Source organism: Aulonocara sp. 'chitande type north' Nkhata Bay, linkage group LG7 (assembly GCF_057382095.1).
Source record: "Aulonocara sp. 'chitande type north' Nkhata Bay isolate Kocher_YH1m ecotype deep benthic linkage group LG7, A_spYH_male_GT1.1, whole genome shotgun sequence".
NCBI classification, from domain to species: Eukaryota; Metazoa; Chordata; class Actinopteri; order Cichliformes; family Cichlidae; genus Aulonocara; species Aulonocara sp. 'chitande type north' Nkhata Bay.
The window spans coordinates 15337932-15447690 of record NC_141350.1 but is presented as its reverse complement, the minus strand read 5'-3'; the positions used below and the strand labels follow the sequence as shown (position 1 = coordinate 15447690).

The following is a 109759-nucleotide window of genomic DNA, read 5'->3' as shown; positions in this document are numbered from 1 at the left end:
TAGGATTGTTTTTTGTTTTTCCTGCAGTATATAAAAATTGCTGTATCTCCAAAATAAAACTATGAAGACACTCAAAATAAATTTCCTGTGGTGGGAAACTATTTTTTTGCAACTTTATTGTATTTAAAGTTTTGAGGGATAAACCTCTTAAATTTCTCCAAGTAGAAATATATGTAAACAAAACAAAAGCGATTTTCAATTTTTTTGTAGTTTATTGCACTTTTTTGCAATTTATGTAATTACTATGGACTTAATGCATACATATTATTAAAATATGGGCTATAACAGTTGTATTGATGTATAGCAACTTGAAATGCTCCCACAAATGGCACTACAGCATGTAAAAAAAATAATATAAGCTCTGGTGGACTTGGTTCTATGGTAGGTCTTAAAGGGTTAAATAAATATCGTCAAATAATCGTGATCTCAGTTTCAGTGAAAATAATCGTGATTATCATTTTTGCCATAATCGAGCAGCCCTACTCAAATGTGTTTTGACTAACAACATTTCCTATATTTTAACGTAATTTAATAATGTGATGTTCTCTTCATATCTAAGAAGCAGACTGATATGAAGTAAGTGAAAGGTCACATTATGCACAGCACATCTTACTCGGGCACAGAAAAAAACCGTCTAAATACATTTTCCACTGCCCTGCAAAAACAGTTCGTTAATACAAGAAGATGTGATCTTCTGCGCAGTGCCCCGTGATGCTCCCTGTGGACAAGTAATGATTTCGAAACAGTAATATTTTCCACTATAATTAGTAGTTCCGCGGTTACAGTGTGGCGTTGTCCTCGCGGGCTGAGGCTGGCCGCTGGGAGGCACGCAAGACGCACGAGAGCAAACCGTGCCTGAGCACGCGCATGTGTTGAATCCCACTCTCCGCTAGGCGCTCGGAGTCCCAGAGAGCGGAGGAGGAGAGGAGAAAAGTTAATGGCATTCTACTCTGGGAGTCAGTAAAAATGCTCGGCGCCTCTCTTCGCGGTAGGAAAACGTTTGAGCAGGCTCACTGAGGACGTTAAAGAGATGGCAGCCGCTGAACTTTACTCCAAGGTAGGTTTGAATTTGACTATCAGGTATCCAGCTTCACCCAGCTGAGTTAGTTAACTTTTAGGTAACTGTCAAGTATGGCGTTTTTCTCATAGGAGTGTCTGCTTAAATGAAGAGTTTACTAAATGAAGAGTTTAAGAACTCTTCATTTAGTAAAGGTCTTTAAATCAGACCTTTAGACTGTGTCAGCGCTGATGATATGAGTGAATGCTTCATAATTGCTATTCTTCAATTTTCCTGTCACTGATGTTTATGCTGTAGTTTTTTGTACGGTTTCTGTAAGTGAATGGTTGGTTGAATGGCTCTGACCCGTTTCCCCTCAGTATGCCCGTGTATGGCTCCCAGATGCAGCAGAAGTGTGGAAATCAGCAGAGCTTACCAAAGACTACACTCCTGGCGACCAGACGCTCTCTCTGCACCTGGAGGATGGCACGGTGAGACAATTAAATACCAACTACTGTACATACGGGACACACAAGAGTTTCACATAGAGGCACTGAAATGGACATTGATCTTCTGTCTGAGAGCCATGCGCACATTTCTCTGCAGGAATGCTGGCAACAGAGCCTCATAAATTTCTATGTGCCCTGAAGGATTATTTGAGACAGCTGAGTTGTTTGATGAGCGCACAAAAATCCTTAAAAACACTTAAAGAAGTCAACAAATTCATTTGCTGCCTTCAAAATAGGTGGAAAATAGGAAAAATTATGTGGTGAAAGAGTTATCCTCAGCTATGCTGCTGCCTGCAGCTATGATGTCGAGTTTGGGCATGCACAGCAGGTATGAAAATGAGGCCAAAGCTTTATCGTGAGTGAACATGAACAGGGGGAGCACAGTGGCTGCTTTTTAGCTTCATCATTAGGCACACCTGGTGATGCCATTCCCTAAAAGTGGAAGCAACTTACTCTCTTCTCTTCTTCGTGTTTTGCTACCTTTTTGTGTCTTTCTAGAAAGTGGAGCACAAAATAGACCCACGTACCAACAACCTGCCACCACTAAGAAACCCAGATATCCTGGTGGGGGAGAATGACCTCACAGCTCTCAGCTATCTCCATGAGCCAGCAGTGCTACACAACCTCAAAGTGCGCTTTATCGACTCCAGGTTGATTTACACATACTGTGGTAATGAGCGACATTTCCTTTGACTCGCACTATCACTGTCACTGTAGACTTTGGAGCTCTGCTCACTGTACACTCTGACATAATCTGCACTACGTTATGCTGATGTATGTGCTGCAGGTCGCTTTTAAAGGAACACAGCACCATATAATACAGGATACTTCAAATAAGTGAATTAAGTGAAAGCTAATGGATACTTGATTTTACCACCTTGTAGCTGGCGGTTGGTTCCCAGTGGACATTCCTGTGCTCCTGTTGCCTACAATAATGTGAAAAACAACGTTTATTTTGACTGTAGGCAGCCTGGGCCACACATTGGCTCTAGAATATTTTGGTATACTGAGAAGTTCATCGTGAACTCTGACTCCAAGATGACCAGATCCTGTGTGTGCAAACAAGCCCAAATCATCACCCCTCCACCACCATGGTTCAAAGTTGATTACAGGTGTTTGTGCTGCTCTGTTTGTTTTTTATATGGTGCTATGGTGGTCATACTTGTGGATGATCAGTTAACTACAGGTAATTTGATTAGCTGAACCTGCTTTTTACCCTGTTAATGCCTATACCATCAGTAAGAGCATATTTAGATTTTTACAGGACTGCATTGAGTTCTGTGAATATTTTGTTTTCTGCATGAGTTTAGGTAAGCCTCTAATATATTTACCACCCTGTCATATAGTTCCAGATCCATAGTTAGTTGGATAAAACCACATTTCTTTTGAAGTATTGCCTCTCAACACCAACAACACCTGTGGATTTTCATATAACAAATTTTCAAACAATCAAGATGGGATCGAAGTGCAATTTTTCAGCTTTAATCAAAGGGGCGTTTTTCAGAGCTAATTGTTAATTGTAAAACTAACAGTCATTTTAACAATAGAGATTGTTTTTGATTTCTGGTTGAAAATCCTGGTGCTTGTTTGTGGATCTTTCTAGATTTGGTTTTGTCTTCAGTAAATAAAAGCATCCTCTTTTTGGGTTGAGATCAGGTGTCTGACTGGAGACACTGAATTGAAGACATTGACAAGAATATGCCTTACAAAACTCTTGAGGTACTTTTGCCATATGCTTTGGGTCATTATCCATTTACAATATTAAACTCTGTCTGATCAGTTTTGGTGCATTTGGCTGAATCTGAGCAGAGAGTACAGCCCTGCACACTTCACCCTGTTACTGCTATCAGCAGTCACATCATCAGTAAACACTAGTGGCCCAGTTCCACTGGCAGCCATGCATGGCCACACCATAACATTATTTTTAGTTTTTTCCCCCAGCCTAAAGAGTTCCTCTCTTACTTGCACTGACATCTCTCTGAGCCTCATATTTAAAATTACAGTGAAAAGCTATAATATGCAAATTCAACGTTGAATTCACTTCAGATAATATGTCGTCTCAATTTGTCTTGAAACACTGATGGTACAGGCCTCACCTAGCCCTGCTTGAAAATAAAAGTTGATAAAATTTCTAAAACAGTTATTGCCATTTTATTTTTTAACTCCTTGAAATAAAGCTGGAAGCTTATGCTTCAGTCAGATCTTGATTGTTTTAAGTCCCTGGTGGTGGTATACAGAGACAAAATTACAAATATAGCTATTGTGCAACAAATTATGGATGACGAATGTCGTCCCTTTCTAGGGTCTCTGGTTGCCAGAGTCACTGTCTGTGTGTGGATGTGATGAGCAAGGTGTGGCTCTAACTGTGAAACAACATACTCATTGAAAAAAGACGTGCCAGTCAGAAGTCATTGTGAGCATATCCTGGATTATTTTCTCCCAGACTCTTTCACAAGTCTTTTTTCGTCCATAATGGTATGACGAGGCTGAAAACAAAAGGCAACAGAGCTTTTGTAACTGTGGCCCCCAGACTGTGGAACTCTCTCCCTTTGAGCTTGAGATCTGTGGACTCAGTGGTCTCTTCTAAAATCTCATCTTTTTAAACTTGCTTTTGGTTGATTTTTTTTGTTTTGTTTTTATGTTTTAGCCTCTCTGTGAAGCACTTTGTGATTTTTATCTTGAAAGGTGCTATATAAATAAAATTTTACTTACTTTACTTACCCTCTGGTGGCTGTCAGAAACAATGCAAGTTTAAGTAATACATACACATATGTGTATATACACATACTATATATATGTACAGACTTCTTTCTAGTGGAGGGCTTATCATCATTTGTCGTACCCAAGCTGTCCCCCCCCCCCCCCCCCCCCCAAAAAAAAAACAACAACTATTTTATCAGCTTTATCGGATTAAGAGACGGATGTTCATTCATGTTTGTTAATTTCTGTCATATTTATGTATTTCTGGATACAAAGAAAGTGAAATTGTTTTGGTTCCACTGTAAATGCTTTTGATATATTTTCATTTACCAAATTTGAGTAATATGTTTAACAATCTGATAACCAGTCTGCTTTTGCAGCTTGTTTGCCGTGGTAGAGTTTAAATACATGGGAAGAAGTAGTTTTAGACAATTCATGATGTTGTAATTTAGAGTGAACATTTTTCTTGTGGTTGATTATTAGGAATTGTCCTGGTTGCCATCAATCCGTATGAGAGACTGCCCATCTATGACGCTGCCATCATTAATGCCTACAGCGGACAAAACATGGGGGATATGGATCCCCACATCTTTGCAGTTGCAGAGGAGGCATACAAACAGATGGCCAGGTGTTGACATTTCAAAGTACATATCATGTTAAACTTTAAAGCAAGTAAATTCTTTTGTATTTCCTCTTACTAATGTTCAGTCTGTATGACACTTTCATCCAGGGATGAAAGAAATCAGTCCATTATAGTAAGTGGTGAGTCTGGGGCTGGCAAAACCGTCTCTGCCAAGTATGCAATGCGTTACTTTGCAACAGTCAGCTCCTCTGGAGAGGCCAATGTGGAGGAGCGAGTTCTTGCATCCAGTCCCATCATGGAGGTAAAGGACTTAGGACAAAAATAGAAGATATTAAAAGTTACTGAACATCTGTACGTATATTGATGTTATTTATGTTATACACTAAATTTGTACATGTGTCATTGTTTTCAGTTTTGTGTCCAATTTTGTTGTTGTTTTTAAAAACTTATTTACCCTTTCATTTCATTTAATTGCAACTGTAGTGTAAATCATGATGCAACTTTCTCTGCCTGTGGTCTATATGTCTCTGCAACAATTAATTTAGAAATACCCTTTCACTGTTGGGATCAACACTCCTGTCACAGTAGAAATAACACAGCGTTGCGTGGGTTGAATCTGATCTACCCTGATGCCTACGTGGCTTTTGATTATGCCACTAAGCACTAACAGATTGTTTGAGCATGACAACTGCAGCAAGACAAATAAATTAAAAATAGATTAGGATCCAGAACAGCAGACTGGGACCTTTACAGAAAACCCTGCAACTATCACGTCTGAGTGCCAAACACATGCCTGATCATCTACATCAGAATTCCCTGTCCATGGTCAGAGCTTCATCTTATTTTAACTTGTTGAACTGAAACTTTTTATATTTTATGTAGGCCCTTGGAAATGCCAAGACAACAAGGAACGACAACAGCAGCCGCTTTGGAAAATACATTGAGATTGGGTTTGACACAAAGTATTGCATAACTGGGGCTAACATGAGAACCTACTTACTGGAAAAGTCTCGAGTTGTGTTTCAGGTAAATTTCATTTCTTTGGATTTTACTTGAATATTTAATATTTTTATATGAAGCATTTCTCCTCCAAAGTGAGCTATTTTAAAGCACTGTAATGTTTGTGTAACAGTGTTTAATGCGCAGTGTAGTAACAATGAACCATAAACAACCCACTGTTTGATTTGTCTGGGAGAACACCAGCTATTTTTAAGGCAACATTTAGTTTGAATTTCTGCCTAATTTTACTAAGTTTTCTTTGTGGTACATTTTTGTGGTAACTATGTTACATCTGTATTCACAACTTTAGGCCCACAGTGAAAGGAACTACCATATATTCTACCAGCTATGTGCCTCTTCACATTTACCAGAGTTCAAAGCCTTCAGGTTAGGTGTGCAATTCTCTAAAATATAAATTTCCTTTAGGCATTTAAAAAAAAAAAAAAAAAACATTTTGCAATTACAGTTGTCTGTATTAATACAGTATTTTCTTTCACTAATGAGGTAAGGTTGCGCAGATGACTTCCACTGCACTAACCAGGGTCAGAGCCCAGTCATAGATGGAGTGGATGATGCCAAAGAGATGTGCAATACCCGTAGGTCTTTCTCACTGTTAGGTGAGTGTTTGCTGTGTTTTAGTAAGGTTTACATGTGCATGTAGAGCAGATCGTTTGATGATTGTGTTATAGAGTTTTGTTTGACACATAAGCCCAAAGTGGGAAGGATGCAACATTTAATTCACATTATTTTCATTTTCAAAACTTTCAGTGACTCGTGAGATCCAACGAGTCTGGCCATTTTCTTGCTGAAAGAACAATTCCCTTTGGGGGAAAAATGTTTCTTTGTAAAGATGATAATTTAGAATAACTTCGTATTGAGTTGGAGTTACTTTTGCTTTAAGGCAGTGGCATCAAACATGTTGCCCAGGGCCTAGAACTGGCAGGCCAGTAGGTCTAATTCAGCCTCTGGATAACATGATATCTTCAATTTTGATGGAGTGATCTGAACACTGTGAAAGAATGATATTAAATTGTGCAGAAAGTATTTTTGGATGGCCACAAGTTGTTTGCTTCATACACAGTAAAATAGTTACACAAACTGTACTCTCTGTGCTTTGCAGGTCCAGTGTGAATAATGTGAAACATTACAGAAATGAACTTCATGTGGTTCCTTAAATGCAAACATTGTAGAACATGCATGCACTTCTTCACATTAAGTAAACATGTTTTCTGTCCAGCCCAGTTGAGATTAAATTGGGCTATATGCTGGCAATTAACTAAAGCCCCCCTCTTATAGAAACATGGGATCCCCTCACTATAGGGGTCAAGGGTTCATTTGTCATTCATCTGTACAGTCTTGGTTTTGGACTCAGTGACATTAAAAATCCTCATTTATTGTCTTGATTGTAGGAATTGGGGAAAGTGATCAAATGGAAATTTACCAAATTCTGTCAGCTATTCTTCATCTTAGCAATGTGGAGGTAAAAGACCAGTCAGCAGACAGATGCAGCATAAAGGTAAACATTATTTTTCACAGGACACAACATACAATTTTTAAAAAATATATAATTGTATGAATGTTGCTTTGAGGATGTGTAGGTCTTTATCAGATCAATGTTATTCATGTATTTCCAGCAGGATGATGTCCACCTGATGGTTTTCTGTGACCTGATGGGAGTGCCTTGCGAAGAAATGGCCCACTGGTTATGCCACAGGAAGCTCAAGACAACCACGGAAACCTTTGTTAAGCCTGTTCCCAAAATTAATGCGATCTATGGCCGAGATGCCCTAGCCAAACACATTTATGCCAGACTCTTCAGCTGGATTGTGGACAGTATCAACAGTGCCTTAAAATCCACAGTGAAGCAGCACTCATTCATTGGTGTGCTCGACATTTACGGGTCTGTTTTTGAACACTAGCTTTCTCTGTTTATACTCTGCAGTTCACCAGATATGTTTGTTTTTAATTTAACTTTGTATTTTTCCTCAGGTTTGAAACTTTTGACATCAACAGCTTCGAACAGTTCTGCATCAACTATGCCAATGAAAAGCTTCAACAACAGTTCAACCTGGTATGTGTCTTTTTCTCTTCAAATTGTTTTTACATATTTATTTATTTTGAACAATAATGACAGATCTTATTATCTTATAATGTTTTGTTTTTTTTGTCAAAACATACAGTACCTGTAAATCATTTTTAGCTCCCATTCTTTCCAGCATGTCTTCAAACTGGAACAAGAGGAGTACATGAAAGAGGAAATCCCTTGGACACTGATTGACTTCTATGACAATCAGCCTTGTATTAATCTCATCGAAGCCAAACTGGGCGTCCTGGACCTTCTGGATGAGGAGTGTAAGGTAAAATGCTGTTTTTGTTTATTTTCTTCCCACCAGAAGTGTGTCCAGCTGCTTTTCAGACTCTCCGCCACACTGTGCTTGGAGGTTATGAGTAATGCCGTGACTAACTGATGTGTCAGCTCTTCCTCTTTCCACAGATGCCCAAAGGATCTGACGAAACATGGGCACAGAAGCTGTACAACACCCTCCTGAAGCAGAATGCTCACTTTGAAAAACCAAGGTTGTCAAATAGAGCTTTCATCATCCACCACTTTGCTGACAAGGTGAAAAGGAATTGTATGGCTTACGCTAATGTGCCCTTGCTTCAGCTTGAAGGGTTCAGGATCTCTTTCTGTTGTGTGTTCGTGGGTTTTCTCCAGGTGTCTCAAATGAACTTTAACTGAATTGCTTGTGTGTGCAAATGTGTGTACTTGTGACTTCATTGGTTACTGACTACTCTGTGGTATAAACCCATGCTTTTTCCCAGTGTGTGCTGGGATTAGCTCCAGCTCTCCATATCCTGAACAGAACAAGCAGTGTGGAAACAGACGGATGTGTGACTCATTTACTAAGCAAAACTAAAAACAGTGAAGTTGTACCTGTCTGCAAAGTCAAAATCCATACCTTTCCCACAAATGTTTGATTCATATGATTCTGTTTATTGAAGCCATACCACTCAGTCTGCTTCAGGCTTTGGGTGAATATGATCTTTGCTCTTTTAGTGAGAGAACACAGTCTGACCTGGTCCTTTGTGCCTAGGTGGAGTATCAGTGTGTGGGCTTCCTGGAGAAAAATAAGGACACAGTCAATGAAGAACAGATTAATGTGCTGAAAAAGAGCAAGGTGAATTTATAAACTTTCTGTTGTTTATTATATTCTCACTTCTGCTAATATTCAGGGGGTGTTTTTGTTTTTTTGTGTAAAAGTATTCAGAAGGTTTAAATTTCAGCATCACTTAGCCAAGATCAAATGTCGTATGTTTGTGGGCACACACCCTTGAATTGTTCAGGCATAACTATTGAAGGAAGTACACACTTGTCCGCATTGAAAATGCTGCCATCTGCTGTTCACTGATTACTTCTGTTGTTTCAGTTTGATCTGCTGCTGAAGCTATTTGAGGATGATGAGAAGGCAGCAAATTCTTCTAACAAACTTACAAGCAGCATTGGAAGGGCTGGATCAGCTAAGAAGGATACTAAGAAGACTGTTGGACTGCAGGTGAGAAAATGACTCACAGGTAACTCTTTGACTGCCCCCCCCCCCCCCCTTTTTTTTTCAGTCTATATTTTGGTAGAACATTAACGAGCAAACAGGAAATTAGGGTTAAAGTGAGGGAGGCATGAAGAATATGGTCTGGGGTGGAACCCAGGCTTCTCTGGCCTTCTCAGCATAAAGGTTGGATGTACAGCCAGTTGAGTGGCAACTACCCCAAGGAACTTTGACATTTCCACTCATACAACTCTCATACTATAGACGGCCATGACATTGGACAGAATTGCAGGGTTTTAGCTGGTCTTTCTTGTAACTGTGTGCTAATGAATTCTGTAAAGTTATACAGTGTCTCATTATGTAAGCATAACCATTGTAAAGATGAATTTATCACAGTGTTAGTTAAACCTGTAATAACCAGCTTGTGCAGAACAGACAGAGAAGCCGATATGCTTTGATTTAACTGTTGATTTGTACTCCATGTTCACTAAAGTCCTCATATTTAAGGTTTATTTTGCCCTTCTTTATAACTGTTAAATTATAAAGAAGCGTTGTGAATGTGATGTTTGATAGTTCTGAAGTCCCTGTTCTCAAAGCCTGGAGAGCATGCATGATTGTGGACATTGTATCAGCTGTTCAGGTTCAAGTCGGTTTAGGATCCTTGTAGAGAAACTGCATGATGGGGGAGAATTAAAACTAATGTGGAAATTTATAGTAACTGACCATGTTAATTATTGTATTTTTCTATTCTCTTAGGAAGAATTCATTCTTGTCTTTTTATTCAGTTTCGACAGTCCCTGCATTTGCTGATGGAAACACTGAATGCTACAACTCCTCACTACGTGCGCTGCATCAAACCAAATGACCATAAAGCTCCGTTCACGTGAGGCAGATTTTGTTTTTTGTTGTTGTTTTTTTTTGTTTCCCACTTTTTCTTCATACAGCTATGTTCGACAAGAACAGATTAAAGGTTGTGCGCTTATGTTATTTTAAATAAAGATTGGACCCTGTGAGGGCTGTACAACAGCTTCGAGCATGTGGCATCCTCGAAACTATCCGGATCTCAGCAGCAGGCTTCCCATCAAGGTAGCATATCAGAAAGCACTTCTGATACAGAGCAAACAGCCACGAGAAGCTGTTAAAAAAATGTTTGCAATAGATAATCCTATATAAATTATAGATATAATTTATGATCTGATTATTGCAGGTGGACCTATCAGGAATTTTTTAGCCGCTATCGGGTTCTCATGAAGCAAAAGGACTTGCTTCCTGATAGAAAACAGGCCTGCAAAAATCTCCTGGAAAAACTTATAAAGGTATGGGTGTGTTTTATAAAATCAGCTTTCACAGGCTCACTTTAATGTGATGTAATACATATTAGACTGTGTGTTTGTTTTTTTTGTTTTTTTTTTTAATTTTGTTTTAGGACCAGGGGAAATACCAGTTTGGCAAAAACAAGATCTTCTTCAGAGCTGGCCAGGTGGCTTTCTTGGAGAAGCTGCGCTCGGACAAATTGCGTATGGCTTGTGTCTCCATCCAGAAGACTATTCGCTGCTGGCTGGCACGCAAAAAGTACCTGAGGATGAGGGAGTCTGCCATTACTATTCAGAAACATGTACGGGGTCACCAGGCACGCTGGTAAGTGAGGATGCCAAACAAGAGCAGAAGTTTGATTTTAGAAACTTTATGGATATTTTAGATGTATTTCTGAAATGCTTTTTTCTGTCAGTTATGCCAAGTTTCTGCTGCAAACCAGAGCAGCTATTATCATTCAGCGCAATGTGCGAATGTGGTCGAAAAGGAAACTCTACCAGCAGCAGCGTTCTGCAGCTATCACTGTTCAGTGCTTCTGGAGGGCTCACATGGCTAGAAAGCAGTACCATAAGGTAACATCATGTTGATCTTTAGACGTTTACTATATCCTACCTATTTTTTTCTTCTGTATTCATTGAGAGATTTGAATGCTAATCAATAAACAAAAAAATAAACAATATAAGTTGACCATATACCGACAAACTAAATATGGGAAAAAGAGCATCTTTGCCTAATAATGTGGGATATGTTACAAATGAGACGTATTTAGCATCTGAATACATTATATTTAAAGGCAGTCTTCCCAACCCCTTCACTAAGTCAATGCAGTGAGCATAAAAATAAGCTAAAGTTTAATTCTTATGCATTATGTCTTTTTATTCTTATGTATTCTTCTGTTTTTTTCCTGGGTAAGATTTAAAATGATTATTTTAATAGCTGTTTTTGCTGGTAATCATCACTGTAGCCATCAAGTGGTATATGTTTTGAGCTTTAAGTTTCTTGTGAGAACACAGACAGTTATTAGAAGTTTCCTGATTTTAGTTGTAGCTGAACTTCCTTTTAATTGTGGTATTTTTCATAGAATTCAGTGCGGCTTGTGACCTTGTGATGATGAGCTGTTTTCCGCCTTGGGTTTTAGCCCCCGGAAACCCAAGCCTGCCCTCACTTCCATTCAGTGAAAGCCAGATTATTTTTTTTAATGCTTCTGCCTTACAGCAGTGACTTTTGAAAACCTCTCATTACGAGAAAGAAAAACACAGTGCAGACCCACATAAAGAAGGATGTCTGCTCGCTCTATTTCTATATGATTCTCAAGTTAAAATCTGTAATTAATGATGTTTGAAACTGAAATGGTCTGGGATTATTCGTGTAAGACAGAGATGCACTTCTAACAGACTTAATTTTTTTAAATATATGATAAGCACTATGTACAAGTAACTGTATTTTTTTTTTAAGTGAAAGTCTTTTACTTCACTTTTAAATATGACGTTATGAACTTGCTTTTGCCCTTCTTTGTTTTCACAGTTGATGTATGAGAAAAAGGCAATAGTCATTCAGAAGTGGGTGAAAGGCTGGCTGGCCAGACAGCATTACAAGCGCATCCTGGCAGCCATTATCCTGCTGCAGAGTTGTGTGCGTCGCATGAGGGCAAAGAGGGAACTAAAGAAGCTGAAAGTAGAAGCACGCTCTGTGGAGCACTTCAAGAAGCTCAATATTGGCATGGAGAACAAGATTTTGCAGTTGCAGCACAAGATAAATGAGCAGGTGGGTATTGTGTGAGTATGGAGGTCTAGATTTGTACGAGGTACGTATTTGATTACTCTGTCACAAGAAAAAAAGTTCATTGGGAGTTGTCATATCACATGAACAGCATGTGTTTGTACCCCCCCTCCCGCAGCAAAAGGAAAACAGAGAACTCAGTGAGAAGCTGAGTGTTACGGAGAAAGCTCAGACTATGGAGATAGAGAGACAGAGCAGTGAGATAGAAAACCTGCGTAGATCAGAGCAAGAGACCAGAGCTAAAGCAGAGAGGCTACCCTCACTGCTGGAGCAGCTCTCCTTCCTCCAGCACGAACTGGAAAACACCCGCAGAGAGAAGGAAGACCTGGAAGAGCAGACAAAGGTCTACAAGGAGCAGACAGAGCAGGTAAGCCGTTATTCCAGTCTTCGAGATTTGCCTCAAACCTTGACCTGACTTCCTTTCATACCTGTTAATTATAAGAAAAGGTGACATCGTAGATTAATGACACAATGTCACATGCAATTTAGATAATATTGTATTCCATAACACCTCAGAATATAGAGAATAACAAGTTGCCTTACTGTAAATGTTGAATAAAGAGTGTTATATGACATATATTTGGTGGCAAGAGGACCTTAAAAATGTGTCATTTTCCAAAGAATGAACAGAAATAATATCTGATGATTATGTCCACTCTCACAATCAGGTGGTAGATGAACTTAACACGAAGAACAACTTGTTGAAAAATGACGTAGATGAACTGAACAAGCAAATCGTTGAACAAGCGCAACAGCTGACAGGTACTAAACGGTTACCGTCAGGCCTTTACTAGTCATCAATAATTCCTGACATTTAGAAAAAAAATATGCATAAAGAAAACTGTTTTGACCCAGAGATTCAAACCAACACTGAGAACACCAAACAGCTGGAGCAGGACTTGACTGAGGAACGTTCTCGATACCAAAGTCTGCTGAGCGAACACCTGCATCTGGAGGAGCGGCACAGAGACCTGAAGGAACAGATGGATCTCAACACTGTGAGGAACTATACTTAGTATTCAAACACACATTAGGAATTTCAAGCATAACTTACAAACCATGACCAGTTTTTACATGGTCACAATGACTTACAGAGCATACCAAAACCAGCTATAAGTACTAGACAAAGACTAAGTGCTGCAAACATAGGAATGCTTGTCATGTTTATTCCCTGTATGACATGTTGTCTTTTTCATTTTCACCTAGACTTCAAGCAAATCTAGTCTGAAGAGGACAGACTCCAACTACAGCAGTAACTCATCTGAGTTTAGTCAGAGCTTAGGCTCTACTGAGGGTGAAGACAGCTCTGTACAAACAGAGGTATGAAATACTCGCCTGTCTGTCAGCTTTGAGGTGGCTGTGAAGCATTTTGTGGGATGTACTACGAGGAATTTTACAGGTAACACGTTTTTATGAGGCACTTCAGAAGACGGTTCTGGGTAGAGTTCGCATGTTATCTATGTGGGTTTCCTCTAGGCACTGGATGCTCCTTCCTCAGATCATCTGTGGGAAGATTTCTTTCTGGCATTGTCTGTGTTATAATCCTATTAGTGCAGCATTCTTAGTTAGATTCTAAAGAGATCAACCAGGGCTTGCTGTGTTTTGTTAGGATGAGACCCAGACTGCAGTGGACCTGCCAGTCCTCTTGAAGCTTCAGAGGAGAGTGAAAGAGCTGGAGCAGGAGAAACAGTCACTATGGCAGCAGCTGGATAAACGAGAGGAAGACCAGCAAGAAAAAGCAAAAGTATGAATGCAATTTTTCTCTCTCCAAAAATGTAAAATTGCAAAATATACATAGCTGCTTTTTTTTTCTTAAAGGGTTTTGGTGATTTTATTTATTATTATTATTTATTGATATTTTTCTAAATAAAAGGTGGTCGAGGAACAGAGAACAAGTGGAAGAGCAGAACTGGACTTGGAAACATTGAAGGTGTGATGCTCTGTGGTTCAGTTTCAGCATACCAGAAATAAAGTGCCCACAAATAGTTTTAACATATTACCACAGTCTATAATAACCTTTCTTTGTACTGAAATACTGAAAGATGATTATAAACAAAATATATTTATTGATTCTTTTTGTTTTTTTTGTCTTTCTTGTTTCTAAATGTCTCGATGCAGCGACAAGAACTGGAGTCTGAGAACAAGAAATTGAAGCAGGATCTAAATGAGCTGCGAAAGTCTCTGACTAATGAGAACAGTGATTTAGTGCCCCCTGCCCCTGGTTCTCTGCCCTACAAAGTCCTGCTGGAGCAACTCAATTCTTCCACAGAGGAGCTGGAGATGAGGAAAGAGGAGGTGCTGCTCCTGCGGTCGCATTTGGTGCGCCAAGAGGCTCTTAAACACAAGGTGAAAAATTGAATGATACTGTTGTTATTCCCATTAAAAGAAATGGAAATACATTCATTTAAAAACACTGTATTTTCATTAAAATGTATAATGTGGGGATAGGTTAATTGGATAATCCAAATTGTCACTAGGTGTGAATGTGAGTGCGAATGGTTGTCTGTCCCTGTGTGTTGGCCCTGCGACAGACTGGCGAACTGTCCAGGGTGTACCCTGCCTCTCGCCCTATGACAGCTGGGATAGGCTCCAGCGCCCCCCGCGACCCTGAAAAGGATAAGCGGAAGCGAATGGATGGATGGATGGATGTATAATGAACAGTAATTAGAGGGATATAATATTGATCTGACCTGCAGGACTCTGCACTGGGAGAAGGTGTGAAATTGGATCTCAGTGAAATCCCCTCATATCAAGATGTTCACAAGTAAGACCTCCTGGTTTCTGCTGAAATATTAATGTTCCTGAAAAATTTGAATGCAATGAATTCATGTTGTGATGCTCCAATTGCTCAGATCCACTGACATCCACACACTGAATGAAGATGGAGAGCTGTGGCTGGCTTATGAAGGCTTGAAAGAGACAAATAGGTAATGAAGTAATAATAGTCAGGACTTATTAAAGCAAGTTCATGTTCAAGGCCATTGAAAGCTGTCCCTCCATCCTGCAGGCTTCTGGAGTACCAGATGCACGAGCAGGAACGGGTTCACAATGAGAGGTACATGAAGCTGGTAGAGGAGATGAACAAGCTGAAGGATGAAAAGGAGCAGCAGCAGCAGATGTTGGCTCAGAGCCTCCTTTTGCCTGAAGATGCCCGAATTGAAGCAAGCTTGAAGCTTGAGATTACACGGCTGACCAGAGAGAACCTGGTGGGTTTATCCAACATCTATCACTCTGCCTTAAAGTAAAGTGGTAGTAATAATAATATTAGTAATACTTTTAGTTTCACAGTTTCAGTAACAAACACCTCTCTGCCATGTATTAGCCTTAAAATAATAATGTAATCATTTAATTTTTATGTAATTTTAGGAACTTCTGGAACAGCAAGAGAAACAAGACAAAACCATTAGAAAGCTGAAAAAACAACTTAAGCTTTACATGAAAAAGGTTGAAGATTTTGAAGGTAACCACAAAGAACTGAGTTTGTACATAGTTACACTTATTTTTAAGAGCATGTTAGCAATAATCCTGTCATTGCTCATGTTATTGCTGTGTTTAGTGAGCACTGAGCAAGAGACCAGACGCTCAGTGGTGAGTCCTCCTGGCAGAGCAGTGAACATCACCCGCAAGGAGAAGGAGTACCAGGGCATGTTGGAGTACAAGCAGGGTGACGAGAGCCGGTTGCTTAAGAATCTGGTCATAGGTGGGACAAACATATGTTCAAGGAAATAATAAAATGTGGTTGATGTTTTTTGTAATGAAATGGTTCAATCTGCTAAGATCTGAAGCCTCGCGGCGTTGCTGTCAGCTTCACTCCAGGCCTTCCTGCCTACATCATCTTCATGTGCGTACGATATGCAGACATTGTGAATGACGATCAGAGAGTTAGCACTCTGCTAAATTCAACCATCAGCAGCATCAAAGGGGTCATCAAGGTGCAGCATATAACTTAAATCTGCATTATTAAAGTAAGTGACGCTTTTAGTTTGATTTAATTTTTATAATCTTTCTGCAGAGGAGAGGAAATGACTTTGAAGTGGTGTCTTTCTGGCTGGCTAACACCTGCCGGTTAATGCACTGTCTGAAGCAGTACAGTGGTGATGAGGTAAGCTTGAAAGTTTGCCAGTATACCAGTGTTATTTATGTAGCTGTACATAGAACTTAATTAATCCTACATATCTGTACGACTTTTGTGGACTTCAGGTGTTTATGGTGCACAACACGGCTAAGCAGAATGAGCACTGCTTGACCAATTTTGAACTATCAGAGTACCAGCAGGTCTTTGGCGATCTGGCCATTCAGATTTACCGTCAACTCATCAAATGTATGGAGGACATCCTGCAGCACCTCATAGGTGAGGAGACGTAATCTAATGATACTTAACAAGTAACAACATATGTTATTAAGTCTGTCATCTACAATTTGTGTCTTATGTGTAGTTTCGAGCATGCTGGAGAACGAGACAATCCAGGGTGTTTTAGGGTCCAAACCAACAGGCCTGAGGAAGAGGAGCACCAGTTTCTCAGAAGAGGGGGCTGTTACAATGGAGGTCCTCCTGCAGCGTCTTGGCCTCTTCCACACCACCATGAGTCAGCATGGGATGGACTCAGACCTCATTAAACAGGTGGTCAAGCAGCAGTTTTACATCATCTGTGCGGTCACACTCAACCACCTGCTGCTGCGGAAGGACATGTGCTCCTGGGGTAAAGGCCTGCAGATCAGGTACAGCCAAACACACACTGGGCATGAAAAACAAAAAGAGATGGTAAAGAGAGCGAAGATAAAAAATAAAAAATAAAAATGATAGTCTATTATTTATATCAGGCAAGATTTCTGCTTTATCATCAATCAGCATTCAAAAGTCAAGACATAAAATAAACGGCTGCTTGTCGTATTTGAATTACAGGTATGAATTTCAAACACAAGACCTCAGTCCCATCTTACTGAGTTATGTTACATTAGCCTTATATGTTTAGACCTTGATTTTAATCTGAAGTTTCCCCCTTTTGACACAGACTGATCACGTACTGCATATAATTTACCTGGCTGTCCAGGTAAAGAAGATGCTATTATTTTATAGCTGCATCATTACATGAAATATAAATATTCCAGATATAATACAAAGGAGGTTTTTAAACACATTTCACCACTTCTTAAGCAAACACATTTGGAAAAAAGTTCCATATGGTTTAACAAGTTCAAATGCACAATGGTAACTCAGGAGAGATGGTTAAGATGGGGTCTGAGGGGAGCCAGGTTCACCCAAACTAATGTCAAGGTCACTGATGGCACACTGAATGAGATCTAGCTGGGAGAACGACGGGAGAGAAATCTAGGGGCTTTATTTCAAAGAGCAAAGTGTAAGGTAATACCATTTGAGACAACTTTTTGATTTGAGTTGGGCATTCACCAGAGAGAAAACATGAAGAGGGCATCAACTGATCCTAACATAAGACTATATTAATTGACCTTTACCCTTGAATATGAGGTTAACAAATAGCACTGCCAAAACCATAAAGGTGGCAGAGTTTTCAGGTAATATAATACATATCTGTTTTTTTATATTTGTTTTAATTTCTGTGGTTGGATAGAAGAATGATGGAAGAACTTACCTGGGCAGTATGGAGCTTAATCTGTATTGTTTCTCTGGGTTCAGGTACAATGTATGGCAGCTGGAGGAGTGGCTGGCTGAGAGAGAGCTGACAGACTGTGGTGCAAAAGAAACTCTGGAGCCTCTCATACAGGCTGCACAGCTTCTACAGATCAAGAAAAAGACTGAAGCAGATGCCCAAGCCATCTGCAACATGTGCACTGGCCTCACCACAGCGCAGGTTGATCATCAGTTAAGACTCAGCTTTGTTAATCTGTAGACAGTTTATCCTGCTTGTGCTCTGATTGCCTTTTGTTTTTTGTTGTTTATTGTTGACAGATTGTCAAAGTATTGACCTTGTACACACCGGTGATTGAGTTTGAAGAGAGAGTGTCACCTTCATTCATCACAACGATTAAAGTGAGTAAAGCCTCTTTTACTATTATGTTAATGTTTAATATGTTTGTAACTTTTCTTTATCTGGCTTTGTTTGTTTGCTTTGCATTTTAGAACCTTTTGAAAGACAGAGCTGAGTCATCCACTTTGATGATGGATGCCAAGAAAATCTTCACCGTCACCCTCCCGTTCACACCTTCCTCTGTTGCTCTGGACACCGTCCAGATCCCGAGTAGCCTCAATCTGGGCTTCCTTACTCGCATCTAGACCTGTAACTTCTGATACTTGCATATAAAAATATCTTCACAGTTGGCTTTTATTGGACTCCAGAAACCAAGGAGAGGCCGTGTACATGTTATCTGTTTGCTTTTAGTATGAAGCATAAATGCTCTTGGAACAGTGAATATAAAATATAGGTCTCTTAATGGTTGCAAATCTTGTGTTGCTGACTGTATTGTAAACACACTGGTTCATTCTTGCGTTCATGGGTCGGAAGTTTCACAAATTCACTTGCTTATATGGTATTTATGATTACATGAATTCATAAAAGTGGAGTTCATATTTTTTAATTTAGTAAGAAATTTGGGAGCACTCCAGTATTTCTTTATATTTTTATAACTGCTGATGTAATGTTATTCTATTTATGCACATCATGGCAAGGGGAAGGAAGAGAGACTTCAAGTACATATATGTATATGTATTTAACTGATGTTGTCGGTCACATTAAAGGCTGGCTGATCAGTAACATGATGATGTTAAAATGCTGCACAGTGTTTAACTACCTTGTGAGGTATGTCAAGCTTGGTGTTCTGTTGAATTTTCAGAACAATCAAGAGTATTTTAGTTATGGTCAATATTTCTCTTGACACTGTAATGCATCCACTTCTCTTTGTAATAAGGTATACAGCTGTGTCTAACTGTAGACATCCTCCATTAAAGAAACTGGGAGTAAAATTTAATTAAATGTGCTGGCCCAACATTGCCTTTGTAGCTGCACATTGCTGTGCAGCTAAATAGCATGCTATCTCCTGTTCACAAGTGCTGTGAATTTGCAAAAGTTTAACAGATGAAATGACCTAAAAATTTATGAATGATTAACCTGCTGCCCACTGGGGATGTGTTAATGTGCTTCCTTGCCTTTCTGGTTCAGTCTTTTGTGAGTCTTGGGTCGGATTGACTTAAATGTGATGAGTTGGTTTTTAAAGAAGTTAAGTGTTTGTGTGCTTACATCTGCTCATATATGGTGAGGTGGCCGACGTCAGCATCCTGTTTCTTTAGGAGTGAGAATCCTTGTTCAAAAACGAGCACACCCACTCTGGCAAGCCGCTGTCACAAGACGGGAGGGCGGAGTCATCCAAAGTCCGGAGCAGGTGAGCGACAAGGCACCGAGAAAATGAGGAGACAAACCCGGAAGATGACTGATCGGTTTTTCAGAATGAATGCAAAAGCTTTTTCAACGGCTGCAGTCCCCGGCCTTCACGTGTGATCAGTTAAAGCTATGACTACATGAGACTTTTCAGATGGTTTATTGATAATTTACTTCTAAGTAGTGACAAAAACTGTGTTGACAATAACTGAGATCTCTTAGAATTAAATGTCAATATAATTCAAACAATCTATGAAAATATTGTCAATGTTTAATTGTTGTATTTCAATGCTTTTATATATTTGTTACAGACTGAATGCAGTGGTATTGAGACAACAGACAGTAAACAAAATTATACATGGATTTGAATCTATTTTGGATCAACTTAACCAGAGAGGATTTAGAGAAGTTTTAATAGTTTACAGCATCTAGGTGTCCAGGGAAAGAGCTTCAAGTAAAATGTAAAAATTGATTTGTACAGCAGAATTGCTTTTCACCCTTTTAATCTTTTGATTCTTTCAAAATGGACAGTAACAGGCTACCAACAATAAAAAAGTAAATTTATAATAAGTACAATTTAATTGCTTTGAATGATACAAAACAGTGCAGACGAATAAATTAACACAAATAGATGACGTAACGTCTGTAATGATGCAGAGTGTATTTCAAAAAACGCCTTAGGGTGACTCTTATTTTGAAAAAGATCATCGGGAGTTTGTAATCTAACTTGACAGGTTATTCCGGAATATTTGTGAGGGGCGGGGAGGAAATGTGTTGGTAACCTGGAAAGCGGTGAAACAGCAAGTGATAAACACACGGACAAAAAAAGTTACTAAAATAATGCACAAACATGGCTGTGCTGGAACTGTACACCAAGGTAAGAGGGAAAACAAGCCTAATCTTTTAAAATACACGTAAGATCATGTTTCCATACAGTCTAGAGGTTGCAAGTTTACAGACGCATATGGAAACTTTGTCAGCGCTCTGAAAGGTTGTAAAGCAAACAGATCCACAGGAATTTAAAGGCGAAACACTTAGCTACATCTTTTTATAGTATAATATTATGAGGTAGCATATATGATGGAGTATTGGTTCCTATTGGGTGGATTTTCTCTTGCATGTATTGGTTTTAGTCACTTGTACAGTAAGCCATGGCATTAATAACTGAAATAATTATTTGTCACTTTTTTAATCATTTTAGTACAACAGAGTGTGGATATCAGATGAAGAACATGTGTGGAAATCGGCAGAGATTGTAAAAGATTTCCATTCAGGAGATAAAGTTCTTGAATTGCTTCTGGAGGATGGCTCTGTAAGTAAAATGGAAAGTGACTAATAATACCCTCAATATATGACTGTATTACATTTATAATGGTGAGAAGCACCAGCTGACCTGATTCTCCTACATCACCTATCACTGGACAGGAGTACTGCTACACTGTTGACCCGTCTAAACCACAACTCCCTCCTCTCCGAAACCCAGACATCTTGGTGGGGGAGAATGACCTGACAGCTCTGAGTTACTTGCATGAACCTGCAGTCCTGCACAATCTCAAAGTGCGATTTGTGGAGTCCAGAATCATCTATACCTACTGTGGTACAACTGCAAGAAGCCTTAAACTGACAAATGGGTGATAAATTAAAGGAAAACCTCTCACACTTGACCCTTACAATGAGGTGGTCCTGTGGCTCTGTAATGCATTTTTACTGTAAATTCATACGACGTTGCTCCAAGTGATCACAAACAGGATACTGATGCAGCTGATGCAGTCACGATGAATCACTGAATAACATGATAAGTATACAAATAATGACTCACATATTATGGCTTTAAGAGTCATCAGAGATTTTTGGCCAACATAGTGAACCAACACCTTACTAAAACACTTTATGCTGTTGTTGTGTTTTTTCGTTTTTGTTAATTTGTCACCCATTTGTGTAACTGAGTACTGAGGTGTTAGCAGGTTAAGTTTCTTGCTTAGTCTGTGTTGTTCCCTCATTTCAGGTATTATATTGGTGGCTCTAAATCCCTATAAGCAGCTTCCTATCTATGGAGATGCAATCATTCATGCCTACTCAGGACAGAACATGGGAGACATGGACCCTCATATATTTGCAGTGGCAGAGGAGGCTTACAAACAGATGGCAAGGTAAATAAAAGTTGAGATTGCCTCATTTAAGTTTTATAGTAGTTTTACATCAGCGAGAACTGATGGCTGTATGCAGATTGGAGGCAGTGAGCATGAGTCTGCAGATTTAAAAGGACTCTACTAACATATGCATGGGGCAAACTTTCTTGGTCAGCACCAAGAAAGTGTTAAAACATCTAAATAACTTGTACTTATGTACAGTTGTTTGAACTGATGCTCTTGGAATCTGCAGATCACTGAGTTCATTGGAGTCTCCCACTGTTCTGAGTATTAGTCAGTCCAATAAGTGCTGTCAGGCAAATCCTTTTTATGCTGGAAAAGGGAAACTGACAGTTGTAGGCAATCATGATCACTAATGAGAAGTTAATAGACCTTGGCCTTGTTAAGATAATAAACAATGTACAGCCTTCAGCCCCACTTATTAGATTTGAGTGAGTGTATGTATATCTATTTGACCCTGTGGGGGTTAGAGAAAAGCCAAACTCACTTCAAAATGCGCCTAATTATTGTTGTGGTTTTTTTGTTTGTTTTTTAAACTCATTAAACATAATCATTCCACCGTGGAAAAAGAAAAGTCCAAAGAAATAATTAAAGGCCCCAAATTGCCATGACATCACCTGACCACAACTGTATGGTTGTGTGCTATGCGTGCATGCGTTTATGTCCTGGTGATCATTAAAATGAAATCTAGTCAATAACTGCCCAAGTAAGTCCCAAGTAATGCTTCAAGACACAGTGGTGCGTACTTTGTTTATATCCCCCTTTTCTTTCTCAGAAACCACAAGAACCAGTCTATCATAGTCAGCGGTGAATCTGGAGCTGGTAAAACGGTGTCTGCTCGATACGCTATGAGGTACTTTGCTGTTGTGAGCAAATCTGCAAATAAGACACGAGTTGAAGACAAAGTCCTGGCATCCAATCCAATAACAGAGGTACGATCTCGAGACTACACAAAACAGCTGTTGAACTGAACAGGCAAAAATGTTCACATATTTATTCATACACAAAAAAATCTTATAAATAGTTCTTATAATTCATTTCCTCTTAAGGCAATAGGAAATGCAAAGACCACTAGGAACGACAACAGCAGCCGTTTTGGGAAATACACAGAGATCAGCTTTGACAGGAAGTACCGGATCATCGGAGCAAACATGAGGACCTACCTGTTAGAGAAATCCAGAGTGGTCTTTCAGGTATGCATGATTGTGAGATCAGGATTCTTTCAAGTTTCGTTACTGTGTTTAATCCATAATACTAATCTTAAGTTCTGTTTTTGTTTCAGGCAGAAAATGAGCGTAATTACCACATATTTTACCAGATTTGTTCCTGTGCAGACTCACCAGCGTTTAAGAACCTGAGACTACGTAAGTATTTGCACTGAGGGTTTATTGTGGATCTGTGACACTTAACTGCTGCTGTTTTATTACTATTTAAACTAACTCACCCAGAAAACACAACTAAGTCTTGCAGTAGTTTATTATAAGCAGCATCAGTAATATAATCTTTCATCTGCAGAGAGTGCAGACAAGTTCAACTACACCTGCATGGGTGGTGACATAACCATTGAAGGTGTGAATGACAAGAAGGACTTGGAAGAGACTCGACAGACCTTCTCACTTCTGGGTAAAGGTTGCCTCAACATGACTGAAACCTCCCTTTATGATTTTAAAGTTTTATCTTAGCTTTAACGTCTTTTCTCCAGGATTGAAGGAGGACTTTCAGTCAGATGTGTTTAAAGTTCTGGCAGCCATTCTGCATTTGGGTAATGTGGAGATTAAAAACATAGGCGATGACAAATCATTAGTTCCCGTGAGTAGCTGTTCATAACTTGTGTGTGCGACCGATCTTGAATCATTCACCAGGTTATGTACAAAGCTTGATTTGTATATCTTTCAGCCCAGTGATCCACACCTGGCTGTCTTCTGCGAGCTGCTGGGGGTGAGCGCAGAGGGGCTCGTACGCTGGCTGTGCCATCGGAGGATCGTTCTGGTAGCCGAAACGGTTGTGAAGCCGGTCCCCAAAGATCGGGCAGTAAATGCCAGAGACGCTCTAGCTAAGCATATCTATGCCCATCTGTTTGACTGCATTATAAACAGGATAAACACAGCACTACAGGTGCCAGGAAAGCAACATGCTTTCATTGGTGTTCTGGACATTTATGGGTAATGCAAGCGCAACTCTTTTTTTCTTTTTCTTTTTTTCAATATGTGTGCAGCTTTCTTTTGCTGACATTTTTAAATGTCCATTCTGTTTTTTTTCCTTCAGTTTTGAAACATTTGACATCAACAGCTTTGAACAGTTTTGCATCAACTATGCAAACGAAAAGCTTCAACAGCAGTTTAACCTGGTCAGCAATGCCTTCTTCCACATTCACTGCTAATTACCACACGCACCTCTTTACCAGCTTACACGTTTATTCTCTTGGGTCTTTTCAGCATGTATTCAAGCTGGAGCAAGAGGAGTACATGAAAGAGGACATCCCATGGACGCTGATAGATTTCTATGACAATCAACCTGTCATCGATCTGATTGAAGCAAAGATGGGGATCCTTGACTTGCTCGATGAAGAATGTTTAGTAAGATCTGATTAATAATAGGATCTTGGTGTTATCAGTCACAAATTGCATTTTGACTTGATTGTCAGCATCTTTTTTTTTTACGTCTTTCTGCTTCACAGTTCCCTCAAGGCACCGATCAAAGCTGGTTGCAAAAGCTTTATAACTACCTACAAGCCAGCCCTATGTTTGAGAAGCCCAGGTTATCAAATGAGGCCTTTGTGATTCAGCACTTTGCAGACAAGGTGGAGTCTAATCACCTGGCATCTGCACAATATAGCAAAAAATTCCCTGCCGTTATAAACTTTATGAACTCTTTTCTTATATACATATTTCTACAGGTGGAATATCAGTGCAGAGGTTTTCTCGAGAAGAACAGAGATGCTCTCTATGAAGAACTCGTGGACATGATGAGGTCTAGTAAGGTAATCAAAAGCTTTCACGTATGTTCACTTTATGTTTGCTTTTCCTCATTTTAACAGATTCCTCTTATTTGCAAATGTTATCAGTTACCTTTTCTGGCCAACTTTTTCCAAGAGGAGGAGAAGAACACTGCGATCGGTAAGAGTGTCAAAGTGAAGCCCGCCAGGCCTTCAGTGAAACCAGCCAATAAAAACCTGAGAACCTCAGTGGGAGATAAGGTGCTAATGTTTGCTCTGTTTCTCTGCTTTGCTCTAGGCTGAACTCACATTCTCACTGAAGTTCACATACTGTATTGTTTCCTATCCAACCGGCTGAATTTGTATTTCTGTTCTGTCTCTTGAACGATGTTGTTGAATGCAGTTTCGCAGCTCCCTCTCCTTACTCATGGAAACACTGAATGCGACCACGCCTCACTACGTGCGCTGCATTAAGCCTAACGATGAAAAGCTCCCATTTGAGTATGATTACTAATGAATTTTTAATTCAGATGTTTCACTCTTGTGTCACTGAAGTGTTTGCTCATGTTTCTGTTTTTGGTGTTTTCTCATGTTTTTAGGTATGACTCCAGGAGGGTAGTGCAGCAGCTGCGAGCCTGCGGAGTCCTTGAAACTATTCGTATCAGTGCACAGAGCTACCCATCCAGGTGACTTTATATATATATATATATATATATATATATATATATATATATGTTCATGCAGCATAATTACAACTTATAGCATGTTCAGCTCCATGTCATCATGCTGAGTATTGGCATGGTTTTTGTTTTTAGGTGGACATACATTGAGTTTTACAGCAGATACAGTATCCTAATGTCACACATGGAGGCAGACCTCAATGACAAGAAACAGACTTGCAAGAATGTGCTGCAGAGGTTGATTCACGTATGTTGTATCATATGGCACTCACTAATGTAAGTGTCATTCATGGCCGTGCATCACTTTGTCCTCATGGCTTGCTCCCCAGGACTCTAACCAGTATAAGTTTGGCCGGACAAAGATCTTCTTCAGAGCTGGTCAGGTAGCTTATCTCGAGAAGCTGCGTCTGGACCGACTTCGAGGAGCCTGTGAGACCATCCAGAAACATGCTCGTGGATGGAGCCAGAGGAGGAAGTACCTGGCCCTAAGAAAGGCCGCCATCATTCTCCAGCAGTATGTCCGTGGAAAGAGGACAGTCCGGTTAGAACCGTTCACTTGTTTGAGTTTTGTTGACCTGCATCCTGTAAAGATTCCTCTTAAGATTATAAAATGAATATACACTTATTTTGTTTGTAAACCTTCAGTAAAACAGTGACTGCTGCGACACTGAAGCAGGGCTGGGCAGCATTGGTGATACAGAGACACTGGAGAGGCTACCGCCTGAGGCAGGTCTACCAGGTAGTGCGTCTGGCAACCATCACCATCCAGGCCTTCACACGAGGTTGGATAGCTCGTAAACGATACAAGAAGGTCTGTAACAGACAGTTTACGAATCATTTTCATCACTAAAATAAATATTGTTGACAAATTGAATGTAACCTCCTGATTTATGTAAACCTCAGATGATAGAAGAACACAAAGCGCTGGTTATCCAGAAGTATGCCAGAGCGTGGCTGGCACGACGGCGATTTCAGACTATGCGTCGGCTCGTGCTTAATGTCCAGCTCTCCTACCGGGTGCAGCAGCTCAGAAAGAAGATTGAAGAGCAGGTAACGGTGCTTCGAGACAAATTTTAGCTGTGATTTTCTTTTTGTTTTTTGCAGATAATGTAATTTAATGTGTTCCCTGACAGAACAAAGAGAATCGTGGATTATTGGAAAGGTTGACAAGCTTGGCAAACTCACACTCCCAAACTATGGAAAAGCTTCAGGGTCTGGAGACACAGCTGGAAAAATCAACCAACCAGAAGGCTTCTTTAGAGAAACGAGAGAAGAAAGCTAAAGAAGATGCCAGTTTGGTTAGTATTGAAGTTGATGCCTGAAGTCTGTTTGTGTCTTTGCTGCATTTTTGTTTGCAGAGGAAGCGCTCTGTTTGAGATCCTTTAGGAAAACCTGTTTTTCTTGCCTAGACAATCGCACAACTTCAAAAGGAAGTAGAAGTTCTCAACCTTGAGAAGGAGAAGTTGGAGAAAACATTTGAAGCTTCTACCAAAGACGCCAAAGGTAATAAGAGTTGAGATTTCTGTATAAACACCACAGTGACTGCGTTTGCGTCACATTTGTGACTGGCCTCACAATCTTTCAGAGACCTTTGATCAAGTAAAGAGGAACCTTCTGGAAGAAAAAGAAAATGAAGCAAGGCTTAGAAAGTAAGTATTTAAAAAGTGAGATTTATCATCTACAGCTGGGGTTCCAACTCCTTTTAGTTTATGTGCAACACACAGCCCAGTTTGATCTCAAGCGGTGGGACCAGTATAACAATTGCAGAATTCAATTCAATTCAATTTTGTTTATATAGCTCCCCTTATGAGCAAGCACTTTGGGGACAGTGTGAGGGAAAAAGAAAAACACTGCTGGTGTACAGCATGGTTGAGCAAATATTTAAGCTAATATTTCTCCCAAAGAAGCTATATATATATCCCAGCTTCTTTGGTTTAATCAGATAGCTTTTTCTTCTCTGAAGGATCGCGGAAAACAACATTGAAATTCAGAGACAGGACCACGAGGCCGAGGTGGCAACTCTGAAAGAGGAGATAAAAAGGCTGAAAGAAGAACGAGTCATCCTGCAGAGAAAGTTAGAAGAGGGGGCGCAGGCGAACTCAGACCTGCAGGAGCAGGTCATCCAGCTCACCAAGCATGTCAAACTAATTCCCGAGCTACGCAGAGATCTGAACAACCTGCAAAATCAGAGAAATAACATGGAGAGAAAGATGAAGCAGCAGTCGGAACAAGCAAGAGGTGTGTATAGAATTTTATGTAAAAAAAAAAAAAACTCCTTTGTGTAAAGAAAAAGAAGTTGTTTGTTGATGAGCCTTGAATGTTTTCTGCAGGTAAAGTGAGTGAGATCGCAAGGCAGCTTCTTGAAGGTGTTGTTGAAGAGGAAGTTCTTCTGGGGTAATCCAGATATTTTGAGCACTGTGTTTCCTCACTTCATCTCTATTAGTCATTTAATCTGACACATTGTTTCTCCAAAGGATGACTTCTGACGAATCAGAGAAGATTTATGAAGTTGAAGATTTGCTGTCAGCCTTTGAACGCCTACAAAAAGCCATCAGGTCTTCATTTTTCAACCATAGCAAACCACTTTCTTATTAACAGAAACGTGCAGCTTTCCTTCTGGGTGTCTGTACTTGAATTTGTTAAATGTCTCACATTTGTTGGCAGGATTCTAGAAAACCACCAGAGGGAGCAGAAGGAAAGCTATGAGACTCAAGTAGAGGGCTTGAAATTGAAAGTGGACCACCTTGAGAATGAGAACAGCAAGCTGCAAAACCTGTTCCAGGAGAAAAGCAATGTCAATGAAAATATTTGCCAAGAAGTGTCCAGACTCAGCAGTGAAAACTCAGTATGTCATTGCACGTATTATTCGATACGTCACGGGTTAAAGGTGCGAGCTTCAGAATGTAACTGTGACGTCTGCTTTAATTTCATTCGCAGGTGATCCCGGAGCTGAAGCTGCGGGTTTCAGAGCTGCAGAGACAGAAACAAGAGCTTGAAGGCCTTGTTGAGGAGCAGAAAAGAGAATTAACAGGTACACTCTTTTGTTCAGGAGTCTCGCAGTGAAGCAGATTACTGTTTTAACTTGCTCTTTTATTTTTATGTCATTCAACAGAAAAAAACAAAGAGATCTCTCACAATCTTCAAAAGAAGATTACAGAAGAGAGCTCACAACGGAGGTAAATTACTCAGCGGTAGTGATGTCTTTCTTGATTAAAGTAGTGATGGTCATATCTGGTTCATCCTGATTTTGGATGTTTTTTTTAGGTACTTTGAGGAAAAAGCTGAAGAGCTGGAGGGGGAGAAGAGAGAGCTTCAAGGCAGAGTAGAGGAGCTGGAAGAGGAGAATGATCACTTGAAGAGACAGCAGCTGATGGAGAATGAGGTCAAAAGCAAACTCAGAGAGGAGACTTCACGGTTAACTGCTGAGAACATGGTGCGTTGAGCGTACGAAGGGTAGAAGGTTACAGTGAGAGTAAACCAATAACTGATTCCACTTTTAATTCAGGACTTTGACGAGCTGCTCGACCAGAAAGACAGATTAATAAAGAAACTTCAGACTCAAGTTAAGAGCCTCGAAACGTCACAGAGAGGTAGCACTGGAGCTCCTGCGCCACATGTAAACAAAGAAATCGCGTCCATACAAGCTGTCTCAACTTTTTCATCACATTTATTGTTTCTCAAACAGCGAGGCAAAAAACTGCATCCACCCTTCCCAAAGATTACCTTGGCATGTTGGAGTACAAGAGAGAGGATGAACCAAGGCTCATTGAAAACATCATTCTGGGTATTCTTCCCCTGCACTATGTCTGCAATATGCCCATGTTACCTGCCTTTTATTTAATAATCATATAAGCTATTTGATCCATGGATGTGAGCAGGAGTGAGGGTATTAAAACTCGGATGAATGGATAAACCATATTCTCGGACAAATTTGTCCCGATTTCCTCGCAGATCTGAAACTCAAAGGCGTGGCGGTCAACATGATCCCGACCCTGCCAGCTTACATCCTCTTCATGTGCATCCGCCATGCGGACTACCTGAACGATGAGGCAAAACTCAAGTCCCTTATGAATGCAATCATTGGTGGAGTCAAGAAAGTCATCGTGGTAAAGTTAACTATTTTTGTAACCCTTGTTTAACCAGGAAGTAAAACTCTTGAGCTCAAGATTCTCGTTTGGGGTTTTGCACCCCAGATAGGTGGGGTTAAGCTAGCTGAGAAACAAGTCCTAGCAGGAGGAGGTGGGGTAGACCCAGGACATGCTGCAGAGATTATATCTCTTGGCTGGCCTGGGAACACCTCTCTGTTCCCCTGGATATATATGGATAGACTGGTGAATGGATTGATGTATTTTGAGGTATTGTTTATATCTAATAATGTAAACAACATTTTCCTGTTTTAGAGTCATCAAAAAGATTTAGAGTTCCTGTCCTTCTGGCTCTCAAACACCCACCAGCTCCTCAACTGTCTGAAGCAGTACAGCGGGGAGGAAGTACAAATTTACTTTTTTTTTAAAAAAATCAGTAGTTACTGTTTCATTTCTGTCTGTTGATAATATCATATACATATTAAAATGCTCTTGTTTTCCATCCTGTTAACAAAAGGAGTTCCTGAAGCAAAGTACACCTCGCCAGAAAAAAAACTGCTTGCAGAATTTCGATTTGTCGGAACACAGACAGATTCTCAGCGATCTGGCCATCCAAATCTATCATCGGTTTATCTCAGTCATGCAAAAGACTCTTACTCCCACTATTGGTAATGTTTTTTCAAATGTAATATTTTGCCAAAAAAAATCCTTTTATGAGTAAGCTAAACCCTACTTCTACACTTTCTTAGTACCCGGCATGCTGGAGCACGAGAGTCTACAGGGGATTTCTAGCATGAAGCCGACGGGCTTCAGGAAGCGTTCCAACAGCTTCTATGAGGAATCAGAGACCTACACCATCTCCTCCATCCTCCAGCATCTAACTGTCTTCCACTCCACCATGAACCACCATAGTCTGGACCAGGGCCTCATCAAACAAGTGATCAAACAGCTGTTCTACCTCGTGGCTGCGATCACTCTTAACAACATCATGCTCCGCAAGGACATGTGCTCCTGCAGGAAGGGGATGCAGATCAGGTCTGTGCTCGCAGATCAGGTATGTGCTTTGAACACAACTCAAAGAGAGTTTAGTTTAACAGCTGCTTTCTCTTTTCAGATGCAACATCAGTTATCTAGAAGAGTGGCTGAAAGAGAAGGAACTTCAAAACGTGAATGCTATGGATACTTTGAAGCCACTGGCTCAAACTGCGTGGTTACTGCAAGTCAACAAATCCACTGATGATGATGCCAAGGAGATCATTGAAAAATGCTCTGAACTCAGCCCCGTTCAGGTACTTCCATCTGTTGTCTAAAATGTGGTTTTGGTGGGTTCTTTTTTTTTCATTTTTAAATCTCGCACTAAACTCCAACCTAACATTAAAATTTGTAGATTGTCAAAATTTTGAACTCGTACACGCCCATTGACGATTTTGAAAAAAGAGTGACATCATCGTTTGTCCGCAAAGTTCAGGTGAGCCCAGCTGTTCATTTTCAAATATAAACACCCTCCTAGCCAAAATAAATACAGTTGACTAAGCTGTCAATATATTTCTCATTCCAGTCTTTGCTCCAAGACCACGAAGGCTCCGCACAGCTGATGCTGGATGCAGATTATCGTTTCCAGGTCACGTTTCCATTCTGCACGTCCACACAGGCTCTGGAGCTGCTGCAGGTCCCGAACAGCCTTCATCTCGACTTCCTCAACAGGATCTGACACATAGATCCTTTGACATTTTTACTCCTTATGCTGAGTCTTAGTCAGTCTGTTTAAAGTTGCACTAGATTGTAGATAGAAATATTTAAGCACTTTCATTAAAACCCTCTACAGCACATGTTTAAAACAAAGAACAACTGAATAACATTGCAACATTTTGACCAAACACGACATAGCAATGATATTTTATTCTTGTGTACTGTATATAATATGTGTGTGTGTGTGTGTGTGTGTGTGTACATTTTTTATTTAAATTGCAATAACATGCTAAATAAATGAATAAAGGCATTATCTTGGATTAAAGCTATACCAATGCAAACCTATTTTATACTATCATATACTCAGGTTAAAATACAGCAAGGCTAAAATATGAGTTAATTAAATGCTCACTGTGTATTTTTTTCATATGTGTGTCCTGTAGTTGAATCAGAGGATGTAAGATGTGAAAATGAAGTAATATGAATTTATAAAATAGCATGCCAAATCACCAACTCATAACAGCTCATTAAAAAAAATGAAGAAGAATAAAATTACTTTAACAAACAATATTACTTGTTTTCTCAGTAATTCTTTTTTGGTTAAAATGAAAACATCTTTGCTCCATTTCAGCATATTAAAATGCCAGAAAGCCCTCTCTCCCTCTCCCTCTGCCACATTAATGCCTTTCAGGCAAACGAGCTTGTCCCTTCTCTTCATGTGGGCAGCGTGAAAAAAATGCATTATTAAGCTGAGTGTAGTGTTGCTTAGGGGATGCATCCTGTGTGTGTGTGTGTGTGTGTGTGTGTGTGTGTGTGTGTGTGTGTGTGTGTGTGTGTGTGTGTGTGCGGCAGCATCACCGGGATGCAGGATCCTCCTCCCCTGGAAACTGGAGGAGCATCTTCGCCCTCTGACGTCATGACAGCAGCATCAGCTGTTAGCTCTGCTCTAAGCCTTTTCGCTGCCGATCGCTTCCTGCTCAAAGGAAATATATGAGATCCCCTCCAACCCCTGAAATGGCGACACAGGAGGTACCGCTGAACGAGACTCTGGCTCACCTCAAAACGGAGTCGGAGACGCTGAAGTCGAAGCTGGAGGAGGAAAGAGCGAAGCTGCACGATGTCGAGCGTGAGTGCTAAAAAAAATGGAGAGGCCCTGATTCATTCCTGCGTTTACCCTGTGACGGGACGGATAACAGCGAGCGTCTCCTCATAGCCTCACGTTTCTCCGCCAGAAGTCAAAGATCGCCGGTGTTACCGGAGATGGGGGATTTGGCGGAGCAGATTATCGATCCGATCGGCGCCGATGTCACCGATTTGTCAAGAGACGGGGGCAGGCTGTTTTGTTTGCCTCCCCATTTCATAGCCTAATACTTTCATCCATGTTTCATCCATGGACTGTTTTCCTTTACTTTCTTTCTTTTTATTTATTGATTTATTTTTACTCATATTTTACTCATAATATCTGAACAATATGACAATTAAAGCAAGAGTGTGAAATAAAAACGTGAAAATCAAGCACAGGTCATTTCTGATGCATATTTTATGTGATTCGGGCTATCTGAGACATGGCAGATTAAAAATAGATTAATTCAATATTCCTCCATTTAGATGGGCCTGCTGTAGTTTAATCCTGGCTGCTGCCACGAGTGTTAATGTGGGGACATGTTTAATGTATAATATACATGTGTGTTTGTGCAGTACATCAGGTGGCAGAGAAGGTGGAGGGGCTTGGCCAGTTTGTCATGAAGACCCGGAGGACCCTGAAGGGGCACGGGAATAAAGTTCTGTGCATGGACTGGTGCAAGGACAAGAGGAGGATCGTCAGCTCCTCACAGGTCACAAACCCCTAGTCTCGTTTCCAGCTGACTGCAGAGCAAGTTTGTTGTTGGTGGCATGTGTTTTAAAAGTGTACAAACCTTTATTATCTTTTGATACAGGATGGAAAAGTTATTGTGTGGGACGCTTTCACCACCAACAAGGTAACTTTTACTTTTCATGGGTCACGTATTCTTAGATATTTGTATTTTTTGCTTTTGAATCGATAACAATAAAAATAATATAAATTTCCATGATGGTAATAAGTTTGCTTTAGATAGAATTTTTTTTTTTTAGATCAGATAGGAGTGACACATAGGATTTGTGCATCAATATATCTATTGTGTGCTGATGGTAAATCCAACTGTCCTGTTTTTATGAAGGAGACATCAGAGTTAGATGATAAAAACTGAAATTGTGTAAAAGTGTTTTCTAAAGTTTTCTACATGGGACAAACCAAAGCTAGTTGTTCTGCTTTGATTATGGATAATGAATTCTCCCTGTGCGGCTCGAGCACAAAAGCCTTGTCTTCTGATGTTTATAGGAACATGCTGTGACAATGCCTTGCACCTGGGTGATGGCCTGTGCCTATGCCCCCTCTGGCTGCGCTGTAGCTTGTGGGTGAGTGCGTTACTCTCTATGATGATCCAGATCTGGTTGTATTTTGCTGTATTTTTTGTTGCTTTTCTGTATTTTGTTTTTGTGGTAAAGTGTGTAGCTTCTCTGTTGCAGAGGCCTGGACAATAAATGCTCAGTTTATCCTCTGTCTTTGGACAAGAATGAGAACTTAGCTGCAAAGAAGAAGTCAGTGGCCATGCACACAAACTACCTGTCTGCTTGTAGCTTCACCAACTCGGATATGCAGGTGAGAAAACTGTCACCACACTCTAAAAACATCCACAAACCACTGAGGATCATGGGTAAAATGCCTGTGGAAACAGTAGCTGCAAGCTACCTTTTTATTTTTCTCTCAATCAGATATCACTTCCTTCTATATTCCAGTGAGAGCTCCCATACTTTGTTAATAATTTACAAGTTTGACTTCCTGGTCACATGAGGTGTCACACTGCAAAGGCAGTCCATTTACAACTACATGATAGCCTGTAACGACTTCTTTTTTTTTTTCTCTTGCCGCATGCATTCAAGATCCTGACGTCCAGCGGGGATGGAACATGTGCATTATGGGATGTTGAGAGTGGGCAGCTGTTACAGAGTTTCCATGGACACGCTGCAGACGTGTTGTGTCTGGATCTGGCCCCATCTGAAACCGGAAACACGTTTGTTTCGGGGGTGAGGACACTTTCTGCACAGCTTTCGGTACAGCTTACTTAAAGAGGCTAAACACTGAAATTTTTGACACTTTCTGCTTTGCTTTCATTGGCAGGGCTGTGATAAGAAGGCCAATGTCTGGGATATGCGTTCAGGGCAGTGTATTCAGTCCTTTGAAACTCACGAGTCAGACATAAATAGCGTACGGTAAGTCACACCCTTGTAATGGCTCCTGAATATAAGTGTAGAGAAGGTAAGTGTAAAGATGAGTGCCTTTTCTATTTATAATTACGCATTAAAAGGAAGTGTTTTAAAGGCCTCATCATGTGTGCATTATCATAACATATTTTATGTTATTGTAATGGCCTCTATATTTTTGTTTGCAAACAAAAATGTTAAAATCTGGAGTCTCATTTTCTTATGCTACCACTAGGAGTTGCTATAAGTCAGAAGTATTCAAATCTTACATGTAAGAGCTTTAAAAATTGATTTCTTATTACTGCTGTCTGTATTTTAACAGATACTATCCCAGCGGAGACGCTTTTGCATCTGGATCGGATGACGCTACAGTAAGAATTGATTTCTTCATGTTACCTTTGACTGGTGAAGCCAGTTTTCATGTGCAGCGTGCTGCAGATAATTAATCATAATTACACTGCACCATAAAAAAACAGAAAAAAATGAAAACACTCCCCTTTGTTACAGTGCCGCCTGTATGACCTAAGGGCAGACAGGGAAGTGGCTATCTATTCCAAAGACAGCATCATATTTGGCGTCTCCAGTGTTGATTTCTCGCTCAGTGGTACGATATATAGAATATTTACCTTCGCCGTTGTTTGTACTGAGCTTAAGGATAATGCCGCTAAAACATTTTGGGTGTGCCCTCTCTTTCCCCAGGCCGGCTACTGTTTGGTGGCTACAACGACTACACCATTAATGTTTGGGATGTTCTCAAAGGAACACGGGTCTCTATTCTGTTTGGACACGAGAACCGTGTCAGCACCCTGCGGGTTTCCCCTGATGGGACAGCCTTCTGCACAGGTTCCTGGGACCACACTCTTCGGGTATGATATCTGATCTGGCACATGTGATTACTCCAGGTTTCTGTCTGGTTATATCTTGTAATGTCTATTTTCTTTGCCTTCCAGATCTGGGCCTAAGCATCAAGACAAAAACGATTAAATAGTAGACAGACCTACTGAAGACACACTGATGTTTCTGTTTGCTAGAGTACAATCACAGAGATAGAGACTCAGTTTTGATTGTACATAGGGCACATCAATAGCATTGTATATACTCCAGTGTTTTGGCCAGGGTAGATTTACATATTTTAAAGAGTAATAAACCAAATGGCTAGCTCGCATTACAATGTGATGGGAAGAAAAGGTGCACAGACGTTCTTACGATTACAACTATGAAGTTTAAAACAAGTATATTACTGAAAATATTATTGGTAGTGGCTTGCATCAGTCTAGGATAGAAGTGACACAATAATGTGATGTGTTAATTAGCCCACATGGAGGAAAATACATGTTTACTTATTGTTATTATTTTTTATTAAACAAATGAGGACATTCATTCAGAGGAGACATCAAAGAGCAGGGGGGCTTTTCTGTGAATGGCAAAAGTAATGAGAAATAATAATGAGATTTATGGAGAAAGGTACAAATTAATATTTTATTTTGGAAATTATATTAAATGTACATCTAACAAACAACGTGTGCACCCAACAGCTGCTTCTCACCTGCCAATATAATACTGTATCAATATCAATGCAAAGAAAGCACATTAATAGGTAAACATGAGATGAATGATTTTTTTTCATACCTGTAATTTAAAATATGGTTTACTACATCTTTTTGCGTTTCCAGATGTGGAAGCCACTCACTACTCGATGTGCACTAGAGACACCCTGAACTTGTGCTACCCCACTGTTGAAATACTAATAAGTTAAAAAAAATTAATTAAAAAATATATATACATATAATTGAATGTACTCCTTTTCATGCAGTTGTCCAATGGTTGTAATTTCATATTTAGAGTAATTATTGTAGTTTAGTGTACAGATATGCAGGGGACTGTTAATCAAACTATTACAAACATAATAAAATCAGTTTTGAATATCGCTCCTACGTGTCTCTTTATTATTATTATTATTATTATTATTATTATTATTATTATTATTATTATTATTATTATTATTATTATCTCAGCAGAGTGAGGGCCCACTGTTATTGTTGAGGGTTTCCAATAAAATTTCAAATCAAGCGGAAGTGACATCATCAAAAAGCCTTGCCGATTCAAAACAATGGCCGACAGAAGAGCCAGTGTTGTAACTCTTGTAGTCGTTTTAAATGTTTAACTAGTAACATTTAATGTGTGTATGTAAGAGACTCTTATTGTGATGTTTAGCGATTTAATAAGTGTGTTTTATAAGAGAGAAGCCAGCTGCTTAGCCCGCTTTTAGCTGCCAAAATGAGCGATGTTGTGGAGAAGACGCTGACAGCTCTGCCGAGCCTCCTCTCTTTAGACTCTCACCCTGGGTCTGCAAAACTGTCCTCTACTTCAAAGCTAGGAAACCTCATCAGAGGAATCACTGAGCTAACGTCTAAACATGTGAGTTTGCCCTTTGAAATGAACTAAAAACAAGATAAGTTGACGATACCGTCTAAGGTTGCTAAGCTAAGCTGCCTGTGCTAACTCATTATAGGCATGTCTTTACGTTTAACCTACTTACTGGATGCCTTACATTACTGTACTAAGTTAGAGGCTGGTTTACAGGCGTTGTGTTGTTTTTGCCATGTTAATATCATGTGGCAGAACAAATTATAGCAGTGCTACTTCACGCATTTATCCTCACTGGTGCGTTCATGTTCATTTTCGTAAACTCAGACAAATTGGAGAAGTTCGTCTTCTGGGATTTCCGAGGTTTTGGTAAATGTTTTTTGGACAGGATCCTGGTATTTATCACGTCTAGTCTCTGTGGCAGAAAGCACTCAATGCATACAGGACAAGTAGTCAGCAGTATTCACTCACTTATCTCTAATTTCGTTGCAGCAGTTCCATGCATTTAGACATGCGAACCCGCTGAAGTTCAAACTTGACCATCCGTGATTTAGGTGATCATGGCATGGTTCTTAGTGTCAGACAGGCTGGTCTGAGTATTTCAGTCTGTCAGATTGCTCCTCTGCTTGGATTTTCTCTAGAGTTTATAGAGAACATTGCCCAAAAAAGAGAAAACACAGAAGAGCAAGCCTGAATGTTTAAATTCTGAATGCACAACACACTTAACTGTGAAGCAGATGTGCTATAGCTGCAGAAGACCATAGCAGGTGCCACTCCTGTCAGCTAAGAACAGGAAACTGACTGGAGGAACTGATTAATAAAAGGGGAAAAAAAGAACAGGAAACTGAGGCTACAATTTGGATGGCGTCACCAAATATTGGACAATAAAAGATTAGAAAAATATTGCCTAGTTTCACATTTTCTATTGGAACATTTGGATGGTTGGGTCTGAACTTGGCATAAACATCTTGGAGCCATCCTACTTTGTGTCAGTGGTTCAGGCTGCTGCTGCTGGTGTAATGGTGTGAGAGATATTTTCTTGGCACATGTTGGGCACCCCAGTGCAAACTGAGCATCAATTAAACTCCATAACCTGAATAACACGCCATGTCACAAAACTCAAATCATCTCAAACCGGTTTCTTGAACATGACAATGAGTCACTGTACTCAAATGACCTCCACAGTCAACAGATGTTAGTCCAAAAGAACACCTTTGGTATTTGTAGGATCGGAGTTTCACATCATGAATTAAGAGAGTGACTAGTCACTAGTATGAGCTAGGTGTAACTAATAAAGTGGCCAGTTTGTATAAACCTTGTATTGTTAAACCTGCATACCTGAAATTCTTACTGCATTTCTTTGGTGTTAAATGGTGTGTCTGTATATTCCAGTTACCTTTTGGCAAGCAAAAGCTTGCTGGTTCATTTCCGAGCACAGATACAAATCCCCTTTGAGGTTGTTTCAGGAAGAGTATCCACCGTAAAACCTCTGCCAAATTAAGCATGCAAAACTACTTGCTGTGGAGACTCCTTATGAAAAGGGAGCAGCCAAAATTAACTTTTCACACCATCTTGGAAATTCCAAGCAAACATTTCCCCATTTTTCTGAATTAAGAAGATATCTTAATATCCCAAAAGAGTTTCCGTCCTACTTGAAGGGTTGATTACATGAGTAACAATGACCACCACCCCATTATTGCATATCTTCAAAGTCCTATCAATTCATTTGACTGTGAAGAAATATTCAGAAGACTCTTAAGTCTCTAACAGTACAGTGCCATCTGTTTCGCCCACTGATGCCAGTATTTCCCCTTGTTTCAAAGTGAATTACTCATAAAATCAAGCTTTTGAGAAAATAGAGCTTCTTAGGATTTTAGTAGGAAATTAGTAGGAAAATTCTAGCAGAAGTGTTGCCACGTGTCTGGCAGGAAAGAGAGTACCAATTTGTTTATTTGCAAAAAAAAACCCCGCACTACATTTTTGGAAATATTTGTGGGTGTTTTCTATTTTTTGTGGGGGATTTTGTACTACATGAACACTGAAGTGGCCCCCAGTGAGATGACAGTGCCAACAGTGGCCCACGCTCATTTAAGTTTAGACCCCTGCTCTATAAGGTATCGCCAAGGCCGAAAACATTATGACATAATTCAAATAATTCTCATGTTCAGTAGGAATACTCTATAGGAATAAACCTTGACGTCTCACAGTCTGAAATACATTTAAACTTGTGTTTCTTTGCATCACTGGCTCGCTGTAAACTTCTCATTACCTTGAAATAAGCATGATTCGGTAAACCACCAATGTATTTCATCTTACTTCCCATTGTCTCCTGTTCTATAGGAGGAAGAAAAACTTATTCAGCATGAGCTTTTGGCGATCAAAGAACAAGTGTCCTCTCCCAACACCACCATGGTAAATCTTTCCTGGTTTTTCTCTGCTGTCTTGCACAAGAAATCATATACATTAAAATTCCACCGAGACACGAAGTTACCAATGTGTTTACTTCTTCCTTTTGTCATAATCTGATTCAGAGGCAGATGAAGGAGCTCATGGTGCGATCGATCTACTGTGAAATGTTGGGCTACGAGGCTTCCTTCAGCTATATTCATGCCATTAAACTGGCTCAGCAAGGCACTGTTCTGGAAAAGAGAGTCGGTAGGTTTAATAAATAACTCATTCCTCAGAGTCTCGTGTGTCAGGGCCCATTTGTTCTTATGATCTACACACAAGGCCAGGAGGAGCAGCTGATGATGAGGCAGGTTGCATAAACTTGTTAGGACAACGAGGAGAATATTGCATGGAACAATAAAAGCTTCGTCCTTTGTGGCAAATTCTGACATATGTCTAGTTTCATAACTCATGTTTGATTACTTGGGAAGAAGAGAAGGGTGTTGATGAGACGAGAGAGTCAGCTGAACAGAATGTACTGATAGGAGGTGGGCTCCAGCTGGTTGTTGAAAGCTGCTGATCTTCCTCTAAATCCTTGGCACACAAAACGACATGTAAAAGAATACCACGAAGGAATAAAAAACCCCACCGCACCTGGTCTCATGAATCATTTTACATTTATGTTCCAGTGCGCGTCCTTACGTGGCCTTACTCCCTCCTCTTTTCTTAATTTAAAGGATAATACTGTCATTTTTGAGGATTTAACAATAAAGATTTATACAACAAAAAGACACAAGGTGGTACTTTAAAAGCTTCAGTGTTGAGAGTGTTGCAGAATATGGATTTATTTACAACATCAGTGTTAAATATGAAAAAGCTAGACTGCTTTGGTCACAAATATGTTTATTTGTGGTTTTTCAGGTTACCTCGCTGTGTCCTTATTTCTGAATGAAAGTCACGAGCTTCTGCTCCTCCTGGTAAACACTGTGTTAAAGGTGGGCGTGGGCTTACACAACATTCATCATACGATGCCCAAAAGGGAATTTAGGATATTTGATTGTCGTGTTTTGTGTTCACAGGATCTTCAGAGTACAAATCTTATTGAAGTGTGCATGGCTCTGACTGTTGTCAGCCAGATGTTCCCCAAAGATATGATCCCTGCAATCCTTCCTCTAGTGGAGGAAAAACTAAATCACCCAAAGTAATGAACGCTGCTCATCACCTGCATGCATGGTTGAATATTTCTTTGTGCCGTTGAGCTTGAATATTTTTATTAATACGTTTTTGTCGGAACAAACTTTCAGAGAAATCATTAGAAGGAAAGCAGTCCTGGCGCTGTACAAGTTCTACCTAATAGCACCAAATCAAGTTCAGCACATCCACAACAAGTTTCGCAAAGCTCTTTGTGACAAAGATCCTGGTGTGATGACAGCCTCACTACACATCTACCTGCAGATGATCCAGGTAGTTACTGGTTTCCTCATAATTTGCAGTACTCTGTTGAAATGTACATATGTATGTATTTATTTATTTTTTGCTTTAATACAGGAGAACCCAGAAGCTTACAAGGACCTGACGCCAAGTTTTGTCACCATATTGAAGCAGGTGGTGGGAGGAAAGCTGCCCATGGATTTTAATTATCACACTGTTCCTGCTCCATGGCTTCAAATTCAGCTGCTCAGAATACTCTCCTTACTTGGAAAAAATGATCAGAGGTAGATATTATTTGTCCCATCTTCACATCTCACTAAAATCACCCGATTCTTCACTGATTTTGTGCATGTTCTCTCTCTTCATAGTACAAGTGAGGTCATGTATGAAGTCCTTGATGAGTCTTTACAAAGAGCAGAGATGAACCATAACATCACTTATGGTATGCAGCATTTCTAATCAGTATGCTTTTTGTAACCATTTAAGTTCTTCTGTCAGCCACTTATATACGTTTCTCTTTATTTCCAGCTATTTTATACGAGTGTGTAAAATGTATTTACACAATTCATCCAAAGTCCGACCTTTTGGAAAAAGCTGCAAAGTGCATTGGAAACTTTGTTTTGTCCCCCAAGTTAAATCTAAAATATCTAGGTAAGAGACAAAGAGAAACACGACTGTACATAAATAATGTCTCTTTGTTGAAAATCTAACAAAAACACTTTCTCTATGATACTGCAGGCCTGAAGGCCCTCACCTACGTTGTCCAGCAGGATCCTAAACTGGCCTTGCAGCATCAGATGACCATCATAGAGTGTCTTGATCACCCTGACCTCATTATTAAGCGTGAGGTGAGGCTCACAGTGATGTAGTCTGAACGTGTGAGGTTGTAAGGTTGCAGGTTTTTAGCATTACCAGGCTTCTTTTTTTTTTGTCTTGTAGACGCTGGAGTTGCTCTTTCGCATCACTAATGGCCAGAATGTTACAGTCATTGTTGAGAAGATGCTGGAGTTTCTGTGTATCAGTGAAGATGATCACACTACCATTGACCTGGTGGGGAAGGTGGCAGAACTGGCGGAAAAATATCCTTTAAAGTGTAATCTTCTTAAATGTTCATTCATTATCACTCCTGAGGCCCTCTGGAGCTGTAAAATGCTGCGGCTAAGAAATCACAGTCATAGAAACTCATATTCAAAGTAACTCTTTGTAAACTTATGTTGTTGTGCTGAGTCACAACAGGCTGTCATTTCAGCTTTTCTGGTTAGATTTCACATAAATCAAACTTTAAAAAGTAAAGAAGAGATGGGAGAACGACCCTTTAGCCACAAGTAGTATTTGGTCACCTTCCTTCACGGGCATATGAGCTTCAGTGACTTCCCATGTTTAATCCATAGGAAATAATGTGATGTCAGTTCACCCTTTGCAGTTGTAACAACTTGTTTATGGGAATTTTTAACCACTCTTCCAGAATTGCATTTGTGAAGTCAGACATTGACAGAGGCCTGGCTCGCAGTCTCCCCTCCAATTCGTCCTAAAGGCGTTCTGTTGGATTGTAGTCAGCACTCTGTGCAGGCCAGTCACGTTCTTCCAGTCATCCATGTCTTTATGGACCTTACTTTGTGCACTGGTATGCAGTCATGTTGGAAGGAGTTGCCATGGCCAAATTGTTCAAAGGTTGGGAGAGTCAAATTGTCTAAAATGTCCTGGTATGCTAAAGCATGAGACTGTAGTTCAGGTGGTAGAGCACTAATTGGTGGTGGTTTGATCCCCCGTCTGCTCCAGTCCGCATGCCAACTATGATAACAATGTATTATAATTAATGAATCTGTAAGTATGAGTGTGTGTGAATGTTAGAGAGAAAGAGAGCTTGTGTGAATGAGGCAAGTTGTGTAAAGCATGTTGAATGCACACTTAGAGTTGAAAAAATAAATAAATAAGAACCATTTACTTTCACTGGAACTATGGGCCCATGATCCAACCGTTAAACCCAGACTCCTCCATCAGGTCGTAGTGATTGAGCCTGCAGAAAGTCGGTGACCTCCGTGCACTATGTGCCTCAGCATCCGCTGACCCTGCTTTGTGGATTTTACGAGGTGTACAACTTTGTGGCTGAATTTCTCATGATCCCAATCACTTCCCTTTGTGATAAAACCTCTAACAATTCACTGTAGAATATTTAGTAGCTAGGACATTTCACAAATGGACATGTGGTGGGGACTCAGTGTTCTTCACCCACAGTGAATGCATGATGAAACTGCACAAAAAAGGTTTTGAAAAATCCTGATGTAAATTTATACTTCCTAGCAATAATATGATGAATTTAGAGAAAACATTAACATTCAAGTTTCTTTTTATTGGAAACCCTTGATACTTTTTTGAGTTAATATTGCGCTAAAACATAACTATCAACAATTGGAGGTTGAGATCACGTGACAGAAAGTAAACAGAAATTAACAAAATATTTTTAAATATAATGTTATTTATGATGCTGAGTTAGTACAAATTCACTGCAATTTTCTCCTTGATAGATTTTCAACCTGTCTGGGGTTTACCTCAACCTGTTGCCCAAAGTGTATCTTTTATACTTTGTTTGTTAAATTTCTTGTATTTTCCTATAAACCACTGTACATATGCACCAGATAACGAATGGTTCATAGAAACGATGAACACTGTGTTTTCTCTTGGTGGAGACATGATGCAGCCTGACATCCCTAACAGTTTTCTCAAACTGCTGTCTGAGGGTGAGAAACCCACACGTTCAAATGATTCTGCTGTGATTTTCTTGCTCACTGATATGATGCTGATTGATTGAAATTTTAATTGTGAGCGATGGATGATGAATTTCTCTCTAAATACGCAGGCTTTGACAGTGTGGAGGAAGACAGGAAGTTGAGGCTTTTTGCTGTGAATTCGTACATTCCTCTGCTGCGGGGAGAGCCTGGCAAACTGCCACAGCGCTTCCTCCAAGTCATCAGCTGGGTGAGTGATGCTCTCACGATGTGGATCATTAATAGACTTTTATATTATTATGTAATAAGAGCGAGAAGCAAAAGAACAGTACATGCAGTTACTGCTCGGTTTACGTCATACAGTTAAATATTAAAGTGCTTGAAATACAAAATTATTTTACAAAGCGGATTCCAAAAAAGTTGGGACACTAAACACATTGTGAATAAAAACTGAATGCAACGATGTGGAGATGGCAAATGTCAATATTTTATTCAGAATAGAACATAAATCACGGAACAAATGTTGAAACTGAGAAAATGTATCATTTTAAGGGAAAAAATATGGTGATTCAAAATGTCATGGTTTCAACAAATCCCAAAAAAGTTGGGACAAGGCCATTTTCACCACTGTGTGGCATCTCCCCTTCTTCTTACAACACTCAACAGACGTCTGGGGACCGAGGAGACCAGTTTCTCAAGTTTAGAAATAGGAATGCTCTCCCATTCTTGTCTAATACAGGCCTCTAACTGTTCAATCGTCTTGGGCCTTCTTTGTCGCACCTTCCTCTTTATGATGCGCCAAATATTCTCTATAGGTGAAAGATCTGGACTGCAGACGTGCCATTTCAGTACCTGGATCCTTCTCCTACGCAGCCATGATGTTGTGATTGATGCAGAATGTGGTCTGGCATAATCTTGTTGAAAAATGCAGGGTCTTCCCTGAAAGAGATGACGTCTGGATGGGAGCATATGTTGTTCTAGAATCTGAATATATTTTTCTGCATTGATGGTGCCTTTCCAGACATGCAAGCTGCCCATGCCACACGCACTCATGCAACCCCATACCATCAGAGATGCAGGCTTCTGAACTGAGCATTGATAACAACTTGGGTTGTCCTTGTCCTCTGGTCCGGATGACATGGCGTCCCACATTTCCAAAAAGAACTTCGAATCGTGACTCGTCTGACCACAGAACAGTCTTCCATTTTGCCACACTCCATTTTAAATGATTCCTGGCCCAGTGAAAACGCCTGAGCTTGTGGATCTTGCTTAGAAATGGCTTCTTCTTTGCACTGTAGCATTTCATCTGGCAACGGCGGATGGCTTGTGTTCACTGACAATGGTTTCTGGAAGCATTCCTGAGCCCATTCTGTGATTTCCTTTACAGTAGCATTCCTGTTTGTGGTGCAGTGTCGTTTAAGGGCCCGGAGATCACGGGCATCCAGTATGGGTTTATGCCCTTGACCCTTACGCACAGAGATTGTTCCGGATGATGTTATGCACAGTTGATGATGATAACTGCAAAGTCTTTGCAATTTTTCGCTGGGTAACACCTTTCTGATATTGCTCCACTATCTTTCTGCACAACATTGTGGGAATTGGTGATCCTCTACCCATCTTGGCTTCTGAGAGACACTGCCACTCTGAGAAGCTCTTTTTATACCCAATCATGCCAATTAACCTAATTAGTGTTAATTGGTCTTCCACCTCTTCGTTATGCTCAAATTTACTTTTTACTTATTGCTACTTGTCCCAACTTTTTTGGGATTTGTTGACACAGTGTAATTTTGAATCGATACATTTTCTCGGATTAAACTTTTCATCTGTCATCTACGTTCTATTCTGAATAAAATATTGCCATTTGCCATCTCCACATCATTGCATTCAGTTTTTATTCACAATTTTTTTTAGTGTCCCAACTTTTTTGCAATTCGGTTTGTAAATTAATGTTCCGAAAAATAACTGGAGGAAAAATAAAATCAGTGCTGTGAAAAAATATGAATGTACAAATTCTGCACAGGTTTCAGGATCCAGAAGCTGAACGCTTAGTCATATCCGAGTCTGGTCGAGAACATGTTAGTCAGCTCACAGGAACTGAAGCCTGTGACAAAAAACAAAAACAAAAAACAACACAGCCAGGTTAATATGTGTTAGCTTGAAATATAGAGGCAGTAACCAACAAGAACAAGTGCAGATGTGTTTGCTTTTTCCTGACCCAAGAGTCGGGAAACCCAAAGAGATCAGCTAATGAAGGAGCACAAATGTTGCCTCACATTAAAGTGGATTATGTGGTAACTTTGATCTTTTGACTACTGAATTTATAAAGAACTACATTTTTAAAAGGACTCAACAAATAACCAAACTAGTTGAACCACAACACTAAACCAGCCTCCAGTGTATTAAACAGGTGGCCTAGACACCCACTATTATTCCTCTCTCCTGATCACACCACACCTGTAAAAAGGGGTAGCAGTTTCCCTTCCTTAAGAATGGCTTAATAACCACCCTTCCACTGTGACCACTAACAAAATACTTAAAGATACAGATTGATACTGGTTCTTTGCAAAATTGTCTATTGTATGTGTAGGTAAAACACTAGTTCGTCCCTTGAATTAAGTGCTTGAATAATTCATATGTCCATATTAAGTGGCTCAGGACTGAGATTGGACTGAAATTGGGGACAAAGCAGCCAATATCCAAAGAAAAACTTTAGAAAACCTTCACAAAGCCTGAAGAAGTATTCCTCAAGACCATTTTAAAAGAGTTGCTCCTTGGAAGCAAAATATAAAAAAATGAGTGCTGGCTCAAGACTTTTGCACAGTGCTGTATGAAAACAGGATCATAACCAGGAACTGTTCTTTAGAAATAGGTGGAGAAACTACTTGCTTTGGGTATCACTACAGAAGGTGACACTAGTTTAAAAGAGAGAGACAACAACAAGTTTACAGCTTTCCTTTGTTGCAACTAAAAGCGTTCTACAGAACTTCATTAATATTTATGTGTAACACCCATCCCACGTTCTATTGAGAGGGGCCCTGGGTTCCTGTTGTTACTTTCCTATTGATACTCCCTTTTTAATCAGAATCAGAATACTTTATTGATCCCTGGGGGAAATTATTTTTTGTTACAGTGCTCCATTTTAAACCAACATTAAGACAAGACAGACAATACGCTAACTAAGAATAGTACAATATATACATACATACATACATAAGTCACTTATAAATAAATATTTGGAAAAGAAACATGTGTAGCTGTAGCAGCAAACAGTGTGTTAAGTGGATGCGTTGTACAGGGAGATGGCCACAGGCAGGAATGATTTCCTGTGTCGTGCTTATGGTATTAAATATGCAATAAAACTACACTATATGGAAATAAATCACACACAAGCAGGTCAATTATAAAGTTAACTCCACTTTAGTGAATGCTGAATTAACAACACAAAGGAAATAAGTAAAATCAATAAAGTTTGTTAAACAATGGTAAGGTATCTACCTCAACAGAAACAAAATAATCAAATAATATTGTGGGCCCTCACGCGCTCTCACCAAACACACACACACACACCTCAAGTGCTACAGTCTTTCTGCTAGCAAACCCCTCGTTGCAGGCCTGAGTCGTGGCTCGGGTGCGTTGGGACCTAAAACAATATGGTCGCTTCACTTGTTGCCAAGCAGTAAAAATAAAAGCACGTGCAAACAACAGTACTCACACCTCCAGGCAGTTCAAGGGGATAGCGGGGAAACTGGGTCACGGCTACCAGCAGGCCATGGCAGCAGCACTCACAGTCGTCCTTTCCACGTGCTCCCACGTGAACACATAACTTCAGCACACCAGCAGAAGGGGCCTCTTTGACACGCCAGCAAGACGTCCGTCTCCTCCTACTGAATCACACAACCCCGCTAAATGCCAGTTCACACGCGTTAACATTCAATCTTAGCATTAGCTTAATAAATAAAAACAGAGCAGAACAAGAGCTTAGCGAATATGCTAGGCTACGCTAGCGGCTAGTCGCGGTTAGCAGTTAGCCTGTTTTACACAATAACATTGGGTTCAAGTGTCAGACAAAATTCACATTTACCTCACAGTAGGGTACAACAGTTCTCGACTCCAGTTAACTATCCGTCAACCCGAAAATGCGTGTCGCCCTTCTATGAACTCTGCGTTCACTCGACACTGTTCAGCTGTCGTCTCTCTCGCTTCCTGCAGAGTGCACACGGCTCCCCACTTACTCCCACCCCTCTACCTGAGACTACTTCAGGGTTCACTGGAGCTGTAGTACATATCAATACCATATCAAAAATAATGACATAAACCTCAAAATACAAATAAAAAGGTTGTGCATTTAACTGACACACATCACATACTTTGCAGGCATTTGTATACATTCTTGAACACATTAAACATTTGCAATTAACTATCAATATTAATGAACAAATTTAAATAATGAGCTACTTATACAGCCAGGGCTACATATGCTAAACCTTTACTTACTCTCTGTAATTCCCAGGTGCTTGGGGAATACTCTCATTTGAGGGAGGATCTTGAACCTGCTGAAGTCCTGAGCCTGCTAGCCAAACTTTTGGACATGAAAAACAGCAGCAGTGAAACCAAGAGCTGGGTCCTCATGGCCATGACCAAACTCTGCAAAGGTGGTGCTGATGCTTCTGTAACTCAGGAGGTTTCTGAGACATACAGCAGCTCCTTGGATACAGTGCTGAGACAAAGGGCGCATGAGTTGCAGTACCTCAGCCAAGACCCTGAACTAAGAGCCAGGGTGTTGCCACGAGGTGCCAAACCAGAGACTCTGGAGGTAACGTGTTTAACTTGTTTGCAGTGAGCAGAGAACCCGGCCACATTAATAACATTTAAATATTAACTCTGTAGCTCTTTTCACAGTAAAAGCAGGTTAGTTGACGGTTGTGAAAACCTGCAAACACTTTATGGAAACACCCCTCAGGGTGCAAAATTGATTTGATTGATGACAGCCTTTACCGTAATCACATTATTCATTTTATGAGTAATCAAACCTGTAACATGTCTGGAGAAGTCTGAAGGGCGGAGCTCTCCAGAGAACTTCATTCAGTATCGGACTCACTTTCATTCATTTAGAGAGCAAGAAAACCAATCTCTCTTCTTTTGGCCAAGAATTTTATTTTAAACACATAAATTAGTAATTATATGTTTTTGTGTAGCTGAGCAAAGCACACAGAGCACTCAGGCGCAACGTCTTCAGTCCTGCGGCAATTTTGCGTGACTGTTTGATTGTTTTTAGGTGGATTCCTCGCTGTCATTTCTTGACAGATTTGTGTCAGAGGCGTTGGCTGCTGGCGCTGCTCCATACAAACCTCCCCACCAACGGCAGGAGGAATTAGATCAGTCAAAAGGTAAAATGTAGATAAATATCTTGGCAGCACATTCGGCATCTTGTTTGGATTTGTTCTGACTTTGTTGTCTATCTCAGCCTTGAGCCTGGAGCCCTATGGCCTTTCTCTGCCTATCAGCATGTCCTCCTGCAGCATCACTGACAGACAGTCTCCTACACTGTTGTCCATGAGCTCGGGTCTGTCAGGGGATAGCGCTGACCTCTCACACAAAGGAGGGTATGTGGACACCACATGCATGCATTTGTTGGTGTAATCAAGTTCCTAGTTTTAGTGTTGAATTCACACTGAAGACTTGCTGTTTGTGTTTCAGCTCTTCAGCTTTGAAGCTGGATGGCATAAAGAGGGTGTGGGGAAGGGAGGGCTATCTGGCCCAGAGAGAACCTGTAGAGGAAGGTGCACAGGTTGAGGTTCCCAGTCCCATTCAGTCTCCCGGCCGGCAGGGCGAAGGCGACAGTTTGCACAGCCAAACTCCAACTCAGACACCGACCCCAGAGCCTGAACAAGAGAAACAGCAGCTGGCTTCTTCGCTGTTTGTTGGCCTGGCTTCCCAAAGCTCTGTGTCTCTGGTGAGGTTATCAGTCCATATACCATATGTGCAAAGAGCAAGCATCAGCTTATGGTTCAGACTGTTCTGATTTTTATGTGGAGGATCACCGAAAACACTTTAGCCACAGGAGTTTTAGGGCATCAGGTCAGAGTTTAAACTGTCACCGGAGTCAGTTATGCTGTAAACAAGCTCATCACTTGTACATGTCATAATGTGCCTACTGACAGCACATTTAACATACAATTAAAATGAATTTTTTTTTTTTGGCCTCGACAACTCAGTCTGTGCTTATCACCCAACTCACCAGATTTGCCTGCCTTTAATTCATTCATTCTTTTGAAGGGTCATCATTTTGAAATGAGGAGGAGATAAAGCATGCATCACCCACAAGGGCAGTGGGGTAGAACAGGAGTTCCTCTGATTCAAAAATAGCAGCCACACTGAAAACATTGGAGTGTTGCCAAAGGAGATGATCTTTAAGGAGCATTTAAATCAGTGACGGTTTTTGATATTTATGGCCAGAGTTGTGGAACTTTATGATCGCACTTCATCCCTGAAGGTAGCCCTGAATAAAATATGTGTTAATCTATTTTTACATTTTTGGCAATTTCAACATAGAGGGCAACAAAGAGGACCGGATGAACACTCGTCTGTTTTTATTATCAAAATTAATGATGATGAACCAAACATTTCTTCCATTTTTGTGAGGCCCATTTAGCTACTCGGTGAGTCTAAGATGAGACAAAAGGTGTTGCTTTTTAGAACATATTCAATGATTGGCTGAACATTTTCTCGGGTGGTAGGATCTACTAATGCTATTAATTTAAGGATGTCAAACTCATTTTACATCATAGACCACATGCAGCGCACTTTGATCTTAAGTGGGCCAGATCTTTGAAATTACATGATAAATGCATAAAAAGTTCTAGTAGTTCTTTCATTTAAACTTTCATTTAAACTTGCATAGGTATGTCTTGAACACGTTTCAAAGTCCATTGGAGACCTTGCAGGGCCAATTCTCATTTAAAACCCCTGCTATAAGTGAAAGTGCTTAACGTGGAGCTATTTGTGCAGCTATTTGCATTGCTGATTCTGAACATTTTTCCTACATATATGTGTTTTTGCTTCTAACAGATGGGAAAATCTGAGCCGATGCCACAGCGATTCCGAAGAAAAGCCAAAGGTCAAGGTCTGGGCTCGTCCTTTATCGCAAACGAGCAAATATCCAGCTCCCTCATCTCTCCTCCCAGTGCTGTAGATAACCTGCTGTGTAACAACCTACTAGACTCCAACAACGCCTCAGAGCTGGCCGAACAGACATCTCAGCTCTCTCAGAGCCTCACTACTGCTAATGGCACCTGTCACGCAGAGGCAGAGTTAACTGAATCTGACACAAAGGGATGTAACCCTGCTCTCCGCAGGGATAACTGTGTGGTAGCTGCTGGTCCTGGTCCACATAACGACCCAGGCAGACTAACAGAAGTGTGTCTGGATTCTTATCTTCCTGCAGAGCTTTCTGGCCTTTCACACTCAGAAATCGCTCCCTTGTGTGCCAACCAAAGCCTGAATCTCTCAGCCTGTCATGTGCAGAAGGAAGATTCATTAATATTAGTTGTTTTTATTATGAACTCCTCTGAGTCTGCCATACAACAGATGCTGCTTCAGGTCGACTCTGAAGAACTTGAGGTAAATTATTCAGTAGAAAATTATCAATAGAGTCGTTTGGTGTCCATTAGTCTTTTATAATGAGGTTGCTTCGTTGTATTGTTTATTTTTAGGTATCCTGCCTATGTGATAGTCCAGCGGGGGAGGTGACAAGCTACAGTGTAGCAGTGGGCCAGTATTCTCTAACTGTGAAGAGGCCTGCGGTTCACGTCGAGGTGGTCGGGACGGTATCTTACCAGCTGCCTGCTGGGACGTCTCAGTCATTGCAGTTTTCATATAAAGTCCCTTTAACCAGCTTCATCAGGTGAGATATGTAGTGCTCGTATTTGAAGTGCAGCATTTAAGTGACATAAAATTAATCCAAGTTTCCTGCAGGCCTTTTGTGGTGTCCACAGAGGAATATGGGACGATGTGGCTTTCCTTCTCTCACGACACAAAGCAGAATCTGACGTTGATAAATGACAACCAAGAACCTCTCACAGCCACTCTGAATGCTCTGAAGAAGAAGCTCCAGCTTCATGTTGTGGAAGTTATAGGTGAATGAACATTTGTTTCCTGCTCGTATTCAAGCTGTTCAAACTGAGAGTATCATTTTATGCTTAATGCATATAAAAGCAGCATTCACATCAACATGTGTGTGTTAGAATATTCACCAACTCATCTGTGGTAACTACTGTTTATTTATTCTTAACATTAGGAATAACTGTTTTAAAAAACTACATTAATTAAAAAGATGAGATAATGCAGCTTGACTATACGTCAAATATGCCTCTAATGAGGTGTACTTAGGAGTTTATGAAGAAAATTTACAACTTTAACTTTCGCTTGTATGCAGCATGAACATCATTAAATAACACGGCGGTACCAATAAACAGCATTACAAAGGGGAAGAAGAAGAAGATTTTAAAATTGCATATAGAAAAGGAGACATAGATATTAATGTGTCCTATACTTTTTGCTGAGTAACCTTCATTGTTTTCTGCTCAGGCATGGAAGGAATCGTAGCTTGCCGTCTCCTTCAGGATCTGCCGTGTCTGATGCATTGCCGGGTGAATGCCGGCTGGCTGGCTGTCTGGCTGCGGTCGCCGGTGCCCGACCTGCCCGACTGCCTGATCTACCACTGCCAGAGAGCTTTACAGAGCCTCTGAGACTCAGAGCTGCAGCACCACTCACCACCACTGAAACCACTGAGGAACTAAACCCACTAGACCCTCACTGAAGAGGAAGGTACACAGAGCTGAAGTGCTGAACAGAAAAGGAGAAACCTGCTGTTGTGGCTTTTGATCTTTATTTTGCGGTCTTTATGAATTTCACTCAAAGTTATTTAGTAAGATTTGGTTTTATTTATTTGGCAGAACTATAACTCATTGAAAGACATGGCAGGTTAAAAGCTCAGGGTCAAATGATGGTGTTTAATCATCTGTGGGTGTTTCATTATTGCCTTTTAGTCGTGAAAGAGCTCCATAATCACTAAACAATTGAAGCCTTCTTCCTGGTTAAATTCTGATGGTATGCTTTGTATAACAGAAAATTCTCAAAGTGTAAAATAATGAAGTTCTCAGTTGTTTCTTTTTCCTGTACACCAGAGAGAAGATATATATTTTTTGTGATCTGAAATACATTTTCTAGGCTACAACAATCATAACAGTGGAGCGAGTAAGTCCACAGTCACTTGTCCCTCTTCCACTTTCACATTTACAACAGATGCATTGAAGAAAAGATAGTGTAGCAACTTCAGTGTATGAATAACCACAGACAAATCAGAAGGATTACATGACGGCCACGGCAGAGAAACTGAAGGATCATGTCATCACTAAGCCACTTTCTATTAGTTCGTTAGCCAAGCATGGTTGCTAAATATGCAGCACTAACCAAAAATGGCCCCTTGAGGCTGATTGATTGCTTCTCTCTCCAAAAGACCAGCACGGTGGCTGATAAAATGCAAACGTTGCGGTTTCAAAATTAGCAGCACCACTATATACATTCTACACCTTTAACATATTAGCCCTATTGAGCTGTGATGGCTAATGCCCAGTAAATGTAAAGCATGCTAGCTTTAATATTTAAAGACGCTTAATGGAGATTATTTCTACTTGATCTAATCATGATCTAGCGATAAATCTCATGGTAAAACCAGCCCAACCACCTTTTCCTGCTTACAACTGAACCTCGGATTTACAGAATTGCTACACTTTTAATTTTTTTTTGACTTTCACCATAATAACAGCAGGCTGAAATGCAAATAAAACTGAAGAAAGATGCTCTCTTGTTCACTTTTTACAGACTTGTCTCATGAGATGCTAAACAGAAGTGCAGTGTTTGATTATTTTCCAAGAATCAGCAGCTTGTCCTCTGATTTTGATTTAGTCTCTTGAATGGATGAGCGCACAGTATATTTGCACTAGTTCATTTTATTTGCAGCTCTTTTGCTCCTTTATTGAAAAAGCACAGGACGATACTGACAACGACTCCACGTGGAGGTTAATAAGAAATTGAAGCATTTGATCGGTCATGTTTGGCATATTCATGAAATTTAAAGTGTTGTAAATATTTGTAAAATATCCAGTTGGCCTGCTCGCGGCTGACGTGAACTTCCCCTTTTTTCTTTCTGACACGTACAGTGAGCGGTCTGTCTTGGACGGTATGGACTGATTATTTAAGCACTCATGTTTCTCATTAGGTGGATGTTAAGGGTTGTTATATTTTTGTATGACTGCAGTATTAAAAGAACATATTTATGCGTTTATATTCTTACAAAATGTTTACATGCATTTCACTGAAAGAAAGGGAAACATTGTTCTTCATGTGCTGTTTGACTGGTCTGTGCCAGATTACACCTGTATGTTTCTTTGACATGTTTTGGCTTGTTTTAAGTAATTCAGCCTGAAGGGAAAGTTTGCTTTCTGCGTTTCTTCTATGCCTGTGTGCTGGTTTGAAGCACAGTGTGATGCTAACAGTGTCTCTAATACTCAGTTTTAACCCTACGCCTTATGTTTTAATGCCAGTACGGCATGTTTGATTTGTGCCTGTGGTACAGAGGAAAAAAAACATCCTTGTTTCTTGGAGTGCCTGTCATTACATTCAGTTAACTTATGAATAAATTCAACATGTGAAAATGACCCTTTGACTTTGACTCATTGGTTATTTAATAAATTGAGGCTCTCATGGAGTTTATGCTTATTAACACATGTATTGGGTGTGAAACAGGAAGTAATAATACGAAAATTTATATGAACTACTGATTCTGCACAATAATGAAAATGAATATTTAAAATGAGCTTTTTTATGTGAAGTTGTTTGCATGGTGAAGCTGAAGTATATACAGCATTATAGCATATTTCTACACTGATTATATAACATAGAAATACCCACAAAGGCAAAGTAAATGCAGATTTTATTTACGGTAAATCATTCATGAAAAGGGTTATTGTTCTTAGCCATAATGTACTTTTTCTATAGCTTTATTTTTAGTTATATAAACTAAAAAACCTTTTTTAAAAATCAGGCATAATGTTGGGTAATTACAAAACCACAGAGTAAAAAGTCTCAAGTTAATTTGACCAAATTTGTCAACACAGCCAAAAATGAGACTACACTGAGTACCCGGAGAGATCATGCCCAAGCCAGGTGGTGGAGTTGAACTCAGGACCAATCACTGTGCCACCATTGCAACAGTTTACTGTAGTTTGAGAAATTTTGAGAAAGCTTCATAGCGTGAGATTCTGTAGCTGAGCAGCTCCTGTAGTAATGTAATGTTTGGGTGACCCACTTACAAAACAACAGATGCTAAATGAGATGAGAAGAAACTGATATCAAACTGAAAACATAATACAAATAAAACTAATGTAAATACAGAACCATTGCTCCTCTGCATGTGATTTTTTTCTTCAGTTATTTCAATCATTGTAAATGCATCTTTATTAAATGTATGAGCTGTGTACACTGTCAAAACATTAATCAGAAATCTATACTTAACAAGTGTACTTTGTTAAAGATTAGTAAAGTTTAATTTGGAGTACATGTGCTGTTAATACAAATTTACTGTGAGTATTTCCTAGTACAGGACTTCATTAAGGCCTTTAAACCCATTTCAAGATGTTTTCATCTGAAGTGTAAAAAGCGCCGTTATGTTTCGCAGCTTGATATTGTGGGGTTATGTCATTCGTGGGATGAAGCGCATGGCCAGGATGTGCTCGTCTTTCACTGGCTGCTGTGACAGGTTGTTGGTCTGCTTGATGCTGTTGAACGTGCAGCCTTGACGAGGACACACAGTGTACCGAGACAGGAGAGTGACCAGGATGGCCTTCATCATCACCATGGCGATGTGTTTGCCCACACAGGAACGAGGCCCGCAGCCAAAGGGCTGGAAGTAACGATTGGGTACCTGCCAAAGAGAGAAAGCAAAGACTCAAATGTGTGTGTGTGTGTGTGTGTGTGTGTGCATGTTTTTTTTTTTTAGTTTAAACCATTAAACATTTATTGCTGAACTACACTCTGCTCACTTACCGTTTTTTCAAAGTTCGTGAGGTTGAACTCTTTAGGCTTGGGGAAGAATTCGGTTTTGTGCATGAGGCCAATGTTGAGAATGATGTTGGTGCCTTTCTTGATTTTTGTACCTGCGATGTCGTTGTCCTCCAGAGCTTTCCTCATTGTGAAATCGACCACAGGATGAAACCTCAAAGACTCGTTGATGAAGCTCTCCATCACTTTCAGACTTTGGTAATCGATATTTTCCACGTCTTTTTCATCTGAAAATGAAAGATGTGTCAGAATACTTCTACTCACCAGAGTGAAACTGTGAATATGGAATATTGGAAACACTGTAAAGCTGCACTAACTCAAGACGGTGTTCATCTCCTCCACTAGCTGCAGCTCTATGTCCGGGCTCTGTTTCAGCAGCATCAGCATGAAGAAGAGGCTGATGGAAAGTGTGTCGGGGGCTGCGATTACCATCTCTAGCACACACTGCCTGACATTATCTGCTGATAGCTCTCCGTAGTTCTGTTAAACACAACAGACGGGAATAAGAAAAGACAATTGGGGGGACGACAAAAATCCCTCCAAAGAGACCGACCTGGGCAAAGATGAGCTCTGTTGCAAAGTCGAGCTCGTCGTCCAGTTTCTCGGCTTCATGAATCATCTTTTTCTTAACTTCAAGCAGGCTCTCTATCGCATCTTGCAGCTCCTGTCTGTTGGCACAAAAAGCAACACAAACATTAGGTTGAAGAAATCGCAAACCACAATACTGACTTACTGTGAGATGAGGTGTCTTACGCTGCTCTCTTATGCTTGTTGTACAGCCATCCAACCTTGAAGAATATATCTGGTTTTATTAGAACTGTCTGCCAGGTCTCAAAGTAGTTGTGAATTTTCATCAAGAATTCTTTCTCTGAATTATTAAAAAGAACAACAACAACAACAAAAAAAAATCAATAGATGCAGCGCCAGAGCTCATGCGTCACAATTTCTTGCAGATAGTATGCGGTTTTAGGAATCTATGTGCAGTAAACACGCAATTGACCATTTAACGGCACTCCTAGGAACAGCCTGTTGGAGATGTCCAAAATGATGGCTCTCAGGAGACTGAGAGTATCCACATGTCCAGAGGGGTCAGTCATATCCTGTAAGTTGTCCAGGTGTTTGGCTGTGGAGCTCACACAGATTCCTACGGTCCTCTGCAGGCCGGGTCCAGTCAGAGCTGCACAGTAACATTCAGTAGCTCCACAGTTCAAGAAAGCAATAGTCTAACCACAGTATGTGCTGTCAGTGTGTGGTAATCGCTCACCTTTAGAAAAATATGTTCTCACTTTTTTCCAAAGCAGGACATCACTGTTGAAAATGATACCATTTCCGTACATGCCGATGCACTCGAGTCCTTTTTTGGTCCCAAATCTGGAGGTGTAGTGGGCACTCCTCAAAACGTGGTACACTTCAGAGGACCTGCAGAAGAAACCAGGCTTTACCTTTATCTGAAAATTTACTGTAAAACAAGTTCGGTTTACTCTAAAAAACAAAAACAAAAAAAACAACCCACTTGCCTGCTCAAAATCAGGGTCTCCTCTCCGTTTATCCACACCCGCACAATGCTCCCATATTTGTTGTTGTAGTAGTTACACGCTGTTCCAATCCCAGACCAGATGAACCTGCTGTAGGAGAGAATGGGACCGAGTCCTGCTAAGAAGGAAGGGCCTGACAGAGAGAAATAGGTTATGATAGTAGACTCCCACTTCTACTGCAAATTAGCAAGAACCTTGTCTGTTGAGTTTAATTTGAGAAAGATAGTGTATTTTTTTGGGATAGCTGCCAGGCTCTGATCTTAGTATATAGGAGAGTGGCAAGTAAGGACGGCACTCTTTGTTCTGTGTGTAACTGTTATTTGACTTCTGCATGAACCATTTTCATCAGTATACAGGAATTTGCACCTGGAGCTGCAAAACAGAGACTGTTTGTGATAGTTTTAATAGACAAGGAACACGCTCTGTGATGGTTGAGTAAACCTTGTTTTGTCATTGATGCAGACCTTCTGTGTATATGAGGGTTTCCCTTTCTTTGTCATTAGATGCTTGCTGACTTTACTCTGTATCTGATTCCTTCGCAGTGGATGGCTAAATGATATAAAAAGACACTTTGGAGCCTTTAATTAATATGGTATATAAATACTTATAGTATATAGTATATATAACTCTATGTGTATGTATATATATATATATATATATATATATATATATATATATATATATATATATATATATATAGTTATTTAGGATGAATAATAGGATTTGATAAATAAGGTAAAGATTTTTTAATTGCAATTTGAAGTGTATTTAGAGTGTAATTACTGTAATTACTGTACTAACTATAAGTATTTATAGTTAGTACATTTATATATTTATAGTTACATATTTATAGTTAGTATTTATAGCTGCTGTATCATCCATGTGCTCTCTGGCAAACTTCAGACGGGCCTGGACATGCACTGGCTTCAGCAGCGGAACACGTCTGGCACTGCGGGATTTGATTCCCTGCCGTTGTAGTGTGTTACTGATGGTGACCTTTGTTACTTTGGTCCCAGCTCTCTGCAGGTCATTCACCAGGTCCCCCCGTGTGGTTCTGGGATCTTTGCTCACCGTTCTCATGATCATTTTGACCCCACGGGATGAGATCTTGCGTGGAGCCCCAGATCGAGGGAGATTATCAGTGGTCTTGTATGTCAGGTGCCATTCATACAGGTAACGAGTGGGGGACAGAAAAGCTTCTTACAGAAGACGTTACAGGTCTGTGAGAGCCAGAGATTTTCCTTGTTTGAGGTGACCAAATACTTATTTTCTACCCTAATTTACGAATAAATTCTTTACAAATCCTACCATGTGAATTCATGGATTTTTTTTTCACATTCTGTCTCTCACAGTTGAAGTGTACCTCTGGTGCAAATTACTGACCTCTGTTATCAGTTTAAGTGGGGGAACTTGCACAATCGGTGGCTGACTAAATACTTTTTTGCCCCACTGTATATATATATATATATATATATATAGTATACACACACACTCATATTGATATAATGTTGATATAATGGAATAATATGTTCCTTATAGAGAGATATTTAGGATGAATAATAGGATTTGATAAATAAGGTAAAGATTTTTTAATTGTAATTTGAAGTGTATTTAGAGTGTAATTACTGTAATTACTGTACTAACTATAAGTATTTATATACCATATTAATTAAAGGCTCCCTGGGGCGCACTCTGTCAGTGCGCCCCAGGGCAGCTGTGGCTACAATGTAGCTTGCCATTGCCAGTGTGTGAATGTGTGTGTGAATGGGTGAATGACTGAATGTAGTGTAAAGCGCTTTGGGGTCCTTAGGGACTGAGTAAAGCGCTATACAAATACAGGCCATTTACCATTTTTATATATATATATATATATATATATATATATATATATATATATATATATATATATATATGTATTAGTGCCTACCTGGTATGTGTGACTGTTTTCTTTGTCTCCAGGTGGTGAAAAGCAACAGCAACAGCAGCAGAAGTAGCAGGACAGCAGTGACTTCTGACGCTCTATCAGCCACCATGGGGCCAGCGATGAGCTCCTCTACCGGCAGCATCCTCTGCATTTCTCTAGCACTGAGCCACATTCAAATCAAAATACACCCACATCAACCTTTATCATTAACTGTTTGTATTACTGAAGTAGTTAGCATCAAATATACAGTAATTACAGACATCATTATGATTTTTTTTCATGATGATCTCTGTTATCTTACAATTATAGGGTCATTAGCCCTTATCTTACTTATTGTCTTTGATATTTTCTAAACTATATATACCTTTATAGTTATTTTACAATTACAGTATTTTGTCATGTATCTTAAGTTTTTCATCACTGTGCTGCAGAAAATTGAACAACATGAATTTGCTGCTGTCAGACTGCATCAGAAGGACACTGATGAGCAGCGAAATGTGAGCTCATTATAAATAAATAGACTAAATAAGCAAGATGCCAGACGCAGAAACTGATTTAATATTAAAGTCTAATATCAAACACAGTGTCTCAATTCAATGTCCAAATACAATATATATATATATATATATATATATATATATATATATATATATATATATATATATATATGTAAAATCTAAATTTAAAAAAATTAACAGTCTATGTGAGAGGTTTGCTTCATAAATCTTTGTAACAAAAAAGGTTGAATAATTCTACTTACTTCTCTTTCCTCTCCTGCTCCAGTCCAACTTAGAGTATAATTTGAAGAGGTGCAGTACTTCCTCTACTGGTTTTAAAGGTGACCAGCATCCTTTGTGCAAATAAATCCAGTGTTTCAAGTGTTTATAAATCCTTTGGCTGAGCTTTCACTTTAACAGTTGCCTGGAGACGTGGTCACTTGAGGGTTACAAGCACCATGGCAGAGGAGTGAACCTGAGACACAGCAGTGCATATCTGAACCACAAAGCAGTTTCCAGCAGAACAAAGGAGGTGCTTTTTATTCATAAGAATGGAGAACCTGCAAGGCTTTCACTGGTTGTGCTCTGCATTAGTGTTTAGATGGGCTTACTTCACATTTAGCTTTGTTGCACCCAGAGAAACCCCACTGTCCAATTCATCAACCCGGGAGGCTTTTGAAAGGGAAATTAATTAGCTGGGTCAGACTGACCTGTGTCAAAGGAGACAAGGACTTACTCAGGAGTTCAGAAAGGGAAAAGAAGAATTAAAAAATGTCATAATTATATTCTTAAAAGCTCAGTTTTAATAATTTAATCTAAAAGTGCTGTCAAAGCGATTGATTGATTGCATGTTAGTTAGTCCAGTGTAAGAAATCATAGTTGCAAAGTTGAAAGGAAAAAACACTGTTCATGGAAAGCTTTTGTGAATGAGCTGGCTTTCATGCTTGGTACCTGTGAATAGCTGGTATGCCCTGTTTAAAGATACTGGCCACACATCTAGGGGTGGATGTGTTGGTCTTGCTCTGAAATTAGCAACAGAAGCTACAATGACCTCTTCCCCCCACCCCCGAAAAAGCAGCAAATCAAAAATCAATCAAAAAAAATGTAACATTGACTATTTACGAAACTTTCAATTTCGAAATTCATATTGCAATGAATAGAAAAAAACAAAACCCTTTCATAAAAAGGATATTCTGACACCCACACATGTACATCCGCACACTCGCAGACATTTGCTGAAAGCTCTCTGAAAGTTCTTTTGTAGATCCCAACAATGTGTCCCTTGTTCGAAGCTTATTTATTCCACTTCCATGTAATTTTGAGTAGGACAAGCTAGTGAAAATGCTGAGGAAAACAGGCACCAGAATGATGGGAAGCCCTATGCTGTCTGGAGGATGTGTCATTCTGGAAATATGTCCATTAGCTGCATTTAAATCATGCAAGCCTACAGATTTCAGCAGTCTTGCAGATGTTTGTTATTATGCAATGCATCACGTGTCTCTCTCTCTCGCTGTAGTTCCAGGCAGATTTTGACATGTTTATTCCTCTCCAACTGCTCTACTGTGGTTTCTCTCTGACGTGTCATCTGCTGGCAGGTGTTCAGAAATGTGCTGTATGTGCTTCTGAATTACACAGCCCGGATCACTGTGCAGCGAGGACCAAGGAACGGGGCACAAACATGAAAGAGGGAAGTGTTGTTTCTCCCATGTGGAAAGTGTTGCTGGTGGGGATGTGCGTGCTGCTGCTCCTGAGCACGGCAGGTTTAGTGTTTCTGCTGTTTCGGCAGAAAGAGTTGGCAGATGAGCTGTTTAGGCTGGAGTCCCAGATGCAGGAGCTGACAGAGAGCTGCAGGTTGCGGACGGGAATCCTGCCCATCGACCCCGGAGAGGCCCGAGAGTTCAGGAAGCTCCACCGCCGCAGGAGAAACCAGGAAGAAGATCCAATGCAAAGCGAAGATCAGAAGGATATGCTGATGCTCATGACATACTCTATGGTTCCTGTAAGACATCAGCATGCTTGGATGTTTCTGTAGGACTGTGAATACTAATGCTAAAAGTTGTTTACTCTATTATGACAAAAACTGAATTTTTTTATTTTTCCAGAGTTTGGTGTCTTTAATACGATCACGTGAGGCATCTCCTTGCAATCTAAGAAATCCAGGAGTCTGTTGTAACCATTAACAAATTTCTAGTCTTGAGTGCTTCCTGGAAAAGTACTTTGTGCTGTGAAGAGTGACTGCTCCTCCCTCGGCTCCACTTTCTTCCACTACAAAACTGGCATTTCTTCAAAGCCGTGCTACTGTATATTTTGTGAGGGAGCCGGGGGCAGTATCATTGTTTTTATTAACAATTAATCTTCACTTTCAGTTTGTTTCATCTAAAGCCTAAAGATTAAAAGAACAGCAGACATTTAAGAAGTGAGAAAATTTTAGGGAATTTTAGTTGTTGTTGTTGTTATACTCTAACTGCTTCAGCTCTGTTAACGAGAATGATTCTTTTGCTGGATTTTGGGAATAAACACTGAACATGGCAAAAGATTAAAATATAGACCTTTAGAAAACACCCTGTCCTTTCTGTGTTAACAGGGCCTAACTCAAATGGCCCTATATGTGGTTAACTTACACCTAAATCAAAACTTTCCTCATGCCTGTCTTTTTCTTTATTTCAGGTCAAAGCCTTCACAGACATGTGCAGGAGCTCCAAAGGAATTTGTTTAACAGGTGCACATCATAAAAACATGCATCTCCACTGTTTTCATTTGCGTATTTACTGCCCATAGTTGTTGTTGTTGTTTTTTTTAAATATGTGAATTGTTTTTTTCTTTCCAGGCCCACCTGGACCCCCAGGTAAAAACTGAAATTTAAATTTACTGAGTAAATTTACTCAAATTATGCTAAATTCCTACTGCATTACAAAGTGTTTTTGTTCTGTCAGGTAAACCTGGTTCACCTGGACCCCCAGGTCCACCGGGGCCAGAGGGGAGACGAGGTAGAAAAGGTGAGAACTTTTATATGTCTAAGAAATCTGAGAACCCATCTCTTCTCCCATTCAGCGAAAAGCTGTATGAAAACAACCAAATTTGCAGAACAGAAGCTTCTCGTGCATTTCAAACAGTCTTTCATTGTTCCTGCTGTGATTGCACAACACGAGCATCCCACTCACTGTCTGCAAGAAACTTGTATTTAGCTGCCACATAGCTGTTTACTGCAGTGGGATAAGTGTTTGCTGCACTGATTAGCACTGATTAGCCCAAATTATAGTATTTTTGTTGTTTTGAAACTGAAAATTGCAGTGTGGGCAATGTTTTTTTGTTTTTTTTTTAACTTTCACTCATTCACTGTATCTTTTTACCAACTCTGCATGGCTTAAACTCTGAGATTAATCTGAGATTCTGAAGAAATTTAGGTTTTTGAACTAACATGAAGCTCTTGATGAATACTCAGGGAGCCTGACATTACCTTAAAAGACTGTTAACTGTTATTGGTTCCTTTTCCTTCCTTCAACTCTTCAGTCTTTTTGTGATGTGTTAAATTTATGCTAAGTAGGGCTAATCCTTACTTCTCTTTTCTAAACTGAGTAGCTTTTGTCATTTTTCAGGCCTGCTTCCAGAACAAAATAACTGGGTGTGCATCAAATGTTAATGAGGGTAATCTCTGCCCATACAGCTCACTAGGGCTACCTGAAAACCCCAGTGTTCTAATTTCCATCAAAAAACACACCTTTAATATGTCTTGTGTCCTGTTTCCCTTCACTCACTCCCAAACCAGTCATGGCAGAGGCTGCCACTCCCCGGTAGTAGTTTTTCTTTCCCACTGTCCCCAAGTGCTTGCTCATATCACCTGATTTTTGTGGCTTTTTCTCTGTTATTGTAGCATCTTTACCTTACAATATAAAGCACCTTTATTGTGGTCGTTGGTTGTTGTGGTTTAATACGATAAAAATAAAATGTAACTGAACTGAATACATTTGAGGCATCACAAGTCATTACTAAGGTTAAAACAGTCTTATATGAACAGTTAATAGGGTAGCCCACATCACAGCATTCCTTTTTCTTTTATTGTTTTTGTTACTTCTGTGCCAGACTTCTGTACTTACCATACACCTTATAACAGGATGCAGCTGTTCTAAAACTCTGCAGCAAGAGTACTTACAGGGAGTAGAGAGAGGTGATATTTCTGTCATAATAAGGCCCTTTCATTTGTTTCCTGTTAAATCTAGAACCGAATTGCAGTCCTGCTTAATCACACTCTGACACATGTTATAGATCTCATGGTACCATATTCTGTAGATAGCACCAGAGGGCAGACTTACTTCTGATCCTCACATTTTCAGCATTTCAGTGGGAGGCAGAGCCTTCAGATATCATGCTGCTCTCATTTGAAACCAGCTCCCAGTTTGGGTTTGTGAGGCAGACACCATCTCTACTTTTAAGATTAGTTTTAAAACGGTCATTTTTGATAAAGCCTGTAGTTAGGGCTGAATCAGGTGACCCTGAACCATCACTTAGTTATGCTGCTGCGTCAGAGGAACCTCCCATGACGCATCGAGCACCTTTCCTCTACTCTTCTCTCTTTTACTCCACAGACTTCAAAGGGCCATGAACATTGCATGCCATTACCTCCCTGTGCTTTCAGCAGAGGTCTCTGGCTCTGGAGCTGAACATTTCTGACTCAGCCAACCTTCTTTGTTTTAATTGTCTCCTTGACCTATTTTCTCCTCTCTCCCTTTAACCCAACCAGTCAAGGCTGATGTGTGCTCTTCATAAGTGTGGCCCAGGCTGATCTTTCTTCATGTTAAAGTCACTCACCTCATATTTATGCATCCAGTGATATTTATGAAAGTGGCAATAACTGATAACAGCTTCTTTGGCTGGTAACATTCAAAATGAATATAGAATCAGAGCCCCCACCCACCCACCCACCACGTGAAGTCTTAGCCTTACAGTGTAAAAATACTCTGAGATGACTTATGTTTTGACTTTTCACTATATAAATATAATTGGGTTAATATTAAAGAGTCTATATTAGCAGTATTGTTAATTTGGTCTGTTCTGCACATCATATTTTTAATAATCTGTGTACATAAAGGTCTTCCTGGTCCACCTGGTCCACCCTGCTCCACCTGTTGTTCCAGTGACATGAAAAACAAGATTACTGAAGGAAGTAGTCGTCAAATTTACGCATGGAGAGGTAGGAATAATGCCACAATGAGCCAGTGGACCAAGGACCGCAAACATGATATGAGAAGCTGTGTGATTATTAAAAAAACAGTGTTGGCTGACCTGAAGAGTGTTCAGTTGCTTTTGTTCACTCTATATTCGATTTCAGTAGTAGTTAAAAATCACTTGTTTATCCACTATGATATTAAGCAGTGTAACATTCACAGTTCTAGTTGTTTTACCACAAAGTAAAATCTTTTCACGTCTCTCCTCACAAATCAGACTGGTCAAAGGCATGATTAATGCCGAGATTTTAAAAGCACAGAAGCCATTCTCCTACAGAAACAAGATTTAAGACTGTTATTTAGATTTTAATTTAAACTCTTTGATTGTCTGGATTTGTCTCTATTTTATTTAGTCTCTTAGTTTCAGTCATGTTGATCTTAAAGATAAGTTCCCAACACACTGGTCATAGAGGTGTCCATTAGCCTGATCGACAACTGTTCATCCATTCATCCATCTTCTGATTGTTTAGAGTTAGAGTCAGGGTGATCACTGATGATGACTTAGACCTCACAGGGTTAAAATTAATAGCTAATAAAACAACACAGAAAACAACAAGTTGCAAAGTATATATGTATGTCTGTATGGGTGGATGTTATGGATGGTGTGTGCTTCGTAACTGCTCTGAGATAAGGGTAGCAATTTATGTCTCTTTTTTTCTTCTTCACAGAATCACCGACACCACGTCCAGCTGATAACACAACTAATGTTTTGAATGTTAGTGGCACAAATATAAAATTAGGTTAGTTACCACTCTGAGCGATAAGAAGTCTTGTTTGGCAGACTAATATTTGACTAAGAAAAAGCATCAAACTCAACATCTTTTATTTCCTAGATTTTGGTTCTTTTTATCCAAACCACAGTCAAGACGCCTTCAACAATACCAAAGAAGAAAATGTCACAGAGGTCCCAGCAGGTGAGAGGTCCCAATCATCAGCAGGTGAGAAGTGCTGAACTTCAACAACAGTCAGCGCAGCCACGATCATTTGTTTTTTGTGTCACAACTGAAAATGCTGCAGAATTGTAAATGTCCTCTTTTTCCCTCCAGGCCTGCTGAGTGTAGCCTTAGACAACAACAGCGACTCCTTCAGAAATGTTACTGTTACTACAGTGGAAAGTGGTAAGAAAATGTCTGCTGTGCTTGCTATCAGTATTGCCACATCACTTCAGAACACAAATAAAAATGGTTGAATAATTGCATTTCCCACTCAGTTAAACCTTAAATGCGATCTTTTGTGCTTATTTCCATTTTGGCTCAAAAGGATTTGAAACTTTGGCCACATATACAGTATAATAGTGTATCTGGATTCCTTTAAAACATTTATGGTTATGCTGATCATGTTTCTTTTCTGCAGACTGGATATCACCTCACCCAGATTACCAAAGTGACAACCTGACTGAAATCGACCCAGAAAATGTTACAGAAGCACCAATGAATTTATTAGCAGGTTAATATTGGTACTCATTCATTGTACACACAAATCTTATTTCACACTATACTCATTGTACTGGATTTCCTCTTTGATTCCACGGTGTTACCAACACCAGGTGAGCCGCATGATGCTGGAAAAGCTCTCTCTGATGAAACTTTAGACACATATTTGAAAGCTGGTAAGAAACCATTTGAGTGTCAGAGTGTCTCTGCTAAGATATTTAAGAGACGGCTGAATGTTTTAGAACTGACGTTAACAAATTCATTTATATTTCTGCAAACGATACATTTACGATCACCTAATAACTGGAGACACAAAAACTGGTGAATTATGTGATTTTAAATTACACACGATATGACATAAAGATCGCTTGCTGTTTGTAATAAACCAGCAAGTTTCTTCTACAATTATGATAAATTGTGTGTCCAATCATCCAGTGACATCTTCTACGTTCCTTCTGCAGAATCACCAACAGCACATCCATCTGAAAACCTCATAGATGCTTTGAATGTCTCTGACCCTGAGAAACTGGACAATAAGACAGAATCAGGTAAATGATCAAAAAAACTAAATTTGAATATATGAAAAATGTATTTAAACCACACAGTTTAAACCCCCCCCCCCCCCCCAAAAAAAACAAAAAAACCCCATTCTAGACCGTTCACCGTTTTATGAAGATTACAGCTACAGCACAGCAATTCTTAGAAACCCTGAAGTCATCACAGAGGCAGCAGGAAAATTAACAGGTATTAAACTCTAAAACATCCTCTTTCTGTCACTTTAGAAGTGCTTTCACTGTATAGACCCCAGTGATGCAGATCTAAACAGTGCTGCATTTAAGGGCAGCAGAACTGTCAGTGAACAACAGTAAAAACTGGTGTGTTTTAAAAATGCTCCTGTTGTGAGTGTACGGGCTCATACTTGGTTTGATTAGTTTTACTGGCTGCAGATACTTTATTCGTTCACAATCATTCACAAGCTGACGTTACAACTGACTAACAGACTGTGCACTAATATCTTTTAAATGTCTTTGAATACTTACCTTAGTTATATAGTATTATATTATCACTTCATATTTTTAATCCATACTTATTTTACTTCATTTGCTTTCAGATTGTTTTTTAACACTTGTTTTTAATCCTAATGTGATCATACTGTATTCTATGTTATTGAGCTCTATTTATTTAAGCAACTTAATCATGTCTGCAGTGTTTAACTTGATTTTAACTTCTATGCAAAAAGATTTTTCCAATTTTGGGATTAAAATAAACTGCAAATTAAATTTTTCCTAAGAATGAAAAACTGTTTAAAATACTTGCAGCAGAGTATGAAGTTGAGCTCCAAATTGAAGCAATTAACTATTCGAATATATAATTTTTCTAATGTGTGGACCAACTTCTCTTTCTTACTGAAGAATCACCAACAGATGGTCCAGCTGCAAACACCAGAGGAGGTATGAACATTTGTAACCCTTCTGACACAAAAATCCAACACAAAAAATTCACCAGGACTGATTAATGACAACATTTTAATTCCTCTAGACACAAAACCATTTATGAACAACTTTAATGATGCCAACACTGAAAATGTTACAAATGGACCAGTACAATTATTACCAGGTAATAAACCTTGTGCTTTGAGTTATTAACTGCATGTCCTCCTCTTGTTGTGCTTGGTATGCAAAGAAGACGTGTTGAACTTTGTTGTCTTCTTTTCACAGCTCCACCTGATGCAGATTTAAACAGTGACTCCTCTAATGGCAGCGAGACCTTCATTAAAGCAACTCTGAAAACTGGTAAATTCAAGCTGTTTAAAGTTCAGTGCTGTTTTATGTTTCTGTAGTAAATGTTTTGGGGTGGTAAGAGCTTTATCTCTTAAACATCATTAATTATGAAAATATATAGTTTAGGCTTTTTATTTTTTTTTATCTCATGAACAGTGAGATTTAACCAGGAGTGAGAAACCAATTTTTATATATTACTTGTATACAAATCTAATGTGTGCAGCAGAAATTGTAGTTACATCTTGTGTTTCTTCCTGAAGAATCACCAACAGCGTATCCTCTTCAGAAAGCCACCACAGATGCTTTGAATGTCTCTGAATCTGAGAAACATCTGAGCATGAAAGTGAAAACTGGTAAATCAACCAAGACTGCAAAAGTCTTGAGCTGGCTCAAGACTTTTGCACAGTGCTGTATGAAAACAGGATCATAACCAGGAACTGTTCTTTAGAAATAGGTGGAGAAACTACTTGCTTTGGGTATCACTACAGAAGGTGACACTAGTTTAAAAGAGAGAGACAACAACAAGTTTACAGCTTTCCTTTGTTGCAACTAAAAGCGTTCTACAGAACTTCATTAATATTTATGTGTAACACCCATCCCACGTTCTATTGAGAGGGGCCCTGGGTTCCTGTTGTTACTTTCCTATTGATACTCCCTTTTTAATCAGAATCAGAATCAGAATACTTTATTGATCCCTGGGGGAAATTATTTTTTGTTACAGTGCTCCATTTTAAACCAACATTAAGACAAGACAGACAATACGCTAACTAAGAATAGTACAATATATACATATATATATACATACATACATACATACATACATACGTCACTTATAAATAAATATTTGGAAAAGAAACATGTGTAGCTGTAGCAGCAAACAGTGTGTTAAGTGGATGCGTTGTACAGGGAGATGGCCACAGGCAGGAATGATTTCCTGTGTCGTGCTTATGGTATTAAATATGCAATAAAACTACACTATATGGAAATAAATCACACACAAGCAGGTCAATTATAAAGTTAACTCCACTTTAGTGAATGCTGAATTAACAACACAAAGGAAATAAGTAAAATCAATAAAGTTTGTTAAACAATGGTAAGGTATCTACCTCAACAGAAACAAAATAATCAAATAATATTGTGGGCCCTCACGCGCTCTCACCAAACACACACACACACACACACACACACACACACACACACACACACACACACCTCAAGTGCTACAGTCTTTCTGCTAGCAAACCCCTCGTTGCAGGCCTGAGTCGTGGCTCGGGTGCGTTGGGACCTAAAACAATATGGTCGCTTCACTTGTTGCCAAGCAGTAAAAATAAAAGCACGTGCAAACAACAGTACTCACACTTCCAGGCAGTTCAAGGGGATAGCGGGGAAACTGGGTCACGGCTACCAGCAGGCCATGGCAGCAGCACTCACAGTCGTCCTTTCCACGTGCTCCCACGTGAACACATAACTTCAGCACACCAGCAGAAGGGGCCTCTCTGACACGCCAGCAAGACGTCCGTCTCCTCCTACTGAATCACACAACCCCGCTAAATGCCAGTTCACACGCGTTAACATTCAATCTTAGCATTAGCTTAATAAATAAAAACAGAGCAGAACAAGAGCTTAGCGAATATGCTAGGCTACGCTAGCGGCTAGTCGCGGTTAGCAGTTAGCCTGTTTTACACAATAACATTGGGTTCAAGTGTCAGACAAAATTCACATTTACCTCACAGTAGGGTACAACAGTTCTCGACTCCAGTTAACTATCCGTCAACCCGAAAATGCGTGTCGCCCTTCTATGAACTCTGCGTTCACTCGACACTGTTCAGCTGTCGTCTCTCTCGCTTCCTGCAGAGTGCACACGGCTCCCCACTTACTCCCACCCCTCTACCTGAGACTACTTCAGGGTTCACTGGAGCTGTAGTACATATCAATACCATATCAAAAATAATGACATAAACCTCAAAATACAAATAAAAAGGTTGTGCATTTAACTGACACACATCACATACTTTGCAGGCATTTGTATACATTCTTGAACACATTAAACATTTGCAATTAACTATCAATATTAATGAACAAATTTAAATAATGAGCTACTTATACAGCCAGGGCTACATATGCTAAACCTTTACTTACTCTCTGTAATTCCCAGGTGCTTGGGGAATACTCTCATTTGAGGGAGGATCTTGAACCTGCTGAAGTCCTGAGCCTGCTAGCCAAACTTTTGGACATGAAAAACAGCAGCAGTGAAACCAAGAGCTGGGTCCTCATGGCCATGACCAAACTCTGCAAAGGTGGTGCTGATGCTTCTGTAACTCAGGAGGTTTCTGAGACATACAGCAGCTCCTTGGATACAGTGCTGAGACAAAGGGCGCATGAGTTGCAGTACCTCAGCCAAGACCCTGAACTAAGAGCCAGGGTGTTGCCACGAGGTGCCAAACCAGAGACTCTGGAGGTAACGTGTTTAACTTGTTTGCAGTGAGCAGAGAACCCGGCCACATTAATAACATTTAAATATTAACTCTGTAGCTCTTTTCACAGTAAAAGCAGGTTAGTTGACGGTTGTGAAAACCTGCAAACACTTACTGCGGTCAAGTGAGCCCTCACTTACGAAGTCGCAGTCAAGCTAGCCGCCCCGCCAGCCGCACCTAAAATGTTGTTGCACTACTCTTACGCATATTACGGTATAGGTGCCGACTGGCTTAGAAACGCAGTGTTTTCTGTCCTGACACTATTTTACTTCACAATCCACTCCCAGATTTGGTTAATCTCCACTTTCACCCCTGTGATCCACAGCCCAAATTACTGTATGATTCAGAGAAAATTAACAATAAAATTTACCCAATTTACTCAACTATACTTTTAATGTCCTCATCTTTGAGCTCAAATTACAGGAAAACTGAAAGAGGTGACGCAGATATCTCACTGGATTCTGACTCTGGGTGACCCCCACTCTGCACCCTGTGATCCACAGCCAAAATTACTGTACAGTTTTTGAGAAAATTGATAGTAAAATCTTCCCATTTTGCTTTACTCTACTCTACATATTGACATCTTTGAGCTCCGATTACAGGAAAACTGTAAGAGGTGACGCAGATATTTCACTGGATTATGAATCTAGGCCATCTCCAGTCTTCACCCTGTGATCCACAGCCAAAATTACTGTACGGATTTTGAGAAAATTGATAGTAAACTTTGCACAATTTACTCTACTGTACTCTATATATTCTCATCTTTGAGCTTAGATTACAGGAAAACTGTAAGAGGTGACGCAGATATCTCACTGGATTATGACTCTGGGTGACCCCCACTCTGCACCCTGTGATCCACAGCAAAAATTACTGTACAGTTTTTGAGAAAAGTCATGGTAAAATCTTCCCATTTTGCTTTACTGTACTCTACATATTGACATCTTTAAGCTCCGATTACAGGAAAACTATAAGAGGTGACGCAGATATTTCACTGGATTCTGAATCTAGGCTGTCGCCACTCTGCACCCTGTCATCCACAGCCAAAATTACTGTACAGTTTTTGAGAAAATTGATAGTAAAATCTTCCCATTTTGCTTTACTGTACTCTACATATTGACATCTTTGAGCTCCGATTACAGGAAAACTGTAAGAGGTGACGCAGATATTTCACTGGATTATGAATCTAGGCCATCTCCACTCTTCACCCTGTGATCCACAGCCAAAATTACTGTACGGATTTTGAGAAAATTGATAGTAAACTTTGCACAATTTACTCTACTGTACTCTATATATTCTCATCTTTGAGCTTAGATTACAGGAAAACTGTAAGAGGTGACGCAGATATCTCACTGGATTATGACTCTGGGTGACCCCCACTCTGCACCCTGTGATCCACAGCAAAAATTACTGTATGGATTTTGAGAAAATTCATAGCAAAATCTTCCCATTTTGCTTTACTGTACTCTACATATTGACATCTTTGGCCTCAGATTACAGGAAAACTATAAGAGGTGACGCAGATATCTCACTGTATTCTGACTCTAGGCTGTCGCCACTCTTCACCCATGTGATCCACAGCCAAAATTACTGTACGGTTTTTGAGAAAATTGATAGTAAACTTTGCACAATTTACTCTACTGTACTTTTAATATCCTCGTCTTTAACCTCAGATTACAGGAAAACTGTAAGAGGTGACGCAGATATTTCACTGGATTATGACTCTGGGTGACCCCCACTCTGCACCCTGTGATCCACAGCAAAAATTACTGTACGGATTTTGAGAAAATTGATAGTAAACTTTGCACAATTTACTGTACTATACTCTATATATTCTCATCTTTGAGCTCAGATTACAGGAAAACCATAAGAGGTGACGCAGATATTTCACTGGATTATGAATCTAGGCCATCTCCACTCTGCACCCTGTGATCCACAGCAAAAATTACTGTATGGATTTTGAGAAAATTGATAGTAAAATCTTCCCATTTTGCTTCACTGTACTCTACATATTGACATCTTTGAGTTCCGATTACAGGAAAACTGTAAGAGGTGACGCAGATATTTCACTGGATTATGAATCTAGGCCATCTCCACTCTGCACCCTGTGATCCACAGCCAAAATTACTGTACAGTTTTGAGAAAATTGATAGTAAAATCTTCCCATTTTGCTTTACTGTACTCTACATATTGACATCTTTGAGTTCCGATTACAAGAAAACTGTAAGAGGTGACACAGATATTTCACTGGATTCTGACTCTAGGCTGTCGCCACTCTTCACCCTGTGATCCACAGCAAAAATTACTGTACGGTTTTTGAGAAAATTGATAGTAAACTTTGCACAATTTACTGTACTGTACTTTATATATTGACATCTTTGAGCTCAGATTACAGGAAAACTGTAAGAGGTGACGCAGATATTTCACTGGATTATGACTCTGGGTGACCCCCACTCTGCATGCTGTGATCCACAGCCAAAATTACTGTACAGTTTTTGAGAAAATTGATAGTAAAATCTTCCCATTTTGCTTTACTGTACTCTACATATTGACATCTTTGAGCTCAGATTACAGGAAAACTATAAGAGGTGACGCAGATATCTCACTGTATTCTGACTCTAGGCTGTCGCCACTCTTCACCCATGTGATCCACAGCCAAAATTACTGTACGGTTTTTGAGAAAATTGATAGTAAACTTTGCACAATTTACTCTACTGTACTTTTAATATCCTCGTCTTTAACCTCAGATTACAGGAAAACTGTAAGAGGTGACGCAGATATTTCACTGGATTATGACTCTGGGTGACCCCCACTCTTCACCCTGTGATCCACAGCAAAAATTACTGTACGGATTTTGAGAAAATTGATAGTAAACTTTGCACAATTTACTGTACTATACTCTATATATTCTCATCTTTGAGCTCAGATTACAGGAAAACCATAAGAGGTGACGCAGATATTTCACTGGATTATGAATCTAGGCCATCTCCACTCTGCACCCTGTCATCCACAGCCAAAATTACTGTACAGTTTTGAGAAAATTGATAGTAAAATCTTCCCATTTTGCTTTACTGTACTCTACATATTGACATCTTTGAGTTCCGATTACAAGAAAACTGTAAGAGGTGACGCAGATATTTCACTGGATTCTGACTCTAGGCTGTCGCCACTCTTCACCCTGTGATCCACAGCAAAAATTACTGTACGGATTTTGAGAAAATTGATAGTAAACTTTGCACAATTTACTCTACTGTACTCTATATATTCTCATCTTTGAGCTCAGATTACAGGAAAACTGTAAGAGGTGACGCAGATATTTCACTGGATTATGACTCTGGGTGACCCCCACTCTGCATGCTGTGATCCACAGCCAAAATTACTGTACAGTTTTTGAGAAAATTGATAGTAAAATCTTCCCATTTTGCTTTACTGTACTCTACATATTGACATCTTTGAGCTCCGATTACAGGAAAACTGTAAGAGGTGACGCAGATATTTCACTGGATTATGAATCTAGGCTGTCGCCACTCTGCACCCTGTCATCCACAGCCAAAATTACTGTACGGTTTTTGAGAAAATTGATAGTAAAATCTTCCCATTTTGCTTTACTGTACTCTACATATTGACATCTTTGAGCTCCGATTACAGGAAAACTATAAGAGGTGACGCAGATATTTCACTGGATTATGAATCTAGGCTGTCGCCACTCTGCACCCTGTCATCCACAGCCAAAATTACTGTACGGTTTTTGAGAAAATTGATAGTAAAATCTTCCCATTTTGCTTTACTGTACTCTACATATTGACATCTTTGAGCTCAGATTACAGGAAAACTATAAGAGGTGACACAGATATTTCACTGGATTCTGACTCTAGGCTGTCTCCACTCTGCACCCTGTGATCCACAGCCAAAATTACTGTACGGATTTTGAGAAAATTGATAGTAAACTGCACAATTTACTGTACTGTACTTTATATATTGACATCTTTGAGCTCAGATTACAGGAAAACTGTAAGAGGTGACGCAGATATCTCACTGGATTATGACTCTAGGCTGTCGCCACTCTTCACCCTGTGATCCACAGCAAAAATTACTGTACGGTTTTTGAGAAAATTGATAGTAAACTTTGCACAATTTACTCTACTGTACTTTTAATATTCTCATCTTTGACCTCAGATTACAGGAAAACTGTAAGAGGTGACGCAGATATCTCACTGGATTATGACTCTGGGTGACCCCCACTCTGCACCCTGTGATCCACAGCCAAAATTACTGTACGGATTTCTGATGAAATTAAATCCTATTCCATTACCAAACAAAATGAGTTCATTGAAGTATTTGCTTAACTACAAGAAATGTCTTTCCACACACAATTTAAATTTTTCAAAATGTCATTCACACACCACCTCAAGTATCAACTTCAGTTTTAGACATTATTTATTCAGTGCTTAATCACAACAATAGTCAACTTAAGGCACTTACATAATAAGTTAAACCTTACAATAATACATACAGAGAAAAACCCAACAATCATATGACCCCCTATGAGCAACAGTGGGAAGGAAAAACTCCCTTTTAACAGCAAGAAACCTCCGGCAGAACCAGGCTCAGGGAGGGGCGGCCATCTGCCTCAACCGGTCAGGGTGAGAAATTACATTTCTCAGATTACTGATTTCTCATATTACTACTACACAGTTTAGATACACTCAACAAAAATATAAACGCAACACCTTTGTTACTGCTCCCATTCCCCATGGGATGGACGTAGAGACCGAAAATTCATTCCAGATACACAATATAACCATCCCTCCCAAACATTGGTCACAAATCAGTCCAAATGTGTGGTAGTGGGCACATCTGCCATATTGAGATAATCCATCCCACCTCACAGGTGTGCCACATCAGGATGCTGATCTGACATCATGAGTAGTGCACAGGTGTACCTCAGACTGCCCACAACAAAAGGCCACCCTGGAATGTGCAGTTTTTTGCGCTATTGGGGGTCTGGGGACCCAGAACCGGTCAGTATCTGGTGTGACCACCATTTGCCTCATGCAGTGCAACACATCGTCGCATGGAGTCTATCAGATTGTCAATTGTGGCCTTTGGAATGTTGGTCCACTCCACTTCAATGGCTGTGTGAGGTTGTTGGATATTCGTGGGAACTGGTACACGCTGTCGTATACGCCGGTCAAGCACATCCCAAACATGCTCAATGGGTGACATGTCCGGTGAGTATGCTGGCCATGCAAGAACTGGGACATTCTCAGCTGCCATCTGCCCTGAACAATGTGAACCATGATTCATCCGTGAAGCGCACACCTCTCCAACGTGCCAGATGCCATCGAATGTGAGCATTTGCCCACACAAGTCTGTTACGGCGACGAGCTGGAGTCAGGTCAAGACCCCGATGAGGACGACGGGCATGCAGTTGAGCTTCCCTGAGACGGTTTCTGACAGTTTGTGCAGAAATTGTTTGGTTGTGCAAACCAATTGTTCCAGCAGCTGTCTGGGTGGCTGGTCTCAGACGATCTTGGAGGTGAACCTGCTGGATGTGGAGGTCCTGGGCTGGTGTGGTTACACGAGGTCTGCGGTTGTGAGGCCGGTTGGATGTGCTGCCATATTCTCTGAAACGCCTGTGGAGACGGCTTATGGTTGAGAAATGAACATTCAATGCACGAGCGACAGATCTGGTTGACATTCCTGCTGTCAGCATGCCAATTGCACGCTCCCTCATTGCTTGTGGCATCTGTGGCATTTTGCTGTGAGACAAAACTGCACATTCCAGGGTGGCCTTTTGTTGTGGGCAGTCTGAGGTACACCTGTGCACTACTCATGATGTCAGATCAGCATCCTGATGTGGCACACCTGTGAGGTGGGATGGATTATCTCAATATGGCAGATGTGCCCACTACCACACATTTGGACTGATTTGTGACCACTGTTTGGGAGGGATGGTTATATTGTGTATCTGGAATGAATTTTCGGTCTCTATGTCCATCCCATGGGGAATGGGAGCAGTAACAAAGGTGTTGCGTTTATATTTTTGTTGAGTGTATCTAAACTGTGTAGTAGTAATATGAGAAATCAGTAATCTGAGAAATGTAATTTCTCACCCTGACCGGTTGAGGCAGATGGCCGCCCCTCCCTGAGCCTGGTTCTGCCGGAGGTTTCTTCCTGTTAAAAGGGAGTTTTTCCTTCCCACTGTTGCTCATAGGGGGTCATATGATTGTTGGGTTTTTCTCTGTATGTATTATTGTAAGGTTTAACTTATTATGTAAGTGCCTTAAGTTGACTATTGTTGTGATTAAGCACTGAATAAATAATGTCTAAAACTGAAGTTGATACTTGAGGTGGTGTGTGAATGACATTTTGAAAAATTTAAATTGTGTGTGGAAAGACATTTCTTGTAGTTAAGCAAATACTTCAATGAACTCATTTTGTTTGGTAATGGAATAGGATTTAATTTCATCAGAAATCCGTACAGTAATTTTGGCTGTGGATCACAGGGTGCAGAGTGGGGGTCACCCAGAGTCATAATCCAGTGAGATATCTGCGTCACCTCTTATAGTTTTCCTGTAATCTGAGGTCAAAGATGAGAATATTAAAAGTACAGTAGAGTAAATTGTGCAAAGTTTACTATCAATTTTCTCAAAAACCGTACAGTAATTTTTTCTGTGGATCACAGGGTGAAGAGTGGCGACAGCCTAGAGTCATAATCCAGTGAGATATCTGCGTCACCTCTTACAGTTTTCCTGTAATCTGAGCTCAAAGATGTCAATATATAAAGTACAGTACAGTAAATTGTGCAAAGTTTACTATCAATTTTCTCAAAAACCGTACAGTAATTTTTTCTGTGGATCACAGGGTGAAGAGTGGCGACAGCCTAGAGTCATAATCCAGTGAGATATCTGCGTCACCTCTTACAGTTTTCCTGTAATCTGAGCTCAAAGATGTCAATATATAAAGTACAGTACAGTAAATTGTGCAAAGTTTACTATCAATTTTCTCAAAAACCGTACAGTAATTTTGGCTGTGGATCACAGGGTGAAGAGTGGCGACAGCCTAGAGTCAGAATACAGTGAGATATCTGCGTCACCTCTTATAGTTTTCCTGTAATCTGAGGTCAAAGATGAGAATATTAAAAGTACAGTAGAGTAAATTGTGCAAAGTTTACTATCAATTTTCTCAAAAACCGTACAGTAATTTTTTCTGTGGATCACAGGGTGAAGAGTGGCGACAGCCTAGAGTCATAATCCAGTGAAATATCTGCGTCACCTCTTATGGTTTTCCTGTAATCTGAGCTCAAAAATGAGAATATATAGAGTATAGTACAGTAAATTGTGCAAAGTTTACTATCAATTTTCTCAAAAACCGTACAGTAATTTTGGCTGTGGATCACAGGGTGAAGAGTGGCGACAGCCTAGAGTCAGAATACAGTGAGATATCTGCGTCACCTCTTATAGTTTTCCTGTAATCTGAGGCCAAAGATGTCAATATGTAGAGTACAGTAAAGCAAAATGGGAAGATTTTGCTATGAATTTTCTCAAAATCCATACAGTAATTTTTGCTGTGGATCACAGGGTGCAGAGTGGGGGTCACCCAGAGTCATAATCCAGTGAGATATCTGCGTCACCTCTTACAGTTTTCCTGTAATCTAAGATCAAAGATGAGAATATATAGAGTACAGTAGAGTAAATTGTGCAAAGTTTACTATCAATTTTCTCAAAATCCGTACAGTAATTTTGGCTGTGGATCACAGGGTGAAGAGTGGCGACAGCCTAGAGTCATAATCCAGTGAGATATCTGCGTCACCTCTTACAGTTTTCCTGTAATCTGAGCTCAAAGATGTCAATATATAAAGTACAGTACAGTAAATTGTGCAAAGTTTACTATCAATTTTCTCAAAATCCGTACAGTAATTTTGGCTGTGGATCACAGGGTGAAGAGTGGCGACAGCCTAGAGTCAGAATCCAGTGAGATATCTGCGTCACCTCTTACAGTTTTCCTGTAATCTGAGGCCAAAGATGTCAATGTATAAAGTACAGTAAAGCAAAATGGGAAGATTTTGCTATGAATTTTCTCAAAATCCATACAGTAATTTTTGCTGTGGATCACAGGGTGCAGAGTAGCGACAGCCTAGATTCATAATCCAGTGAAATATCTGCGTCACCTCTTATGGTTTTCCTGTAATCTGAGCTCAAAAATGAGAATATATAGAGTATAGTACAGTAAATTGTGCAAAGTTTACTATCAATTTTCTCAAAATCCGTACAGTAATTTTTGCTGTGGATCACAGGGTGCAGAGTGGGGGTCACCCAGAGTCAGAATCCAGTGAAATATCTGCGTCACCTCTTACAGTTTTCCTGTAATCTGAGGTTAAAGACGAGGATATTAAAAGTACAGTAGAGTAAATTGTGCATATTTACTATGGATTTTCCCAAAAACCGTACAGTAATTTTGGCTGTGGATCACAGGGTGCAGAGTGGAGATGGCCTAGATTCATAATCCAGTGAAATATCTGCATCACCTCTTACAGTTTTTCTGTAATCTGAGTTTAAAGATGAGAATATATAGAGTATAGTACAGTAAATTGTGCAAAGTTTACTATCAATTTTCTCAAAAACTGTACAGTAATTTTGGCTGTGGATGACAGGGTGCAGAGTGGCGACAGCCTAGATTCATAACCCAGTGAAATATCTGCGTCACCTCTTACAGTTTTCCTGTAATCGGAGCTCAAAGATGTCAATGTATAAAGTACAGTAAAGCAAAATGGGAAGATTTTGCTATGAATTTTCTCAAAATCCATACAGTAATTTTTGCTGTGGATCACAGGGTGCAGAGTGGGGGTCACCCAGAGTCATAATCCAGTGAGATATCTGCGTCACCTCTTACAGTTTTCCTTTAATCTAAGCTCAAAGATGAGAATATATAGAGTACAGTAGAGTAAATTGTGCAAAGTTTACTATCAATTTTCTCAAAATCCGTACAGTAATTTTGGCTGTGGATCACAGGGTGCAGAGTGGGGGTCCCCCAGAGTCAGAATCCAGTGAAATATCTGTGTCACCTCTTACAGTTTTCCTGTAATCAGAGCTCAAAGATGTCAATATGTGGAGTACAGTAAAGCATAATGGGAAGATTTTGCTATGAATTTTCTCAAAATCCATACAGTAATTTTGGCTGTGGATCACAGGGTGCAGAGTGGGGGTCACCCAGAGTCATAATCCAGTGAAATATCTGCGTCACCTCTTACAGTTTTCCTGTAATCTGAGGTCAAAGATGAGGACATTAAAAGTATAGTTGAGTAAATTGGGTAAATTTTATTGTTAATTTTCTCTGAATCATACAGTAATTTGGGCTGTGGATCACAGGGGGGAAAGTGGAGATACACTAAAAATGGGAGTGGATTGTGAAGTAAAATAGTGTCAGGACACAAAACACTGCGTTTCTAAGCCGGTTTTCACCCATACCGTAATATACGTAAGAGTAGTGCAACCACATTTTCGGTGCGGCTGGCTTGACTGCGACTTCGTAAGTGAGGGCTCACTTGACCGCAGTCAAACACTTTATGGAAACACCCCTCAGGGTGCAAAATTGATTAGATTGATGACAGCCTTTACCGTAATCACATTATTCATTTTATGAGTAATCAAACCTGTAACATGTCTGGAGAAGTCTGAAGGGCGGAGCTCTCCAGAGAACTTCATTCAGTATCGGACTCACTTTCATTCATTTAGAGAGCAAGAAAACCAATCTCTCTTCTTTTGGCCAAGAATTTTATTTTAAACACATAAATTAGTAATTATATGTTTTTGTGTAGCTGAGCAAAGCACACAGAGCACTCAGGCGCAACGTCTTCAGTCCTGCGGCAATTTTGCGTGACTGTTTGATTGTTTTTAGGTGGATTCCTCGCTGTCATTTCTTGACAGATTTGTGTCAGAGGCGTTGGCTGCCGGCGCTGCTCCATACAAACCTCCCCACCAACGGCAGGAGGAATTAGATCAGTCAAAAGGTAAAATGTAGATAAATATCTTGGCAGCACATTCGGCATCTTGTTTGGATTTGTTCTGACTTTGTTGTCTATCTCAGCCTTGAGCCTGGAGCCCTATGGCCTTTCTCTGCCTATCAGCATGTCCTCCTGCAGCATCACTGACAGACAGTCTCCTACACTGTTGTCCATGAGCTCGGGTCTGTCAGGGGATAGCGCTGACCTCTCACACAAAGGAGGGTATGTGGACACCACATGCATGCATTTGTTGGTGTAATCAAGTTCCTAGTTTTAGTGTTGAATTCACACTGAAGACTTGCTGTTTGTGTTTCAGCTCTTCAGCTTTGAAGCTGGATGGCATAAAGAGGGTGTGGGGAAGGGAGGGCTATCTGGCCCAGAGAGAACCTGTAGAGGAAGCGGCACAGGTTGAGGTTCCCAGTCCCATTCAGTCTCCCGGCCGGCAGGGCGAAGGCGACAGTTTGCACAGCCAAACTCCAACTCAGACACCGACCCCAGAGCCTGAACAAGAGAAACAGCAGCTGGCTTCTTCGCTGTTTGTTGGCCTGGCTTCCCAAAGCTCTGTGTCTCTGGTGAGGTTATCAGTCCATATACCATATGTGCAAAGAGCAAGCATCAGCTTATGGTTCAGACTGTTCTGATTTTTATGTGGAGGATCACCGAAAACACTTTAGCCACAGGAGTTTTAGGGCATCAGGTCAGAGTTTAAACTGTCACCGGAGTCAGTTATGCTGTAAACAAGCTCATCACTTGTACATGTCATAATGTGCCTACTGACAGCACATTTAACATACAATTAAAATGAATATTTTTTTTTGGCCTCGACAACTCAGTCTGTGCTTATCACCCAACTCACCAGATTTGCCTGCCTTTAATTCATTCATTCTTTTGAAGGGTCATCATTTTGAAATGAGGAGGAGATAAAGCATGCATCACCCACAAGGGCAGTGGGGTAGAACAGGAGTTCCTCTGATTCAAAAATAGCAGCCACACTGAAAACATTGGAGTGTTGCCAAAGGAGATGATCTTTAAGGAGCATTTAAATCAGTGACGGTTTTTGATATTTATGGCCAGAGTTGTGGAACTTTATGATCGCACTTCATCCCTGAAGGTAGCCCTGAATAAAATATGTGTTAATCTATTTTTACATTTTTGGCAATTTCAACATAGAGGGCAACAAAGAGGACCGGATGAACACTCGTCTGTTTTTATTATCAAAATTAATGATGATGAACCAAACATTTCTTCCATTTTTGTGAGGCCCATTTAGCTACTCGGTGAGTCTAAGATGAGACAAAAGGTGTTGCTTTTTAGAACATATTCAATGATTGGCTGAACATTTTCTCGGGTGGTAGGATCTACTAATGCTATTAATTTAAGGATGTCAAACTCATTTTACATCATAGACCACATGCAGCGCACTTTGATCTTAAGTGGGCCAGATCTTTGAAATTACATGATAAATGCATAAAAAGTTCTAGTAGTTCTTTCATTTAAACTTTCATTTAAACTTGCATAGGTATGTCTTGAACACGTTTCAAAGTCCATTGGAGACCTTGCAGGGCCAATTCTCATTTAAAACCCCTGCTATAAGTGAAAGTGCTTAACGTGGAGCTATTTGTGCAGCTATTTGCATTGCTGATTCTGAACATTTTTCCTACATATTTTTGCTTCTAACAGATGGGAAAATCTGAGCCGATGCCACAGCGATTCCGAAGAAAAGCCAAAGGTCAAGGTCTGGGCTCGTCCTTTATCGCAAACGAGCAAATATCCAGCTCCCTCATCTCTCCTCCCAGTGCTGTAGATAACCTGCTGTGTAACAACCTACTAGACTCCAACAACGCCTCAGAGCTGGCCGAACAGACATCTCAGCTCTCTCAGAGCCTCACTACTGCTAATGGCACCTGTCACGCAGAGGCAGAGTTAACTGAATCTGACACAAAGGGATGTAACCCTGCTCTCCGCAGGGATAACTGTGTGGTAGCTGCTGGTCCTGGTCCACATAACGACCCAGGCAGACTAACAGAAGTGTGTCTGGATTCTTATCTTCCTGCAGAGCTTTCTGGCCTTTCACACTCAGAAATCGCTCCCTTGTGTGCCAACCAAAGCCTGAATCTCTCAGCCTGTCATGTGCAGAAGGAAGATTCATTAATATTAGTTGTTTTTATTATGAACTCCTCCGAGTCTGCCATACAACAGATGCTGCTTCAGGTCGACTCTGAAGAACTTGAGGTAAATTATTCAGTAGAAAATTATCAATAGAGTCGTTTGGTGTCCATTAGTCTTTTATAATGAGGTTGCTTCGTTGTATTGTTTATTTTTAGGTATCCTGCCTATGTGATAGTCCAGCGGGGGAGGTGACAAGCTACAGTGTAGCAGTGGGCCAGTATTCTCTAACTGTGAAGAGGCCTGCGGTTCACGTCGAGGTGGTCGGGACGGTATCTTACCAGCTGCCTGCTGGGACGTCTCAGTCATTGCAGTTTTCATATAAAGTCCCTTTAACCAGCTTCATCAGGTGAGATATGTAGTGCTCGTATTTGAAGTGCAGCATTTAAGTGACATAAAATTAATCCAAGTTTCCTGCAGGCCTTTTGTGGTGTCCACAGAGGAATATGGGACGATGTGGCTTTCCTTCTCTCACGACACAAAGCAGAATCTGACGTTGATAAATGACAACCAAGAACCTCTCACAGCCACTCTGAATGCTCTGAAGAAGAAGCTCCAGCTTCATGTTGTGGAAGTTATAGGTGAATGAACATTTGTTTCCTGCTCGTATTCAAGCTGTTCAAACTGAGAGTATCATTTTATGCTTAATGCATATAAAAGCAGCATTCACATCAACATGTGTGTGTTAGAATATTCACCAACTCATCTGTGGTAACTACTGTTTATTTATTCTTAACATTAGGAATAACTGTTTTAAAAAACTACATTAATTAAAAAGATGAGATAATGCAGCTTGACTATACGTCAAATATGCCTCTAATGAGGTGTACTTAGGAGTTTATGAAGAAAACTTACAACTTTAACTTTCGCTTGTATGCAGCATGAACATCATTAAATAACACGGCGGTACCAATAAACAGCATTACAAAGGGGAAGAAGAAGAAGATTTTAAAATTGCATATAGAAAAGGAGACATAGATATTAATGTGTCCTATACTTTTTGCTGAGTAACCTTCATTGTTTTCTGCTCAGGCATGGAAGGAATCGTAGCTTGCCGTCTCCTTCAGGATCTGCCGTGTCTGATGCATTGCCGGGTGAATGCCGGCTGGCTGGCTGTCTGGCTGCGGTCGCCGGTGCCCGACCTGCCCGACTGCCTGATCTACCACTGCCAGAGAGCTTTACAGAGCCTCTGAGACTCAGAGCTGCAGCACCACTCACCACCACTGAAACCACTGAGGAACTAAACCCACTAGACCCTCACTGAAGAGGAAGGTACACAGAGCTGAAGTGCTGAACAGAAAAGGAGAAACCTGCTGTTGTGGCTTTTGATCTTTATTTTGCGGTCTTTATGAATTTCACTCAAAGTTATTTAGTAAGATTTGGTTTTATTTATTTGGCAGAACTATAACTCATTGAAAGACATGGCAGGTTAAAAGCTCAGGGTCAAATGATGGTGTTTAATCATCTGTGGGTGTTTCATTATTGCCTTTTAGTCGTGAAAGAGCTCCATAATCACTAAACAATTGAAGCCTTCTTCCTGGTTAAATTCTGATGGTATGCTTTGTATAACAGAAAATTCTCAAAGTGTAAAATAATGAAGTTCTCAGTTGTTTCTTTTTCCTGTACACCAGAGAGAAGATATATATTTTTTGTGATCTGAAATACATTTTCTAGGCTACAACAATCATAACAGTGGAGCGAGTAAGTCCACAGTCACTTGTCCCTCTTCCACTTTCACATTTACAACAGATGCATTGAAGAAAAGATAGTGTAGCAACTTCAGTGTATGAATAACCACAGACAAATCAGAAGGATTACATGACGGCCACGGCAGAGAAACTGAAGGATCATGTCATCACTAAGCCACTTTCTATTAGTTCGTTAGCCAAGCATGGTTGCTAAATATGCAGCACTAACCAAAAATGGCCCCTTGAGGCTGATTGATTGCTTCTCTCTCCAAAAGACCAGCACGGTGGCTGATAAAATGCAAACGTTGCGGTTTCAAAATTAGCAGCACCACTATATACATTCTACACCTTTAACATATTAGCCCTATTGAGCTGTGATGGCTAATGCCCAGTAAATGTAAAGCATGCTAGCTTTAATATTTAAAGACGCTTAATGGAGATTATTTCTACTTGATCTAATCATGATCTAGCGATAAATCTCATGGTAAAACCAGCCCAACCACCTTTTCCTGCTTACAACTGAACCTCGGATTTACAGAATTGCTACACTTTTAATTTTTTTTTGACTTTCACCATAATAACAGCAGGCTGAAATGCAAATAAAACTGAAGAAAGATGCTCTCTTGTTCACTTTTTACAGACTTGTCTCATGAGATGCTAAACAGAAGTGCAGTGTTTGATTATTTTCCAAGAATCAGCAGCTTGTCCTCTGATTTTGATTTAGTCTCTTGAATGGATGAGCGCACAGTATATTTGCACTAGTTCATTTTATTTGCAGCTCTTTTGCTCCTTTATTGAAAAAGCACAGGACGATACTGACAACGACTCCACGTGGAGGTTAATAAGAAATTGAAGCATTTGATCGGTCATGTTTGGCATATTCATGAAATTTAAAGTGTTGTAAATATTTGTAAAATATCCAGTTGGCCTGCTCGCGGCTGACGTGAACTTCCCCTTTTTTCTTTCTGACACGTACAGTGAGCGGTCTGTCTTGGACGGTATGGACTGATTATTTAAGCACTCATGTTTCTCATTAGGTGGATGTTAAGGGTTGTTATATTTTTGTATGACTGCAGTATTAAAAGAACATATTTATGCGTTTATATTCTTACAAAATGTTTACATGCATTTCACTGAAAGAAAGGGAACCATTGTTCTTCATGTGCTGTTTGACTGGTCTGTGCCAGATTACACCTGTATGTTTCTTTGACATGTTTTGGCTTGTTTTAAGTAATTCAGCCTGAAGGGAAAGTTTGCTTTCTGCGTTTCTTCTATGCCTGTGTGCTGGTTTGAAGCACAGTGTGATGCTAACAGTGTCTCTAATACTCAGTTTTAACCCTACGCCTTATGTTTTAATGCCAGTACGGCATGTTTGATTTGTGCCTGTGGTACAGAGGAAAAAAAACATCCTTGTTTCTTGGAGTGCCTGTCATTACATTCAGTTAACTTATGAATAAATTCAACATGTGAAAATGACCCTTTGACTTTGACTCATTGGTTATTTAATAAATTGAGGCTCTCATGGAGTTTATGCTTATTAACACATGTATTGGGTGTGAAACAGGAAGTAATAATACGAAAATTTATATGAACTACTGATTCTGCACAATAATGAAAATGAATATTTAAAATGAGCTTTTTTATGTGAAGTTGTTTGCATGGTGAAGCTGAAGTATATACAGCATTATAGCATATTTCTACACTGATTATATAACATAGAAATACCCACAAAGGCAAAGTAAATGCAGATTTTATTTACGGTAAATCATTCATGAAAAGGGTTATTGTTCTTAGCCATAATGTACTTTTTCTATAGCTTTATTTTTAGTTATATAAACTAAAAAACCTTTTTTAAAAATCAGGCATAATGTTGGGTAATTACAAAACCACAGAGTAAAAAGTCTCAAGTTAATTTGACCAAATTTGTCAACACAGCCAAAAATGAGACTACACTGAGTACCCGGAGAGATCATGCCCAAGCCAGGTGGTGGAGTTGAACTCAGGACCAATCACTGTGCCACCATTGCAACAGTTTACTGTAGTTTGAGAAATTTTGAGAAAGGTTCATAGCGTGAGATTCTGTAGCTGAGCAGCTCCTGTAGTAATGTAATGTTTGGGTGACCCACTTACAAAACAACAGATGCTAAATGAGATGAGAAGAAACTGATATCAAACTGAAAACATAATACAAATAAAACTAATGTAAATACAGAACCATTGCTCCTCTGCATGTGATTTTTTTCTTCAGTTATTTCAATCATTGTAAATGCATCTTTATTAAATGTATGAGCTGTGTACACTGTCAAAACATTAATCAGAAATCTATACTTAACAAGTGTACTTTGTTAAAGATTAGTAAAGTTTAATTTGGAGTACATGTGCTGTTAATACAAATTTACTGTGAGTATTTCCTAGTACAGGACTTCATTAAGGCCTTTAAACCCATTTCAAGATGTTTTCATCTGAAGTGTAAAAAGCGCCGTTATGTTTCGCAGCTTGATATTGTGGGGTTATGTCATTCGTGGGATGAAGCGCATGGCCAGGATGTGCTCGTCTTTCACTGGCTGCTGTGACAGGTTGTTGGTCTGCTTGATGCTGTTGAACGTGCAGCCTTGACGAGGACACACAGTGTACCGAGACAGGAGAGTGACCAGGATGGCCTTCATCATCACCATGGCGATGTGTTTGCCCACACAGGAACGAGGCCCGCAGCCAAAGGGCTGGAAGTAACGATTGGGTACCTGCCAAAGAGAGAAAGCAAAGACTCAAATGTGTATGTGTGTGTGTGTGTGTGTGTGTGCATGTTTTTTTTTTTAGTTTAAACCATTAAACATTTATTGCTGAACTACACTCTGCTCACTTACCGTTTTTTCAAAGTTCGTGAGGTTGAACTCTTTAGGCTTGGGGAAGAATTCGGTTTTGTGCATGAGGCCAATGTTGAGAATGATGTTGGTGCCTTTCTTGATTTTTGTACCTGCGATGTCGTTGTCCTCCAGAGCTTTCCTCATTGTGAAATCGACCACAGGATGAAACCTCAAAGACTCGTTGATGAAGCTCTCCATCACTTTCAGACTTTGGTAATCGATATTTTCCACGTCTTTTTCATCTGAAAATGAAAGATGTGTCAGAATACTTCTACTCACCAGAGTGAAACTGTGAATATGGAATATTGGAAACACTGTAAAGCTGCACTAACTCAAGACGGTGTTCATCTCCTCCACTAGCTGCAGCTCTAAGTCCGGGCTCTGTTTCAGCAGCATCAGCATGAAGTAGAGGCTGATGGAAAGTGTGTCGGGGGCTGCGATTACCATCTCTAGCACACACTGCCTGACATTATCTGCTGATAGCTCTCCGTAGTTCTGTTAAACACAACAGACGGGAATAAGAAAAGACAATTGGGGGGACGACAAAAATCCCTCCAAAGAGACCGACCTGGGCAAAGATGAGCTCTGTTGCAAAGTCGAGCTCGTCGTCCAGTTTCTCGGCTTCATGAATCATCTTTTTCTTAACTTCAAGCAGGCTCTCTATCGCATCTTGCAGCTCCTGTCTGTTGGCACAAAAAGCAACACAAACATTAGGTTGAAGAAATCGCAAACCACAATACTGACTTACTGTGAGATGAGGTGTCTTACGCTGCTCTCTTATGCTTGTTGTACAGCCATCCAACCTTGAAGAATATATCTGGTTTTATTAGAACTGTCTGCCAGGTCTCAAAGTAGTTGTGAATTTTCATCAAGAATTCTTTCTCTGAATTATTAAAAAGAACAACAACAACAACAACAAAAAATCAATAGATGCAGCGCCAGAGCTCATGCGTCACAATTTCTTGCAGATAGTATGCGGTTTTAGGAATCTATGTGCAGTAAACACGCAATTGACCATTTAACGGCACTCCTAGGAACAGCCTGTTGGAGATGTCCAAAATGATGGCTCTCAGGAGACTGAGAGTATCCACATGTCCAGAGGGGTCAGTCATATCCTGTAAGTTGTCCAGGTGTTTGGCTGTGGAGCTCACACAGATTCCTACGGTCCTCTGCAGGCCGGGTCCAGTCAGAGCTGCACAGTAACATTCAGTAGCTCCACAGTTCAAGAAAGCAATAGTCTAACCACAGTATGTGCTGTCAGTGTGTGGTAATCGCTCACCTTTAGAAAAATATGTTCTCACTTTTTTCCAAAGCAGGACATCACTGTTGAAAATGATACCATTTCCGTACATGCCGATGCACTCGAGTCCTTTTTTGGTCCCAAATCTGGAGGTGTAGTGGGCACTCCTCAAAACGTGGTACACTTCAGAGGACCTGCAGAAGAAACCAGGCTTTACCTTTATCTGAAAATTTACTGTAAAACAAGTTCGGTTTACTCTAAAAAACAAAAACAAAAAAAACAACCCACTTGCCTGCTCAAAATCAGGGTCTCCTCTCCGTTTATCCACACCCGCACAATGCTCCCATATTTGTTGTTGTAGTAGTTACACGCTGTTCCAATCCCAGACCAGATGAACCTGCTGTAGGAGAGAATGGGACCGAGTCCTGCTAAGAAGGAAGGGCCTGACAGAGAGAAATAGGTTATGATAGTAGACTCCCACTTCTACTGCAAATTAGCAAGAACCTTGTCTGTTGAGTTTAATTTGAGAAAGATAGTGTATTTTTTTGGGATAGCTGCCAGGCTCTGATCTTAGTATATAGGAGAGTGGCAAGTAAGGACGGCACTCTTTGTTCTGTGTGTAACTGTTATTTGACTTCTGCATGAACCATTTTCATCAGTATACAGGAATTTGCACCTGGAGCTGCAAAACAGAGACTGTTTGTGATAGTTTTAATAGACAAGGAACACGCTCTGTGATGGTTGAGTAAACCTTGTTTTGTCATTGATGCAGACCTTCTGTGTATATGAGGGTTTCCCTTTCTTTGTCATTAGATGCTTGCTGACTTTACTCTGTATCTGATTCCTTCGCAGTGGATGGCTAAATGATATAAAAAGACACTTTGGAGCCTTTAATTAATATGGTATATAAATACTTATAGTATATAGTATATATAACTCTATGTGTATGTATATATATATATATATATATATATATATATATATATATATATATATTATAGTTATTTAGGATGAATAATAGGATTTGATAAATAAGGTAAAGATTTTTTAATTGCAATTTGAAGTGTATTTAGAGTGTAATTACTGTAATTACCGTACTAACTATAAGTATTTATAGTTAGTACATTTATATATTTATAGTTACATATTTATAGTTAGTATTTATAGCTGCTGTATCATCCATGTGCTCTCTGGCAAACTTCAGACGGGCCTGGACATGCACTGGCTTCAGCAGCGGAACACGTCTGGCACTGCGGGATTTGATTCCCTGCCGTTGTAGTGTGTTACTGATGGTGACCTTTGTTACTTTGGTCCCAGCTCTCTGCAGGTCATTCACCAGGTCCCCCCGTGTGGTTCTGGGATCTTTGCTCACCGTTCTCATGATCATTTTGACCCCACGGGATGAGATCTTGCGTGGAGCCCCAGATCGAGGGAGATTATCAGTGGTCTTGTATGTCAGGTGCCATTCATACAGGTAACGAGTGGGGGACAGAAAAGCTTCTTACAGAAGACGTTACAGGTCTGTGAGAGCCAGAGATTTTCCTTGTTTGAGGTGACCAAATACTTATTTTCCACCCTAATTTACGAATAAATTCTTTACAAATCCTACCATGTGAATTCATGGATTTTTTTTTCACATTCTGTCTCTCACAGTTGAAGTGTACCTCTGGTGCAAATTACTGACCTCTGTCATCAGTTTAAGTGGGGGAACTTGCACAATCGGTGGCTGACTAAATACTTTTTTGCCCCACTGTATATATATATATATATATATATATATAGTATACACACACACTCATATTGATATAATGTTGATATAATGGAATAATATGTTCCTTATAGAGAGATATTTAGGATGAATAATAGGATTTGATAAATAAGGTAAAGATTTTTTAATTGTAATTTGAAGTGTATTTAGAGTGTAATTACTGTAATTACTGTACTAACTATAAGTATTTATATACCATATTAATTAAAGGCTCCCTGCTGTGGCTACAATGTAGCTTGCCATTGCCAGTGTGTGAATGGGTGAATGACTGAATGTAGTGTAAAGCGCTTTGGGGTCCTTAGGGACTGAGTAAAGCGCTATACAAATACAGGCCATTTACCATTTATTTATATATATATATATATATATATATATATATATATATATATATATATATATATATATATATATATATATATACATATATATATTAGTGCCTACCTGGTATGTGTGACTGTTTTCTTTGTCTCCAGGTGGTGAAAAGCAGCAGCAACAGCAGCAGAAGTAGCAGGACAGCAGTGACTTCTGACGCTCTATCAGCCACCATGGGGCCAGCGATGAGCTCCTCTACCGGCAGCATCCTCTGCATTTCTCTAGCCAGGTACACCCAATGGAGCACTGTGTTTGCAGTCTGCAGCAGACTAAACAGAAGATGATCAACCTGTGGGTTTCCTCCTCTCTTATCTCCTGTGGAGCCTGTCCTTCAGTCTAGGACGTAACATAGCACTGAGCCACATTCAAATCAAAATACACCCACATCAACCTTTATCATTAACTGTTTGTATTACTGAAGTAGTTAGCATCAAATATACAGTAATTACAGACATCATTATGATTTTTTTTCATGATGATCTCTGTTATCTTACAATTATAGGGTCATTAGCCCTTATCTTACTTATTGTCTTTGATATTTTCTAAACTATTTATACCTTTATAGTTATTTTACAATTACAGTATTTTGTCATGTATCTTAAGTTTTTCATCACTGTGCTGCAGAAAATTGAACAACATGAATTTGCTGCTGTCAGACTGCATCAGAAGGACACTGATGAGCAGCGAAATGTGAGCTCATTATAAATAAATAGACTAAATAAGCAAGATGCCAGACGCAGAAACTGATTTAATATTAAAGTCTAATATCAAACACAGTGTCTCAATTCAAGGTCCAAATACAATATATATATATATATATATATATATATATATATATATAAATCCAGTGTTTCAAGTGTTTATAAATCCTTTGGCTGAGCTTTCACTTTAACAGTTGCCTGGAGACGTGGTCACTTGAGGGTTACAAGCACCATGGCAGAGGAGTGAACCTGAGACACAGCAGTGCATATCTGAACCACAAAGCAGTTTCCAGCAGAACAAAGGAGGTGCTTTTTATTCATAAGAATGGAGAACCTGCAAGGCTTTCACTGGTTGTGCTCTGCATTAGTGTTTAGATGGGCTTACTTCACATTTAGCTTTGTTGCACCCAGAGAAACCCCACTGTCCAATTCATCAACCCGGGAGGCTTTTGAAAGGGAAATTAATTAGCTGGGTCAGACTGACCTGTGTCAAAGGAGACAAGGACTTACTCAGGAGTTCAGAAAGGGAAAAGAAGAATTAAAAAATGTCATAATTATATTCTTAAAAGCTCAGTTTTAATAATTTAATCTAAAAGTGCTGTCAAAGCGATTGATTGATTGCATGTTAGTTAGTCCAGTGTAAGAAATCATAGTTGCAAAGTTGAAAGGAAAAAACACTGTTCATGGAAAGCTTTTGTGAATGAGCTGGCTTTCATGCTTGGTACCTGTGAATAGCTGGTATGCCCTGTTTAAAGATACTGGCCACACATCTAGGGGTGGATGTGTTGGTCTTGCTCTGAAATTAGCAACAGAAGCTACAATGACCTCTTCCCCCCACCCCCGAAAAAGCAGCAAATCAAAAATCAATCAAAAAAAATGTAACATTGACTATTTACGAAACTTTCAATTTCGAAATTCATATTGCAATGAATAGAAAAAAACAAAACCCTTTCATAAAAAGGATATTCTGACACCCACACATGTACATCCGCACACTCGCAGACATTTGCTGAAAGCTCTCTGAAAGTTCTTTTGTAGATCCCAACAATGTGTCCCTTGTTCGAAGCTTATTTATTCCACTTCCATGTAATTTTGAGTAGGACAAGCTAGTGAAAATGCTGAGGAAAACAGGCACCAGAATGATGGGAAGCCCTATGCTGTCTGGAGGATGTGTCATTCTGGAAATATGTCCATTAGCTGCATTTAAATCATGCAAGCCTACAGATTTCAGCAGTCTTGCAGATGTTTGTTATTATGCAATGCATCACGTGTCTCTCTCTCTCGCTGTAGTTCCAGGCAGATTTTGACATGTTTATTCCTCTCCAACTGCTCTACTGTGGTTTCTCTCTGACGTGTCATCTGCTGGCAGGTGTTCAGAAATGTGCTGTATGTGCTTCTGAATTACACAGCCCGGATCACTGTGCAGCGAGGACCAAGGAACGGGGCACAAACATGAAAGAGGGAAGTGTTGTTTCTCCCATGTGGAAAGTGTTGCTGGTGGGGATGTGCGTGCTGCTGCTCCTGAGCACGGCAGGTTTAGTGTTTCTGCTGTTTCGGCAGAAAGAGTTGGCAGATGAGCTGTTTAGGCTGGAGTCCCAGATGCAGGAGCTGACAGAGAGCTGCAGGTTGCGGACGGGAATCCTGCCCATCGACCCCGGAGAGGCCCGAGAGTTCAGGAAGCTCCACCGCCGCAGGAGAAACCAGGAAGAAGATCCAATGCAAAGCGAAGATCAGAAGGATATGCTGATGCTCATGACATACTCTATGGTTCCTGTAAGACATCAGCATGCTTGGATGTTTCTGTAGGACTGTGAATACTAATGCTAAAAGTTGTTTACTCTATTATGACAAAAACTGAATTTTTTTATTTTTCCACAGTTTGGTGTCTTTAATACGATCACGTGAGGCATCTCCTTGCAATCTAAGAAATCCAGGAGTCTGTTGTAACCATTAACAAATTTCTAGTCTTGAGTGCTTCCTGGAAAAGTACTTTGTGCTGTGAAGAGTGACTGCTCCTCCCTCGGCTCCACTTTCTTCCACTACAAAACTGGCATTTCTTCAAAGCCGTGCTACTGTATATTTTGTGAGGGAGCCGGGGGCAGTATCATTGTTTTTATTAACAATTAATCTTCACTTTCAGTTTGTTTCATCTAAAGCCTAAAGATTAAAAGAACAGCAGACATTTAAGAAGTGAGAAAATTTTAGGGAATTTTAGTTGTTGTTGTTGTTATACTCTAACTGCTTCAGCTCTGTTAACGAGAATGATTCTTTTGCTGGATTTTGGGAATAAACACTGAACATGGCAAAATATTAAAATATAGACCTTTAGAAAACACCCTGTCCTTTCTGTGTTAACAGGGCCTAACTCAAATGGCCCTATATGTGGTTAACTTACACCTAAATCAAAACTTTCCTCATGCCTGTCTTTTTCTTTATTTCAGGTCAAAGCCTTCACAGACATGTGCAGGAGCTCCAAAGGAATTTGTTTAACAGGTGCACATCATAAAAACATGCATCTCCACTGTTTTCATTTGCGTATTTACTGCCCATAGTTGTTGTTGTTGTTTTTTTTAAATATGTGAATTGTTTTTTTCTTTCCAGGCCCACCTGGACCCCCAGGTAAAAACTGAAATTTAAATTTACTGAGTAAATTTACTCAAATTATGCTAAATTCCTACTGCATTACAAAGTGTTTTTGTTCTGTCAGGTAAACCTGGTTCACCTGGACCCCCAGGTCCACCGGGGCCAGAGGGGAGACGAGGTAGAAAAGGTGAGAACTTTTATATGTCTAAGAAATCTGAGAACCCATCTCCTCTCCCATTCAGCGAAAAGCTGTATGAAAACAACCAAATTTGCAGAACAGAAGCTTCTCGTGCATTTCAAACAGTCTTTCATTGTTCCTGCTGTGATTGCACAACACGAGCATCCCACTCACTGTCTGCAAGAAACTTGTATTTAGCTGCCACATAGCTGTTTACTGCAGTGGGATAAGTGTTTGCTGCACTGATTAGCACTGATTAGCCCAAATTATAGTATTTTTGTTGTTTTGAAACTGAAAATTGCAGTGTGGGCAATGTTTTTTTGTTTTTTTTTTAACTTTCACTCATTCACTGTATCTTTTTACCAACTCTGCATGGCTTAAACTCTGAGATTAATCTGAGATTCTGAAGAAATTTAGGTTTTTGAACTAACATGAAGCTCTTGATGAATACTCAGGGAGCCTGACATTACCTTAAAAGACTGTTAACTGTTATTGGTTCCTTTTCCTTCCTTCAACTCTTCAGTCTTTTTGTGATGTGTTAAATTTATGCTAAGTAGGGCTAATCCTTACTTCTCTTTTCTAAACTGAGTAGCTTTTGTCATTTTTCAGGCCTGCTTCCAGAACAAAATAACTGGGTGTGCATCAAATGTTAATGAGGGTAATCTCTGCCCATACAGCTCACTAGGGCTACCTGAAAACCCCAGTGTTCTAATTTCCATCAAAAAACACACCTTTAATATGTCTTGTGTCCTGTTTCCCTTCACTCACTCCCAAACCAGTCATGGCAGAGGCTGCCACTCCCCGGTAGTAGTTTTTCTTTCCCACTGTCCCCAAGTGCTTGCTCATATCACCTGATTTTTGTGGCTTTTTCTCTGTTATTGTAGCATCTTTACCTTACAATATAAAGCACCTTTATTGTGGTCGTTGGTTGTTGTGGTTTAATACGATAAAAATAAAATGTAACTGAACTGAATACATTTGAGGCATCACAAGTCATTACTAAGGTTAAAACAGTCTTATATGAACAGTTAATAGGGTAGCCCACATCACAGCATTCCTTTTTCTTTTATTGTTTTTGTTACTTCTGTGCCAGACTTCTGTACTTACCATACACCTTATAACAGGATGCAGCTGTTCTAAAACTCTGCAGCAAGAGTACTTACAGGGAGTAGAGAGAGGTGATATTTCTGTCATAATAAGGCCCTTTCATTTGTTTCCTGTTAAATCTAGAACCGAATTGCAGTCCTGCTTAATCACACTCTGACACATGTTATAGATCTCATGGTACCATATTCTGTAGATAGCACCAGAGGGCAGACTTACTTCTGATCCTCACATTTTCAGCATTTCAGTGGGAGGCAGAGCCTTCAGATATCATGCTGCTCTCATTTGAAACCAGCTCCCAGTTTGGGTTTGTGAGGCAGACACCATCTCTACTTTTAAGATTAGTTTTAAAACGGTCATTTTTGATAAAGCCTGTAGTTAGGGCTGAATCAGGTGACCCTGAACCATCACTTAGTTATGCTGCTGCGTCAGAGGAACCTCCCATGACGCATCGAGCACCTTTCCTCTACTCTTCTCTCTTTTACTCCACAGACTTCAAAGGGCCATGAACATTGCATGCCATTACCTCCCTGTGCTTTCAGCAGAGGTCTCTGGCTCTGGAGCTGAACATTTCTGACTCAGCCAACCTTCTTTGTTTTAATTGTCTCCTTGACCTATTTTCTCCTCTCTCCCTTTAACCCAACCAGTCAAGGCTGATGTGTGCTCTTCATAAGTGTGGCCCAGGCTGATCTTTCTTCATGTTAAAGTCACTCACCTCATATTTATGCATCCAGTGATATTTATGAAAGTGGCAATAACTGATAACAGCTTCTTTGGCTGGTAACATTCAAAATGAATATAGAATCAGAGCCCCCACCCACCCACCACGTGAAGTCTTAGCCTTACAGTGTAAAAATACTCTGAGATGACTTATGTTTTGACTTTTCACTATATAAATATAATTGGGTTAATATTAAAGAGTCTATATTAGCAGTATTGTTAATTTGGTCTGTTCTGCACATCATATTTTTAATAATCTGTGTACATAAAGGTCTTCCTGGTCCACCTGGTCCACCCTGCTCCACCTGTTGTTCCAGTGACATGAAAAACAAGATTACTGAAGGAAGTAGTCGTCAAATTTACGCATGGAGAGGTAGGAATAATGCCACAATGAGCCAGTGGACCAAGGACCGCAAACATGATATGAGAAGCTGTGTGATTATTAAAAAAACAGTGTTGGCTGACCTGAAGAGTGTTCAGTTGCTTTTGTTCACTCTATATTCGATTTCAGTAGTAGTTAAAAATCACTTGTTTATCCACTATGATATTAAGCAGTGTAACATTCACAGTTCTAGTTGTTTTACCACAAAGTAAAATCTTTTCACGTCTCTCCTCACAAATCAGACTGGTCAAAGGCATGATTAATGCCGAGATTTTAAAAGCACAGAAGCCATTCTCCTACAGAAACAAGATTTAAGACTGTTATTTAGATTTTAATTTAAACTCTTTGATTGTCTGGATTTGTCTCTATTTTATTTAGTCTCTTAGTTTCAGTCATGTTGATCTTAAAGATAAGTTCCCAACACACTGGTCATAGAGGTGTCCATTAGCCTGATCGACAACTGTTCATCCATTCATCCATCTTCTGATTGTTTAGAGTTAGAGTCAGAGTCAGGGTGATCACTGATGATGACTTAGACCTCACAGGGTTAAAATTAATAGCTAATAAAACAACACAGAAAACAACAAGTTGCAAAGTATATATGTATGTCTGTATGGGTGGATGTTATGGATGGTGTGTGCTTCGTAACTGCTCTGAGATAAGGGTAGCAATTTATGTCTCTTTTTTTCTTCTTCACAGAATCACCGACACCACGTCCAGCTGATAACACAACTAATGTTTTGAATGTTAGTGGCACAAATATAAAATTAGGTTAGTTACCACTCTGAGCGATAAGAAGTCTTGTTTGGCAGACTAATATTTGACTAAGAAAAAGCATCAAACTCAACATCTTTTATTTCCTAGATTTTGGTTCTTTTTATCCAAACCACAGTCAAGACGCCTTCAACAATACCAAAGAAGAAAATGTCACAGAGGTCCCAGCAGGTGAGAGGTCCCAATCATCAGCAGGTGAGAAGTGCTGAACTTCAACAACAGTCAGCGCAGCCACGATCATTTGTTTTTTGTGTCACAACTGAAAATGCTGCAGAATTGTAAATGTCCTCTTTTTCCCTCCAGGCCTGCTGAGTGTAGCCTTAGACAACAACAGCGACTCCTTCAGAAATGTTACTGTTACTACAGTGGAAAGTGGTAAGAAAATGTCTGCTGTGCTTGCTATCAGTATTGCCACATCACTTCAGAACACAAATAAAAATGGTTGAATAATTGCATTTCCCACTCAGTTAAACCTTAAATGCGATCTTTTGTGCTTATTTCCATTTTGGCTCAAAAGGATTTGAAACTTTGGCCACATATACAGTATAATAGTGTATCTGGATTCCTTTAAAACATTTATGGTTATGCTGATCATGTTTCTTTTCTGCAGACTGGATATCACCTCACCCAGATTACCAAAGTGACAACCTGACTGAAATCGACCCAGAAAATGTTACAGAAGCACCAATGAATTTATTAGCAGGTTAATATTGGTACTCATTCATTGTACACACAAATCTTATTTCACACTATACTCATTGTACTGGATTTCCTCTTTGATTCCACGGTGTTACCAACACCAGGTGAGCCGCATGATGCTGGAAAAGCTCTCTCTGATGAAACTTTAGACACATATTTGAAAGCTGGTAAGAAACCATTTGAGTGTCAGAGTGTCTCTGCTAAGATATTTAAGAGACGGCTGAATGTTTTAGAACTGACGTTAACAAATTCATTTATATTTCTGCAAACGATACATTTACGATCACCTAATAACTGGAGACACAAAAACTGGTGAATTATGTGATTTTAAATTACACACGATATGACATAAAGATCGCTTGCTGTTTGTAATAAACCAGCAAGTTTCTTCTACAATTATGATAAATTGTGTGTCCAATCATCCAGTGACATCTTCTACGTTCCTTCTGCAGAATCACCAACAGCACATCCATCTGAAAACCTCATAGATGCTTTGAATGTCTCTGACCCTGAGAAACTGGACAATAAGACAGAATCAGGTAAATGATCAAAAAAACTAAATTTGAATATATGAAAAATGTATTTAAACCACACAGTTTAAACCCCCCCCCCCCCCCCCCCCCCCCAAAAAAAAACAAAAAAAACCCATTCTAGACCGTTCACCGTTTTATGAAGATTACAGCTACAGCACAGCAATTCTTAGAAACCCTGAAGTCATCACAGAGGCAGCAGGAAAATTAACAGGTATTAAACTCTAAAACATCCTCTTTCTGTCACTTTAGAAGTGCTTTCACTGTATAGACCCCAGTGATGCAGATCTAAACAGTGCTGCATTTAAGGGCAGCAGAACTGTCAGTGAACAACAGTAAAAACTGGTGTGTTTTAAAAATGCTCCTGTTGTGAGTGTACGGGCTCATACTTGGTTTGATTAGTTTTACTGGCTGCAGATACTTTATTCGTTCACAATCATTCACAAGCTGACGTTACAACTGACTAACAGACTGTGCACTAATATCTTTTAAATGTCTTTGAATACTTACCTTAGTTATATAGTATTATATTATCACTTCATATTTTTAATCCATACTTATTTTACTTCATTTGCTTTCAGATTGTTTTTTAACACTTGTTTTTAATCCTAATGTGATCATACTGTATTCTATGTTATTGAGCTCTATTTATTTAAGCAACTTAATCATGTCTGCAGTGTTTAACTTGATTTTAACTTCTATGAAAAAAGATTTTTCCAATTTTGGGATTAAAATAAACTGCAAATTAAATTTTTCCTAAGAATGAAAAACTGTTTAAAATACTTGCAGCAGAGTATGAAGTTGAGCTCCAAATTGAAGCAATTAACTATTCGAATATATAATTTTTCTAATGTGTGGACCAACTTCTCTTTCTTACTGAAGAATCACCAACAGATGGTCCAGCTGCAAACACCTAGTGATGGGTCGTTCGCGAACGAAATGGCTCTTAGAGCCGACTCTTTGACGTGAACGACGCGAGCCGGCTCCTTATCGCGAGCCGTCACGTGTTTTTTTTTTTTTTTTCTTTCTCTCAGCCTCTCTCTCGCACTTTTTTTCCGTTTCACTCTGCACGCGAGCCTTGTGCTTTACGCTGGGCAGAGGGGGGAGGGGCGGTAGTTACACTCAGTAGCACAGGAACAGAGCCAGAGAGAGAGAAAGAGAGGCAGGGACAACAACATTAGAAAGGTATAGTAATCATCCACAACTATTTTCGGTTGCAGATGATAAAGGATTGAGAAAGTTTATTCATGCAGGTCCATATGACAGAGAATATGCATGTTCTTTTAGTTTTCATATTATAATTTATATTTAATTGTGTTGTGGTTTGCAGTGTTTTGTGTTCTTTTCACTTTAAATTTGTGAAAGGAAAAAGCTGAAAATGTAAATAGTTAAAACTTGAAATGTGAATAGTTGATTTTTGTATTAGATGATTTATTTATTACATTTTATGTGGAGTGAATAAATAAAAGTATATTTACGGTGGCCCCTAGAGACAAAGCACATACAAACTTCAAATCACGTACGAACTCTGAAGCATGTACAAACTCCAAAACACGTAAAAACTCCAAAACACGTAAAAACACGTACAAACTCCAAAACACGTAAAAACTCCAAAACACGTACAAACTCCGAAGCACGTAAAAACTCAGAAGCATATAAAAACTCAGAAGCACATAAAAACTCAAAACACGTACAAAAGAACAACAGAAGTGCTCCAGGATGCTGGGCGCAGTGTTGAGCCTTTGTTATCTTGTGGCTACACAAGCCAGCAAGTACCAATGACCGGATTTGGTGTGTGGTAATAACAGGTAAATGAACTTTTTTTTAAATTATTTGAATATATATATGAGTGCCTGTGTATAAATACACAAACAATACACACATGCTTTCAATTGTGTAATTTAAGTGATCTAGTAGCTCTGCTTTGGAAGTTCAGTTCATGCTAGAAATGTGTTTTGGAGTTTGTACGTGTTTTGTCTCTAGGGGCCACCGCATATATTTATATATAAACATATATAAATAAAACCACTTGTTTTTACGTTAGTAATTCCTTTTGTGCATAATTTTATATTATTGTTAATAATAAATTAATTAAAGCAACAAAACAACCTGAAGAGCCGGGAAAGAGCCGAAGGAGCCGGCTCTTTTTAGTGAGCCCAACCGAAAGAGCCGGATCTCTAAAAAGAGCCGGAAATCCCATCACTACAAACACCAGAGGAGGTATGAACATTTGTAACCCTTCTGACACAAAAATCCAACACAAAAAATTCACCAGGACTGATTAATGACAACATTTTAATTCCTCTAGACACAAAACCATTTATGAACAACTTTAATGATGCCAACACTGAAAATGTTACAAATGGACCAGTACAATTATTACCAGGTAATAAACCTTGTGCTTTGAGTTATTAACTGCATGTCCTCCTCTTGTTGTGCTTGGTATGCAAAGAAGACGTGTTGAACTTTGTTGTCTTCTTTTCACAGCTCCACCTGATGCAGATTTAAACAGTGACTCCTCTAATGGCAGCGAGACCTTCATTAAAGCAACTCTGAAAACTGGTAAATTCAAGCTGTTTAAAGTTCAGTGCTGTTTTATGTTTCTGTAGTAAATGTTTTGGGGTGGTAAGAGCTTTATCTCTTAAACATCATTAATTATGAAAATATATAGTTTAGGCTTTTTATTTTTTTTATCTCATGAACAGTGAGATTTAACCAGGAGTGAGAAACCAATTTTTATATATTACTTGTATACAAATCTAATGTGTGCAGCAGAAATTGTAGTTACATCTTGTGTTTCTTCCTGAAGAATCACCAACAGCGTATCCTCTTCAGAAAGCCACCACAGATGCTTTGAATGTCTCTGAATCTGAGAAACATCTGAGCATGAAAGTGAAAACTGGTAAATCAACCAAGACTGCAAAGGCAAACATAAGTTTGAATATATTAAAAAACAAAATTCAACCTAATACTTATTTTTTAAAATCATAGAACCAGTAACATTTGATGACGATGAAAGCCAGGGGACCTTGAATGACACAGAAACTAAAGGACCAGTAATGCTGTTAACAGGTATGAAATCATTGCTTTGGATTATGAAATATCCTATTTGACTTTGGTTATTATTTATATAAAATTCTTGAATTTATCATTTCACTCTAATCTTGAATAAATATCCAAAATGATGCCTGAGCTGCTGACAAAATCAGGAGCTATGCTGACTCAAGGTTCAATATTTAACTAAACCTTAAATATCTTAACTTTTTACATTTAGTGACAAGAAGCTCAAGCTTATAAGGACTGGTTGATTCTAGTTGGTGTGCCAGCTCTTCTAGTAAAAGTTTTCTTTCTTTTTGTAGAATCACCAACAGAACATTCACCAGAAAAATCCAGAGGTGCTTTGAATGTTTCAGATGCAACAACAGAACTTGGTAAACCTCAGATGAGACAAACCTTAGTCTGACTACATGAAGAGAAAATGCTAAAGCCATTTTTTTCTTTAAATTTTCCAGAGTCCTTAAATTTTGATCAAAATGACAGCCAGGGCTCCTGGAATGATACAGACACTGCAAATGTCACAGAGGGGCCAGTAAGAGTATTAATAGGTAGGAAATCATATGCTTTGAATGGTTAAGTTACTTCTTTCATAATAAAAGTTCTGAATGTGGCTCCAATTTCACTCTGCAGCCCCACGTGATGCCAACATAAAGAGTGATACATTTAATGGCAGGAGAACCATCATTAAAACAAGCACAATAACAGGTAAAAAACTGCCATACTGTATCTGATTCTGGTTATACTGTTTATACGTGTACTAACTCACTTGTATCTTTGTATCTGCAGTAACACCAACTCCACATCCAGCTGAAAACACCAGAGATGCTTTTACTGTTCCTGGTTCTAAAAAGGATGCAGATAAAACAATAGAACCTGGTAAAACATTAAGACACTAGAGATAAACTGAAGTCTAAATATATGAAAAAAAGAGAAAAAAAAACAAGAGAGTAAGCACTCTACTTTGTTTTCTAGAGCTAAAAGAGGCTGATAAAGATGTTGCCTTCAATGTTGCTATACGAAATGCTACAGAGGCATTAGTGACACGATTTATAGGTAAGACTAACACACTCGTTACTCTCATAGCGTTATTTATTTATATGGAATATTTCATCCTATTTATATTGGAGTCTTGATTTTTGCTGGAACATTTGGATGGTATGGTTAAAATTTTACGTAAACACCATGTGACAGCATGGATTTTTGGGCCCCTAAGTACAAGTTAAACATCATTAAAGACCGTGGCCTACCCGCGTATTGATCCTGATCATGTCCATGTGCTTATGACCACAGTGTACACGTCTTCTGAATGGCTGCTTCTAGCAAACTGGTTAATTGACATGACTCCTCAAATGGGCTCCACATTCACCAGAACTCAATCCAATGGAGCACCTCTGGGATATGTTGGGTGGGAGGTTCACATTATGGATATGCAGCTGACAAATTTGCAGCAACTGTGTGTTGCTATCATATCAATATGGACCAAAATCTCTGAGTGTTGTTTACAATACCTTGTTGAATCTATGCCAAAAAAATCAAAGGTGTGAAGGAAAAAGAGGGCCCAACCTGGTGCCAGTATGTGCCTAATATGGTGTTTTTGAAACTATAATATCATTAGAATCTCTATACACTCTTTCATTTTTTTTTTCAATTTAAAGGTTCACTTTCTGAAGAACTGGATAAAAACAGAGACACTTTCAATAACAGTGGAAACGTCAATGATAAACCCATGACAACTGGTGAGGAATTGCCACGTGTCCCATTTTGACCTCAATACTGACACTTCACTTCACACCTCACACAAAAATACAAAGTAATGATCACTTGCTATGACTCAAACATCATTAATATTTACATTAAAAATGATCTTTCATTTTTTTTTCAGATTCTTCAAATAAGCTCTGGTCTGATAATAAGATCAGTGTGACCACCGGTGACAAATCAACAGAAAGTGGTTAGAGACTTGCTAATTAAGCTTCAAATCATGCCATTATCTAATTACCTTCTACTGTATAGTTTACTGAAATACAAAAGTGTGTGTGTGTGTGCTTTTTTTTGTTTAGAGTGTATTATTAAAAACATAAAATGCTCAGAGAAGCCCACTGAAATGGAAAGCACCTATGGAGCCTGGATGTCAGACGCGTCGCAGCTGGATGAAGATCAGTACTGGGTGGCCGATCATTTTTCAGGTGACTTACACAACATCCATGAATTCTCACTTCATAACAGACTTTTGAGAGTTATTTGATTGGATTTAACGCAAGAACTTTTTGTCACCAGGTCGACATTTGTGGGAATATCAGGACCTTTCAACATCGCAAAACACTAAAAACACTATAGACACCAAGAGGTTCTACCAGGGGTGTGGCCATGTTGTTTATAAAGGATCATTTTACTACCACAACGGCGGAAAAAACAGACTTATAAAGTAAGTGCTGCACCATCTGCAACTGTCTTGAGGTGTTTGATGCCTGCAACATTTATTTAATGGTCAATATTTTAAATTTTTACAGATTTGGTCTGAAAACGAAGAGAACGCAGATTCTGACCATGCCAGACACCAGATATCACAACCTGACTTATCTTTTTCGAAACTCAAAGACATACTTCAAGTTTGCTGTGGATGAAAGTGGACTGTGGGTCATCTTTGCCTCAAACGCAGATGACAGCACACTGGTCGCAAAGCTCGACGATGACACATTCTCTATAGAGTCTGTCATAAACACCACCTACCCGACAGCTAAAGCAGGAAATGCTTTCATTGTGTGTGGGGTGCTGTATTTCACAGATGACAAAGACAGAAGGGTGACATATGCCTATGATTTAAAGAAAGAGAGTCCTGTGGATGCAGGTTTTGACATAAGATCAGGTAATGGAATCTTAGCTATGCTGTCGTACTATCCCAACAAAAAGATTTTGTACGTGTGGGACAACAAAAGTGTGAATACCTGCAGAGTTAAATTCAAAAAGACCTAAAAATAAATAATCAAACTCTATGACATCATGCAGTTGGCTTCACAAGGCATTGTATGATTTAGTTTTGTCACAATATACAGGTAAATAATTGCGCAATTTTTTTAAATTTTTTTTTATTTTTTTTGTGTCCCGTTTGGATCTTTAGCCATCAGAATTGTTGTCTTAAGGCCAAGAAAGATGCCAAGCGGATTTATTTTACATCATGGCCTTGCCATATTGGTCCATTTGATTGACCTTTATTATAATTAGGAATTTATTTTATTTTCAGTTGCTACAAAGCGCAATTTTTCTTGATGTGTGCTTTTCAGTTTAATTTGTTTGTGAAAAACAACAAAAAACCAAGGATGAATAGTATTCATAGCAACGTATATTTTTGTATTTTTCTGTAGACAGACTTCTGTACTGAAAGTCTTATAATCCGGTCAAATAAAAGGTGTGTGATACCTCTTTAATAATAATCAGGTTCTGCTGTGTCAACGTGATATTTAGCATTTTTCACTTCTCTCGAGAGCCTGCCTTAATGAGTATGTGCATGTGATAAAGCTATCTGAATACATGATGGTGGTGTACAGGTGGTGGTGGACGGCAGAAGCTCACAAGCCAAGTTTTGTCCAGGAGCCTTAAGAGATGACACACTGGAACAGCTTTTACAGCTAACTGTGCAGCTGGGTTGAGACATTTGAAATCAGACTTTAAATGTAAATTTATATGAGTCGTTTTTGTTTGCATGTCTTACTTTGTACAACTGACTGGGAGAAAAGTTGTAACCTTACACATACACTCATTGGCTACTTTTATAGGTACAATTTGCTAGTACCGGGCTGGACCTCCTTTTGCTTTTAGAACTGCCTTAATTACCATACAAATGTTGCAGTATAAACTGAGAACCATTCAATCAGGTAATGTTTTTTCAGATCTTCTGTTGTCCAATTTTGGTGAGCATTTGTGAATTCAATGTAGCTTTGGTTTCCTGTTCTTAGCTGACAGGAGATGCAGTCTTGAGTGTTATGTTTTGCTGCTGAAGCTTCAAGGTATGCTCTTCTGCATACACTTGGATGTAACAAGTGGTGATTTGAGTTACTGTTACCTTCCAATCAGCTCAGAGAAGTTTGGCCATTATTCTCTGACCTCACATTCATTCACTTATATTTAACAAGACATCTTGTGACAGCCGTCTGTTTGAATGATAGTAGCATACAGTATTTCTGATGAAACATGTCCCTAAAATTAGTAGTTTTTCCGTTATCCATATAACATCCATGACAAAGTGTCATGGCCCCTTCTTAAAACAAAAAAACAGCTTCTTGTTTGTAGCATACAGTATATTTCTGATGAAACATGTCCCTAAAATTTGTATTTTTTCTGTCATCCATAGATAACGGGCATAACTTCTGATTTAAAGTTCTGTCTGTCTTTTATCAAGCTGCTTTAACAGGGTGAAGAATTAGCTGTGCAGAAACAGCATGACATATGAAACGGTCAAGATAATCATACACTCTTTTTTTTTCACTTCACAGACTCGATCTCATCAAGTGTCCCAAAAAACCTTGTCAGCAAAACAGTGACACAAAGACAACTTTATATAGGACTGCACAGTATTTTTTAACCCTCGGGCCCTTCCACTACATATAGACAGACAAATAGCCCTAACTTTGAGTGGCTCTGGGTTACAGAGGCGGACACATATCACAAGAATCCATAAGTGATGTACTGAACTATAAAATCGCAAACACTATTGGATAGCGCAACAGGAAATACACAAATTAACAAGAACACTGCACAGTATCAAGAACAAAGACAAAATAGTGCATATTTGCCAATAACACGGGTGATGTCAAACCTAGCCCATATTTCTGAGAGTATTTCTTCATTTCTTTCTTTGTTTAAAGTTACATGCATTTGGCTGCGGTCGTGAGGTCTCAGAATCTGCTATGTGAGCAAAAAAGAGTGACAAGACCACAGAATCGACGGCTAATAACATCACAGAGAAGCTCGCAGCTATTAACGGGAGATTGAGAGACCAGTGTCGGAGTGTTAAAAACAGCTTGAAATTCTCAAGTACCATCATAATGCGGCTACCCCTTCGGCGCCAGCTGTGGGCTCAAGGCCGGAGCTCAAGGCCAGAGCTCAAGGCTGGAACCGAACAAAAACTCCCTGATAACGACTTGGTTGAGTCTGTTCCTTCCCATTCCCTACAAGGCCACCTGGGTTGGCTGGAAGACTGTTTACTTAGCCTGGCAGGGCGAAGGACACTGTCTCAGCTGAACTATGGACACGCACACACATACTGATACTGATAAGCACTCACTGACGCATCACCCTCCCCAGAGGCGGAGCCAGACATTTGAAACACCCGGGGCTTAGCCCAAAGAGTAGTATGCATGTGGGATTTTTTTTTTTTTTTTTTTTTGGGGGGGGGGGGGGTAGAAATGACTAAAAGATTAATAGGCTCTGTTCAAAAAAGAATGACTTCATATAGGGAAAAATATATATCACATGTGCAGGACACCTTAAACTAGTTTTTTAATTAAGCAGCAAGGCAGAACAAGGTCAGGGCTGTATCAAGACACGAGGACTAAACCCCAATTCAACCAGACCCAGAACTGATCCAGAATTAAAACAGGACTACAACAGTTCAAAATCAGGACTACTGAGGACTTAACCAAGACAGAACCAGAATCAGAACTAGATGATAGCACTAAAAATCATCATAGACCTGCACTACACTTATTTTTTAATTCTACCAAAGTCCACTATTTAGATTGAGAAAAGTTTATATAATTATTTAGCCTTGTTGTGCAAACAAGCCTGCAGAACTTAATAAATACAGAATTTGAAAAATAACAAACCTAAAAAGAAACACTAGGTACGAGATACATGAGGACCTATGATACGGTGATACTTTTGGTAAACAACCATTTGACTAACATGTGTGTCTCACCTGGGGCCCGTTCTTCGTACCTCGCTAAGTAGGTTAGCCGGATTAGATTGTTGACGATTTCGCGTGATCCTGGATCAGTCGGTTCCCCGAAGCTCATCCGGGACTTGCTGTCATAGCAACAGAGCCGTAAGCGTAAACCTGCTCGGGAGCAGGTTTACTTTATGTAAACAGGATTAGATCGCGGCCACGCAGGTATGTCCGCTTCATTTATACGAAAGCAACAGCGATATTTTACCACTGTTTCACCATAAATAAATAACATCAATGTAACTAAAGATAATGCAGCACTTGATCCTTTTATTGATGTCACACAGATACATACAGGTCATTTCCTAAAAAAGGGAAATGTACTATTAACATTCTATTACATGTATGTGATTATTACAGATGTAATTCATATTTCAGAGTAGTAATAGTAAATTACTTCGTGTAATCAAGATGAGAGACCACGGCTATAAAAGCGAAGGTGGATTTGGGAAGCCTGTCGCAGCCATGTCCTGTCCGTATACGCGACCAACCCATTGCGGAAGGTGCAAGATTGATAAGGAGAGTCCTCAGAATTCAGCGTATATTGCGGGATAGACAGGATCCTTTAGCTCAGCGCGACAGTGTGCTCATAGAGAGATATCGATATTCCCGTGAGGGTATTATTTACTTAACCAACTTGTTGACGAGGGGGTGCAGGACCACCACCTGTCTTTTTTTCCTCTGCCCTTTTCTTGGTTGCTGTTATGAACAAACTAACAGAGTATTACAGGCCAGTATTACCTTGCCAAGAGACGCAAAGCAATCTAAGAGATAAATATTACCATTCTGTAGAATACTCCTGTATTCCACTTTTACTTGTTCCCATGTTCTTGTGGGTCCTGTTGTGGCTCTAATGTGAAAGGGGATATAATATAACATATTATAATATAATATAATGCCATATGATATTGGACAATATAGTGTCATATGATAGATCTACCCTACCGCCTACTGGTGTTGGCCAGAGGGGTCGATGGCGCGATATGGCAGCCTGGCTACAACCGTAGCTGCCTCCACCAGTGTGTGAATGTGGGAGTGAATGAATAGTGGTATCGTAAAGCGCTTTGGGTGCCTTGGAAAGCGCTATATAAATCCAATCCATTATTATTATTATTATTAAATTACCTACGAGTTTGATTTGTCAGCAACTTTCTGCCAGCCCTCTCTCCTTGCTTTTGCAGCCTTTGCAGTGTTCTCTTGCGTTTTAATTAAACTCTGAAACTCCTGAAATCCCTCACTCATGAGTTCTTGCTCTGCTGCCGGAAAATACCGAGCACGCCCCTTCGACATTTTCGCCGACCAATCAGCGGGTTGACGATCAATGTTTCTACTATCGATGCGTAGCCCCTTTTACGACACCCAGTGATGTCACATTCCTGCGTCCAGCTGTAGTAATCGTCAACAGCAGGTGTGTTCGGGGAACCGGATTAGCGAGCTCACGGTTAGCGCGATGATTTGATCTTGGATGTGTCATTTGATCTTGGATGTAGTAAGCGACGTACGAAGAACGGGCCCCTGCTCTTGTTCATCTGTTCTGTCCTCGTTCTCCTCTCTCTCCCTCTTTGTGCTGACAATCATCAAATATACAGTTGAAACCAGATATTTACTCTTCAGATAAAAACACTTTTTTAATTGTAACATCAAATCAGACTAAATGTTTATTTTTTTAGATTGATAAATATAAAAACATATTTGTTAACTTTAAGAGTAAAGAGAGAAACTATCTGTATTTCTTAATTGCAAATGGCACCAAATTGTATTCAAACTTGAGCCACATTTATGGAGCTCCACAGTTCTTTTCCTGGTGTTTTGGTTGATATCTCTTGATTTTCCCATGTCAAAGAAACAGGCTCTGTGTTTTGCCTTATATGCATCCACAGCTGTGCCACCAATTTACTCACATGGACTCTACTAACCTATCAGAAGCTTCTTCAGCTCAGAATGGAATCGTCTGGAGTTTTCTAATTAATTAACAATAAACTTAGTGTACATGTACTCCTAAATTTGATGAAAGTGATAATAAATAGACAGTTCTGTCTCTCTTTATTCTGAAATTTAACTAATTCAAAATATATTTCAATATTTATCTAAAACAAAAATTTACTCTAAATTGATGTTGTACAGTAAAAATGTTTTATGTTTTCTCCCTAAAGTGTATGTAAATATCTGGTTACAAATGTGAATATCCTGCTGTGTACTGAAATTCCTCTTGTTTTGCATAGAAATATACTGAACAACATAGTAAGCATAATATATAAAATAACATTTACCTGAGTTTTTTCTTTGAAAGAACCCTCGAATGTCCATTCTTATGTTTCAGTACATAACTGAAACCGATTTAGTCGGGGAGGGTAAGAACTGAAAATATGAAATAAACACACGTAAGCTAAGACTCTCTAAAAAAAATAGCATTTGTTCGGCTTTTCATTTCGCCATTTGTTGATTCACTTGAAGAGCAAGTAACGTAATATTGGTCAAGTGATCAGTTTCATATC

The 109759-nt window shown here is 39.7% G+C and overlaps 9 protein-coding genes across 20 annotated transcripts; 7 read left to right on the top strand and 2 right to left on the bottom strand.

Annotated features, from left to right (window-relative positions):
• Positions 1-902: 902 nt before the first annotated feature.
• Positions 903-20271, top strand: LOC147324845 (unconventional myosin-Va-like). 4 transcript variants are annotated; one of them, XM_086298864.1, is made up of 40 exons: positions 903-1057; positions 1378-1488; positions 2005-2176; positions 4690-4834; positions 4937-5090; positions 5672-5815; positions 6099-6180; positions 6298-6405; positions 7198-7304; positions 7426-7688; positions 7778-7859; positions 8005-8145; positions 8283-8408; positions 8884-8967; positions 9217-9342; positions 10119-10216; positions 10333-10419; positions 10541-10649; positions 10760-10971; positions 11063-11219; positions 12172-12411; positions 12545-12793; positions 13095-13188; positions 13282-13424; positions 13633-13746; positions 14036-14170; positions 14300-14356; positions 14545-14772; positions 15123-15190; positions 15279-15353; positions 15434-15632; positions 15793-15886; positions 15983-16126; positions 16204-16358; positions 16439-16528; positions 16627-16777; positions 16863-17145; positions 18080-18254; positions 18353-18433; positions 18524-20271. In XM_086298864.1, exons 1-40 carry the CDS (start codon positions 1031-1033, stop codon positions 18674-18676), a joined length of 5463 nt encoding a protein of 1820 aa, XP_086154990.1. In that variant the 5' UTR covers positions 903-1030; the 3' UTR covers positions 18677-20271. The 4 variants fall into 4 exon arrangements, with proteins under 4 accessions (XP_086154990.1, XP_086154989.1, XP_086154992.1 ...); XM_086298863.1 differs by having other exon boundaries at positions 7423-7688; positions 18524-20270; XM_086298866.1 differs by lacking the exon at positions 2005-2176 and having other exon boundaries at positions 7423-7688; positions 18524-20270.
• Positions 20272-20536: 265 nt separating this feature from the next.
• Positions 20537-31892, top strand: myo5c (myosin VC). Its single transcript, XM_086298867.1, has 40 exons — positions 20537-20652; positions 20977-21087; positions 21201-21372; positions 21781-21925; positions 22701-22857; positions 22975-23118; positions 23208-23289; positions 23441-23548; positions 23628-23734; positions 23822-24087; positions 24191-24272; positions 24361-24501; positions 24603-24725; positions 24822-24905; positions 24990-25121; positions 25264-25361; positions 25460-25546; positions 25676-25787; positions 25870-26081; positions 26186-26351; positions 26444-26590; positions 26674-26838; positions 26950-27043; positions 27126-27189; positions 27504-27778; positions 27871-27934; positions 28015-28095; positions 28205-28385; positions 28478-28571; positions 28653-28716; positions 28805-28973; positions 29046-29130; positions 29226-29324; positions 29492-29646; positions 29941-30030; positions 30143-30293; positions 30375-30660; positions 30740-30914; positions 31013-31093; positions 31184-31892. Exons 1-40 carry the CDS (start codon positions 20626-20628, stop codon positions 31334-31336), a joined length of 5229 nt encoding a protein of 1742 aa, XP_086154993.1. The 5' UTR covers positions 20537-20625; the 3' UTR covers positions 31337-31892.
• A 286-nt stretch (positions 31893-32178) lies between these two features.
• gnb5a (guanine nucleotide binding protein (G protein), beta 5a) lies at positions 32179-36523 on the top strand. Of its 2 annotated transcripts, XM_086298928.1 has the most exons (11): positions 32182-32440; positions 33013-33149; positions 33252-33293; positions 33674-33750; positions 33862-33994; positions 34276-34419; positions 34514-34605; positions 34919-34967; positions 35104-35200; positions 35296-35462; positions 35547-36523. In XM_086298928.1, the coding sequence occupies exons 1-11, from the start codon at positions 32305-32307 to the stop codon at positions 35556-35558; spliced, it is 1086 nt and encodes a 361-aa protein (XP_086155054.1). In that variant the 5' UTR covers positions 32182-32304; the 3' UTR covers positions 35559-36523. The 2 variants fall into 2 exon arrangements, with proteins under 2 accessions (XP_086155055.1, XP_086155054.1); XM_086298929.1 differs by lacking the exon at positions 35547-36523 and having other exon boundaries at positions 32179-32440; positions 35296-35468.
• A 151-nt stretch (positions 36524-36674) lies between these two features.
• ap4e1 (adaptor related protein complex 4 subunit epsilon 1) lies at positions 36675-54608 on the top strand. Its single transcript, XM_086298869.1, has 21 exons — positions 36675-37014; positions 39304-39375; positions 39495-39618; positions 40273-40346; positions 40431-40552; positions 40656-40815; positions 40900-41066; positions 41151-41224; positions 41311-41433; positions 41521-41630; positions 41722-41865; positions 43412-43520; positions 43640-43758; positions 48019-48321; positions 48784-48895; positions 48973-49111; positions 49206-49461; positions 50577-51128; positions 51221-51411; positions 51483-51643; positions 52095-54608. The coding sequence occupies exons 1-21, from the start codon at positions 36874-36876 to the stop codon at positions 52253-52255; spliced, it is 3414 nt and encodes a 1137-aa protein (XP_086154995.1). The 5' UTR covers positions 36675-36873; the 3' UTR covers positions 52256-54608.
• On the bottom strand, positions 54484-59975 carry LOC147324841 (aromatase-like). Its single transcript, XM_086298910.1, has 10 exons — positions 59848-59975; positions 59091-59248; positions 57146-57296; positions 56893-57047; positions 56629-56805; positions 56382-56496; positions 56182-56296; positions 55946-56108; positions 55614-55855; positions 54484-55491 (listed from the first exon to the last, which is right to left on the bottom strand). The coding sequence occupies exons 2-10, from the start codon at positions 59236-59238 to the stop codon at positions 55261-55263; spliced, it is 1497 nt and encodes a 498-aa protein (XP_086155036.1). The 5' UTR covers positions 59239-59248; positions 59848-59975; the 3' UTR covers positions 54484-55260.
• LOC147324840 (uncharacterized) lies at positions 59942-70887 on the top strand. 5 transcript variants are annotated; one of them, XM_086298903.1, is made up of 16 exons: positions 59948-61583; positions 62252-62303; positions 62412-62429; positions 62518-62580; positions 64671-64772; positions 65475-65546; positions 65640-65744; positions 65853-65924; positions 66160-66252; positions 66701-66787; positions 66894-66983; positions 67652-67690; positions 67779-67856; positions 67958-68032; positions 68281-68373; positions 70176-70886. In XM_086298903.1, exons 1-16 carry the CDS (start codon positions 61119-61121, stop codon positions 70211-70213), a joined length of 1542 nt encoding a protein of 513 aa, XP_086155029.1. In that variant the 5' UTR covers positions 59948-61118; the 3' UTR covers positions 70214-70886. The 5 variants fall into 5 exon arrangements, with proteins under 5 accessions (XP_086155028.1, XP_086155031.1, XP_086155027.1 ...); XM_086298902.1 differs by lacking the exon at positions 70176-70886 and having other exon boundaries at positions 59942-61583; positions 65640-65720; positions 68281-70169; XM_086298905.1 differs by lacking the exon at positions 68281-68373 and having other exon boundaries at positions 59947-61583; positions 70176-70887.
• Positions 70888-80035: 9148 nt separating this feature from the next.
• LOC147324839 (AP-4 complex subunit epsilon-1-like) lies at positions 80036-86209 on the top strand. The gene is made up of 7 exons (XM_086298913.1): positions 80036-80503; positions 80581-80719; positions 80814-81069; positions 82178-82729; positions 82822-83012; positions 83084-83244; positions 83696-86209. Exons 2-7 carry the CDS (start codon positions 80622-80624, stop codon positions 83854-83856), a joined length of 1419 nt encoding a protein of 472 aa, XP_086155039.1. The 5' UTR covers positions 80036-80503; positions 80581-80621; the 3' UTR covers positions 83857-86209.
• On the bottom strand, positions 86085-90909 carry LOC147324838 (aromatase-like). Its single transcript, XM_086298909.1, has 9 exons — positions 90665-90909; positions 88748-88898; positions 88495-88649; positions 88231-88407; positions 87984-88098; positions 87784-87898; positions 87548-87710; positions 87216-87457; positions 86085-87092 (listed from the first exon to the last, which is right to left on the bottom strand). The coding sequence occupies exons 1-9, from the start codon at positions 90810-90812 to the stop codon at positions 86862-86864; spliced, it is 1497 nt and encodes a 498-aa protein (XP_086155035.1). The 5' UTR covers positions 90813-90909; the 3' UTR covers positions 86085-86861.
• Positions 90910-91461: 552 nt separating this feature from the next.
• On the top strand, positions 91462-105578 carry LOC147324837 (uncharacterized). 4 transcript variants are annotated; one of them, XM_086298877.1, is made up of 26 exons: positions 91470-93069; positions 93738-93789; positions 93898-93915; positions 94004-94066; positions 96153-96254; positions 96963-97034; positions 97128-97208; positions 97341-97412; positions 97648-97740; positions 98189-98275; positions 98391-98480; positions 100364-100486; positions 100575-100652; positions 100754-100828; positions 101076-101168; positions 101258-101338; positions 101626-101697; positions 101779-101871; positions 101954-102028; positions 102110-102199; positions 102296-102376; positions 102979-103059; positions 103206-103274; positions 103384-103509; positions 103601-103748; positions 103834-105578. In XM_086298877.1, the coding sequence occupies exons 1-26, from the start codon at positions 92605-92607 to the stop codon at positions 104294-104296; spliced, it is 2943 nt and encodes a 980-aa protein (XP_086155003.1). In that variant the 5' UTR covers positions 91470-92604; the 3' UTR covers positions 104297-105578. The 4 variants fall into 4 exon arrangements, with proteins under 4 accessions (XP_086155005.1, XP_086155003.1, XP_086155002.1 ...); XM_086298876.1 differs by having other exon boundaries at positions 91471-93069; positions 97128-97232; positions 103834-105575; XM_086298878.1 differs by lacking the exon at positions 98391-98480 and having other exon boundaries at positions 91471-93069; positions 97128-97232; positions 103834-105572.
• Positions 105579-109759: the final 4181 nt, after the last annotated feature.

Excerpts from the sequence above, each read along its gene's own strand:
- LOC147324845 (XM_086298863.1), top strand. The coding sequence starts at position 1,031 with ATGGCAGCCGCTGAACTTTACTCCAAG. Across the intron at positions 4,835-4,936 it reads GCATACAAACAGATGGCCAG|GGATGAAAGAAATCAGTCCA; the intron begins GTGTTGACATTT and ends ACTTTCATCCAG. Across the intron at positions 9,343-10,118 it reads AGAAGACTGTTGGACTGCAG|TTTCGACAGTCCCTGCATTT; the intron begins GTGAGAAAATGA and ends CTTTTTATTCAG.
- myo5c (XM_086298867.1), top strand. The coding sequence starts at position 20,626 with ATGGCTGTGCTGGAACTGTACACCAAG. Across the intron at positions 21,926-22,700 it reads GCTTACAAACAGATGGCAAG|AAACCACAAGAACCAGTCTA; the intron begins GTAAATAAAAGT and ends TTTCTTTCTCAG. Across the intron at positions 30,294-30,374 it reads GACTCTTACTCCCACTATTG|TACCCGGCATGCTGGAGCAC; the intron begins GTAATGTTTTTT and ends ACACTTTCTTAG.
- gnb5a (XM_086298928.1), top strand. The coding sequence starts at position 32,305 with ATGAGATCCCCTCCAACCCCTGAAATGGCGACACAGGAGGTACCGCTG. Across the intron at positions 33,150-33,251 it reads GGATCGTCAGCTCCTCACAG|GATGGAAAAGTTATTGTGTG; the intron begins GTCACAAACCCC and ends CTTTTGATACAG. Across the intron at positions 33,294-33,673 it reads ACGCTTTCACCACCAACAAG|GAACATGCTGTGACAATGCC; the intron begins GTAACTTTTACT and ends TGATGTTTATAG.
- ap4e1 (XM_086298869.1), top strand. The coding sequence starts at position 36,874 with ATGAGCGATGTTGTGGAGAAGACGCTGACAGCTCTGCCGAGCCTCCTC. Across the intron at positions 41,631-41,721 it reads ACCTCATTATTAAGCGTGAG|ACGCTGGAGTTGCTCTTTCG; the intron begins GTGAGGCTCACA and ends TTTGTCTTGTAG. Across the intron at positions 48,896-48,972 it reads GGAATTAGATCAGTCAAAAG|CCTTGAGCCTGGAGCCCTAT; the intron begins GTAAAATGTAGA and ends TGTCTATCTCAG.
- LOC147324841 (XM_086298910.1), bottom strand. The coding sequence starts at position 59,238 with ATGCAGAGGATGCTGCCGGTAGAGGAGCTCATCGCTGGCCCCATGGTG. Across the intron at positions 56,497-56,628 it reads CCTAGGAGTGCCGTTAAATG|AGAAAGAATTCTTGATGAAA; the intron begins GTCAATTGCGTG and ends TTAATAATTCAG. Across the intron at positions 55,856-55,945 it reads GGAGATGAACACCGTCTTGA|ATGAAAAAGACGTGGAAAAT; the intron begins GTTAGTGCAGCT and ends TTTCATTTTCAG.
- LOC147324840 (XM_086298901.1), top strand. The coding sequence starts at position 61,119 with ATGTTTATTCCTCTCCAACTGCTCTACTGTGGTTTCTCTCTGACGTGT. Across the intron at positions 65,745-65,852 it reads GAGGTCCCAATCATCAGCAG|GCCTGCTGAGTGTAGCCTTA; the intron begins GTGAGAAGTGCT and ends TTTTCCCTCCAG. Across the intron at positions 67,857-67,957 it reads ACCAGTACAATTATTACCAG|CTCCACCTGATGCAGATTTA; the intron begins GTAATAAACCTT and ends TTCTTTTCACAG.
- LOC147324839 (XM_086298913.1), top strand. The coding sequence starts at position 80,622 with ATGTCCTCCTGCAGCATCACTGACAGACAGTCTCCTACACTGTTGTCC. Across the intron at positions 80,720-80,813 it reads GACCTCTCACACAAAGGAGG|CTCTTCAGCTTTGAAGCTGG; the intron begins GTATGTGGACAC and ends TTTGTGTTTCAG. Across the intron at positions 83,013-83,083 it reads CCTTTAACCAGCTTCATCAG|GCCTTTTGTGGTGTCCACAG; the intron begins GTGAGATATGTA and ends AGTTTCCTGCAG.
- LOC147324838 (XM_086298909.1), bottom strand. The coding sequence starts at position 90,812 with ATGCAGAGGATGCTGCCGGTAGAGGAGCTCATCGCTGGCCCCATGGTG. Across the intron at positions 88,899-90,664 it reads AAAACAGTCACACATACCAG|GCCCTTCCTTCTTAGCAGGA; the intron begins GTAGGCACTAAT and ends TCTCTCTGTCAG. Across the intron at positions 87,711-87,783 it reads CAGAGCTCATCTTTGCCCAG|AACTACGGAGAGCTATCAGC; the intron begins GTCGGTCTCTTT and ends TGTGTTTAACAG.
- LOC147324837 (XM_086298876.1), top strand. The coding sequence starts at position 92,605 with ATGTTTATTCCTCTCCAACTGCTCTACTGTGGTTTCTCTCTGACGTGT. Across the intron at positions 94,067-96,152 it reads GGGGAGACGAGGTAGAAAAG|GTCTTCCTGGTCCACCTGGT; the intron begins GTGAGAACTTTT and ends GTGTACATAAAG. Across the intron at positions 103,060-103,205 it reads TGATAAACCCATGACAACTG|ATTCTTCAAATAAGCTCTGG; the intron begins GTGAGGAATTGC and ends TTTTTTTTTCAG.